This window comes from Bos indicus, chromosome 11 (genome assembly GCF_029378745.1).
Source record: "Bos indicus isolate NIAB-ARS_2022 breed Sahiwal x Tharparkar chromosome 11, NIAB-ARS_B.indTharparkar_mat_pri_1.0, whole genome shotgun sequence".
In the NCBI taxonomy this organism is placed as follows: Eukaryota; Metazoa; Chordata; class Mammalia; order Artiodactyla; family Bovidae; genus Bos; species Bos indicus.
The window spans coordinates 50559252-50703430 of NC_091770.1; positions in this window are offsets into that span (position 1 = coordinate 50559252).

A 144179-nucleotide genomic window follows, 5' to 3' on the forward strand; every position below is an offset into this window, starting at 1 on the left:
GTACCTGATGCACAGTGAGGCCAAACAAATTGAAACACCAGCCTTGGGAGCAGAGAAAGGTTTACTTCAGGGCCATGCAAGGTGATTGGTGGCTCATGCTCGAAAACTCTGAACTTCTCAAAGGGTTTCAGCAAAGCATTTTAAAAGGTAAAGTGTGGAAGGGGCATGGTTAGTTGTTACAAGCTTCTTGGTGTTGGAATTCTTTGTTCTTGCAGCTGTCCATGTAGGTCAGGTCACAATGTTTCTATAAACCTCCAAGACAAATGTTATTCTCTGTTCTGCAACTTTTCATCTCTAGATGAATGAACTTTTAAAGGTCAGAGCACTGAGAATAGGCAAGCCCCTATATTTCAGGCTATAGGCAAAATTCTTTTACAAAAGGTGCAGACTCAGCATGATTTAGCACCAGCAACAAAGCACAAGGATTAAATTAAAGGAACAGATTTAATATGGAGTCAGATTTGTTCGTCCCTGTTACAATTGCAAGCTTGCTTTAAATATCTTAAGTCTTCATTTCAGTACCTTTGTGAGAATTTCCTTCTGCTGAATTCTTCCCTTCCTTCATTCCCAACCATGCTCTTATCCTGGAGTTCCCTTGCTGCTCCCTAAATCCTGGAGTTCCACTGGTATGTACCACCGGGATCCACCTTTCCTTGCCTATAAAATAAATTTCAAATCCTTTTTACCACCATAACTCACCTACCCAGGTAGAGAACTAGCATGCCTAAATAATGGAAATAGGTAATTAAATTTCTTGGCATATGAGCACACAGCTGAAAATATATTAGGGCTAATGAGAGCTGAGTAAAATAGCCAGTTAAAAAATAAATACACAAAAGTCTGTATTTTTCTCTACATCAGTCATAGCCTGTTAGACACACATACACACACCCCCCTCTCATACAAAAGATCTTAAAAAGAAATTTACAGATCTACCTACATGAGGAAAACTGCAAACCTTTACTATAGTCATAAAAGAAGATGGGAATAAATGTCCATGCAGGAGAAACCATATTGTGGCAGATGTCCTCCAAGTTAATCTATAAATTCAGTGAATCCCTTCCAATTCAGTACATTTCACTTTCATGCATTGGAGAAGGAAATGGCAACCCACTCTAGTGTTCTTGTCTGGAGAATCCCAGGGATGGGGGAGCCTGGTGGGCTGCCGTCTATGGGGTCGCACAAAGTCAGACACGACTGAAGGACTTAGCAGCAGCAGTAGCAGTAGAATATCAATAAAATCTCAATCACATTTTGGATGCAGACTAAGAGTAGATATAAAATGATTCTCAGCTTCACTAGAGAAATTAAGTACTATCTTCCAAATGTATTCAGACTCCAGTCATGTTTCTTTCCATCTCTTTTGATCCAAGCCATCAACATTCCTCATGTTGATCACTGTCATAGCCTGTAACAAGCCTGTGCTCCAATCCCCTCCCCTTTGAGTCTGCTCTAAACACAACTTCCAGGAAAGTCCTGCTAAAATGTTACTTAGATCACACGACCCTCGTGATCAAAATCTTCTGATGGCTTTGAACATTTTTGAGAGTAAAAATAAAAACTTCCCAATAGCCTGTAGTGACCTATTTGATGACTCCTGTTACGGATTTTTTTCAAATTCTACTCCTCCCACTGCACACTCTGTTCAAGAATACTGGTCTTCTGGGCATTCTTCAAAGGCATTGTAAATTTAAAATTGTAAAATGGTGCAGATGCTTGGAAAAGAAGCTTGCTGTTCCTCAAAATGTCAAACATAGAGTTACCACAGGGTCCAGCCACTCCATTCCTAGGTATGCACTCAAGAGAAATGAAAACATAAGTCTATACCAAAACTGGTGACAGATTTTCATAGCAACATTATTCATAATAGCAAAAGTACAAGCAACCCAAATATTCATCAGCTCATGAGTGGTCAGACAATGTGGTATATCCCTGAAAGGAAGATTATTAGTTGATAAATCAGCTATGAATGAAGTAGTGATTCATGCTAAAATGTGACTGAACCTTGAAAATGATCCTGAGTGAAAGGATCCAGTCACAGAAGACCACTTATTGTATTAACTCATTTATATGAAATGTTCAGAAGAGGAAAATCTCTAGACAGAAAGTACAGTAGATTAGTGGTTGCCTAGGGCTTGGGGTGGTGGTGGTGGTGTGTGTGTCTGTATGTGTATATGAGATGGGAAGAATGAAATGGGAGAATGACTGCTAATAATTATAGGGTATCTTTTTCATCTTATTTATTTTAATTTTATTTTGATCTATTTATTTTTAATTGGAGTACAGTTGCTTTACAATGTTGTCAGTTTCTGCTGCATAACAACGTGAATAGCTATATGTATACATACAGCCCCTCCCTCTTGAGGCTCCCTCCCACCCCCAATCCCTCTCCTCTCGGTCATCATAGAGCATGGAGCTGAGCTTCCTGTGCTATACAGCAGTTTCCCACTAGCTAGCTATGTTACACAAGGGGGCTTCCCCAGAGGCTAAGTGGTAAAGAATCCACCTGCAATACAGAAGACCCCTGTTGGATTCCTGGGTCAGGAAGATCTGCTGGAGAAGGGATAGGCTACCCACTCCAGTATTCTTGGGCTTCCCTGGTGGCTCAGCTGATAAAGAATCTGACTGCAATGTGGGAGACCTGGGTTTGATCCCTGGGTTGGGAAGATCCCTTGGAGAAGAGAACAGCTACCCACTCCAGTATTCCGGCCTGGAGAATTCCATGGACTGTATAGTTCATGTGATTGCAAAGAATAAGATAAGACTGAGTGGCGTTCACTTTCAGTATATATATGACAATGCTATTCTCTCAATTTGTCCCATAGGGTATCTTTTTTAGACAATGAAAATTTTCTAAAATTGATCATAGTGATGGTCATATAACTCTGTGACTAGGCTAAAAACTATTAAACTGAATACTTTAAATGGATCAGTTGTATATGTCAATGGTATTTCAATAAAGCTGCTAAAAAAGGGTAAAATGATTGTTGTTATTGTTATTTAGTCATTAGCCATGTCTGACTCTTTGCATCCCCATGGATTACAGCCCACCAGACTCCTTTGTCCATGCAATCTCCCAGACAAGAATACTGTATGGGTTGCTGTTTCCTTCTCCAAGGGGTCTTACATGATCTTATCCTTTCCTCAAGTGACCAGGAGAGTGTGTGTTAGGGACATGCATGGGTCACTTCTGTTGTGCAGAGGAGAAGCCCAAATTTCAGATTTAGCCATGTAATCCAAGGCTACTCCACCAGTACAGTGAATCATCTAAACATGAGGCTTTCTGGCTTCGCATTTCACTTTAGCCCCTTCCCCACACTGCTTCTTACCTCTTTGTCCCTTAGATTTCTCCTTTTAGATCTGGCCTCTGAGCCACTTCCAATGAGCCTTTTATTCTCTGTTTTAATTTTCTACACCATGACCAGCATCCTATTCATCAATTCACTTATTCATCCATTGTAAAACATGAAGACAGTTTTTTTAAGCTGACTGCCAGAAATCTGAATTACTCCACATTCAAGGTTTTGAAAATTCTGAAAGTGATGGTCCTTCATAAGAAATACTTTCTGAGCTCCTATTCATTATGGAGTCAGGCTACGGTTCTGTCAGCTGATCCATCTGCCAGGAGAGTTAACCTCATGTGGCCTTGTCTGGATGTATTCGTTTCATTTCATGGCTTCTTTCCTAAAGTGTTACCTCAATGACACTGTCTAAGCTGGTTATTCTGATCGTCTGTCATCCATGTATCTCTAATACTATAAAACTATACTTTTTCTTTCTACTTTTCTGCATTTCGTTTAATTTTTCTAATAACTATTTGAGGAAGGAAAAAATAAACAAGAGCCTGGGACATAGGATTTTAAGATGTGGCAAATCCAACTTTTTCATTTAGGGGATTATCTCTAGAGGCTTGGGGGGTGGTGGGGGCAGGATATAATTGGTGGGGAAGTTTGTGGATCCTTATTATTTTTGCCAGTCAGTTGTGTTTATTTATTTCAATGATCAAAGGCCTTTCAAGATACCAAAGAGCCATTCAGAGCATCATAAATTGAATTAGGTTTTTTGTGGTTTAATTTCTAAGATCACTAACCTAGAAATTGGCATTGAGTCACCCAGTCCCAGATAATGCTAGAATCACTAATTTACTTATTTGTTCAGCAGATCCTTGCTTAGCATCTACTCTGTTCCTGGCATTATGAAACCATTGTGCAGTAGAGAACAAAACAGGCATAGTTCTGATATTAGTCCAGAGACAGATAACTTGTTACAGCAAGTGAATATGAAAGTGGCTACATGGCAGCATAAAGAAGTAAACTGAGCAGCTTGTGGTTATAGAATTTCTAAGTGGCAGAGGTGGTGAGAGAATCATCTCTTGTAATTCTCTAAACAAGTGTCATTGCAATATCATTTGTCAACACAAAATTTACCTGGAAATCCACCCTTCACCTTGATCTATATGTATATTCCCTTCTACTCTCTTCTGCTCCCCAGGGCATGACTGAGTAGCCAAGGAACACTTTGGAAATCCACGCTAAATGTCATTGCTCTCTGCTATGGAGACACTTCATTAGATATTGTGAAATGTGTTTGTCATGTAATTCTAATAAACACATTGAATACTCTGGCTTATGTTCAACCACATATTTTCCATCTAACTATTGCTAAAGAAATGTAACCTAATGAGTTGAACACTGTTTGACCCCTATTATATTGTCCTGTCAGGCCAGTCCCAAGGGAGAAGAAATCTGTGGAAACCTGTTAACACCTTTCTCTGAGCTTAATGAGATGTCTTTACTTGCTAGAGTGACATTGTCCTTGACCAGGCTCTGGCATGAGACAGCTTTCCCACTGTGTTTGGTGATACTTCTTTTCTCTGGTTGCAGCATCTTAGCCTAGAGTTCTACATTTCAAAGTAAAAGTATTTCTTCCTACGTCCAGGGACATTTACACTATGCAGCTTCTCTGAGAACTGGACTTCCCACTTCAGTCTCTGGCAGAGGGTCCCCCAGACTATTCCTCACTTCCCTACAAACAGATGGTGACTTTCTGATTAGACTTAGAAAAGCAGTTTTTCTACACCTCTTCAAATTTGTGTTGCCTCCTGACTCCCTTCTGTTTGACCTAGGAACACTGTCCCTTCCTATCTTTTATAAAAGTGATTTCACAACATCATTTCTCTTTAGACCATACTCAGACCAATTTAGATGAACTATCACAAAGATACCAAGCTTTTTCTACCTTTCTACATTTAAAAATTCCTACCAGCTCCACCCATTAACAGAAAATTGGATTAAAGATTACTGAGTATGGCCCTGCCCATCAGAACAAGACTCAGTTTCTCCCACAGTCAGTCTCTCCCATCAGGAAGCTTTCATAAGCCTCTTATCCTTATCTGTCAAAGAGCAGACAGAATGAAAACCACAATCACAGAAAACTAATCAAACTGATCACATGAACCACAGTCTTATCTAACTCAATGAAACTATGAGCCATGCTATGTAGGGCCACCCAAGATGGAAGGGTCATGGTGGAGAATTCTGCCAAAACATGGTCCACTGGAGAAGGGAATGGAAAACCACTTCAGTATTCTTGACTTGAGAACCCCATGAACAGTATGAAAAGGCAAAAAGATATGACACTGAAAGGTGAACTCCCCTGATCAGTAGGTGTCCAATATACTACTGGAGAAGAGTGGAGAAATAACTCCAGAAAGAATGAAGAGACGGAGCCAAAGTGAAAACAAAGCCCAGTTGTGGATGTGACTGATGATGGAAGTAAAGTTCAGTAAAGAGCAACATTGCACAGGAACCTGGAATGTTAGGTCCATGAATCAAGGTAAATTAGAAGTGGTTAAACGGGAGATGGCAAGAGTGAACATCAACATTTTAGGAATCAATATTAAAATGGACTAAAATGGGAGAATTTAATTCAGATGACCATTGTATCCATTATTATGGGCAAGAATCCCTTAGAAGAAATGGGGTAGATCTCATAGTCAACAAAATAGTCTGAAATGCAGTACTTGGGTGCAATCTCAAAAATGACAGAATGATCTCTGTTTCCAAGGCAAACCATTCAACATTACAGTAATCCAAGTCTATGCCCCAACCAGTGATGCTGAAGAAGCTGAAGTTGAATTGTTCTATGAAGACCTACAAGACCTTCTAGAACTAACAGCCAGTAAAGATGTCTTTTTCATCAAAGGGGACTGGAATGTAAAAGTAGGAAGTCAAGAAATACCTGGAATAACAGGCAAATTTGGCCTTGGCATACAAAATGAAGGGTAAAGGCTAATAGTTTTGCTAAGAGAATGCACTGATCATAGCAAACACCCTTTTGCAGGAACACAAGAGAAGACTCTACACATAGATATCACCAGATGGTCAATACCGAAATCAGATTGATTATATTCTTTGCAGCCAAAGATGGAGAAGCTCTATACAGTCAGCAAAAACAAAACTGGGAGCTGACTGTGGCTCAGATCATGAACTCCTTACTGCTAAATTCAGACTTAAATTGAAGAAAGTAGGGAAAACCACTAGACCATTCAGTATGACCTAAATCAAATCCCTTACGATGATACAGTGAAGGTGAGAAATAGATTCAAGGGATTCGATTTGATAGGCAGAGTGTCTGAAGAACTATGGACAGAGGTTTGTGACATTGTACAGGAGGCAGTGATAAGACCATTCCCAAGGAAAAAAAAATGCAAAAAGGCCAAATAGTTTTCGAGGAGGCCTTACAAATTGCTGAGAAAAGAAGAGAAGCTAAAGGGAAAGGAGAAAAGGAAAGATATACCCATTTGAATGCAGAGTTCCAAAGAATAGCAAGGAGAGATAAGAAAGCCTTCCTCAGTGATCAGTGCAAAGACATAGAAGAAAACAATAGAATGGGAAAGACTAGAGATCTCCTCAAGAAAATTAGAGATACCAAGGGCACATTTCATGCAAATATGGGCACAATAGAAGACAGAAATGGTATGGACCTAACAGAAGCAGAAGATATTAAGAAGAGGTGGAAAGAATAGACAAGAACTATACAAAAAAGATCTTTATGACTCAGATAACCATGGTGGTGTGATCACTCACCTAGAGCCAGACATCCTGGACTGCCAAGTCAAGTGGGCCTTAGGAAGCATCACTATGAACAAAGCTAGTGGAGGTAATGGAATTCCAGTTGAGCTATTTCAAATCCTGAAAGATGATGCTGTGAAAGTGCTGCACTCAATATGCCAGCAAATTTGGAAAACTCAGGATTGGAAAAGGTCAGTTTGATTCCAATCCCAAAGAAAGGCAATGCCAAAGAATGCTCAAACTACCGCACAATTGCACTCATCTCACATGCTAGCAAAGTAATGCTCAAAATTCTCCAAGCCAGGCTTCAAAAGTATCTGAACCATGAACTTCCAGATGTTCAAGCTGGATTTACAAAAGGCAGAGGAACCAAAGAGCAAACTGCCAACATCCGTTGGATCATCGAAAAAGCAAGAGTTCCAGAAAAACATATACTTCTGCTTTATTGACTATGCCAAAGCCTTTGACTGTGTGGATTACAACAAACTGTGGAGAATTCTTCAAGAAATGGGAATACCAGACCACCTTATCTGCCTCTTGAGAAATCTGTTATGCAGGTCAAGAAGCAACAGTTAGAACTGGACATGGAACAACAGACTGGTTCCAAATACGAAAAGGAGTACGTCAAGGATGTCTTATTTAACTTATATGCAGAGTACATCATGAGAAATGCTGGGCTGGAGGAAGAACAAGCTGAATTCAAGATTGCTGGGAGAAATATCAATAACCTTTGATGTGCAGATGACACCACCCTTATGGCAGAAAGCGAAGAAGAACTAAAGAGCCTCTTGATGAAAGTGAAAGAGGAGAGTGAAACAGTTGGCTTAAAGCTCAACATTCAGAAAACGAAGATCATGGCATCTGGTCCCATCACTTCATGGCAAATAGATCGGGAAATAATGGAAATAGTAAGACTTTATTATTTTTTTGGGGGGTCTCCAAAATCACTGCAGATGGTGACTGTAGCCATGAAATTAAAAGACACTTGCTCCTTGGAAGAAAAGCTATGACCAACCTAGACAGCATATTAAAAAGCAGAGACATTACTTTACCAGTGAAGGTCCATGTAGTCAAAGCTATCATTTTTCCAGTAGTCATGTATGGATGTGAGAGCTGTACTATAAAGAAAGCTGGAGAATTCCTTGGACAGAGGAGCCTGGTGGGCTACAGTCCATGGGGTCACAAAGAATCAGACAGGACTGAGGGACTAACACTTTCTTTCACTTTAGACACAGTTGGTCAGGTTAAGATGAAGTCATGCTGGATTAGGGTGGGAAGAGAGGCAAGAAAGGATTCTTCCCTAAGCGACTTGAGAGAAAGCATGGCTCTGCTGGCTTTTGACCTCCTGATCTGTGAGAGAAATAATTCTCTTGTTTTAAAGCCTGCAGTTGGTCATAATTTGTTACAGAAACCCCAGGAAACTAATACAGTCTCTTTTCCTCTGAGACCATTCCAAATGGAGGCAAGAATTTTCTTCTGGGAACTCTGTACTGATGATTTTACATCTGCCCTCATTGTTCTCTGCACTTCTATGCCCTGGTCCATTCCCTGAGATTATGAAATCTATGAATGGTATCACCCAATTCCCTTGCTCTTTGGCCACCACTTGTGTTGTTCGTTGGGAAACTCAGCAAGAGATCTGAGAGGAGAAGAGAAAGATGACGGGATATTTATTCCAGCTCCCTTCCTGCTATGGTGAACTTTTGGCTCCAGTTGCCACCTTTACAATGTAGCTTTCGTCAGTTGGCCCTTCATTTCTAGATCTAGCTCTCAACTGGGCTCCAGTAATATTGTTTCCTTCCTCTGACTCTCTAAACCTATGATGGTAAATGTTGCTTGTCCTGGGTCCTTCAACATCACTTGTAGATGCCCTTAACCATGCCTATAACTCTGTAGTAGTTCCATCATTAAAAGGTCTCTTCAAATAACATCCTGCAGGAGTGTGCTGACTCAGGACTCTCCTGTGCCCCTGCTCTAGTGGCTGGAGGACCTTAGAGCACTTACCTAGGCTTATGTCTTTTTTTGTCTCATAGACTGTGGACCTCTAATCACAGGCATCCTTTAACTTGATAGTCTCAGCATTCCTCACAATGACTGTCCCATAGTAGGTGCTTAGTAAATGAATCAATAAATGAATACATGAGGATGGAGGCCCTTTCACATTCTGCTGTTGTTGCTGCTGCTAAGTTGCTTCAGTCATGTCCGACTCTGTGTGATCCCTTAGATGGCAGCCCACCAGGCTCTCCCATCCCTGGGATTCTCCAGGCAAGAACACTGGAGTGGGTTGCCATTTCCTTCTCCAATGCATGAAAGTGAAAAGTGAAAGCAAAGTCTCTCAGTCGTGTCCGACTCTTCACAACCCCATGGACTGAAGCCTACCAGGCTCCTCCACCCATGGGATTTTCCAGGCAAGAGTACTGAAGTGGGGTGCCATTGCCTTCTCCATTCACATTCTAAAGGTGCTTGATTTGGAAGTTTCATCTCATGGGCTTCTAGGAATGGCAGGCTGAAATTTGGAGATACATGTTAGAGTATATTGTCTAGATAATTAAAAATAATTATTGCAGCTCATTGCACTTACAAAGTACTTACATGTACATCATGATGTTTGACCTTTCCCATAACCTTATGAAAGGTAGAAAAAAGCCAGATATTATTTAATTTCCCAAAACAGGACCAGAGAAATTAAATATCTTTTATTAGTTAATATACCTTAAACATTTTCAGGATAAAGGGAGATCCACAAACAAAAGCATTTTATCCTGAAATATATAAATATATATATAGCCCTGTGACTGATAAAAAAAGAGAACTGTCTTTAAACGTGGCTGCTAAGGCTCCATTATCCATTTACCTTTCAGTCACTGGGCACTCAGCCTTTGCTCCTGTGCTGAGCCCAAGGAAGCAGAGGTTAGGAAAGCAGATACAGTTTCTGCTCTGTGGAGCTCATGCTGTTAGGGGGGAAACAGCAATCACCTGTGTAACTGTATACAAGTAGAACTGCGCTTACAAAGTGGGAGAAGTGTGAGGAAGGAAAGGAATAAGCCATTCTGAGATGTAGAGCAGGAAGCTTGACTTAAGAACCCTCTTAGACAATGATGATGACTGAAGAAGTTATTGAGAGAGGAGATAGATAACTGGGATGAAGAGCATTCTAGATGGAAGAACTAATTCATTCCAAAACTGAAACAGAGATTAGCCTATTTAAGGAACTGTAACAAGCCTAGTGAGAAAAAATTAGATGAGGGAAGGTTAAGACATGATCTTGAGGTTCTTAAAGGTGCTATTTTACCTGAAGGCTTCTAGCCTCCCAGCATGAAGTGGAACAGAAATGATTATTCTCCTTTCTGCCTGGAGTCCATGCAATTTTCAGGTCTGTTTATTTCTCTTCCTCATTTCTTGTCTCGTTGCAACAAAAATTTGGAATGATGGACTAAAGAGTTTAAAACAACAGACAATGGAGGAGGAAATGGCAACCCACTCCAGTATTCTAAAAGCCCAAGGACAGAGTAGCCTGGTGGGCTGCAGTCCATGGGGTTATATGACTGAGCAAGCACACGTGCATGAGGATGGAGAGAGATGGGTTGGTAGCAATAAGCTGATAGAACTAAAAAAAAAAAAAACCAGACAAATTACAGCTCAGCTCACCTCAAGCAGACAGCTGTTTATTAGACAGAAACTGTCAAGACATGGGAGCAGGCTGTTACCAAAGTAATCATCCTAAGGATCCCTCTTGGCTTCCTTTTTTAATACTTTCCATCTCCTCCTTTTGGTTGTGCCCTGTGCAAAATAGGGCTTGTACCCACCACCAATCAATGAAAGGGAAGGCAAATGAGCATATGCTCAAGGCTGATTGACAATTGCAAGTTATATAACAGCAGGCTCTGTTGTATATGTCTTCTCATAATTCAGTCTGTTATAATCAGATGCGTATATGTGTAGAATATTTATGTACCCTTAATGGGCTCCTAGCTGCCTAAGGTTACTTGAGGAAGCCCCTGTGATTAGTTTGTATCCACTACGTGCCTAGGGCACATGTGCAAGAGTTGGAAAAGTCTCTGTTGTTATTTTGTACCATATCTCTGAACTTGCCTGGGATCAGCTTGCATCCTCTTCAGCTAGGCCACCCTGGTTGCTCATGGCTAACGTCCCTAATGTAATAAACTATAGAGAATGAACATGTGGACATGGTGGGTGGGGGCAGGGGTGACCTGGGAGACAGATTGATGTATGTGCACTGCCATGTGTAAAACAGCTAGTAGGAACCTGTTTTATAGCACAGGAAGCTCAGCTTGGTGCTTTGTGATGACATAGATACGTGGAATGGGAGGTCCTACATAGTGGGAGGGAAGTCCAAGAGGGAGAGGATATATTTATACATATAGCTGATTCACTTCGTTGTACAGCAGAAATGAAGACAACATTGTAAAGCAACTATACCCCAAATAAAAAAAAGAAATCAGACAGAATAAACAGTAGGGAAAAAGAAAGTCTTCAAACTCTCAATGAAAAAGCATTAGTTTTTATTACATTGTTGACTCTGGGTGCTCAGAAATAAGGTCACAAGAGGTAGGTGGGGAGATGGTGACATGCCTAAGGATTAGTGGGAAATTGGTGCCACATATAGACCTTAAGAGACATGGTATATTGACTATATTTTGTGTATTCTTTATGCTCTGGCATTCTGGGCCTTGATTCTGGAGACACTGTCCCTTCCAAGGGCTAGTTAATTTCTAGAGAAAGCAAACGACCCTACTGGAGCAGACCTTTGACATGCAAACCAGCCTATCTGGAGCCCACACCCAACCATATCCTTTATCAAACTCTCAGACAACAGGCAAATATTTCTCCCACCCTACATCATCCCCAATCCAGGTAATGAACAAATAGGAGCCACCCTTACAACCCAGAGCTTGCTGGATGAAATTATTTAAAATCTCCAGTCTTAACTCTGCTGCTGCTGCTGCTGTTGTTGTCGCTTCAGTCGTGTCTGACTCTGTGTGACTCCATAGACAGCAGCCCACCAGGCTCTGCTGTCCCTGGGATTCTCAAGGCAAGAACACTGGAGTGGGTTGCCATTTCCTTCTCCAATCTTAACTCTATTTTAACTTTATTATCCTTGTCTCACCCATACTTTTCCACGAAAACCCCAAAAATATTCTGGACCATGCTCTTTCCTTATCTTCCTCTGCCTGCTAATCAACCTTGTTCCTTTCCCCATGCAGCCCTGTGTGGTAGGCAGTGCTTTCTGTCTCTAGGAATATGAGCGTATAAACTGATACCTGATAAAGTTAAAGGCACATATAAAGGATACATCCATGCCTTTAACCTTATCATATACTGACACATTGTTTTCCAGTTATAACCATTTATGCTTTCTCTGTGAGTATATGATATAAAGAGGGATATGTCCAGTGGTGGAATTTTAGATAGTGGGGAAGTAAAGGAGGAAATCATTGATGGGCAGATGAATTTCTGTGACATGGGCATTCCTCTCATCAACTTTTCTCTTAGAATCAGCATCTTTTTTCATCAACTGTGGTGTGCTTACTGTCATTCTGCCAGGAGGTACCCAGCAAACTTCCCAAAGCCTGTTTCTCCTTCAACCTTTATCTCTTATATTCTCCCTCTCCCATAAATATGTATTTTAAATTTAATTAATTTATTAATTTTTTAGTTATGCTGGGTCCTCATTGCTGCAAGTTGGCTTTCTCTACATGTGATGAGTGGGGGCTATACTCTGGTTGCACTATGTGGGCTTCTCATTATGGAGGCTTCTCTTGTTTCATAGCATGGACTCTAGACTTTGGGCTCAGTAGTTGCACCACACGGGCCTAGTTGTCCATGGCATGTGGAATCTTCCAAGACCAGGGATCAAACCTGTACCTGCTGTATTTCATTGGCAGGTGGATTCTTGACCACTGAGCCAACAGGGAAATCCATGAAGTTTCTCTTTGCATTATTACAGGTATACTGAATTCCCCAACAGCAACTCTCCCTGATGATGACTTTTGGAATAAGGCGAATGGTTAAATTCCATAGTTGCATAACCACTCATGTATGCTGCCTTAGAAACCTGTTGGTTAACCTGATATCAACCTTTCTCTGTAAACACAGTGTCCATGTATCTTCTGCAGGTCTCTCCAGCCAAGGAAGCTACTGTAATAGGGAAGAACAAATCTGACACCATATTAGATCTGTTCCTTTTTCCATGCTTAGTCATGATGGCTTTACATCTTTTGTAAAATAATATTGCCTATAGCTTGAAATACACCGAATAGCCTATGACCTTTAAAGGTCCAATTCATTCAGAGATTAAAAAAAGTTGCAGAACAGAGAATAGCATTTGTTTTGTTGGAGGTTTATAGGAACATCAAGGCCTGACCTATGTAGACAGCTGCACAAACAAAGAATTTCACCACCAAGAAGTTTGCAACAGCTAATTATGCCCCTCCCTCATCTTGCCTTTAAAACTGTTTTGCTGAAAGCCTTTGGGGAGTGTGAGGTTTGGGGGGCACAAACCATCTGTCTCCTTGCATGGCCCTGGAATAAACATTTCTCTGCATTAGACTCTGACATCTGACATTATTTGGCCTCACTATGTGTCAGACATGAGAACTTGCACTTGGTCACACTACCTGTATTTATTGCTCTATACATGATTGTGTGCTAAGTCACTTCAGTGGCACCTCACTGTTTGCGACCCTTCTGGACTGTAGCCTACCAGGCATTTATGTCTGTGGGGTTCTCCATCAAGAATACTGGAGTGGGTTGCCATGCTCTCCTTCAGGGATTTTTTTGCTCTAATCAGATCAGATCAGATCAGTCACTCAGTCATGTCCGACTCTTTGCAACCCATGAATCGCAGTATGCCAGGCCTCCCTGTCCATCACCAACTCCCGGAGTTCACTGAGACTCATGTCCATCAAGTCAGTGATGACATCCAGCCATCTCATCCTCTGTCGTCCCCTTCTCCTCTTGCCCCCAATCTCTCCCAGCATCAGAGTCTTTTCCAATGAGTCAGCTCTTCGCATGAGGTGGCCAAAGTACTGGAGTTTCAGCTTTAGCATCATTCCTTCCAAAGAAATCCCAGGGCTGATCTCCTTCAGAATGGACTGGTTGGATAGGGAATAATTTTTCACTCTCAGAATTGCAGGTGGATTCTTTACTGTCTGATCCACCTGGGAAGCCCACTCTCAGAATAACAAAATGCATTTAGTACTCAGAATCAGACTTGTTCCCCACTCTCCTGTCCCTGCCCCCATCTCAATTTAATGGTCATATTCAAGATCTTCATGGAAACTTTGATCTTTGCTCCACATTAGTATTATTCAATCTTGGCTGCAAATTAGAATCACCTTGGGAAATTTAATCAGTATATACTTAAGGCCAAGACCCACTGCTGAAGATTCTGACTTAATTAGTTTCACATATGGCCTGGATAGTGGGGGTTTTAATGAGATTTCTGGGTGATTTAAGGGCTTCTCTGGTAGTTCAGTTGGTAAAGAATCCACCTGTAATGTAGGAGACCCTGTTTCAATTCCTGGATTGGGAAGATCCTCTGGAAAAGAGACAGGCTACCCACTCCAGTGTTTTGGGGCTTCCCTGGTGACTCCGCTGATAAAGAATCAGCCTGCAATGTGGGAGACCTAGGTTCAATGCATGGGTTGGGAAGATCCCCTGGAGAAGGGAAAGGCTACCCACTCCCGTATTCTGGCCTGGAGAATTCCACGGACTGTATAATCTGTGTGGTCACAAAGAGTCGGACATGACTAAGAGACTTTCACTTCACTGGGTGATTCAAATAGGAAGGCAGGGTTGAGAATCAATTTTTCTAAATTTTTATATTTCTCTTTCTCCTTCCGTTCACTTCTACATCCTTATCTCTCACAATATCTTCCAAAATGTTTTGATTTCTCTTTGTTTCTGATAATGAAGCTCTACATTTCATATGGGCTTCTCTACTTTTTCCAACAAAATGACAACATAACATCTGTAAATTTTCTTCAGTTCCTCTCCTGGCTCTGCACATATGGGTGCATGCATGCTCAGTTGCTCAGTCGTGTGCGACTTTTTGTGATCCTGTGAACTATAGCCTATCATGCCCTCTCTGTCCATGGGATTCTCTAGGCAAGAATACTGGAGTGGATTGCCATGCCCTCCTCCAGGGAATCTTCCCAACCTAGGGATCAAACCCGGGTCTCTTACATCTCCTGCACTGTAGGCAGATTCTTACTGCTAAGCCAACAGGAAGCCTCTCTGCACACATAGTAGGTACTTAATAAGTGTCCAGTGGCAATCTGGAGATCACAGAATGCCTTACGGTCCCTTTTGTCTCTTGGTTGGAGCCAGCCTCCCATTTCAGAGGAAGTGGCAGCCAGAAGGTCAAGAAGATAAATTGGTTTTGAGAATGTCAACATGAAAAATGAGAAAACTACTTTTAACAGTTGGAAACCTATTTAAACTCCTAATCCTTTTATTAAACCTGTTTAAAGACAGCCTGGAGAAACTGATGCTAGGAATGCTTACATTTACCATCCAGATGCACAAAATAAATAATGGAATTTGAGTCAGCTGGAGAAGCTGTTGAGTCCTAACACCTGATGAGAGCCCGTTATTCATTTTCTCCTGGGAAAACTAATTACAGCAAACTATTTCATCAAGCTGTCCCAGAGAGTGGTTTGTACTTGATAGTGCCACTCTTGGAGGGAAGCAGTTCACTTGATAAAAGGTTATCTCAATTTTACTACATTACGGTAACAGAAAACAATTGCGTGTGCGTGTGTGCGTGGCCGTATGGGCTGTTGTTATACATAAGCCCACAGGAGAAGGAAAATACAATTGAAGAACCACTGACCCAATCTTCAAAAGTATTGTGTTTATAATAATTAGTAACAAGCATCTTTATTTATTATCTTATTCATACTTGATACTAGGTTGGTAGGTTCAACATATATATATATTTTTTTCTTTAATTTTCACAGTAATGTTAAAATTGGGAAATAGCCTTTTACAAATAAAGAAACTAAAACTCATAAGTTTTTGCTCAAAATTGCACAGGTGTTCAGTGTCAGAATAGACATTTAAAATTCAGTGATTCAACTTCTATTTTCCAAGTTTCCTCTTATTATGGTGAAAAAGAAAGCCCACCACTTTCTTAGGAATATGGTACACACATATTTTATTCTTTTAAGACACATGGAGGTAGAGATTGGATTAAGACCTTGGAATAAAGACAATGAATCAAATGAGCATCACCCTTGGGTGTGAGTGAGGGGAACTCTTTTGTAACCAGTGCTTTCTTCTTCTCCTTCTTGGGACTAGGCTAAGATACCAATGGAAGCAGACCTTAACCCCTGGAGGTTGCCTTGGCAAACCCACTCTAGTATTCTTACCTGGAGAATCTCATGGACAGAGGAGCCTGGTAGGCTAGAGTCCATAGCTTGCAAAGAGTTGGACATGGCTGAAGCGACCTAGCGTGTGCACACAATGTTGATGCAAAGAATCAATAAGCAATCAATAATAAGAATAGAAAAGTTTCATTTGAGCCAAATTGAGGACTAGATCCCTAAAACTAGCTTCCTAGATTACTCTGGAAAACTCTGGAGAAGTGTGGCTTCTAGCATAGTTTTATATCTTGTCAGAATAAAGAACATTAAACAAGCCAGGGATACATTTCCTCAAGTTTTCAAAAAATAAAACAAGACAATAGACCAGCAGGTACACAGTGAGTCAGTAAGACTTTGGCACCAGGGAAGGGAGTCTTATCATCAAAGAAGGACCAGCATTGACATTCCAGGAAGGGAGGCACTTAATCTTCATTTTTAACATGGACATTCTTTACTTCTTCTGGTCAATATATCCTTTTCTTTAATAATTAAAGCATATGTGCAATGTATATTTGATAGGCTACAGTCTATTTTAGTTAGCATCAAATTCAAGTTAAAACTCATGTATAAGCCAGAATGACTTCCCTTTACCTCAATATGTGAAAATTTATTTTCTCAATACAAAACTGGGTACTGCACTTGATTCTACCCCTGTTATTTAAAATAACTGTAACATGACTCCAGTTTGTCCTGCTCATGACTGCTTCTAAGTGCCTGTGCATTTTGTCACCACCTTCAGGCTTGTGCTTTATTCTTGCCACTTTATGCCTAGAGTGCATAACTGGCCTTCATATAGGGACCCTTGATTTAATTTTCCCTTCTCCATCCTTATGCCAGGGTCTTACATTAATGCCGTTATTTCTCTCTGTCATTCACCTGCTTCCAAACCTGCATTGGCTTCTATTACATCTAACATGGACTCCCTTTCAGGTTTCTTTTAATTGCCTAGTACAGTATCTCATCTTCCTCTGTGCCTCCCCTAGGTGTGCCCTCCGTTTCAGTCTCGGATTCACAGGATTTCTCTGCCTTCATTCATTCTTCTCTCTTCCTCTTTCATTCTAAAGACTTCTCATCTCTTTCTCCCCTGCTCATAAAAGTCCTACACATTTCCAAAGTCCCATTTCACAAAGGTTTCTTTGCTGGTCCAAACCTCACTGAGTTAGGCTTTCTTTTAGAGTTTGTTCCTGATGACTCTGTCTTCTATTGTTCTTGTTTATGTTCTAGGCATGTTTCCCATGGTGCTGAACAGTGGGTAGATATTCATCAAACTTCCAGTACTCATCGGGAAAAGGGGAGAGATAGAGTAAAGTAAAATGTGCTGTTAAACCTTGAGATTTCCACATTTTTTCTCCTTCAACTCAGGAAGGAAGAAAAGACAAAAGGGATGATTAAATCTGGAATCATTTTATTCTGCCCATCAGTGTTTCAGAAAATGGTCCTCTTCAAGGATAGCTAATCAGCCCAAAGACAGATGACAGAAGATGCTGATTTATTTATTCACTTGGTCAGCCATCCATGCTCCTTTGTCTTCTGAAACATGAGGCCAATTGGCCCAACGTTCCTTAAATAATTCATCATTTCCACACTGACTTGAAATAACCCCTTATTTACACTAACATCTCGTTTGTCTAAGTATTATCTTCCTCAGTTCAATAGCTTTCTGACTTTGTTTAAAATCTGAGAGGGAAACATTCTTTTCATTTTTCTTATTTTTAAGAATATTCTTGGGTGTGCTGCTGCTATTGCTGCTAAGTTGCTTCAGTTGTGTCTGACTCTGTGCGACCCCATAAACGGAAGCCCACCAGGCTCCCCTGTCCCTGGGATTCTCCAGGCAAGAACACTGGAGTGGGTTGCCATTTCCTACTCCAAGGCATGAAAGTGAAAAGTGAAAGTGAAGCTGCTCAGTCGTGCCTGACTCTTAGTGACCCCATGGACTGCAGCCTACCAGGCTCCTCCATCCATGGGATTTTCCAGGCAAGAGTACTGGAGTGGGTTGCCATTGCCTTCTCTGAATTCTTGGGTGTATTCACCCATTAACTTTCCAGATAAAAATGTAAATTTACTCTGGCAAGCTAAAAGATTCCATTATGATTTTCATTGGAATTTTATTAGAACTATATTAATTTGAGGAAGAATTAATATTATCACTGTTTACCCCTTTCAAGAACTCAGTGTGTTTCAGTGTTTACTTGAGATTTCTTTTATATTTTCTGACACAAAAGGGTTTATTTCTTCTCTTGTAAATAAGATCTATTTCATAGGGTTATTAATATTAATTGAGATGACACTTATAGGGCCCTGGTATGCCTGCACAGAGTAAGTGTTCAAACAGTGTGAACTTTCATGATGATTATGGGAGTGGGGCAGAGTCTTAGTAAAGAACAGTCATTTGCATCTTGGGTACTTGTTTATTTTTTGTTTACATTAAATGTTTTATATTCTATTGTGAGAACACCATTCATTTTTCACATGATGATTTATATTGTTGGGTATTGCCAGTACAGGGGGAAACATTTTACTTTATCATAAATTTGTTTTAATCTGGATATCTTTTTAAACTCTTATTGGTTCCATAAGTTTTCCATGGATGCATCTGGATTTTCTAGACAAAGAACTGCCAACAGCAGGAAAAATAAAAGAAAATAAAAGTTATATTTTGGATAGTTATATATCTTATCCTATTCTTTACATTTCATTTAACTGACTAGAACTAACAAATCAATGTTAAATGATTGTAGTAACAAGGGTAGGGACTCTCCTGTCAAGAAAATGCTTTTTGTTCCACAAACTACTGCACACTGTGCAGTGTGTGGGTGGAATCTTAAGAACTTTGAATGAAGGAGGAGGAGAGTGTTACATGTTCAGATAAGTTTTTTGTGCTCAGTCACTCAGTCATGTCTGACTTTTTGCAACCCCATGAACTCTAGCCCGCCAAGCTCCTCTGTCCATGGAATTCTCCAGGCAAGAAAACTGGAGTTGGTTGCCATGACTTTTTCCAGGGAATCTTCTCAACCCAGGGGCAGAACAGTGTCTTTTATGCCTTACTTCATTGTCAGGTGGGTTCTTTACCCCTAGCACCTGGGAGATAGATAAGCTTTATAATTGTTATGAAGAGCCTTACTCTTAAGGTTTGAAAAAGGAATGAATGTGGAACTTTAATAAATGACTGATATCTGATGAGAGTTTCCATGATGAAATGGTTAACAATATTAATTCTGGTGTCACACAGCTTGGGCTAGAGTCCCAGGTCATCTGTTAGTAGTTGTATGACCCTGAGTAAATTACTTGACTTCTTCCATCTTCATTATCTGTAGAACAGGGACTTAATTGTACTTGCTTCATAGATTTGCAATGAGGATCAAATGAGCTAATGAGCAAAATATGAATATGCCAAGAACCATATAGTTATCTATTAAACATTATATAAAAATAAAATAATGTCTGGTTCCACTGGAGGATGTCTTTAGGTATTTTCCCATAATGATGAGTGTCTCAGAACTCCCGTGCTCTCTGTATTATCCCATCCTTCCACCGCCATCTTCATGTCAAGAGAGAAGGATTTGGAAAATGAATAATATGTTGGGTTCCTCCTAAACTCCTAGAATTGCTGTATATAATTGCTTCCTTGCCTGAAATCAATGCTAGACATTCCTAATGAGGAACTCTTGACAGAAATAAAACAGTTTTCTCTATGATCCAAGGGCATTCTTTATGAATGCTCTGTCTTCAGGCAACAGGTCCCACCAGAGGGAGAGACTTAGCATTTCTTAAAGTCATTCTTAGTCTTTGTCTTTTCCCTTCAATTTATTTGATTCAACATTCTAGAGCTTTACCTATTTGGTAGGGGGCTTGTTTTCAAGGAACTAGTCACTTCATTTATTTATTCTAGTAGCTTTCTGGGCTTTATATTTGTATTTCTGCTTGTATTCTTATTAAATTGCTTCTCTTGCTTTCTTTAGGATTTTGTCCTTTTTCTTTTACTAATTTGAATTCAAGGCACAGTTTAATTTCTTCTCCTTGTTTTCAGTTTGTTAACAAAGCGATGTAAGTTTATGATATTGCCTCTGAACATGACTTTTACTGTCTGTTCCATGAGAATTGAGATATAGAGTTCTTCATGTCTAATAATCTATAATTTAAGTGGTGATTTCTTAAACAGTTATTATTTAGGACAGTAAAGATTTTTGTTTGTTTTATTATTAGTTTGTCCTTTAATATTCATGTAGTCATTTATTTTTATTTAAACTTCTGTTTTTATTTTATTGAATTGCTCTCAGAGAAAATGTCTTGTGCGTGTTTGATTAGGAGAATTCACTGAGATTTCCTTAGTGACTGAATATATGATACAGTTTTATAAATGTTCCACCAATTCTTCAATAAAATATTTCTTTTCCCTGGAGGCATTTGTGATATATTGATTCCTAACACCATTAAAATCTAATTTGTTGGCCAGAGGATCCACAAAGTGTTGAACAGAGATAAAGCCCTGAGCCTTTGGAGTGGGAGCACTGACTCTAAGACCCTAGACTACCAGAGAACTAACCCAAGGGGGTATCAAATAGTGAGAACTCACACAAAGGAAACCACTGGAATACAAGACCTGGCCTCATCCTACCACCAGTAGCACCCTGTGCAGGACACCACATCTAAACAGCAAACAAAACAAAAATATGAACCAAATCATCAGCAAACAGGATTACCACCTCACTCAGCCTTGCCCATCAGAGGAAAAACAAACAAGCAAACAAAAACTCAGCACAAATCTCACCCTATAAGAAGCTTACACAAACCATTGGACCAACCTTAGGAGGGCAGGAACCAAAAGGAAGAAAGAATTCGACCTTGAAGCCTGGGAAAAGGAGACCTCAAACACAGTAATTAAAAAAAAAAAAAAATTAAAAGGCAGAGAAATACTACACAAATGAAGGAACAAACTAGAAACACAGAAGTCCAAATAAATGAAAAGGAAATAGGCAAATTACCTGAAAAATAATTCAGAATAATGATAGTAAAGATGATCAAAAACCTTGAAAGCAAAATGGAGAAAATACAAGAATCAATTAACAAAAGACTATTCTATACATCAGTGTCTCTTTTGTTGTCTCATATACAGGGTTATTGTTACCATCTTTCTAAATGACGACCCAGAGGGATGGTACGGGGAGGGAGGAGGGAGGAGGGTTCAGGATGGGGAACACGTGTATACCTGTGGTGGATTCATGTTGATATATGGCAAAACCAATACAATATTGTAAAGTTAAAAAATTAAATTAAAAAAAAAAAGAAAAAAAAGAATCAATTAACAAAGAGCTAGAAGAATTAAAGAATAAACATGCAGAGACAAACAACACAATTGCCGAAATTAAAAACACTCTAGAAGGAATGAATAGCAGAATATTTGAAGCAGAAGAACGAATCAGTGAGCTGGAAGATAAAATGGTGGCAATAACTTCTAACGGGAAGAATAAAGTAAAAAGAATGAAAAGAATTGAAGATAGTCTCAGAGACTTCTGGGACAATATCAAATGCACCAACATTCGAATTATAAGGGTCCCAGAAGAAGAAGAGAGAAAGAACGGATATGAGAAAATTTTTGAAGAGATTATAGTTGAAGATTTCCCCAACATGGAATAAGAAATAGTCAATCAAGTCCAAGAGGCACAAAGAGTCCTATACAGGATAAACCCAAGGAGAAATATGCCAAGACACATACTAATCAAACTAACAAAGACTAAACACAAAGAAAGAATATTAAAAGCAGCAAGGGAAAAGCAACAAGTAACATACAAGGGAAACCCCATACGATTAGCAGTTGATCTTTCAGCAGAAACTCTGCAGGCTAGACGGGAATGGAAGGATATGCTTACAGTATTGAAAGGGAAAGTATCTACAATGAAGATGAATATATCCCGCAAGGATCTCATTCAAAATTGATGGAGAAATAAGCTTTTCAGACAAGCAAAAGTTAAGAGAATTCAGTACCACGAAATCAGCTTTACAACAAATGTTAAACAGACTTATATAGTTAAGAAATACAAGAGACAAGATCTACAAAATCAACCCCAAACAGTTAAGGAAATGGAAATAGGAACACATATATCAATAATTACTTTAAATGTAAATGGATTAAATGCTCCAGCCAAAAGACACAGACTGGCTGAATGGACTCCAAAACAAGAACCACATATATGCTGTCTACAAGAAACCCACTTCAGACCTCAAGACACATACAGACTGAAAGTGGGAGGATGGAAAAATATATTCCATGCGAATGGGAAGCAAAAGAAAGCTGGAGTAGCAATCTCATATCAGACAAAGTAGACTTTAAAATAAAGAAGTTTACGAGAGATAGGGAAGGACACTACATAATTATCAAGGGATAAATCCAAGAGGAAGACATAACAGTTGTAAATATCTATGCACCCAACATAGGAGCACCTCAATACATAAGACAAACACTCAGTTCAGTTCAGTCACTCAGTCGTATCCGACTCTTTGAGACCCCATGAATCGCAGCATGCCAGGCCTCCTTGTCCATCACCAACTGCCGAAGTCTACACAAACCCATGCCCATTGAGTCGGTGATGCCATCCAACCATCTCATCCTCTGTCATCCCCTTCTCCTCCTGCCCTCAATTTTTCCCAGCATCAGGGTCTTTTCCAATGAGTCAGCTCTTCACATCAGGTGGCCAAAATATTGGAGTTTCAGCTTCAACATCAGTCCTTCCAATGAATGCTCAGGACTGATCTCCTTTAGGATGAACTGGTTGGATCTCCTTGCAGTCAAAGGGACTCTCAAGAGTTTTCTCCAACACCATAGTTCAAAGGCATCAATTTTTCGGTGCTCAGCTTTCTTTATGGTCCAACTCTCACATCCATACATACCCACAGGAAAAACCACAGCCTTGACTAGATGGACCTTTGTTGGCAAAGTAATGTTTCTGCTTTTGAATATGCTGTCTAGGTTGGTCATAACTTTCCTTCCAAGGAGTAAGCGTCTTTTAATTTCATGACTGCAATCACCATCTGCAGTGATTTTGGAGCCCCCCCCAAAAATAAAGTCTGATGCTGTTTCCACTGTTTCCCCATCTATTTGCCAAGAAGTGATGGACGAGATGTCATGATCTTAATTTTCTGAATATTGAGTTTTAAGCCAACTTTTTCACTCTCCTCTTTCACTTTCATCAAGAGGCTCTTTAGTTTTTCTTCACTTTCTGCCATAAGGGTGGTGTCATCTGCATATCTGAGGTTATTGATATTTCTCCCCGCAATCTTGATTCCAGCTTGTTCTTCTTCCAGCCCAACATTTCTCATGATGTACTCTGCATATAAGTTAAATAAGCAGGGTGACAATATACAGCCTTGATGTACTCCTTTCCTGATTTGGAACCAGTCAATTGTTCCATCTCCAGTTCTAACTGTTGCTTCCTGACCTGCATACAGATTTCTCAAGAGGCAGGTCAGGTGGTCTGGTATGCCCATCTCCTTCAGAATTTCCCACAGTTTATGGTGATTGACACAGTCAAAAGCTTTGGCAAAGACAAACACTAACAGACATAAAAGGAGAAATTGAAAGTAACACAATAATAGTAGGAGACTTTAACACCCCACTTACACCAATGGACAGATCATCAAAATAGAAAATTAGTAAAGACACAAGTCTTAAGTGATACATTAGATGAGATGGATCTCATTGATATCTTCAGAACATTCCACTCAAATGCGGAAGCATACAACTTCTTCTCAAGTGCACATGGAACATTCTCCAGGATAGACCACATCTTGCTTCACAGATCAAACCTCAGTAAATTTAAGAAAATTGAAACTGTATCAAGCATCTTCTCTGACCACAATGCTATGAGACTAGATATCAATTACAAGGGGGGGAAAAAAAAACTGTGAGAAACACAAACACATGGGAACTAAACAGCACGTTTCTAAATAACCAACAGGTTACTGAAGAAATCAAAAGGGAAATAAAAAAGTTTCTAGAAACAAATGACAATAAAAGCATGACAACCCAAAAACCTATGGGATGAGGCAAAAACTGTCCTAAGAGGGAAGTTTATAGCAATACAATCCTACCTCAAGAAATAAGAAAAACATAGAATAGACAACTTAACTTTACACTTAAAAAAAAACTGGAAAAAGAAGAAAAAAAACCTTTCAAAATTAGTAGAAGGAAAGAAATCATAAAGATCTGAGCAGAAATAAATGAAAAAGAAATGAAAGAAACAATAGTAAAGATTAATAAAACTAAAAGATGGTTCTTTGAGAAGATAAACAAAATTGACAAGCCTTTAGCAGAATCATCAAGAAAAAAGAGAAAGGATTCAAATCAAGAAAGTCATAAATGAAAAAGGAAAGGTTACAACAGACAATGCAGAAATACAAAGGATTATGAGACTATTATTAACAACTATATGGCAATAAAATCGATAACCTGGAAGAAATGGACAGGGTCTTAGAAAAGTTTAATTTTCCAAGACTTAACCAGGAAGAAATAGAGATTATGAACAACCCAATTACAAACACTGAAATTGAAGCTTTGATAAAAAATCTCCCAAAATACAAAAGCCCAGGACCAGATGGATTCACAGAATTCTATCAAACATTTAGAGAAGAGCTAATGCCTATCCTTCTAAAACTCTTTCAAAAATTGCAAAGGAACACTTCCAAACTCATTCTATAAGGCCACCATCATCCTGATATGAAAACCAGACAAAGACAACACAAACAAATAAAACTACAGGCCAATATCACTGATGAACATAGATGCAAAAATCCTCAACAAAATTTTAGCAAACAATTCAGCAACACATCACAAAGATCATACATCATGGTCACATTGGGTTTACTCCAGGGATGCAAGGATTCTTCAATACATGCAAATCAATCAATGTGATACACCATATTAACAAAATGAAAGATAAAAACCATATGATCATCTCAATAGATGCAGAGAAAGCCTTTGACAAAATTCAGCACCCATTTATGATTAACTCTTAAAAAAATAGGCATAGAAGGAAACTGCCTTGACATAGTAAAGGCCATATATGATAAACTTACAGCAAACATTATTCCCAATGGTGAAAAACTGAAAGCATTCCCCCTAAGGTCAGGAACAAGACAAGGGTATCCACTTTCACGACTATTATTCAACATAGTTCTGGAAGTCCTAGTTACAGTAATCAGAGAAGAAAAAGAAATAAAAGGAATGCGGATCAGAAAAGAAGTAAAGCTCTCACTATTTGAAGATGACATGATACTGTATGTAGAAAACCCTAAAGATAGTATCATAAAATTATTTTATCAAGGTTGCAGAATACAAAATCAATACACAGAAATCACTTGCACTTCTATATACTATCAATGAAAAATCAGAAAGAGAAAATAAGGAACCAATCCCATTCAGTATTGCAACAAAAAGAATTAAAAATCTAGGATTAAACTTATCTAACTCAACATTCAGAAAACTAGGATCATGGCATCTGGTCCCACCACTTCATGGGAGAGAGATGAGGAAACAGTGGAGACAGTGTCAGACTTTATTTTTTTGGGCTCCAAAATCACTGCAGATGGTGACTGCAGCCATGGAATTAAAAGACGCTTACTCCTTGGAAGGAAAGTTATGACCAACCTAGATAGCATATTGAAAAGCAGAGACATTACTTTGCCAACAAAGGTTCGTCTAGTCAAGGCTATGGTTTTTCCAGTGATCATGTATGGATGTGAGAGTTGGACTGTGAAGAAAGCTGAGCAACAAAGAATTGATGCTTTTGAAGTGTGGTGTTGGAGAAGACTCCTGAGAGTCCCTTGGACTGCAAGAAGATCCAACCAGTCCCTTCTGAAGGAGATCAGCCCTGAGTGTTCTTTGGAGGGAGTGATGCTTAAGCTGAAGCTCCAGTACTTTGGCCACCTCATGCAAAGAGTTGACTCGTTGGAAAAGACTCTGATGCTGGGAGGGATTGGGGGCAGTAGGAAAAGGGGACGACAGAGGATGAGATGGCTGGATGGCATCACTGACTCGATGGACGTGAGTGTGAGTGAACTCTGGGAGTTGGTGATGGACAGGGAGGCCTGGTGTGCTGTGATTCATAGGATTGCAAAGAGTCGGACATGACTGAGTGACTGAACTGAATTGAACTGATGAACAAAATCAAAGATGACATGAACAGATGGAGAGATATTCCATGTTCCTGGGTAGGAAGAATCAATATTGTGAAAATGACTATACTACCAAAAGCAATCTACAGATTCAGTGTGATCCTTATCAAATTACCAATGGCATTTTTCACAGAACAATATAAAAAAATTTCACAATTCATATGGAAACACAAAAGATCCCAAAATAGCCAAAGCAGTCTTGAGAAAGAAGAATGGAGCTGGAGGAATCAACCTTCCTGATTTCAGATTACACTACAAAGCTAAAGTCATCAAGACAGTATGGTATTGGCACAAAAACAGAAATATATACCAATGGAACAGGATATAAAGCCCAGAAATAAATCCATGCACCTGTGGGTGCCTTGTTTTTGACAAAGGAGGCAAGAATATATGATGGGGCAAAGACAGCCTTTTCAATAAATGGTGCTAGGAAAACTGGACAGCTACATGTAAAAGAATGAAATTAGAACACTTCCTAACATCATACATGAAGATAAACTCAAAATGGATTAAATACCTAAATGTAAGACCAGAAACTATAAAATTCTTAGAGGAAAACATAGGCAGAACACTCAGTGACATAAATCAAAGCAAGATTCTCTTTGACCCACCTCCTAGAGTAATAGAAATAAAAACAAAAGTAAACATGTGGGTCCTGATTAAACTTAAAAGCTTTTGCACATCAAAGGAAGCTATAAGCAAGGTGAAAAGACAACCCCCAGAATGGGAGAAAATAATGGCAAATGAAACAACTGACAAAGGACTAATCTCCAAAATATACAAACAGCTTATACAACTCAATGCCAGAAAAATAAACAACCCAATCAAAAAGTGGGAAAAACACCTAAATAGACATTTCTCCAAAGAAGACATGCTTCTGCTGCTGCGTCGCTTCAGTCATGTCTGACTCTGTTCGACCCCATAGACGGCAGCCCACTAGCCTCCACTGTCCCTTGGATTCTCCAAGCAAGAATACTGGAGTGGGTTGCCATTTCCTTTTCCAATGCATGAAAGTGAAAAGTGAAAGTGAAGTCGCTCAGTCGTGCCAGACTCTTAGTGACCCCATGGACTGCAGCTTACCAGGCTCCTCCTTCCATGGGATTTTCCAGGCAAGAGTACTGGAGTGGGGTGCCATTGCCTTCTCCGAAAGAAGACATACAGAGGGCTAAAAAACACATGAAAAGATGCTCAACATCACTCATTATTAGAGAAACACAAATAAACACCATAATATCATCTCACACCAGTCAGAATGGCCATCATGAAAAAGCCTACAAACAATAAATGCTGGAGAGCGTGTGGAGAAAAGGGAACGCTCTTGCACTGTTGGTGGGAATGTAAATTGATACAGTTGCTATGGAAGACAGTATGGAGATTCCTTGAAAAACTAGGAATAAAACCACCATATGACCAAGAAATCCCACTCCTAGGCATATACCCTGAGGAAAGTAGGGTTGAAAAAGACACATGTATCTCATTGTTCATTGCAGCATTATTTACAATAGCTAGAATATGGAGAAGGCAATGGCAACCCACTCCAGAACTCTTGCCTGGAAAATCCCATGGACGGAGGAGCCTGCTGGGCTGCAGTCCACGGGGTCGCTTAGAGTCGGGCACGACTGAGTGACTTCACTTTCACTTTTCACTTTCATGCATTGGAGAAGGAAATGGCAACCCACTCCAGTATTCTTGCCTGGAGAATCCCAGGGACAGGGGAGCTTAGTGGGCTGCCGTTTGTGGGGTCGCAAAGAGTCGGACATGACTGGAGCGATTTAGCAGCAGCAGCAGCAGAACATGGAAGCAACCTAGATGCCCATCAATAGATGAATCGATAAAGATGTTGTGGTACATATACACAATGGAATATTACTCAGCCATAAAAAGGAACGCATGTGAGTCAGTTCTGACGAGGTGGATGAACCTAGAACCTGTTATACAGAGTGAAGTGAGTCAGAAAGAGAAATATAAATATCGTATTCTAACGCACATTTACGGAATCTAGAAAAATGGTAGCAGCAGTGGAGAAACAGACATGGAGAATAGACTTATTGACATGGGGAGAGGGGAGGAGAGAGTGAGATGTATGGAAAGAGTAACATGGAAACTTACATTACCATATATAAAATAGATAGCATAGCCAATGGCAATTTGCTGTATGGCTCAGGAAACTCAAACAGTATCTCTGTGTCAACCTTGAGGGGTGGGGTGAGAGGGGAGATGGGAGGGAGGTTTGGAAGGGAGGGGATATGTGTATACCTATGGCTGATTTATGTTGAGATTTGACAGAAAACAACAAAATTCTGTAGAGCAGTTATCCTTCAATAAAAAATAAATTAAAAAAAATCCAATTTGTTACCAAACTCTGTCAAATCTACCAAAGACTTATTTTACATCAGCCTCTTTGTAACTCCACTGTCTCTACCACCCTCCAAGCAGTCAGCATCTCTCTGTCAGCCCACCAGACCTGCCCTTCACTCTTGATTTGATTCCTGTTCCTTTCAAATCCATTTTCCAGCTGTTGGTCAGGTGACTCAAATAAATTAGTCTGTTTGCACCCCTCCCCCTAGCACTGTGAAATGTTCTCCACTCACTGCTTCTGCTCTGGTGATAGAATCAAGAGCTGAACACATTGCAGTGTTGGCCTCCTCTCCTCTTGCTTCTGTGACCTAAACAGAGAAGCCCCTGTCTTTTTGTAATCCTTGAACACACCAAAGTCTTTCTCATTTCAGACCCATAGCGCATGGTGCCCTTCCACTGGAAATGGTCTCTATGTGCTTGCCTGGCTGACTCCATCTCCTGCCACAAGCCTTGTTCTTCTGAGAGGTCTTCCCAGGTCATCTGATATAAAGAAAATCTCTTTATATTCTTTCCTTGCACCCCCATACTTTTCCTTTATAGCATTCATTGCAATTTGCAGTTTGTCTGTAAAATGTAATTATAACAATTGTCTTTGCTTTATGTTCAAAGGCTGTATCTTCCACCAGACTAAAAACTCCGTAAATGCAAGATTTTTATTTATGATCCACAGAAAACCTATTGCTTAGCACAATTCCAAAGTATAATAGTCTCTCAAAAATATGCTGAATGGAAGACCGATTTGTATAAAGTATTGAGTGTGATATGTTTCCTGAAATTTAGCCTTATTATTTTTAGTCTTCAGAACATATATCCTTATTTATTTGTTCTTCTTCATCAGTTAACTGCAGAACAATAAGTACTGAAGTTCCACCACAATAGTCTTTCTGTCAATTTTTTCTCATATTTCTGGCATATTTCGCTTTATGCATGCCAAATAAATGTTGTTCAGAGGATAAGTGGTTTTTGACTGTTGTAATTTTGTATGATTTAGAACTCTACTGGTTGTAACCAGAGAAATCCAATGTGAGCTTTCAGGCTGACCAAAAAGAGGTTTATAAGGCTGCATGGGCAGGAATGTTGCAAGGCCTCTAGATGTCCAGTTTTGTGTGTGTGTGTGTATGTTGTGAATCTAATATTTCTTTTTTCTCACCTTTGATTGATTTTAAGTTTGTACAAGCCTAGGACTTCCTCAGAAACAATGTCTATAGATTTTCCTTTGTCTTTCTCTCTGGCTACCAAATGGCTTGGATTCTTCTAACACTGTACACAGGAACTGGTGACTATGACCATCCCAGTAGGGTGTTTGGTCTCCTCACTGTCTTTGGTGAAGCAGCCTCTCTGTGGTCTAATTCTTTATACCTAACCTCCTGTCTGGTTAGATTTCCAGACGTCACTGAGTCAAGGACCAGTTGAGCCTGGCATAGTGTCCTATCTGCTATTCCTGGCTGCCATGATTGGACAAACTCCTAGTTGGCTTTCTGCAAGATACTAGTATTCATGCCCAGTGTTGTTGAACTGCAGTAACAAATAGACACCAAAGAGCTTGACTCTCATCTGTTCCACAAGCCATTCCCACCTCTGCTCATCAACCCCAGTGTAACTCTGCAGTAATAGGAATGGATTTCTCTCCTTTACCCTAGTCATGCTCCATGTACCCTATTGACTTTCTGCCCAATTTCTCACCTTTTCAACCCAAGGCCCTCCCCTTAGGGTTGTGCCTCCATTAAAATGCTCCTTTAAAGAAAGGGTTTTGTGACAGTTATCTATAGAGTCTGTATTTTCTTGCCTTCAAATATGAATACAATACTGGATTTAGTAAAGAGAGACTATTCAGAAAGATGATCGCAACAGGAAGGCCCTGTTGTCATGGGATCTGTATGAGTCTCAAAGTTTAGGCAAAAAGGATTTTTTCTGTTATAGAGGAGTGAAAAAGACTAGAAAGAACTATATGTGGGAAATAGGATGAAGAAATAGCATGGCAGAATGTTTTACACAGAGGCCAGCTTATCTTCTTGGCAAGATCTTTAAAGAGGACCTGACTGCTGGCTTAGTCTGAAGGTAGATCAAACATGTGAGAACTAAGGAAAGGGAAGAATCTTGATCAAAGCGTAGTTAATAAGCATTTTGTTCTGATTAATCAGTGAGGACAAGCAGTTTAGTTAATCATTTGTAAGGCAAAGAGGGGCTTCCAAGGTGGCACAATGGCAAAGAATGCACCTGCTAATGCAGATGTGAGTGATGTGGGTGTGATCCCTGGGTTGGGAAGATCCCCCAGAGAAGGAAAAGGCAACCCACTCCAGTATTTTTGCCTGGAAAATTCCATGAGCAGAGGAACCTGGTGGACTACAGGCCATAGGGTCGCAAAGAGTTGGCCACAAGTGAACAACTGAGCACACACACACACTAGTTAAAGACTGGGAATTTGGAGGAGACACACCTGGCCTTATAGATAAGCAAGGGACATCTATGAGCCTTATATGGACAAGGGTGGTTCTTTGCAAGTAAGTGCTTTCTGGAGCACAGGGGTGGGAGGATTTCTTAGCCTATGCTATTTGCCAGGATTGCAATGCTCAGCAAAACTCATTTATGGTACCTTCCATTCATCTTCAACCCACTCCCATTTGGCTTCTGCACTGAAGCACCTCTCTTTCTATACCAGCAGTGACCTCCACATTGTTACATTCAATGGGCTTTTCCCAGTCTAATAGCCCCTTCTTCTCAGTAGCATTAGAGGCAGTTGGCCGCTTCCTCCTTTCTTCTTGGAATATTACAGCTCTTGGCCTTCATGAAACCACACTCGACTATGTTCCTTCTCCACTGGCAGTGACTTTTCTCTCTCCTTTGCTCTTTGTCCCAATGCCTAATGGTGAAATTTTGTAGTTTTGGGACCTCTTCTCATGCTTTGTACTTTCTTAAGGTAATATTCATTTCTACATCTTTAAATATTATATCTTTTTCTGTGACCCTCCAATTTTTATCAAAACTATACATGTCTTTCCCAAACCCCAGATCCATGTATCTGATACATGAAATCTGTCTAAAATGAATTTTGTTTTGTCTATATGAAATGAATTTTAAACTTTAAATATTTTGGAAATGAAATAATTTGTATTTACAATGTATGTCTTCAAATGTCTCCCTTTTACTTGCTCCATGTTGTGAAATCTGAAAATCTGCATGTCCTTCTTTCCTCGTCACTCTCTTCAAATCCATTGTCCAGACCTGCTTCACTTCAGGACATATCCTGAGTCTGTCTACTTTTCTCTGTCTCCGTTGTCACATTCTAGTTTGTGCATGTGTGCTAAATAGCCTCAGTTGTGTTTGACTCTTTGGAACCCTATGGACTGTAGCCCACCAGACTCCTTTGTTCATGGGGATTCTCCAGGCAAGATTACTAGAGTGGGTTGCAATTTCTTCCTACAGGGGATCTTCCTGACCCAAGGGTTGAACCCATGTCTCTTAAATCTCCTGCATTGGCATGCTGATTCTTTACCATCTGGGAAGCCCCACATCCTAGTTCAAACCACCGTTATTATCATGGAAACTACTGCTGTAGCCTCCAGTAGACTTTCCTGTTATGTTGCCTTCTGGTCAGTTTCTCACACAATGGCCAAAATAATTCTCACAATAGCCTGTTCAAAACATGAATGGTGCTCCTTACACTTGGGTTAGAAGCCATAATCTACAGTAGAATTTTTCAGTCACACTGTTGACATTTTTGTCTGGATAGTTCTTTGCTGTGGGGGGCTAGCCTAGGCATTGAGAGAAGTTTAACAGCATCCCTAGCATCTGCTTTCTAGATGCCAGGAGCATCCTTGCTCTCACTCCTCCCCTCCACCCATGTCTCTAGATATTGCCGAATGTTCCCCGGGGGCAAAATGATCCCTGACTGAAAAATCACTGAGCTACACTACCTGTAAGACTCTGAGTAATATAGCCCTATCTTCTCTGTAGTTTCTGATATCTTTTTCTTCATGGAATGACTTGTCATTGCCTTTCATACCTTTTCATCTGTCAAAATTCTGCTCAAAGTTTATCATATGTCACCTTCTTCATGGATCCTTTCTGAGATTTCCCAGCATCCAAAACTATCTCCCAGAAAAATAAATTATTCCCTCCTCTGTCCTCTAAGAACCTTGTGTTTATATCCCAACTGCATCATTTATCACTTTGTGTTTATCACAATTAATTAGATAGATACATATTTTTCTTCCTCCTTTGAAAGAAATACCCAACATACTATCTGAAACATTTGGAGCATAATAAATTTTAATGAATTGAGTCATTTTGTCACGATCTTACAAAAAAGTTGCATCCTTTGCATCAATCTTGTCATTGTCTCTTCCTGCATACAGAGAGGCACTTAATGCTATCTTTGCTTTTGAACCATCTCTTTTCCTGATAGGTCTTTCTCTTTTAACTTACTGCATCCCCTAGAGATGTTTGAATTACCAATGTTTCTCCTTTGAACTTCAGTCCTCATAGCCACTCATCTGGCTGTTTTGCAAAGAGGAAATGTCAACCAAGTGGTCCAGGGTCATTTGGCTTCTTTGAGGCAAATCCAGCACTTGAATACAGTCTGCAAAGCTAGGCTTTCTACACTGCATGCCTAACAGATGGTCTATTGGAAAGGGCCACTGAACCAAAAATAGGCTGTAATGGCTTATTAAGAGGTATTTATGGAGAGAGAGAGAGAGAACATACTTCACAATGTCCAGCAATGATATAAAAGCAGTAACTTGCAGTTATGTGAAACTTTTTAAAAAACATTTTATCTATATGGCTGTTGCACAAAATGTTCCTTATGGCCAAGGCTTTCCTTCTGATGGAGAAGAAATATGCTTACTGCTGTGATATCATTTCTGAGGTTTTAAGAGAGCCTCTGTGTTTTCAAAAATTTTCTCCTTCTTGATCTGCAGACTCTAGACAGTGCTTTTCTGTCAAGCACTTTCCTGTGGTCTGTAGCTACACAGGGTCACTGGCTATACTTCAAATGTAAAAGTCCATTCAGGAGGACTTGATGTACATTTGTGTAATTTCAAGGAATTAATATATTTGAAGGCCCTTTTAGATGAAGTTTATTATCTACTGATTTTATTAAAAAAGGTTTTTCAAGGAGGTTTAATGATAGAATAAGAGTAACTCAAGTCAGAATTTAGAGGAGAGGTGATAGCTAAAGAGGAGAGTGTGAGAACTGAAATGTTTCATTAGCATAGATGAGGGGCCCTGGGTCTGATTATATTCTTTGCAGCCAAAGATGGAGAAGCTCTATACAGTCAGCAAAAACAAGACCGGGAGCTGACTGTGGCTCAGACCATGAACTCCTTATTGCCAAATTCAGACTTAAATTGAAGAAAGTAGGGAAAACCACTAGACCATTCAGGTATGACCTAAATCAAATCCCTTCTGATTATATAGCGGAAGTGAGAAATAGATTTAAGGGCCTAGATCTGATAGATAGAGTGCCTGATGAGCTATGGAATGAGGTTCGTGTCATTGTACAGGAGACAGGGATCAAGAACATCCCCATGGAAAAGAAATGCAAAAAAGCAAAATGGCTGTCTGGGGAGGCCTTACAAATAGCTGTGAAAAGAAGAGAAGTGAAAAGCAAAGGAGAAAAGGAAAGATATAAACATTTCAATGCAGAGCTCCAAAGAATAGCAAGAAGAGATAAGAAAGCCTTCTTCAGTGATCAATGCAAAGAAATAGAGGAAAACAACATAATGGGAAAGACTAGAGATCTCTTCAAGAAAATTAGAGATACCAAGGGAACATTTCATGCAAAGTTGGGCTCGATAAAGGACAGAAATGGTATGGACCTAAAGAAGCAGAAGATATTTAGAAGAGATGGCAAGAATACACAGAAGAACTGTACAAAAAAGATCTTCATGACCAAGATAATCACGATGGTGTTACCACTGACCTAGAGCCAGACATCCTGGAATGTGAAGTCAAGAGGGCCTTAGAAAGCATCACTACGAACAAAGCTAGTGGAGGTGATGGAATTCCAGTTGAGCTTTTCCAAATCCTGAAAGATGATGCTGTGAAAGTGCTGCACTCAATATGCCAGCAAATCTGGAAAATTTAGCAGTGGCCACAGGACTGGAAAAGATCAGTTTTCATTCCAATCCCAAGGAAAGGCAATGCAAAGAATGCTCAAACTACTGCACAATTGCACTCATCTCACACGCTAGTAAAGTAATGCTCAAAATTCTCCAAGCCAGGCTTCAGCAATATGTGAACCGTAAACTTCCTGACATTCAAGCTGGTTTTAGAAAAGGCAGAGGAACCAGAGATCAAATTGCCAACATCTGCTGGATCATGGAAAAAGCAAGAGAGTTCCAGAAAAACATCTGTTTCTGCTTTATTGACTATGCCATAGCCTTTGACTGTATGGATCACAATAAACTGTGGAAAATTCTGAAAGAGATGGGAATACCAGACCACCTGACCTGCCTCTTGAGAAATCTGTATGCAGGTCATGAAGCAACAGTTAGAACTGGACATGGAACAACAGACTGGTTCCAAATAGGAAAAGGAGTACGTCAAGGCTGTATATTGTCACCCTGTTTATTTAACTTATATGAAGGGTACATCATGAGAAACGCTGGACTAGAAGAAACACAAGCTGGAATCAAGATTGCCGGAAGAAATATCAATAACCTCAGATATGCAGATGACTCCACCCTTATGGCAGAAAGTGAAGAGGAACTCAAAAGCCTCTTGATGAAAGTGAAAATGGAGAGTGAAAAAGTTGGCTTAAAGCTCAACATTCAGAAAACTAATATCATGGCATCCGGTCCCACCACTTCATGGGAAATAGATGGGGAAACAGTGGAAACAGTGTCAGACTTTATTTTTCTGGGCTCCAAAATGACTGTAGATGGTGACTGCAGCCATGAAATTAAAAGACGCTTACTCCCTGGAAGGAAAGTTATGACCAACCTAGATAGCATATTGAAAAGCAGAGACATTACTTTGCCAACAAAGGTTCGTCTAATCAAGGCTATGGTTTTTCCTGTGGTCATGTATGGATATGGGATTTGGACTGTGAAGTAGGCTGAGCACCGAAGAATTGATGCTTTTGAACTGTTGTGTTGGGGAAGACTCTTGAGAGTCCCTTGCACTGCAAGGAGATCCAACCAGTCCATTCTGAAGGAGATCAGCCCTGGGATTTCTTTGGAAGGAATGATGCTAAAGCTGAAACTCCAGTACTTTGGCCACCTCATGCGAAGAGTTGACTCATTGGAAAAGACTCTGATGCTGGGAGGGATTGGGGGCAGGAGGAGAAGGGGACGACAGAGGATGAGATGGCTGGATGGCATCACTGACTCAATGGACGTGAGTCTCAGTAAACTCTGGGAGTTGGGATGGACAGAGAGGCCTGGCGTGCTGCGATTCATGGGGTCGCAAAGAGTTGGACACAACTGAGCGACTGATCTGATCTGATCTGATCTGGTCTCCCCATGGATAGTGTAACCAAATGCAGGTTAGATCACTTATTGCTGTCAGTCAATAAAATGAGGGGCAAGAGTCAGTAGAGATAAAAGATGCTTTATTCAGAAAAGCTGGCTCTGGGGAGAAGGTGGACTTATGTTCAGAGAGCAACTCTGGAGATTCTGCTCAGCCATGGCAATTTTTAAAGGGAAAAAGGGGGGGAAATCTCAGTTAATCATTAAAGCAGGAGGTCAGATTCTTTGTTATTTTTCCATTGATTGCAGACCTGCTGACTTCTCCTAATGGTCCTTGGGATGTTGTCTTGCTCATATGGTCCATCTGAAATTAAATGTTCTGTCTTGTCTGTGTGGTCTACCTGCAAACTTACTAAGGGAAGCTAGAGGTTGGGGGCCAGTCATTTCTTAACTATTTATTTCTCCATTCTTACTCCTAATTCAGAAAATGAATCAACAAGTTAAGCAAGGCTTTGTGTATGTTTCATAAAGCAAAATCAAGAGCTAGGTTAAATTGTGCCTAGTGATCTCATGTTTATGATTAAGGTCTAAAGAAAACAATGATGAACAAATAGACAAGGGGAAAAGGAGCTGCTTATAATAGGATGTAAGTCCTTGGGACCCAGTGAAGGTGAGAAAGGAAATCAGAAACCACCATTCAGAGTCTGGCTCGAGCTTAAACTTAGATACATGCTATGCTAAGCTAATTCGCTTCAGTCGTGTCCGACTCTGTGTGATCCTATAGACGGAAGCCTACCAGGCTCCCCCGTCCCTGGGATTCTCCAGGCAAGAACACTGGAGTGGGTTGCCATTTCCTTCTCCAAGGCATGAAAGTGAAAAGTGAAAATGAAGTCGCTTAGTCGTGTCTGACTCTTAGCGACCCCATGGACTGCAGCCTACCAGGCTCCTCCATCTATGGGATTTTCCAGGCAAGAGTACTGGAGTTAGATACATGAGATCCTAAGAAATGTGGAAATGCAAGTTCAACCAGACATCTCTCCCAATCCCTTGATGAACTGTTATGGTTTCATCTATAAATAAATATCTTTTACAAATATCTTGGAGTCTGGAGCCAGAAATTTATATTTGTTAAATCACACACACAAAAGAAATGGGTATTAGAAAACACTTCATTATTTCGATACACTTACCCGTACATGTTTAGCTTCCTCTTTATTTATCATAATTTGAAAAGAAATATTGTTACTTGCCAGTGGATAGGGTTTACCATATATTTATCACCAGTGATATTACTCAACATCTGTACATGTAATTAAAGAGATGAAAAAAGTAGGTTGCAGTTCTTCATAGATGGAAAAGATGGAGCGAGGAATTATTTTTGGAATTGATGAGATGATGTCTGTTAATGGTTTGGAAAATAAAATAGGATTAGAAATGAAGATAACTACAAAGTTATTCTAGTCTTCACTTATTAAATTTCTGTCAGGAAATATATGCGAAGCCAGAAATTTTATGGCTTTCTGACCTCACAGAAACTACAAAGTTAACTCATTAGCAAGTAAAAAGTTTAATTACACACACACACACACACACACACACACACACATGTCTCTCAGATGGTAAAGAATCTGCCTGCAATGCAGGAGACCTGGGTTCAATCCCTGTGTTAAGAAGATCCTCTGGAGAAGGAAATAGCAACCTACTCCAGTAGTCTTACCTGAAGAATTCCATGGACAGAGGAGCCTGGTGGGCTACAGTCCGGGGGGTCACAAAGAGTCAGACATGACTGAGTGACTAACACTTTCACACACACACGTACACACACACTGTATCTCAATAAACATCTTAGACTACCAGAATCAGGGACTTAAAGATCATTGGAAATGGATATACTAAGAAATAAAAATACTTTTTTTTTCAAAGTCACACGGCACCCCCATTGATCTCTAACCTTTTCATTTCTCCCACCACTGGGGTTCTGCTCATCTCTTTAGGCTTGTGATGACTGAAGAAGGACTGAGTAATGGAAAGACAGGAAAAGATAACCTGAGAGGTCCTGGGGTAAGCAGGAAAGCCCCCACATCCTGCCATAGCCCCAAGTCAATTTCTCTGGGTTCTTCCAGTTAGATGACCTCTGATGCAGAATGATGCTCAACAGTCTCTGAGCAGATCTGGGACTCAGAGGAGATGAGGTTAACCCAGAACAAAGTATTGAAAACAGTGCTATATCTGGAAGTCATCTGGAGTTTCTGCCCTATCTAGGAAAGATACTAAGGACCAGTGAAGCGTCCTTTATGATAGCTACCTTCTGGGTGACAAGTCTTCTGTTATCCTGCTCAAAGGGCATAATATTATTGTGTTTCCACTTAGATCACCTCCTGTTACTGATTCCTCTCCTAAAGGATGATGCTATGAAAGTGATGCACTCAATATGCCAACAAATTTGGAAAACTCAGCAGTGGCCACTGGACTGGACTGGAAAATGTCAGTTTTCATTCCAATCCCAAAGAAAGACAATGCCAAAGAGTGTTCAAACTACCACACAATTGCACTTATTTCACACGCTAGCAAAATAATGCTCAAAATTCTCCAAGCCAGACTTCAGCAGTACGTGAACCATGAACTTCCAGATGTTCAATCTGGATTTAGAAAAGGCAGAGGAACCAGAGATCAAATTGCTAACATCCGCTGGATCATTGAAAAAGCGAGAGAGTCCCAGAAAAGCATCTCCTTCTGCTTTATTGACTATGCCAAAGCCTTTAACTGTGTGGATCAAAACAAACGGTAGAAAATTCTGGAAGAGATGGGAATAGCAGACCACCTGATCTGCCTCCTGAGAAATCTGTATGCAGGTCAAGAAGCAACAAGTTAGGACTGGACATGGAACAACAGACTTGTTCCAAATAGGGAAAGGAGTACATCAAGGCTGTATATTGTCACCCTGCTTATTTAACTTATATGCAGAGTACATCATGAGACATGCTAGGCTGGAGGAAGCACAAGCTGGAATCAATATTGCTGAGAGAAATATCAATAACCTCAGATATGCAGATGACACCATCGTTATGGCAGTAAGTGAAGAAGAACTAAAGAGCCTCTTGATGAAAGTGAAAGAGGAGAGTGAAAAAGTTGGCTTAAAACTCAACATTCAGAAAACTAAGATCATGGCATCTGATCCCATCACTTTGTGGCAAATAGACGGGGAAACAATGGAAACAGTGACAGACTTTATTTATTTATTTATTTTTGGAGGGGTGTCCAAAATCACTGCAGATAGTGATTGCAGCCATGAAATTAATAGACGCTTATTCCTTGGAAGAAAAACTATGACTAACCTAGACATCATATTAAAAAGCAGAGACATTACTTTGCCAACAAAGGTCCGTTTAGTCAAAGCTATGTTTTTTACAGTAGTATGTATGCATGTGAGAACTGGACTATAAAGAAAGCTGAGCACTGAAGAATTGATGCTTTTGAACTGTGGTATTGGAGAAGACTTCTTGAGAGTCCCTTGGACTGCAAGGAGATCCAACCAGTCCATCCTAAAGGAAATCAGTCTTGAATATTCATTGGAAGGACTGATGTTGAAGTCAAAACTCCAATACTCCACCTGATGCAAAGAGCTGACTCATTCGAAAAGATCACAGTGTTGGGAAAGATTTAAGGCAGGAGGAGAAGGCGATGACAGAGGATGAGATGGTTGCATGGCATCACCGACTTGATGGACATGAGTCTGAGCAAGCTCCGGGAGTTGGTGATGCTGTCACCAACGGGGAAGCCTGGTGTGCTGCAGTCCATAAGTTCTCAAAGAGTCAGACACTACCGAGCAACTAAACTGAACTGAACTGAATCCAGTCTTGGTACCTTTTTATGAGCCTCACTTTCATTTGAGAGTATCTAGATTTCTTGACCTCCTTTCATCATACGCAACACTGGGGAGCACAGAAAAAGTCCCAACAGATTCACTTCTTCTGTCACAGTATTTTTCTGTCTATCGCCTTTTCTATTTCTATTTCTCTTCATATTTACCTACCTTATATAATCCTCATGTTTCCACAGAACTTTCTTTTAAAGATATTGTTGTTAGTTGAATACTTTGGGCTAATATATTGGCAGGGATTTTAATTTTGTAAGATAATGTTCATTAAGGACTTCTTAAAGATGGGCAGTTCATTCATTTCTCTAAGATTGAGCCTCTTGGCCAGAAATATACCTCAGGCTTCTCAAGAGAGATTTTAAAAAACACATATTCCTTGTCCACCCCAATCTACTAAATTGGATTTTGAAAAATAGAAGCCCAGTGGTTTTTCAAACAACTGAAAATATATATACCACATCTTCATCCATTTCTCTGTTGGTGGAAATTTAGGTTATTTCCATGTCCTGGCTATCATACATACTGTTGCAATGAACACTGAGGTACATATATCTTTTTGAATTATGGTTTTCTCCAGATATATGCCCAGGAGTGGGATTGTTGGATCATATTGTAGTACTATTTTTTTTTTTCCTTAAGGAGCCTCCATACTGTTTTCCATAGTGGCTGTATTAATTTATATTCCTACAAACAGTGTAGAGAGATCTCCACACTGTGGAGATTTTTTCTTGATGGCTATTCTAACCTCATTGTAGTTTTGACTTAAATTTCTTTAATAATTAGTGATGTTGAGCATCTTTTCATGTGCTTTAGCCATCTATATGTCTATTTTTGAAAAAAAAAAAGTCTATTTAGATCTTCCACTGATTTATTTTTTGGTTCTTTGTTTGTTTTTTGATATTGAGCTTCATGAGCTGTTTGTATATTTTGGAGATTAATCCCTTGTTGTTTGCTCTATTTGCAAATATTTTCTTCCATTCTGAGGGTTGTATTTTCATTTTGGTATGGTTTTATTTGCTGCACAAAAGCTTTTAAGTTTAATTAGGTCTCATTTGTTTATTTTTGCTTTTATTTTCATTACTCTAGGTGGTGCATAGAAAAAGATCTTACTGCAATTTATGTCAAAGAGTGTTCTGCATATTTTCTTCTAAGAGTTTTATTGTATCAGACCTTATATTTAATCCAGATTTTTATTTTTGTGTATTGTGTTAGGGAGTGTTCTATCAATAATTTCATTGGTCTACATGTAGCTGTCCAGTTTTCCCAGGAACACTTATTGGAGACACTGTCTTTCTCCATTGTATATTTTTGCATCCTTTGTCATAGATGAGGTGACCATAGGTGCATAGGTTTATCTCTGGACTTTTTCCCCTTTTCCGTTGATCTATATTTCTGTTTTTGTGCCAGTACCAACCCAGTTTTAACATTTTTTGTGATATGTGTATTTTCGTATGTCCTTGGCTTCATTTTATTTATCAAACTGTATTTTCCTTGGGGCTTCATTTTTTATTCTGCTTCTACTATTTTTAATTTATCATTGGAAACTGCATAATTTTTTTTTACTGAATGACTAACAATAAAGCACATAAACACATAACAAAAGTTGCTTTTTTTTCCCTTTTATGAAGTTCATTATTGGACTGAGGAAAAATATTATAGACTCTAGAGTTTGAAAAACTATAATAAGTGACACATGAAGAAACTTGAAAATAGAAATTTTAAAAAAGTGAAAGTTTTAGTTGCTCAGTCGTGTCCAACTCTTTTTAATGGAATTCTCCAGGCAAGAGTACTGAAGTGGGTAGCCATCCCCTTCTCCATGTGACCTTCCTGACACAGGAATTGAACCAGGGTCTCCCGCATTGCAAGCAGATTTTTTTACAATCTGAGCCATCAGAAAACCTTTCATTAGTTGATATTGTCAATCATTAATATTATCTTTTAAATACAGTTACATTTATATACATTTATATAACATTGTGACTTTTTCCTGATCATTTTTACACTCATTATTTTCTTTCACTACTCTGTATTATAACTATTATTATAATTACTTTCCTCATCTTAAGTTTGAAAAAACAAAGGTACTTTATCAAAGATATTATAATGTCCACAAAAGTATCTATCTATCTATATATATATATACTTATCTTCCAGTATATTGGAGGCATCTAGAAAGTCCTGATTTGGTTTTACTGTTGATCATTTAAGATCAACTATGTCTACAAAATTTAATACTATTTATTAAATGCATGCAGTATGAATGGCATTGTTACAGAGACAATGGTAAATATGGAAAGAATATCATACCCTCTGATCTCAAGACTCATATCACTTTACTGGAGAGAAAACCATATTAATATGTAATTTTAAGGAACAAGTAAACAGAATAAGAAGCATAAAAAATATTGGTTCAAAATTAGCAATTATCAAGTGATGGTATTCTAGCTGAGCTATTTCAAATCTTAAAAGATGATGCTATTAAAGTGATGCAGCAGGGAGTGGTCCTAAGATGGTGGAGGACTAGGACAGGGAGACTACTTTCTCCCCCACAAATTCATCAAAAGAACATTTGAACGCTGAGTAAATTCCACAAAACAACTTCTGAATGCTGGCAGAGGACATCAGGCACCAAGAAAAGTAGCCCATTGACTTTGAAAGGAGGTAGGAAAAAATATAAAAGATAAAAAGAGAGACAAAAGAGGTAGGGACAGCTGCGTCCCAGGAAGGGAGTCTTAAAAAAGAGAGAAGTTTCCAAACACCAGGAAACACTCTCACTGCCGAGTTTGTGGTGAGCCTTGGAACCACAGAGGGTAACATAACCGGGAAGAAAAATAAATAAATAATTAAAACCCACAGATTATGTGCCTAACGGTAACTCCCACAGTGGAGAAGCAGCGCAGACGCCTGCATCCGCCACTAGCGAGCGGGGGCTGGACAGGGAGGCAGGGGCTGCATTGCTTAGAGTAAGGACCAGGCCTGAATGCCCCGAGGGCAATCTGAGGGAACTAACTTGGGATAGCAAACCAGACTGTGGGATAGCTGCCACATGAAAAGCCCTAACCTAAGACACAGCCAGGCTTGCTCACAGAACAAAGGACTGACTAGAGCTACCAAAAAGCCCTAACCTAAGACACTGCCAGGCCCGCTCACAGAACAAAGGGCTGAACAGGGCTAGCCAGATGCAGACCAGCCCTTCCTCCTCAAGGCAGGTGAGGGCAGCCAGAGCCGGAAGGGGGCAATCACAGCCCCAGAGAGGCATTATCTACCAAACTGCAAGCAGGCATCATTGCTAACCAAGACTTTCTGGGATTCTGGGCAGTCAACATCCGCCTGAGAAGGTGCGCTGGTTGTACACCCAGAAAACTGAGTGGCAGGGATGGGGGAGGTAAGTCACAGCGACCGCGCTCACCAAAGACCTGGTCACCTGAGCTGCTCAGAACTGGGAAGGGCACAAAACGCAGGCCCAACCAAGTCTGCACCTCTGATGACTACCTGAGTACCTGAACCTGAGTGGCCTAGACCTGGCACAACCCAGGGCCGGCCTCAGACAGTTCCCAGCAGAGCAACCTAGAGCCTAAGCAGTGTAGACAGGGAAAGCACACACGTCGTGAATGGGGGCAAACCCAGTGTGGCCGAGACACTGCGAGCACATGCCAGTGTTATTTGTTTGCAGCGTCCATCCCTCCCCACAGCACGACTGAACAAGTGAGCCTAAAAAAGTGTCCACCACCGCCCTTTTGTGTCAGGGCAGAAACTAGACACCGAAGAGACCAGCAAACAGAAGAAGCTAAAACAGAGGGAACTTCCTTGGAAGTGACAGGTGCAATAGATTAAAACCCTGTAGTTAGTACTGACTAAATAGGAAGGGGCCTATAGATCTTGAGAAATATAAGCCGGATCAAGGGACTATCTGAAAATGAACTGACCCCACACTGCTGACAACAACACCAGAGAAAGTCTTAGATATATTTTTACTATCATTCTTTAAATTATTAAATTTTTTTTTATATTTAAGTCCTCTATTACTCCTTTAATTTTCATATTTATAACCTACAATTACTTTGCAAAAAAAGAGAGACCCTATTATTTAAAGCAAACTTCTTATATACATATAGTATAATTTTTGTGACTTTTTTTCCCTTTAATATTGTATTTTTGAAAATCCAACCTCTACTCTAGATTTTTAATCTTTGCTTTTTGGTATTTGTTATCAATTTTGTACCTTTAAGAACCCAAACTTCAGTACCCATTTTTACTTGGAGCGAGATTACTGGCTTGACTGCTATCTCCCCCTTTGGACTCTCCTTTTTCTCCACCAGGTCTCCTCTATCTCCTCCCTCCCCCTCCTCTTCTCTACCCAACTCTGTGAATCTGTTTGTGTGTTCTGGAAGGTGGAGAACACTTAGGGAACTGATTGCTGGCTGGATATGTCTCTCTCCTTTTGATTCCCCCCTTTATCCTCCTGGCCACCTCTGTCTCCTTCCTCCCTCTTCTCTTCTCTGTATAACTCTGTGAACATCTCTGAGTGATCCAGACTGTGGACTGTGCATAAGGAAGTGATTACTGGCTAGCTTGCTCGCTCCTCTTTTGATTCTACCTCATCTCATCCTGGTCCCCTCTATCTGCCTCCTCCCTCTTCTTTTCTCCATGTAACTCTGTGAACCTCTCTGGGTGTCCCTCACTGTGGAGAAACTTTTCATCATTAACCTAGATGTTTTATCAATGGTGTTGTATAGATGGAGAAGTCTTGAGGCTACTGTAAAAATAAGACTGAAAACCAGAAGCAGGATTTCAGTTCAGTTCAGTTCAGTTCAGTCACTCAGTCATGTCCGACTCCTTGCGACCCTATGAATTGCAGCACGCCAGGCCTCCCTGTCCATCACCATCTCCCAGAGTTCACTCAAACTCACGTCCATCGAGTCGGTGATTCCATCCAGCCACCTCATCCTCTGTCATCCTCTTTTCCTACTGCTCCCAATCCCTCCCAGCATCAGAGTCTTTTCCAGTGAGTCAACTCTTCGCATGAGGTGGCCAAAGTACTGGAGTTTCAGGTTTAGCATCATTCCCTCCAAAGAACACCCAGGGCTGATCTCCTTCAGAATGGACTGGTTGGATCTTCTTGCAGTCCAAGGGACTCTCAAGAGTCTTCTCCACACCACAGTTCAAAAGCATCAATTCTTTGTCGCTCAGCTTTCTTCACAGTCCAACTCTCACATCCATACATGACCACTGGAAAAAACATAGCCTTGACTAGACAGACCTTTGTTGGCAAAGTAATGTCTCTGCTTTTGAATATGCTATCTAGATTGGTCATAACTTTCCTTCCAAGGAGTAAGCGTCTTTTAATTTCATGGCTGCAATCACCATCTGCAGTGATTTTGGAGCCCAAGAAAATAAAGTCTGAAACTGTTTCCACTGTTTCCCCATCTATTTCCCATGAAGTGATGGGACCAGATGCCACAATCTTCGTTTTCTGAACATTGGAGGCTTAAGTCCAAATTCTGAGAATACCAGAGAACTCCTGATGCCAGGGAACATTAATTGACAGGAGCTCATCAAACGCCTCCATACCTACACTGAAACCAAGCACCACCCAAGGGCCAACAAGTTCCAGAGAAAGACATACCATGCAAATTCTCCAGTAACACAGGAACATAGCCCTGAGCTTCAGTATACAGGCTGCCCAAAGTCACTCCAAACCCACTGACATCTCATAACTCATTACTGGACACTTCATTGCACTCCAGAGAGAAGAAATCCAGATCCACCCACCAGAACACCAACACTAGCTTCCCCAACCAGGAAACCTTGACAGGCCACCTGTACAACCCCACCCACAGTGAGGAAACTCCACAATAAAGAGAACTCCACAAATGGCCAGAATACAGAAAGGCCACCCCAAACACAGCAATATAAACAAGATGAAGAGACAGAGGAATACCCAGCAGGTAAAGGAACAGGATAAATGCCCACCAAACCAAACCAAAGAGGAAGAGATAGGGAATCTACCTGATAAAGAATTCCGAATAATGATAGTGAAAATGATCCAAAATCTTGAAAACAAAATGGAATCACAGATAAACAGCCTGGAGACAAGGATTGAGATGATGCAAGAAAGCTTTATCAAGGACCTAGAAGAAATAAAGAAGTCAATATATAATGAATAATGAAATCAGTTCAGTTCAGTTCAGTCGCTCAGTCATGTCCGACTCTTTGTGACCCCATGAATTACAGCATGTCAGGCCTCCCTGTTGCTGCTGCTGCTGTTAAGTTGCTTCAGTTGTGTCCAACTCTGTGTAACCCATAGATGGCAGCCCACCAGGCTCTCCTGTCCCTGGGATTCTCCAGGCAAGAAGAGTGGAGTGGGTTGCCATTTCCTTCTCCAATGCATGAAAGTGAAAAGTGAAAGTGAAGTCGCTCAGTCGTGTCCGACTCTTTGCGACCCCATGAATTGCAGCACACCAGGCCTCCCTGTCCATCACCAACTCCCGGAGTTCACTCAAACTCACATCTATCGAGTCAGTGATGCCATCCAGCCATCTCATCCTCTGTCGTCCCCTTCTCCTCCTGCCCCCAATCCCTCCCAGGGCTAGAGTCTTTTCCAATGAGTCAACTCTTCACATGAGGTGGCCAAAGTATCAGAATTTCAGCTTTAAACAGTCCTTCCAATGAACACCCAGGACTGATCTCCTTTAGAATGGACTGATTGGATCTCCTTGCAGTCTAAGGAACTCTCAAGAGTCTTCTCCAACACCACAGTTCAAAAGTATCAATTCTTTGGCACTCAGCTTTCTTCACAGTCCAATTCTCACAACCATACATGACCACTGGAAAAACCATAGCCTTGACTAGACAAACCTTTGTTGGCAAAGTAATGTCTCTGCTTTTGAATATGCTATAATAACGCAATAAATGAGATAAAAAACACTCTGGAGGGAACAAATAGTAGAATAACAGAGGCAGAAGATAGGATTAGTGAGGTAGAAGATAGAATGGTAGAAATAAATGAATCAGAGAGGAAAAAGAAAAACGAATTAAAAGAAATGAGGACAATTTCAGAGACCTCTGCGACAATGTTAAATGCCCCAACATTCGAATCATAGGAGTCCAAGAAGATGAAGACAAAAAGAAAGACCATGAAAAAATACTTGAGGAGATAATAGTTGATAACTTCCTTAAAATGGGGAAGGAAATAATCACCCAAGTCCAACAAACCCAGAGTCCCAAACAGGATAAACCCAAGGCAAAACACCTCAAGACGCATATTAATCAAATTAACAAAGATCAAACACAAAGAACAAATATTAAAAGCAGCAAGGGAAAAACAACAAATAACACACAAGGGGATTCCCTTAAGGATAACAGCTGATCTTTCAATAGAAACTCTTCAGGCCAGGAGGGAATGGCAGGACATACATAAAGTGATGAAGGAAAATAACCTATAGCCCAGATTACGGTACCCAGCAAGGATCTCATTCAAATATGAAGGAGAAATCAAAAGCTTTACAGACAAGCAAAAGCTGAGAGAATTCTGCACCACCAAACCAGCTCTCCAACAAATTCTAAAGGATCTTTTCTAGACAGGCAACACAGAAATGGTGTATAAACTTGAACCTAAAACAATCAAGTAAATGACAACAGGATCTTACTTATCAATAATTACCTTAAACATAAATGGGTTGAATGCCCCAACCAAAAGACAAAGACTGGCTGAATGGATACAAAAACATACGTTGTCTACAAGACAACATATATATGTTGTCTACAAGAGACGCACCTCAAAACAAGGGACACATACAGATTGAAAAGAACGGACTGGAAAAAGATATTCCATACAAATAGAGACCAAAAGAAAGCAGGAGTAGCAATACTCATATCAGATAAAATAGACTTTAAAACAAAGGCTATGAAGAGACAAAGAAGGACACTACATAATGATCAAAGGATGAATCTAAGAAGAAGATATAACAATTATAAATATATATGCACCCAACATAGGAGCACCACAATATGTAAGATAAATGCTAACAAGTATGACAGGGGAAACTAACAATAACACAATAATAGTGGGAGACTTTAATACCCCACTCACACCTATGGATAGATCAACTAAACAGAAAATTAACAAGGAAACACAAACTTTAAATGATACGATAGACCAGTTAGACTTAATTGATATCTATAGGACACCTCAAAACAATGAATTTCACCTTTTTCTCAAGTGCACACGAAACCTTGTCCAGGATAGATCACATCCTGGACCATAAATCTAGCCTTGGTAAATTCAAAAACATTGATATCATTCCAAGCATCTTTTCTGACCACAATGCAGTAAGATTAGATCTCAGTTACAGGAGAAAAACTATTAAAAATTCCAACACAGGGAGGCTGAATAACATGCTGCTGAATAACGAACAAATCACAGAAGAAATAAAAAAATGCATAGAAACGAGTGAAAATGAAAACACAACAAACCAAATCCTATGGGATTGAGTAAAAGCAGTGTTAAGGGGAAGGTTCATAGCAATACAGGCATACCTCAAGAAACAAGAAAAAGTCAAATAAATAACCTAACTCTACACCTAAAGCAACTAGAAAAGGAAGAAATGAAGAACACCAGGGTTAGTAGAAGGAAAGAAATCTTTAAAATTAGGGCAGAAATAAATGCAAAAGAAACAAAAGAGACCATAGCAAAAATCAACAAAGCCAAAAGCTGGTTCTTTGGAAGGATAAATAAAATTGACAAGCCATTAGCCAGACTCATCAAGAAACAAAGGGAGAAAAATCAAATCAGTAAAATTAGAAATGAAAATGGAGAGATCACAACAGACAACACAGAAATACAAAGGATCATAAGAGACTACTATCAGCAATTATATGCCAATAAAATGGACAACTTGGAAGATATGGACAAATTCTTAGAAAAGTATAACTTTCCAAAACTGAACGAGGAAGAAATAGAAAATCTTAACAGACCCATCACAAGCACAGAAATGGAAACTCTAAACAGGAATCTTCCAGCAAACAAAAGCCAAGGTCCAGACAGCTTCACAGCTGAATTCTACCAGAAATTCAGAGAAGAGCTAACACCTATCCTAAGCAAACTCTTCCAGAAAATTGCAGAGGAAGGTAAACTTCCGAACTCATTCTATGAGGCTACCATCACCCTAATACCAAAACCTGACAAAGATGCCACAAAAAAAGAAAACTACAGGACATTATCACTGATGAACATAGATACAAAAATCCTTAACAAAATTCTAGCAGTCAGAATCCAACAACACATTAAAAAGATCATACACTATGACCAAGTGGGCTTTATCCCAGGGATGCAAAATAGAAAGCCCAGAGATAAATCCATGCACTATGGACAACTTATCTTTGACAAAGGAGGCAAGAATATACAACGGAGAAAAGACAATCTCTTTAACAAATGGTGTTGGGAAAACTGGTCAACCACTTGTAAAAGAATGAAACTAGAACATTTTCTAACACCATACACAAAAATAAACTCAAAATGGATTAAAGATCTAAACATAAGACCAGAAACTATAGAACGCCTAGAGGAGAACATAGGCAAGACACTCTCCGACATAAATCACAGCAGGATCCGCTATGACCCACCTCCCAGAATATTGGAAATAAAAGCAAAAATAAACAAATGGGACCTAATTAAAATTAAAAGCCTCTGCACAACAAAGGAAACTCTAAGCAAGGTGAAAAGACAGCCTTCAGAATAGGAGAAAATAATAGCAAATGAAGCAACTGACAAAGAATTACTCTCAAAAATATACAAGCAACTCCTACAGCTCAATTCCAGAAAAATAAACGACCCAATCAAAAAATGGGCCAAAGAACTAAATAGACATTTCTCCAAAGAAGACATACAGATGGCTAACAAACATGAAAAGATTCTCAACATCACTCATTATCAGAGAAATGCAAATCAAAACCACAATGAGGTACCATTTCACACCCTTGAGAATGGCTGCTATCCAAAAGTCTACAAGCAATAAATGCTGGAGAGGGTGTGGAGAAAAGGGAACCCTCTTACACTGTTGGTGGGAGTGCAAACTAGTAGAGCCACTATGGAGAACAGTGTGGAGATTCCTTAAAAAACTGGAAATAGAACTTCCATACGACCCAGCAATCCACTGCTGGGCATACACACCGAGGAAACCAGAATTGAAAGAGACACGTGTACCCCAATGTTCATCGCAGAACTGTTTATAATAGCTAGGGCATGGAAGCAACCTAGATGTCCATCAGCAGACGAATGGACAAGAAAGCTGTGGTACATATACACAATGGAGTATTACTCAACCATTAAAAAGAATACATTTGAATCAGTTCTAATGAGATGGATAAAACTGGAGCCTATTATACAGAGTAAAGCAAGCCAGAAAGAAAAACATCAATACAGTATCAGTTCAGTTCAGTTCAGTTGCTCAGTCATGTCCGACTCTTTGAGACCCCATGAATTGCAACATGCCAGGCCTCCCTGTTCATCACCAACTCCCGGAATTCACTCAAACTCATGTCCATCGAGTTGGTGTTGCCATCCAGTCATCTCATCCTCTATTGTCCCTTCTCCTCCTGCTCCCAATCCTTCCCAGCATCAGAGTCTTTTCCAATGAGTCAACTCTTTTTGTGAGGTGGCCAAAGTATTGGAGTTTCAGCTTTAGCGTCAGTCCTTCCAATGAACACCCAGGACTGATCTCCTTTATAACGGACTGGTTGGATCTCCTTGCAGTCCTAGGGACTCTCAAGAGTCTAATCCAACACCACAGTTCAAAAGCATCAATTCTTTGGGACTCAGCTTTCTTCACAGTCCAACTCTCACATCCATACATGATCACTGGAAAAACCATAGCCTTGACTAGACGGACCTTTGTTGGCAAAGTAATGTCTCTGCTTTTGAATATGCTACCTAGGTTGGTCATAACTTTCCTTGCAATACAGTATACTAATGCATATATATGGAATTTAGAAATATGGTAACAATAACCCTGTATGTGAGAGAGCAAAAGAGACACAGATGTATAGAACAGTCTTTTGGACTCTGTGGGAGAGGGCAAGGGTGGGATAATTTGGGAGAATGGCATTGAAACGTGTATAATGCCATATGTGAAATGAATCTCCAGTCCAGGTTCAATGCATGATACAAGATCCTTGGGGCTGGTGCACTGGCATGACCAAGAGGGATGGTATAAGGAGGGAAGTGGGAGGGGGGTTCAGGATGGGGAAGACGTGTACACCCGTGGCAGATTCATGTTGATGTATGGCAAAACCAATACAGTATTGTAAAGTAATTAGCCTCCAATTAAAATAAATAAATTTATATTAAAAATAAAATTAAAAAGGAATATAAGCATTATAAAAGCAGACATTTATGTATTACTTATGATATGAAATAAGTGAAGTGAAGTCGCTCAGTCGTGTCCAACTCTTTGCAACCCCATGGACTGTAGACTACCAGGCTCCTCCGTCCATGGGATTTTCCAGGCAAAAGTGCTGGAGTGGATTGCCATTTCCTTCTCCAGGGGCTCTTCCCGACCCAGGAATCGAACCCAGATCTCCCGCATTGCAGGTAGATGCTTTACCATCTGAGCCACGAGGGAAGCCTAAAATAAAGATTTCTTTAAAAAAAAAAAAAAAAAAAGTGATGCAGCAATATGCCAGCAAATTTGGCAAACTCAGCAGTGTCCACAGGACTGGAAAAGGTCAGTTTTCATTCCAATCCCAAAGAAAGGCAATGCCAAAGAATGTTCAAACTACCAAATAATCACACTCATTTCATGTGTTAGTAAATTTAGTTCAGTTCAGTCGCTCAGTCGTGTCCAACTCTTTGCGACCCCATGAACTGCAGCACACCAGGCCTCCCTGTCCATCACCAATTCCTAGAGTCCACCCAAACCCATGTCCATTGAGTCGGTGATGCCATCCAACCATCTTACCCTTTGTCAGCCCCTTCTCCTCCTGCCTTCAATCTTTCCCAACATCAGGGTCTTTTCAAATGAGTTAGCTCTTCACATCAGGTGGCCAAAGTATTGGAGTTTCAGCTTCAACATCAGTCCTTCTAATGAACACCCAGGACTGATCTCCTTTAGGATGGACTGGTTGGATCTCCTTGCAGTCCAAGGGACTCTCAAGAGCCTTCTCCAACACCACAGTTCAAAAGCATCAATTCTTCTGTGCTCAGCTTTCTTTATAGTCCAACTCTCACATCCATGCATGACCACTGGAAAAACCATAGCCTTGACTAGATGGACCTTTGTTGGCAAAGTAATGTCTCTGCTTTTGAATATGCTATCTAGGTTGGACATAACTTTCCTTCCAAAGAGTGAGTGTCTTTTAATTTCATGGCTGCAATCATCATCTGCAGTGATTTTGGAACCCAGAAATACAAAATCAGCCACTGTTTCCACTGTTTCCCCATCTGTTTGCCATGAAGTGATGGGCCTGGATGCCATGATCTTAGTTTTCTGAATGTTGAGCTTTAAGCCAACTTTTTCACTCTCCTCTTTTACTTTCATCAAGAGGCTCCTTAGTTCTACTTCACTTTCTGCCATAAGGGTGGTGTTATCTGCATATCTGAGGTTATTGATATTTCTCCTGGAAGTCTTGATTCCAGCTTGTGCTTCCTTGAGCCTAACGTTTCTCATGATGTCCTCTGCATTTTAGTTAAATAAGCAGGGTGACAATATACAGCCTTGACGTACTCCTTTTCCTATTTGGAACCAGTCTGTTGTTCCATGTCCAATTCTTACTGTTGCTTCCAGTCATGCTCAAAATTATCCAAGCTAGGCTTCAGCAGTAAGTGAACTGAGAACTTCCATATGTTCAAGCTGGATTTAGAAAAGGCAGAGGAACCAGAGATCAAATTGCCAACATTCAGTGAATTGTAGAAAAAGTGAGAGAATTCCAGAAGAATATCTACTTCTGCTTTATTGATTATGGTAAAGCCTTTGACTGCATGAATCACAACAAACTGTGAAAAATTCTTAAAGAGATGGGAATACAAGACCATCTTACCTGCCTCTTGAAAAATATGTTTGCAGGTCAAGAAGCAACAGTTAAAACCAGACATGGAACAATGGACTGATTCTAAATTAGGAAGGGAGTATATCAAGGCTGTATATTGTCACCTTGCATATTTAACTTATATGCAGAGTACATCATGTGAAATGCTGGACTGGATTAAATATAAGATGGAATCAAGATTTGTGGGAGAAATAGCAATATCCTCAGATATTCAGATGACCCCCACCCTTATGGCAGAAAGCTAAGAAGAACCAAAGAAACTCTTGATGAGGGTGAAAGAGGAGAGTGAAAAAGTTGGCTTAAAACTCCACATTCAAAAAGCAAAGATCATGGCATCTGGTGCCATTACTTCATGGCAAATAGGTGAGGAAACAATGAGAGACTTTATTTTCTTCTGCTCCAAAATCACTGCAGATGGTTACTGCAGCCATGAAATTAAAAGACGCTTGCTTCCTTGAAAGAAAAGCTATGACAAATCTAGACAGCATATTAAAAAGCAGAGAAATTACTTTGCCAACAAAGGTCCATATAGTCAAAGCTACAGTTTTTCCAGTAGTCATGTAAGGATGTGAGATTTGGACCATAAAGAAAGCTGAGTACTGAAGAATTGATGCTTTTGAACTGTGGTGGGAAGACTCTTGAGAGTCCCTTAGACTGCAAGGAGTTTGAACCAGTCAATCATAAGGGAATCAGTCCTGAATATTCATTGGAAAGACTGATGTTGAAGCTGAAGCTCAAATACTTTGGCCACCTGATGTGAAGAGCTGACTTGTTTGAAAAGACCCTGATGCTGGGAAAGATTGAAGGCGGGAGGAAAAGAGGACAACAGAGGGACAGATGGTTGGATGGCATCACCAACTCAATGGACATGAGTTTGACCAAGATCTGAGAGTTGATGATGGACAGGGAAGCCTGATGTGCTCAGTCAATGCGATCAGAAAGAGTTGGTCACAAATGAGTGACTGAACTGAATAAATTAAAGTGATGTTATTTTATTCAATGCCTATCAAATACATCATATTCAAATCTGCTAAGGAGGCAGTGACCTTAATATGTCCTAATATACTTTTGGATTATCTTTTTTTGCAAATATGCTGGAAGACAATTTGTTAATATATATTACAAATCTATAAAAAAGGAAATGTCAAATATGTTCATATCTCTAGACCCAATAGTTTTGCTTTAACCTGAAGAAATAATAGAAGACATAATCAAGAATGTATTTATGAGACTGTTAAGGGCTGAAGTATTTTTAAGATTATGTACTTGAAATCATAGAAACAAAGGGAGAAATAAATTATTAGAGATGTTTATCTTTAAATTTAATTTTTTATGCTTATTGAAATATTCCAAATTTTCATAGGACAAAGTATTGCCTTTATGGGGCTTCCCTGGTGGCTCAGATGGCAAAGAATATGCGTGCAATGTGTGAGACCTGGATTCAATCTCTGGGCTGGGAAGATCCCCTGGAGAATAGCATGGCAGCCCACTCCAGTATTCTTGCCTGGAGAATCCCCATGGACAGAAGAGCCTGATGGGCTACAGTCCATGGAGTTGTGAGGAGTCAGACACGACTGAACCACTAAGCACAGCACATTACCTTTATAACATGAAAAGACTAAAAAACAAATGTAACTTAAAAATTCTAATCAGAAAAACCTGCTATTGAATCCTATTTAAAGTCAGGTCTCCAGATGTTCAGAAATACCTAATTAGGAGTATCCAATTTTAACTCTAGTTTATTGCAGAAGGAAGAGTGAGAAGTGAGGTTGGGGTTTGCATTCACAAACCCCCAGTGTTGCTAAAGCATTTAGGGAAATGAGCTGTTTCAAGGAGAAACCTATTAAAGGCAGGTAATGCAAACCACCTTCTATGACATGTAAGGACTTAGATCTGCTGCTTTGGCCACAGTCACCTGAGCTGACACAGCCGACATGGGAAAGAGGGACACTTTATTTTGAGTGTGGCTGCCATGCCACAGCTGCTCTTGCCATCTGTTCTGCCTTTGATTCATATTGTTTGTCATTTCCCTTGTGCCTTTTTTGTAGGCTGCTGTCCAGTGCTCATTTTTAAGTGACTTCTCTGAGACCATGGAATTGATGGTCATAACAGCATGATTTCAATTCTATTTTACCTGGAGGGCTTCAGTTTCAGAAAAAGAAACCCAAGTAATATATCAGCAATCCATGTGGGGCACTGAAAGTTCAATTCAAGAAGTTAATCAAGTTTTTGTGATCCCTTTGTTCTGATGACCTAGTTAAGTAACACAAAGATGCTAGAGGGGATATATTTGAATTGATTGTAGACTGAAATATAGAGACATGGTTTAGATGGTACATAAACCTCAAGTGACAGCTAAGAAGTAGATATTTTCTGTTAAATGTCAACCATATTTTTTTGTGTCTTAATTTCTCTGAATCTAATGGTTTATGTGATTGGTGATTTCTGTCTTTTTCAGAGCCTCGAAGAACAAAAACAAGTTTTAAATAAAGTAATCAACCACTTTCATTCGTTCAAACACCCGGGAACCTCCTTTGAACCTGGCTCAGCATAAGACTGGAGGTATAGAGGTGAGTAAGGGGCATTTTTTCCCTTGAAACAGTGAATAGAGACAACTATGAATTTGTTTCATCACCAGGCTAAACAAACATGATGAGGAGGTTCAGCCACTACCACATTGAGGCAATAGCAGTGTAGACTCAATGGAAGAAAAGCACTGAGAGATTTGTTGTAGAAGGAGGGAGCATAAATGAAAAGGGAAAGATGGAGAACTAAGAACCTTGGAATCCTAAAATAAAAACTATATGGAGTAGAGCAGTTTTGGCATCTGTAAGGGAAATCAAGTGACCAGTCCCTTCCTTTTAGGTCATACACAAGGTAGTTTGTTTTTCATGTCCTGGAGATCCCTGTGGGAGGTATTTTGAGACATTCCCATAACAGTCTATATCATCTTCTGACAAAGGGAAGGACATTCTTCTCCATGTCCAACTGCACTTCTGCTATGCAAGACCCACTTCTTTCTCTGCAAAAAGTTGATAATAGCAGTATCTGAAAACAATATCTGCAAACAGTGTGCTTTGTGGGAAGAGTGTTTCATTTTTCACCTTTTAAATTCTTACAATAAGCCTAAGAGGCTGGTGTTTTATTATCTTCATTTAATAGACAAGGCCCTCAGATCTATAGGATTAAGAATTGGGAAAAAATCACTAAGCGGTATGTGCATATTTGGTTCAGGCTAATCTGACTCGAGTCATGGTTTAATTATGGAGGATTCTCAAGGAACTTAAATAGAACTATCATATGATCCAACAATTCCACTCCTGGGTATATATTCAGAAAAAAGCCAAAAATATTAATTAGAAAATATACACACACATCAATGTTTATAGCAGCACTCACCTACAATAGCAAAGACTTGGAAACAACCGAAGTGTCCATCAACAGATGAATGCCAGGTATTTCTGACTTTCTCCCTTTTCAAGAAACTAAAAAGATTACATTTCCTGGCTCCCTTGTGGTGCAATAGGGACCAACAACTAGTTCAGCCCTTTAATTGAGTGTGTTTGTGTGTGTGTGTGTGTGTGTGTGTGTGTGTGTGTGTGTGTGCGTGCGCATGCACGCACGAGTGCATGCGCTCAGTTGCATCCAACTCTTTGTAACCTCATGAATGTAGCCTGCCAGTTTCCTCCATCCATGAAAATTTCCAGGCAAGAATATTGGAGTGGGTTGAGAGTGCAAAGTAATTGTTGCTATGAGATTTTCTAGAATTTCTCCCTCTCAGATAAAAGCTGGCAATGTTCAGTTGACAGCTACTCTCTTAGCCTGGGTTTCTGAGTTCAGTTCAGTTCAGTCGCTCAGTCGTGTCTGACTCTTTGCGAACCCATGAACCACAGCATGCCTGGCTTCCCTGTCCATTATCAACTCCCAGAGTTTACCCAAACTCGTGTCCATTGAGTTGGTGATGCCATCTAACCATCTGATCCTCTGTCGTCCCCTTCTCCTCCTGCCTTCAATCTTTCCCAACATTAGGGTCTTTTCAAATGAGTTAGCTCTTCACATCAGGTGGCCAAAGTACTGGAGTTTCAGCTTCAACATCAGTCCTTCTAATGAACACCCAGGACTGATCTCCTTTAGGATGGACTGGTTGGATCTCCTTGCAGTCCAAGGTTCTCTCAAGAGTCTTCTCCAACACCACAGTTCAAAAGCATCAATTCTTCTGTGCTCAGTTTTCTTTATAGAACAACTCTCACAGCCATACATCACTACTGGAAAAACCATAACCTTGACTAGACAGACCTTTGTTGGCAAAGTAATGTCTCTGCTTTTGAATATGCTATCTAGGTTGGTCATAACTTTCCTTCCAAAGAGTAAGTGTCTTTTAATTTCATGGCTGCAATCATCATCTGCAGTGATTTTGGAACCCAGAAATACAAAATCAGCCACTGTTTCCCCATCTATTTCCCATGAAGTGATGGGACTGGATGCCATGATCTTAGTTTTTCGAATGTTGAGCTTTAAGCCAACTTTTTCACTCTCCTCTTTCACTTTCATCAAGAGGCTCTTTAGTTCTTCTTCACTTTCTGCCATAAGGGTGGTATCGTCTGCATATCTGAGGTTATTAATATTTCTCTCAGCAATCTTGATTCCAGCTTGTTCTTCTTCCAGCCCAGGGTTTCTCATGATGTATTCTGGGGTGACAATATACAACCTTGACGTACTCCTTTTCCTATTTGGAACCAGTCTGTTGTAACTCTGAAAAACAGAGTCTTCACTGCCTCATGATGGTCAAAAGCAAGAAACAAACTCTTTCAATTTTAATTAATTTCATTTTAAGAATTGTCACTGTGGCATATATTGACATATCCTGACTAGCACAAACTCTAATCTCTTGCACTTTCATACACGTGATTGTATTTCTTTCCCTTCTGTTCTCTCTGAGCCCAGGAGTCATGATTGAATGAGTAACTCAAGCTTTGCTCTCCTGAGCTTTTATTAAGACCATAAATGTGTTAGTGTCTCAGTTGTGTCTGACTCTTTGTGACCCCATGGACTGTAGCCTGCCAGGCTCCTCTGTCCATGGAATTCTCCACACAAGAATACTGGAGTGAGTAACCATTCCCTTCTCCAGGGGATCTTTCTGACCCTGGGATCAAACCCGGTTCTCCTGAATGGCAGGCAGATTCTTTACCATCTGAGCCACCAGGGAAGACCAAGACTATAAATAGATCATTTGAAAATGACTATATCCACATTATGAAATTAGCTATGTATATTTATTGAACAGTTAACTTGTATACTTATTATCAGTTCCCACTGGGAAGTCCCATGGTTATTATGGAAATGTCTCTTTGATTGGATCAAGGCATAGTTGAGATAACTCTCCTTCTATATGAGCCTTGAAATTATGAAATCACTGTGGAGACTTGGGTTATTTCCTTGGACTCTTTCCTAGGCAGACTGTTGTTAAATGTCAATGGCTAAGAATGTTTTAAGATATATTTCCTAAATCTGGATATATTCAGAATCATACAGGGAGTTTTTATAGATCTAGACACCTGGACTCCACCCCTACATTCTAAGTCAGAGTGTTTGGTAGGAGACTGGGGAAACTATACTTTAAAGGAATCAAGAAACCTCAACTCCAGAAGTCATCCTCGGATAGTGCTGACCACAGTCAAGTTTGACTGTTTTAAAATACTCTTCTCTTCATGAACCCTCACTGAAAACACACACTTTGAGGCATTTGGGTGTGTTCTGATGAGTTGAGACAGAGTTATACCTCAAAGTTATCAAAATAGGAATTTCTTAGAATCCCAGGGAAACAAGCATGAGCAAACTGGGCAGGAAATAAGAGCAGGAAGTAGTGTCAGCTCCACTCATCTCCTGCATACTAGAGGAACCCCCCAAGTAAAAACAGCTTTCCTTACACAGCCTCTTATCTTTACACTGTCAGAAGCATACAATCAAAGCCTATGTGTACCAAACAGAAATTTGAATCAAGCAATCAGTTTTATTTTTTGGAGGAAGGAGGAGTCTATTTCATTAATTCACATTTTTAAACACGAAGAAAGACTAGATCTAGAGTTAGGAGGACAATCTGGAAGGTACTTTTTCTGGCAGGACTCATGCATATGTTTGAGTAACACATACTATATCCTTGTCATGCTCCTTGGAGACACGAGGTAGCCCCAAGGCAGATCTCAAGTTCCATTTCTGGGTCATATTATACACAGACACAGTCTCCTTCCCTCTCCTCTTTTTACTTCCAAACATCTTTGCCATCACCTGATTTTTTGATTCTCATGAAGGTCCATGGAACATCCTTGGTGGCCCTGGGTTTGGAAGATTCTCCTAGAGAAAGGAATGACAACCCACTTCAGTGTTCTTGCCTAGAGAATTTCATGGGCAGAGGAGCCTGGCAGGTTACAGTCCATAGGGTTGCAAAGAGTCGGACATTACTGAACCTCTCACTGGAAAAGCCCCTGATCCTGAGAAAGATTGAAGGCAAAAGGAGAAGAGGGTGACAGTAGATGAAATGGTTGGATGGCATCACCGGTTCAATGGACACAAACTTGGGCAGATTCTGGGAGATAGTGAGGGATAAGGAGGCCTGGTGTGCTGCAGTCCATGGGGTCAAAAAGAGCTGAACATGACTTAGCAACTGAAAAGTGATGAAAGGTCCATAGTGTCAGAATTCCACATCCTGTTTTAGCTGAGCCTTTAATTATGGCACTTCTTCACTATTATCCGTGAAAATACTCTCTTTTCTCTCTTAAATATTGTGGCAGTATGAACACAGGTTGGAAAAAAAAAATTCCAGACACAGAGTCTTGCAGAAATGACTGAGTTTATTAAGAACAAAGAGCAGGGATAATGTGGGCACTGTGAGCGCAGCGGGCCAACACCTCCTGACAGGCCAGGGAGAGCCGACCAGACACTGTTAGAAGAGTGAGTCAGCTCAAGGGAGAGCTGACACTTTTCCTTGGGTTCAATTCAATTCAGTTCAGTTGCTCAGTCGTGTCCAACTCTTTGTGACCCCATGGACCTCAGCATGCCAGGCCTCCCTGTCCATCACCAACTCCCGGAGTTTATTTAAACTCAGATGGCATCACCGACTCAATGGACATGGGTTTGGGTGGGCTCCGGGAGTTGGTGATGGACAGGGAGGCCTGGCATGCTGCGGTTCATGGGGTCACAAAGAGTCAGACATGACTGAGTGACTGAACTGAACTGAACTGAACATGTCCACTGAGTTGATGATGCCATCCAACCATCTCATCCTCTGTCGTCCCCTTCTCCTCCCGCCTTCAATCTTTCCCTGCATCAGGGTCTTTTCTAATGAATCAGTTCTTTGCATCAGGTGGCCAAAGTATTGGAGTTTCAGCTTCAGCATCAGTCCTTCCAATGAATATTCAGGACTGACTTCCTTTAGGATGGACTGGTTGGATCATCTTGCAGTCCAAGGGACTCTCAAGAGTATTCTCCAACACCACAGTTCAAGAGCATCAATTCTCCTGCACTCAGCTTTCCATGGGTTAGTAACCAATTTTTATAATCTCAAGACAAAGAAAATTCCCCCTTAAGGTTGGCATTAGGGAATTGGTTAGGGTGCTAAAGGGTGAGCATTGAGATGGGCATTGTTGCCTAATATGGGGTCAGGAAGCCTGCTGGTGATGATAAAGGGGTTTTTGGCAAAGTTTACAAAGGGGCTCAGTCAGTTTGGAAGGTGACCTTGGTTCTGGGCTCTGCTTCTGTGGCCTTGGGGCAGGACTCTCCATTAAAAATTCTAAGTCTTAGTTATTCATAATTTTATATACAGAATTAAATGATGATCAATGACAAATATCTTTTGAATTTATATATCCTCATATTTTTCCTTTTCTTTAGGAATTCTAAGCCTAGTGAAAAGTAGTCTTTTTAAAGCTTAGTATATTTGAAAGTTTATAAGAGTTTAGAGGTAGAAAATGGAGGGTAGAGGGGATCATCTCTAGTTGGTGAACCAAATTAGCTCAGTGTAGATAATACAATAACAACAACAACAAAATGTGAGATAATACTCTCACATTTTTTTTTTGTTGTTGTTGTTCTGTTTCACATCATTCTTGGTATAGAATTTGTTTTTTTCCCCTTCATTTTCATAAAACTGAACAAAAAAGCAACAGTCATAAAAACAGGAGTCATGGAACACATTGGTGTGTGTGGAAAACTTTATTAAAGGTTTGGAGGAATTGGAAAGACAAACCTGGTGGCTCTGATGGTAAAGAATCTACCTGTAGGGGGATGGTCCTAAGATGACAGAGAAACAGAATGGGGAGACAACTTTCTCCCTCACAAATTCATCGAAAGATCATTTGAACACTGAGTAAATTCCACAAAAACAACTTCTGAATGCTGGCAGAGGACACCAGGAACCCAGAAATGCAGCCCATTTTCTTAGAAAGGAGGTAGGACAAAATATAAAAGTTAAAAAGAGAGACAAAAGGATTAGGGGCAGAGACCTGTCCCGGGGAGGGAGTCGTGAAGGAGGAGAGGTTTCCAAACACCAGGAAACCCTCTCACCGCTGGGTCTGTGGGGAAGTTTTGGAATCTCAGAAGGCAACATAACCAGGAGGAAAAAATAAATAAATAAAACCCACAGATTATGCGTTTAACTACAACTCTCAGTGGAGAAGTAGCCCAGATGCTCGCGTCTGCCTCCAGCAAGTGGGGGCTGAACAGGCAAGCGCGGCCTGCATTGCTTAGGGTAAGGACTGGGCCTGAATGCCCTGAGGACAATCTGAGGGAGCTAATGTGAGATAGCAACTCAAACTGTGGGATAGCCAGAGAGAAAAAAAAAAAAAAAGAAAGAGAGAGATAGAGAAAACTTTCCCATGAAAAGCTCTAACCTAAGGCACTGCCAGCCCACTCACAGAACAAAGGACTGAGGGAATACCAGAGGAGAGCTAGCTGGCTATGGACTGGCCCATCCCCTACTGGAGGCAGAGAGGCAGGCGGGCGACAGCCAGAGCCAGCAAGGGGCATTCTCAGCCCCAGAGACAGCATCCTCTACCAAACTGAGAGCAGGCTGTCAGTTGCTAACCAAGTTTTCCTGGGATGGTTGACATCTGCCAGGAGGGTCACAGCCAGAGATCAGCTCCCCAGAGGAGACACACAGCACACCTGAGATGGTGCTCCTGCTGTGCGCCCAGGAAACAGCACCTGGGAAGGGAGAGGGGGTGATAAGATGCACTGCCCCACCTGGGGAGAGTGTGCTCGCCAAGCACCTAGTTGCCTGAGCTGTGAGGGCCTGGGAAGGGCACAAAACACAGGCTGAACCGAGTCTGTGCCTTTGTGGAATATCCAGGAACCTGAACCTGAGTGGCTTAGACCTGGGAAGTGCATACAAGCCGGGGCCGGCTTTAGACAGTTCCCCTGTAGAGCAACCTGGAGCGTGAGCAGTGTAGACTGGGAAAGCACACATGCCGTGACTGGGGGAAATCCCAGTGTGGCAAGACATGTGAGGACTCTGGCCTCATGCCATACATGCCAGTGATATTTGTTTGCAGTGTTCTTTCTTCCCCACAGCACAACTGAACAAATGAGCCTAAATAAGTGACCACCTCTGTACCCTTGTGTCAGGGTGGAAATTAGACACTGAAGAGACTCGCAAACAGAAGAAACCAAAATAAACAGAGGGAACCGCTTTGGAAGTGACAGGTGCAACAGATTAAAACCCTGTAGTTAGCACCGACTACATTGGAAAGGGCCTAAAGACCTTGAGAAGAAGTATAAGCCAGAACAAGGGACTATTTGAAACACAACTGACCCCACATTGCCCTCAACAGTGCCAGAGAAATTTCTAGATGTATTTTACTATTATCATTAAATTTTTTTAAAGTCCTTTATTACTCCTTTAGTTTTCATGTTTATAACCTACTATTACCTTGCCAAAAAAGACCCTATTTTAAAAGCAAATTTCATATATATATATATATATTTATAATTTTTGTGATTTTGTTTTGTTTTTTAATATTGTAGTTTTGAGTGTCTAACCTCTACTCTAGATTTTTAATCTTTGCTTTTTGATATTTGTTGGTTCAAAATAGGAAAAGGAGTACGTCAAGGCTGTATATTGTCACCCTGCTTATTTAACTTATATGCAGAGTATATCATGAGAAACGCTGGGCTGGAAGAAACACAAGCTGGAACCAAGATTGCCGGGAGAAACATCAATAACCTCAGATATGCAGATGACACCACCCTTATGGCAGAAAGTGAAGAGGAACTCAAAAGCCTCTTGATGAAGGTGAAAGTGGAGAGTGAAAAAGTTGGCTTAAAGCTCAACATTCAGAAAATGAAGATCATGGCATCCGGTCCCATCACTTCATGGGAAATAGATGGGGAAACAGTGGAAACAGTGTCAGACTTTATTTTTCTGGGCTCCAAAGTCACTGCAGATGGTGACTGCAGCCATGAAATTAAAAGACACTTACTCCTTGGAAGGAAAGTTACGACCAACCTAGATAGCATATTCAAAAACAGAGACATTACTTTGCCAACAAAGGTTCGTCTAGTCAAGGCTATGGTTTTTCCTGTGGTCATGTATGGATGTGAGAGTTGGACTGTGAAGAAGGCTGAGCACCGAAGAATTGATGCTTTTGAACTGTGGTGTTGGAGAAGACTCTTGAGAGTCCCTTGGACTGCAAGGAGATCCAACCAGTCCATTCTGAAGGAGATCAGCCCTGGGATTTCTTTGGAAGGAATGATGCTAAAGCTGAAACTCCAGTACTTTGGCCACCTCATGCAAAGAGTTGACTCATTGGAAAAGACTCTGATGCTGGGAGGGATTGGGGGCAGGAGGAGAAGGGGACGAGAGAGGATGAGATGGCTGGATAGCATCACTGACTCGATGGACGTGAGTCTGATTGAACTCCGGGAGTTGGTGATGGACAGGGAGGCCTGGCGTGCTGCGATTCATGGGATTGCAAAGAGTCGGACATGACTGAGCGACTGAACTGACTGACTGACTGACCAGTTTTGTAACTTTAAGAATCCAATCTTCAGTACTCATTTACTTAGGAGTGTGATTATTGGCTTGATTGCCCTCTCCCCCTTTTGACTTTCATTTTTCTCCCCCAGGTCACCTCTATCTCCTCCCTCCCCCTCTCTTCTCTACCCAATGCTGTGAATCTCTTTGGGTATTCCAGGCTACGGAGAACACTTAGGGAACTGATTACTGGCTAGATGTGTCTCTCTTCTTTTGACTCCCCCTCTTCTCCTCTGGTCACCTTTATTTCCTTCCTCCCTCTTCTCTTCTCCATGTAACTCTGCGAACCTCTCTGGGTGTCCCACACTGTGGAGAGCACATAGGGAAATGATTCCTGGCTATATTGCTCTCTCCCTTTTTGATTCCCTCTCTTCTCCTCCTGGTCACCTCTATCTCCCTCCTCCCTCTTCTCTTCTCCATGTAACTCTGTGAACCTCTCTGAATGTCCCTCACTGAGGAGAATCTTTTCACCATTAACCTAGATGTTTTAACATCAGTGTGGCATGGATGGAGAAGTCTTGAGGCTACTGTAAGAATAAGACTGAAAACCAGAGGCAGGAGGCTTAGATCCAAAACTGAGAACACCAGAAAACTCCTGACTCCAGGGAACATTAATCAATAAGAGCTCATCCAAAAGCCTCCATACCTACACTGAAACCAAGCTCTACCCAAGAGCCAAGTTTCAGAGCAAGGCATACCATGCGAATTCTCCAGCAATGCAGGAACATAGCCCTTAGCATTAATATACAGGCTGCTCAAAGTCACACCAAACCCACGGACACCTCAAAATTCACTACTGGACACTTCATTGCACTCCAGAGAGAAGAGATCCAGCTCCATCCACCAGAACACTGACACAAGCTTCCCTAACCAGGAAACCTTGACAAGCCACTCATCCAACCCCACCCACAGGGAGGAACCTCCACAATAAAAAGGAACCACAAACTTCCAGCATACAGAAGGGCCACCCCAAACATGGCAATTTAAACAAGATGAAAAGGCAGAGCAGTATTCAGCAAGTAAAGGAACATGATAAATGCCCACCAAACCAAACCAAAGAGGAGGAGATAGGGAGTCTACCCGAAAAAGAATTCAGAATAATGATAGTAAAGATTATTGAAAATCTTGAAAACAAAATGGAGTTACATATAAATAGTCTGGAGACAAGGATTGAGAAGATGCAAGCAATGTCTAACAAGGACCTAGAAGAAATAAAAAAGAATCAATAATGAATAATGCAATAACTGAGATCAAAAACACTCTGGAGGGAACCAGCAGTAGAATACAACTGAGACAGAAGATAGGATAAGTGAGGTAGAAGATAGAATGGTGGAAATAAATGAAGCAGAGAGGAAAAAAGAAAAAAAAAATTAAACAAAATGAGGACAACCTCAGAGACCTCTGTGACAATGTCAAATGCCCCAACATTTGAATCATAGGAGTCCCAGAAGAAGACAAAAAGAAAGGCCATGAGAAAATACTTGAGGAGATAATAGATGAAAACTTCCCTAAAATGGGGAAGGAAATAGCCACCCAAGTCCAAAAACCCAGAGAGTCCCAAACAGGATAAACCTAAGGCAAAACACCCCAAGACACATATTAATCAAATTAAGGAAGATCAAACAGAAAGAACAAATATTAAAAGCAGCAAGGGAAAAACAACAAATAACACACAAGGGGATTCCCATAAGGATAACAACTGATCTTTCAATAGAAACACTTCAGGCCAGAAGGGAATGGCAGGACATACTTAAAGAGATGAAAGATAAAAACCTACAACCCAGATTACTGTACCCAGCAAGGATCTCATTCAAATATGAAGGAGAAATCAAAAGATTTACAGACAAACAAAAGCTGAGAGAATTCAGCACCACCAAACCAGCTCTTCAACAAATGCTAAAGAATCTTCTCTAGACAAGAAACACAGAAAAGGTTTTTAAACCTGAACCCAAAACAACAAGGTAAACGGCAACAGGATCATACTTATCAATAATTACCTTAAATGTAAGTGGGTTGAATGCCCCAACCAAAAGACAAAGCCTGGCTTAATGGATACAAAAACAAGACCCCTGCTGCCTCAAAACAAGGGACACGTACAGACTGAAAGTGAAGGGCTGGGAAAAGATATTTCATGCAAATGGAGACCAAAAGAAAGCAGGAATAGCAATACTCATATCAGATAAAATAGACTTTGAAATAAAGGCCATTAAAAGAGACAAAGAAGGACACTACATAATGATCAAAGGGTCAATCCAAGAAGAAGGTATAACAACTATAAATATATATGCACCCAACATAGGAGCACCGCAATAGATAAGGAAAATGCTGAGTATGAAAGGGGAAATTAACAGTAACACAATAACAGTGGGAGGCTTTAATACCCCACTCACCCCTATGGATAGATCAACTAAACAGAAAATTAGCAAGGAAACACAAACTTTAAATGATACAATGCACCAGTTGGACCTAATTGATGTTTATAGGACTTTTCACCCCAACACAATGAATTTCACATTTTTCTCAAGTGAACACGGAACCTTTTCTAAAACAGAGCACATCCTGGACCATAAATCTAGCCTTGATAAATTCAAAAAAATTGAAATAATTCCAAGCATCTTTTCTGATCACAATGTGTAAGATTAGAGGTCAACTACAGGAAAAAAAAAAAAAAAACTATTAAAAATACAAACATATACAAACATATGGAAGCTAAACAATATGCTTCTGAATAACCAGCAAATCACAGAAGAAATCAAAAAAAGAAATCAAAATATGCATAGAAACAAATGAAAATGAAAACACAACAACCCAAATCCTATGGGATTCAGTAAAAGCAGTGCTAAGGGGAAGGTTCATAGCAATACAAGCTTACCTCAAGAAACAAGAGAAAATTCAAATAAATAACCTAACTCTACACCTCAAACAACTAGGAAAGGAAAAAATGAAGAACCCCAAGGTTAGTAGAAGGAAAGAAATCATAGGGCAGAAATAAACATGTATATTATCATATGTGAAGTGGATCGCTGGTCCAGATTCAATGCATGAGACAAGGTGCTCAGGGATGGTGCACTGGGATGACCCTGGGGGATGGGATGGGGAAGGAGGTGGGAGGGGGGTTCTGGATAGGGAACATATGTTCACCCGTGGCTGATTCATGTTGATGTATGGCAAAACCCACTACAATATTGTAAAACAATTAGTCTTCAATTAAAATAAAGAAATAAATTTTTAAAAAGAGAAAAGGATCTGTGTAATGCAGGAGACCTGGGTTCAATCCCTGGGTTGGAGAGTTCTCCTGAAGAAGGGAATGGAAACCCACTCCAGCATTCTTGCCTCGAGAATTCCACAGACAGAGGAGTCTGGAGGGCTACAGTCCATGGGGTTGCAAAGAATCAGTGACTCTCTGTGATGACTGAGTGACTAACACAACAACAATGAACATTACAGAAAGACAAACAGCTAAAAGTTTAATGCCAGTTCTCATATTCTTAACACTACACTTCTGTTCCATAGCTCAAGGTTCAGCTTTCTGCATATTATTCCCTCCTCACCTTTCTGTTCCTCATCTTTTTTTTTTTCCTAGCATCCCCCCAGTTCATGTTCTTTTCCATATAGAGCAGTTTTACCTGTTACATTTGTGCTTTAGATCCTAAGGATCATATCCTCAGCTTCTCATTTTCTGTTCTTAAGAAGGTGATCAAAGTATATTTCTTAAAAGATAAAATTTCTTCCTTAACAACTGAAACCAGCTGTTAGGAATGTGTGAAGATATATGGCCTTCAACAGAACAATGAAACATAAAATTATGAAGAAAGCCAGATGCCAAGCTTTGTCAACATGAATCTCAGAAAGAGGAACTGGTTACTGTCCAGACTGGATGGTGACATGTACTCAAAGACAGAAATAAGAACTACATGATTAAAAAAGAAATGTATCAAAGCATGACATCACAAAGGTATTAACTTCAAGTTCTTAATAAATGATATTATGTGAGCAATTTTGGGCTTCCCTGGTGGCTCAGGGGTAAAGAAACTGCCTGCAATGCAGGAGATGCGGGTTCGATTCCTGGGTTGGAAAGATTCCCCGGAGGAGGGCATGGCAACACACTCCAGTATTCTTGCCTGGAGAATCCCATGGACATAGGAGCCTGGTGAGCTACAGTCCATAGGGTCTCAAAGAGTTGGACATGGCTAAAGCAACTGAACACTCATGCACAAGCAATTTTAAGAAACTGATAGAAGCCCTTAAGATACATATAATCTCCCATCTAACACCTGACTATTATATAGAAGATTTTTCTCACCCTGGTCTTATACACAAACTGAGATTTGAAATCTGAATTTAATCACTTTCTTTAAAACAGTGCTGTTTTTCAGTTAGAGGTCTCCCTTTCTTAAGCTTATGTCATAAGTTTCTGGTCTTGTCTGCAAAGTGAACCTGCAATGAGAAGGGGGAAGAGGCTTGGACCTCAAAGGATCTGACCCTGATGTAGAATTAATTGGAAAGCATCATAGCCTCCTTGATCTTGGAAGGTGTGAATATCCAGGGAGCTCTGATATGGTGACTGCGGCTCAGCCACAGTGGAAGTAGATGAATGTCAGTACTCAGTTTCAGGCAGATGGCAGTGTAGATCTATTTAGAGAAAGGACAAAACTAATAAATTGAAATGGAAAGGAGGTCCTGCTTTCCCCTGTCCCTCTGAGAGAGGAGCCTGGAAAGAGTTAAATTGTGAGCACTTCAGTTTTGTGTACTAGGCTTAGGGGAAGATTTTTGTACTGTAAGTTGAAGAATCAAAAGCAGAGGAAGGGAGAAGCAGCCCAGCAGAGAGGATGCTAGGTGAAGGCTGTGATTCAAGAGCAGCAAATGCATTGAGCCTAGTCCCTGTACTCATTGCACATGGCTCACCCCCTACCAAGTCTACAGTGTTGGGACTGATGGGCTTACAAGTGGAGTGCTCAGGGATCCCATGAAGGGAGAGCTGGGGAAGGGAAGAGGTGACAGTGTCCTCAACTTATTTAAGAAATAGTCTTGTTTGCTTGGTTGTTGTTGCTTTTTCCATTAACCTTCCCCCCACCCCCATTTACCTAAAGTTCAGCTTTCTTTATGGTCCAATTCTCCAATCCATACATGACTACTGGAAAAACCATAGCTTTGACTATATGGATGTGAGAGATGGACCATAAGGAAAGCTGAGTGCTGAAGAATTGATGCTTTCAAACAGTGGTGTTGGAGAAGACTCTTGAGAGTCCCTTGGACAGCAAAGAGATCCAAGCAGTCCATCCTAAAGGAAATCAGTCCTGAATATTCATTGGAAGGACTGATCTGAAGTTGAAGCTCCAATATTTTGGCCAACTGTTGCAAAGAACTGACTCATTTGAAAAGACCCTGATGCTGGGAAAGATTGAAGGTGGGAGGAGAAGGGGACGCCAGAGGATGAGATGGTTGGATGGCATCACCAACTCAATGGACATGAGTTTGAGCAAACTCTGGAAGTTGATGATGGACAGAGAAGCCTGGTGTGCTGCAGTCCACGGGGTCACAAAGAGTTGGACACAATTGAGAGACTGAACTGAACTGAGCTGAGCCTAGAGTCTGTTGCCCAGCTTCCTCACAGTAAGATGATTGTATTAATCACACACCCTTGTATCTTTCCTCTAGAAGCTCAGTCCTCCATTATTTATGTTTTAATAACCCATTCTGTAGTTTCTGAATTTGCAGACTTTTTTCCTCAAGTCAGTTCAGTTTCTAAGAAATAGTCATCTCTAAAATTTCTCTCTAAGTTGAAGACAAAACAATTAAGAGAAATATTAAAAGTTTAGAATCATTGTGATTTTTCTTATCATGAATTTCAATTTTACATAGTACAAACTCCCTGCTATGACAGAAAAGGAACACGACACCCTCATATGTCTCCCTACTTTTTCTCCCACCATATCTGTGTTAATGTTAGTCACATTTAAATTGTTATTTAAATTTGCACTGTTTTACTTAAAATGCACTATTTCTTTTTTTTTTTTTTTTAATTTATTTATTTTAGTTGGAGGCTAATTACTGCACAATATTGTAGTGGTTTTTGCCATACATTGACATGAATCAGTCATGGGTTTGCATGTGTTTACCCATCCTGAACCCTCCATCCACCTCCCTCCCCATCTCATCCCTCTGGGTCATCCCAGTGCACCAGCCCTGAGCACCCTGTCTCATGCATCGAACCTGGACTGGAGATCTGTTTCATATATGATAATATACATGTTTCAATGATATTCTCTCAGTTCATCCCACCCTTGCCTTCTCCCACAGAGTCCAAAAGACTTCTATACATCTGTATCTCTTTTGCTATCTTGCATATAGGGTTATCGTTACCATCTTTCTAAATTCCATATATATGCGTTAGTATACTGTATTACTGTTTTTCTTTCTGGCTTACTTCACTCTGTATAATAGGCTGCAGTTTCATCCACCTCATTAGAACTAATTCAAATGTATTCTTTTTAATGGTGGAGTAATATTCCATTGTGTATATGTACCACAACTTTCTCATCCATTCCTCTGCTGATGGACATCTAGGTTGCTTCCATGTCCTGGTTATTATAAATAGAAAATGCACTATTTCTGTACATTTGAAATTAAACAGTGTAACCAAGAAGTGTCCTGGTGCCAGTTACTCCACAAAAGTTATTTTTTTCTTTCAATATGGAAGTTCAGTTTTTTTTTCCCCCAAGAAAAATATTTTCCAGCATATTTATGAATACTTCTTATTCTTTTTTGATTGCTTTACAATCCTAAGACCCCAGTTATTCTTATTTGAATAATTTTTGTTGTCCCTATTATCATCTCTTAAATCAATTTAATCTCTATTCTTTTCTCTCCACATTTACTGTGTGACAATACATCTACTTAGGAAATGTCTTTCTGGAAGAACACATCTGTGTCTTTAGGTAGCCGGTGGTAGCACTTGAGCATGATAGAGTCTGTGGCTGGAGTAAAGGAATGTATGAGACTTTCAAGAATAGGGCTTTGTGGCTCAGATGATAAAAAATCTGCATGCAATGCAGGAGACCAGGGTTTAATTCCTTGTTTAGGAAGACCCCTGGAGAAGGGAATGGCTACCCACTCCAGTATTCTTGCCTGGAGAATCCCATGGACAGAGGAGTCTGGGGAGCTACAGTCCACGGGGTTGCAAAGAGTTGGACACGACTGAGTGACTAAGTATGTGTGTGCGCACACACACACACACACACACACACACACATACATAAAGGGGATATAGATTCAATTCTGGAGAAGGAAATGGCAGCCCACTCCAGTGTTCTTGCCTGGAGAATCCCATGGACGGAGAAGCCTGGTAGGCTGCACTCCATGGGGTTGCACAGAGTCGGACACGACTGAAGCGACTTGACAGCAGATTCAGTTCAGTTCAGTTCAGTCTCTCAGTCGTGTCCGACTCTTTGCGACCTCATGAATTGCAGCACGCCGGGCCTCCCTGTCCATCACCAACTCCCTGAGTTCACTCAAACTCATGTCCATGGATTCGGTGTTGCTATCCAGTCATCTTATCCTCTGTCGTCCCCTTCTCCTTCTGCTTCCAGTCCCTCCCAGCATCAGAGTCTTTTCCAATGAGTCAACTCTTCGCATGAGGTGGCCAAAGTATTGGAGTTTCAGCTTTAGCATCATTCCTTCCAAAGAAATCCCAGGGCTGATTTCCTTCAGAATGGACTGGTTGGATCTCCTTGCAGTCCAAGGGACTCTCAAGAGTCTTCTCCAACACCACAGTTCAAAAGCATCAATTCTTCAGATATAGATTACTGGTTGGTTGATCACCCCAGCTGGTTATCAGACAGAGGAACCATGTGAGCATCCCAATGTGATCTTGATTACAATGTTTCTTTAGTTTTGTGAAGATTCCATTTGCTTATTTGTAAATTGGAGTTCATAACACATGCTTTATTGTGCTATTATCAGCCAAATTAAGATAGTATGATTGACTGATATATAGTAGGTCTTCAATATATATTAAAATGAAACCCCAAAACTATATTTGTAAATTTGAATAGTTAAATAGTATGGTTTACATTTATACCAGACAGTAACCTGATTTTTCTAAAAGCAAATTTTTGTGTTACATTTAAGGATCAGTTCAGTGAAAAGCAGTAAAAACTGGGTGGTATGTATGGTTACTTTTGAAGTGAGCTAAGTGACCTACCTAAGGTAATCAGCAGGAGCTGGATAATGAAAGGGGGGTGAACAAGAGACCCTGAAAATGTCTAAATTTGTCCCAGACAGTAACATCAATAAGACAGTAAATGTGGAAGTGTTCTGTAAAGTGAGAAATTCAATAGAAATAGTTGTATTCAGTCTCTCTTGTTTTGAAAAATGTCATGATTTAAAAAGAACATAGGGCTTTGGAATTAGGCAGAGTGAAGTTTGTATGTCACACTTGCCATTTAGTAACTGTTAGGCTGAATATGTTGGATTTTTTAGCTTTATCTCTATCTCATTTCCTTTTAGGGTGCATTGGAAAATTAATTCCATCTTTGCAAAACTGTAAATGTAGAATTAGCATGTAAAATAACTTCACTAGATGCTTTCTAGTAGATGGAGTTAGTTTTCTCAATTCTTTCTCTGTCTTTCTCTTCTGTTTGCTGCATGAATTAGCAGTTTATCCTTCTAGAAGTGGGTCTCCTCCCTTTGACTTGACTATGGACTTCTACCCTGATTTGGCAGAAGATACAAAATAAGTGGGGGCTTCCTAGGTGGTGCTAGTGATAAAGAACCCACCTGCCAACACAGGAGATATAAGAGTTGCGGGTTCATTCCCTGGGTTGGGAAGATCCCCTGGAGGAGGGCATGGCAACCCACTCCTGTATTCTTGCCTGGAGAGACCCATGGACAGAGGAGCCCAGCAGGCTATAGTCCATAGGGTCGCACAGAGTCCGACACGACTGAAGCGACTTGGCATGCATGCACAAAACAAGTACAGGCTGGAAATGTGGTTGCATGATCCTACTTGCCCTCTTATGCTTCTGCCATCAGCATCAGAAGAGCTTCCTGTGAGTAGCTGGTGACCCTTTGAGCTGGGACAGAATGAAGACACATGTACAGACCAGAGCTTAACCCATAGTGAGGAGTCAAAGTTGGACCCATGGTTTAAAGCAGAGATGCCCACTTAAATTGGCTGATCCACTCGTAAGAGAAAATTCAGTTCCAGGAAGGTTGTTCCACAGTGCTATTTTGACGACAGGTGCCTGATTCTTGACCCCTACCATGTGTTCTAAAGAAGTGTTTATGATAATTTATAAGATTATTAATGGCACTGCTATGACCATCTTTGAAGAATAAATTGAGCAAAGCAAGAGCATAAATACCAATAGTTAAATGCAGAAAGTGTAGTCAGATTTTTTTCAAGCAGATTACCTCCGTGACATTTTCAAAGATTAGAAAGGATGAGAGACTTAGATCTTCATGTTTCTCCAGTTCTCAGAAATAACTTTATAAGTTATCTAACCTGAATCACATAAGCATGGATTATAATTGATCAAATGGATAACAAAATACAAATCAACAAGTATGATTGTCATGTATAGCCAATTGGAAGTGCAGAGGAAGTGCTATTAGAGAATTTTGTAAATAATACAGACTTTGCTATGACTTGACTCTGGATGAATAGGAGTAGCCCATGCTAGGAAGTTACACATTGTAGAGATCCCATCCCCATTATCAATCAGACCTGAGTTCAAATCTGATTTAGCCCCTTTCCCAGCTGGGCGGCTTGGTCTAAAGATATTGATACTCTGTGTCTTAGCTCGGCTGTAGCACTTTAAGTGAATTAGACAGGGTTACAACGATGCTTGACACAGTACCTAGCTTTTTCTAATGAATAGAAGATGATCTAAGGGTGGGCAGTAAAGCATGGTCATCTACATAGTTCAGAGGAGTCTAGTTTAACACCCCTCAGCAAGGGATGAAGATATAATATCTTCCTCAACCATGAGGGTCTGAAGTCACATCCGTGATCTCCTGTGGCCAACTCTTGTTTTCTTAACTGGTGTCTCCAGTGTATTTCTCACATCAAATCTATTCTCTTTCTGTTTGAAGCCACCCCCTTTCACAATTTAAACTCAGCAGCTGCTCAGAGTATGCACAGTTTGGTGCCCCATTGCCTTCTGCCTTGAAAATCCAGAATGCATGTGGACGCCACAGGTGGCTGTCTTTGGAGTCCGTCTTTCATTTTTACAGCTTTCTGCCCTCAGGCGTTTCTTTGTTTCAGAGAAACTAGATTTTAAAAATGGATCTATGCCCAGAGAATTTACACATCTTCATAACAAGTATCATGTACTAAATAATGAAATGAATGTGTGAATGCCAAAAACACTGTAAGCAAATTGCATAGCAACGTGCTCCCTAATGAATCAGAGTATTTTTCTTCCATTTAAATGCATTAAGAGAGCAATTTCCTGATCCTTCAAGGATAGGTGAAAATGCCAATCATTTATTTTTTTTTTTATAATTGCTTAAGTCTGTCATTTGATATGCACTTAAAAAATAATTTACATGTTCTTTTGGCCACTTCTAAAAGTGGCCTGTGTATTATGGGGGAGAACAAGTGAACTATGTAGCTTTGAAAATGGAATTTGGGCAGGAGCATAGATTACACATGGACAGAATGATGCATCAACGTGCTGGTGAGCCTGAATACGCTAAATGTTTTTTCCATTGGATACCATTCAATCCTATCATTTTGGCTTTAGAATTCAATAAAAGTAGGGTATGTTAATGAAGACACTACCAAAAGCAATGGGATTGTATTGAGTCATTAAAAGAGAAATTGGTAAGAAATTACTGAGTATGAAGACATTATAGATATATTCTTTGAATTTTATTCCAAATTTATTCTCCTTGGTGGGTATAATAGTACCTCATAATTTGTTCAGTCATTTCTCAGAAAAATTCCCCCCAAAAGAGGCAGAGTACATTTCTAGCACTCCCTTAAATTGAGAATATTACCAAAGTCATACTTAACTGGAAATTAAAGAGTGCTTTGCACCCATAAGGATATTCAAAAATGATATTTTATGGTTTTGTTAAGGATATCATCTTCAAATGTTGAAAGGCTAAACCTTTATCCCCCAGAACTCTTAAAACCAATGATAATGCCATGAACAATATGGCTCCTTCTTTTGCTATGACTGATTTCCACTGGAGGGACTCTCTCCTGTCCTAGGTTCTAATTTAATTTGAACTCAGTTCTGTTCTCATTCTGCAAGTTCCAGATCAGACTTCTTTTACATTGCCTATCTTATTTGCTAGGCAATCTTTGTAGGGCTATTTTCCACCCTATATTTTCATTTTTATGTGTCCTCTCCTTCTCTGCCCGCTGTGATACTGTTCATCATTCTTTGCAAACATCAAATCATGCTAGGAGTTTAATCAACAGAGAACACTAGAAAGCACACAAGGCAGATATTACAGCGTCTGGATTGCGAGATGGATATCAACAGTGCAAACACAACCTTAGGCCATTTGTCTTATTTTCTTATGTTTAATTCATCTATTTTCACCTCATTTGCAAGATGTGGGAATACCTTTGGGGGTAAACTTCTTTGTCTAAGCCCACATATTTCCTGGATTCCTAGAGCTGTTCCTACTGTAATGGTTTGGGAATCCTTCTATATCTTAGTTGTATATTTCTCAGAGTTCAATTCTTCTCCAGTGTTAGATTTGAGCCCAGATGGGAACCAACTTATTCAGATTCACATCAGAACATTCTTCTCTACATCTAAAACTTAGGAGCTTCTTTCCAAGTATATTTCTCCTTCAGGGTGCTTCCTATTTGTAAATATTCTCCAATTTAGCCTTCTACCCACCAGCACTGGCATCATCCAGGGATACTTTTTAGAAAATTCTAAGTCTTGGGCTTCTCTCTATAAATCTACAGAGTCGGGATTTTAGGAAGTGAGCCAGGGAATTGAAATAGTTAAAAACTCTCCAGGTGATTCCTGTACACATTAGAATGCGTGGACTGCCACAATAAATGGCACCATTAACCATCCAATTGTTCATGCCAAACTCTGACAGTCAATCCCGACGACTTTATGTCTTTCATCCTCCCCACATTTAATCAATAACCTAATCTACAAATTTAGTGCTTAAGGATGTCATGATTATAAAAGATACCATCTGAGACAGTGATTTATAATCTGATTAGGTAAGACATTGAAGCATTAAATTAATTAATTTCTATGTACAATTTATACTCTTTTCACAAAACTTTAAGATAAATACTCTTTAGGGAATAAGATGCTGAGCTGTTGAACAAGATGCTAAATCAAAGCTGGAGTGAGATCTAATCTACCAGATCCCCTCATCCCTGTGGGTTCCTAGCTCCTCTTGCTTATCGTTTCCCAACTACCTCTCCAAATCTCAAAATAGACACTGTAACTGTTGTTAGTTCCTGTTTTCAGTCAAAAGGTACGGCGTATTTTACTTTAGTACATTAAGGATCATAGTGTTAAATTATGTGTTCTGCTTTCAGGTGATAGAAACTAATTTTCCAGAAACCCAAATAACCCAGGCTATTTTTACTACAAAGTAAAACAGAATAGAAACTTGAGCCTGATTTTTCTTGTAACTGTGTCTTAGGTTGTCATTTCCTTGAATTACTTCCTGACAGAATCCTTTTGTAATGGCCATAGTTATAACTGATGCTTCTGAACATATCTCTTGGTTTCTTTTGTATTTATTTTTTTCCCTTAAAATCTTACTTTAATACCATGTTTTTGCTTTCTGTATAAATGTTCAACATTTATAATTTCTTAAAATGAACACTTACCTTTTCCTGGTTATAATGTAATGATGACTAATGAATATAATGAGAAACAAAGGAAAGTATAAAAACAAAAAAAAATCAACCATAATTCTATGAAGTATGTATCTCTACATAAAATCAGGCTTGAAGAGGAGTCTATAAACCTCTAAGTATTTACGAAGCTCTTATCATTCTTTTTAGGAAAAGTGGCAATAAATGTTTATTAAACGCAAACTTTGTGCCAGGCAAGTGCTGAGAGCTGAGCACTTAGCAGTGAATGACTCAGATACGGATGCTAAAATGCTCTCAAGGAGTATGCAGTTTTGAATTTTATTTTATACTTTATATTTTGGCTGAAGTTACTGTCGACATTCCATTAAGTAAATGACATCCTATTCCTAACCCAGTTCACTCACTTAACAAGCACTTACTGAGTAGTATATTAGTCAGTGTAATTAATGCTAGCTGCTTTAAGGAAACACCTTTAAAAAAAGATCTCAGTGGCTTAAAATAAGACAACGTTCTTTCTGGTTCATGTTTCAATCTGATGGAGGTTAGGCATCTTTCCCAACTGAGGATTCTTACACCTTCTATACAATGCCACCATTTTTTGCCCAGACCTACATGTAAGGTTTTCCTTTCATGGGCTTCCCTGGTGGCTCAGATGGTAAATAATCTGCCTGCAATGCAGGAGACCCAGGTTTGATCCCTGGGTCAGGAAGATTCCCTGGAGAAAGGATTGAGTATCCACACCAGTATTCTTGCCTGGAGGATTTCATGGAGAAAGGAGTCTGGCAGGCTACAGTCCATGGGGTCACAAAGAGTTGGACACAACTGAGTGACTACCATTTTCACGGAAGGAGGTGAATTGTTACTGGCTTATGTTACAATATATACAGTCACATTCCTTTGGTCAGATTTAAGTCACATGGCCCCCAACCTAACTGCACATGAAGGAGAAGAGAGTGAAAAGGATTCTGTGAATACTTTGTCTCTGCCACAGCTCACCAAATATTCCTCTCAAGTAGTTTCCTACATGTAGAGCACTCATTTCTCCCGTTTCCCCTCCTCAGGGATACAACCCCACATCCCGTCTAGTTAAGGTCTAGTGTAACTGGGTAATGAACAGTCCGTTCTGTCACTTTTTTTTGCCCCTCCTTTTGGCTTGATAATGCAGAGTATTAAAAAATAAATGCTCCACTACCCCATATTTATATATAATTGTGGAACAGGGACTGTCTAACAGTAGTACACAGGTAGAAGATAAGGATGGGGATACCCCACAGTCCCAGCACTGCAGCTATGTACAATCCCAGTGAATAGTTACTGAGGAGGCTTCCCACCTTGAGAATGGTAGAAGGAAAAAAATGCACCAATTAGAGGAAGAACTTATCTCTGAAAATGGTTTTCAGCAGGACATAGAAGCAAAATTGAAAAGACATAAAAAATATCAGGCTTATGTGGGTTGTTGGAAAGGGGATATTATCTATAAAATGTCTAGAACAATGTCTGTCATATAATAAGCATTTATTTAACATAAGTTAACAGAGTCATTCACATACTTTTGGCTACAGGTCATAAAAGACTAATTCAAACTGGTTTTAAAAATCAGGAAATTTATTATCTCATAAATGCTGAAATCCAGACACACTGCAGACTTCCAAGCTGGGTTATTTAATGGCCCTGTGGTCTTTTCTTCTTTTGCTCTATTGCAGGGCTCCTCATAAGGAGACTGCCAGCTCCAAAAGGGTCAGCACACTTTCTTTATCACATACTGTGGAAAAATGCAAAAGAGTTTGCCTTAACTATAGGTTGAATTCCTTCCCCTAAGTGTGATTCAACCAACTTAGATCACAGTCTCCCACTGGACCAGTAACAATCCCCAGCATAATATCACATGCTGTGGGTTATGCACCCTTGGAGTCTCATGGGTCGTATGAGTTTGGGTGGATACCTGGGTAAGGCAGGAGTTGTGACTGGCCCAGCAACCATGAGTGTTCATGTCACTCATTGTGTTAAGTGTTATGCTAATTGCTCCACATTTTAAGATATGTGTGCCACAAGTTAAAAAAAAAATCTTGTTTACTCCTGGCTGAAGAAAGCTCAGGGTGTTTTGGGAATGCATGAAAAGTACACAATTTGAAGGAAGTGATTCAGGAAGGACTATAGAAAAAGAATGGTGACCATAGTGGGTTAGTCTGTGAAGAGGGTGAAGGGAATTTCAGAAGCAGCAGCTTATAGAAAATTCCAGAAATGGGTAACCATGGGGAAGACTCGGGAAAATGCAAGGGTCTTAGACCTACACTGTCTCATATGGTAGCTACTACCCACATGTAGCTATTGAACACTTGAAATATGGATAATGCTTCATGTTTAAATGATAATTTTTTATTGAGACATAATTGACATACAACATTGTTAAAGTTTAAGGTGTACAATGTGTTCAGCTGATATATTAATATATTGCAATATTATAACTGTGCTGTGCTTTGCTTAGTTTCTCAGTCGTGTCCAACTCTTTGCGACCCCATGGACTGTAGCCCCCCAGCCTCCTCTGTCCATGGGATTCTCCAGGCAAGAATACTGGGGTGGGTTGCCATGCTGTCCTCCAGGGAATCTTGCCAACTCAGGGACTGAGTCCAAGTCTCCTGTATTGCAGGCAGATTCTTTACTGTCTGAGCCACAAGGGAAGCCCAAGAATACTGGAGTGGGTAGCCTATCCCTTCACTACTGCAGTGTTATGTAACACTTATATTATGTCACATAATTATCATTTTTTTTGTAGTGTGAGCAATTAATATATATATTTATTGGAAACTTTGAAGTCTATAATACAGTATTGTTGTCTATAATCATATGCTGTACATTATATCTCCAGGACTTATTTATCTATGAACCGCAAATGTCTACCTTTAAACATCTCCCCAATTTCCCCACCTCCAGCCCCTGGTAAACACCATTCTACTTTGTTTTTAAGTGTTTGGTTTTTTTAGATTCCACATACCAGTGAAATCAGTATTTGTCTTTCAAATACTAAACAGTATTTGTCTTTTTCTGTGATATCTCACTTAGCATAAAATCCTCAAGCTCCAAACATATTGTCACAAATGGCAGGATTTTCTTTTTCTCAGGGTTGAATAATATTTCATTGTGCATATATACACCACATCTTCTTTATGTGGAATTAGAATGTTTTGGATATATTGGGTTAAATGCAATATTTTATTAAAATTCACTTTACATGTCTCTCTTTTATTTTTTACTTTTCTTTAAAGGGTGGCTTACATTATATTTCTCTTGGGCAATGCTAGCTTAGACAGTATTGACTGAAAAAACAACTGTACACATGAGAGTTTCCAGTTAAGTTTTATTTGGGGAAAAATGATGACTATAGCCTAGAAACAGAATTTCAGCATCTCTGAGAAACTGCTCCGAAGAGATAAGAGTACATGAGTAGTACATGCAATCAACACATTATTCCCCCCTACAGATTTCTGTTAGTCATGAAGACCAGTCATCACCATGAAGCATTTTAGTGCTTTTCGAGACATGAGGAGATACAAGAATTGGGCTCATAGAACTGACTTCTGATAATGTCTATCTGAAGACCTGTTCTGCCAGATTTTCCCAGAGCACAGGGTGCCTCATTTTTTCTCTCCACTGTGAACTCCTTTCAGGGGTTGTCAGCACTGCAGCAGCACATGACTTAATCCTTACAGAGGTAGATGGAAAGTGCCAATGGCAAGTGCCAATTTGTAGTTGACCACAGACTGAGATGAGAAATACAAGGAGGAAGGTGGAGAGGGGTGAGACTGGGTCATTCAGCAGAGGTTGGCTCAAGCCAGGTCTTGAATGGTATGCATGGCATTTAAATGTTATCACTGTATTGTGGAGTCACTGAAGTGGCGATGTGCATTTCAGCAAGTTCACTGTCTGCTTTTGGAGAAAGGACTGAAGGGGGTAAAGCAACTAGCAGGGAGCCCAGGAGATAGTTACAGTAATTCAGACAAGTAGTGACGATGCCTGAGAAAGCAGTATGGATGATGAATGAACAGTATGTAAGGTGATAGAATCAGCAGAATTTCATGACTGGTGAGATGCTTGGGCAGAGCAGGAGAATGTAGTGGGACTCATGGTTTTCTGGCTTAGGTACCTGTGCTCTTGTTTTCATTGATATAGGAAACACATAAGACAGAGAAGGTTTAGAGTAAAAGTTGACAAAAATGCCATGTGGTGAAAGAGGGAGAAAACAAAAAAAGAAACCAACCAACCAACAGAAACATGACAAGGAGTAGGGATTGGAGAGAATTGTTTCTGTCACACCCTTACCAGTATAGCCTCTTTGAAGTATAGGATCCATGAGGCTATTTTTGATGATTATTTTAAAAATCATTTTGTTTTAGCGTATTATTCCGCTGAGTTATTATCTTTCCTGGTGTTAGCCACGGAGCATATTTTTATTCCCCCAGTTTCTCTTTTTTTCACTTATGCTCTTTTATTAATGAATAAGGAATCCAAGTGTCTAAGAGTAGCTCAGTGTATCTCATTAGTATTAATGGGCAGATAATTTGAGTTTTGCTCATGTGCCTGCATGCAATCGTGTCTGACTCTTTGTGACCCTATGGACTGTAACCCTCTAGGTTCCTCTGTCCAAGGGATTCTCTAGGCAGGAATACTGGGGTGGGTTGCCATGCCCTCCTCCAAGGGGTCTTCCCAACCTAGGGATTGAACCCAAGTCTCTGCCTAGTGTCACTGGGGAAGCCTGAGTTTTTGCTCACATAAGAAACTAAATAATCTCTGTGCCTTCCAGCATTGTCAATGTGGTTTTGGCTTGTCAGAGCAGAATATTCAGCCTGTTTCAATTTTCTTTCTAGTTGCTAGGCTCAAAATGGAAAAGGGTTAGAATATAAATTGTTTACTAGGTTTTTCGTGCCATATATCCTACACTGTATTATACTCCACTATAGTTACCTGTGTTTGGATATATAAATATGATTTTATTTTCCTGGAGAGATGTTGAAAGATGGAAACTTTTTTATGCCCCTCGTGGTGTTTGAATTCATGGGTGAAACTGATGTGACTGAAACTTCAGGAGACAGAATGCCTATGCCAGACAGGGACTGCTTTTGTTCAGACTCTTTGGAAAAACATTTGGCAGCTACTTTCGAAGTTAAAAATAAACTGATCATATAGTCAATAATTTTAATAGGAATCTTCTGAAGAAAAATGAAAATATTGGTTTATACAGATGTGTTACCAAATGTTCACAGCAGCATTATTCATACTGGCCCAAGCAACCTAAACATTCATTAAATGGTAAATAGATAAAGAAAAAGCAATATATCAATGTAATGGAATATTGCTCAGCAATGAAAAATACTAAGACATGTTACAACATGGATAAACTTCAAAAGAATTATGATAAATTAAAGAAGCCTGTCATGAAATACTACATTTTATGTGATTATATGTATATATGAAATATCCAGAAAATGCAAATTTATAGAGGTAGAAAGCACAACAGTGGCCACTGGGCCTGGGGGCATGAGCGAGTGGGCCCTGATTAAAAATAGATTCAAGGGAATTTTGGGGGGAGGCGATGTATGTAAATGTTCAAAACTGTATTCTGGTGACAGTGGTATGACTCTTTCCTGGTGGCTCAGATGAGAATCTGTCTACAATGCAGGGGACCCGGGTTCAATCCCTGGGTCTGGAAGATCCCCTGGAAAAGTAAATGGCAACCCACTCCAGTATTCTTGCCTGGAGAATTCCATGGACAGGGGAGCCTGGCAGGCTACAGTCCATGGGGTCACAAAGAATCAGACACAACTGCATGACTAACATACAGTTAATAAAAATTACTGAATTGTTAAAAGTGATGAATAAATATTTTAAATGTTTATTTTCATCTATCAATATGTAATATATATCTATCATAAGTATACACATGCATACTTATGTATGATACTTTTTTATAGCTTTGTTATAGATGTATGCACCTCTAACAAAATTTAATTTCAACTTTATAAAAAGATGATCATGCTGAGTGTATTCTTTTGGCATTTACTTTTGTTTTCTCAGTATCATTAAGATTATTTCTTTTGTTTGTGCAGCTTTGTATCTGTAATGCATAGAATTTTACATTTGTGTAATAATCTATTTAAAAAGTACTTAGTTATACTTCTATTAGTGAGTTTTACAATTATGAAAAATAATTTCATGTACAGTTTTGCTGCTGCTACTGCTGCTAAGTTGCTTCAGTTGTGTCCGACTCTGTGCGACTCCATAGACAGCAGCCCACCAGGCTCCCCCGTTCCTGGGATTCTCCAGGCAAGAACATTGGAGTGGGTTGCCATTTCCTTCTCCAATGCATGAAAGTGAAAAGTGAAAAGTGAAAGTGAAGTCGCTCAGTCGTGTCTGACTCTTAGCAACCCCATGGACTGCAGCCCGCTAGGCTCCTCCGTCCATGGGATTTTCCAGGCAAGAGTACTGGAGTGGGGTGCCATTGCCTTCTCTGGCATGTACAGTTTTACATATATCCTAATATACATGTGTGATTTTTCTTTTGCTTATATAAGAATTTCAGAACATTTTGATATTTATTACCAGATACTGCCCTTTCAAATTACCCCAAGGGCTTCTGACGGAACCACATGGAAAGCCCATTACTATTCTGATATAGTGTTTCATTATTAAGAAGTTCTAGATAATTATATCTTCTCTGAGTTAATCAGATACATTTTTAAAATGTGTGGAAAATTTTTACCTTTGGAATTTTTAGCTAATTAGTTTTATGATCAGAAATAGTCTAGTTTACACCTATTCTTTGAAATTTGTGGAGGCTTGCCCTATATTCTTTTTTAAATTTTATAAAATTTTAATTTATTATTTAAAAATTTTATTGAAGCATATTTGATTTACAGTGTTCTGTTAGTTTCAGGTGAATACAGCAAAGTGAATCAGCTATACGTATATATATATACTGTTGATAAACAGGTTTTTTTATGTTGAGTATTTAAGTTCAGTATTCTACATATATCCATGTAGAGGTCAAGCTTCATAATTCTGTTTAGATGACATATATGCTTCAGTTCAGTTCAGTCGCTTAGTTGTGTCCGACTCTTTGCGACCCCATGAATCGCAGCACACCAGGCCTCCCTGTCTATCACCAACTCCCGGAGTTCACCCAGACTCACGTCCATTGAGTCAGTGATACCATCCAGCCATCTCATCCTCTGTCGTCCCCTTCTCCTCCTGCCCCCAATCCCTTCCAGCATCAGAGTCTTTTCCAATGAGTCAACTCTTCGCATGAGGTGGCCAAAGTACTGGAGTTTCAGCTTTAGCATCATTCCTTCCAAAGAAATCCCAGGGCTGATCTCCTTCAGAATGGACTGGTTGGATCTCCTTGCAGTCCAAGGGACTCTCGAGAGTCTTCTCCAACACCACAGTTCAAAAGCATCAATTCTTCGGCGCTCAGCCTTCTTCACAGTCCAACTCTCACATCCATACATGACCACAGGAAAAACCATAGCCTTGACTAGACGGACCTTTGTTGGCAAAGTAATGTCTGCTTTTCAATATGCTATCTAGGTTGGTCACATCAGGTGGCCAAAATATTGGAGTTTCACCATCAGCATCAGTCCTTCCAATGAATATTCAGGGTTTATTTCCTTTAGGATTGACTGATTGATCTCCTTGCAGTCCAAGGGACTCTCAAGTGTCTTCTCCAGCACCACAATTCGAAAGTATCAGTTCTTCGGTGCTCAGCGTTTTTTATGGTCCAACTCTCACATCCCTACATGACTACTGGAAAAACCAAAGACTATATGGACCTGTGTCAGCAAAGTGATGTCTCTGCTTTTTAATATGCTGTCTAGGTTTGTCACAGCTTTTCTTTCAAGGAGCAAGAGTCTTTTAATTTCATGGTAATTTTGGAGCCCAAGAAAATAAAATATTTGGAGCCCAAGAAAATAAAAAGTGAAAGCTCACTGCTTCCATTTTTTCCTCATCTATTTGCCACAAAGTGATGGGACCAGATGCCATGATCTTAGTTTTATGAATGTTGAGTTTTAAGCCAGCTTTTTCACTCTCCCCTTTCACCCTCATCAAGAGGCTATTTAGTTCCTCTTTATGTCATTAGGGTGGTATCATCTGCATATCTGAGGCTGTTAATATTTCTCCCAGAAACCTTGATTCCAGGTTGTGATTCATCCAGCCTGGCATTTTGCATGATGTACTCTTCATGCAAGTTAAATAAGTGGGGTGACAATATACAGCCTTGACATATTCCTTTCCTGATTTTGCACCCGTCAGTTCTATGTCTGGTTCTAACTGTTGCTTCTTGACCTGCATATAAGTTTCTTAGGAGGCAGATAAGGTGGTCTAGTATTCCCATCTCTTTAAGGATTTTCCACAGTTTGTTGTGATCCACGCAGTCAGAGACTTTAGTGTAGTCAATGAAACAGATAGTTGTTGTTTTTTTAAAATTCCCTTGATTTTCCTATGATACAGTGAATGTCGGAAATTTGATCTTTGGTTCTTCTGTCTTTCCTAAATCTAACTTGTACATCTGGAAATTCTCAGTTCACATACTGTTGAAGCCTAGCTTGAAGGATTTTGTGGGTTCCCTTGCTAGCATGTGAGATTAGGGCAATTGTCCTATAGTTAGAACATTCTTTGGCATTACCCTTCTTTGGGATTGGAATGAAAGCTGACCTTTTCCAGTCTTATGGTCACTGCTGAGTTTTCCAAATTTGCTGGCATATTGCTGGCAGCACTTTAACAGCACCGTCTTTTAGGATTTAAAATAGCTCAGCTGGAATTCCACCACCTCCACTAGCTTTGTTTGTAGTGATGTTTCCTAAGGCCCACTTGACGTCACACTCCAGGATGTCTTGGTCTAAGTGAGTGAACATACCATCGTGGTTATATGGTCATTAAATTTCTAATAGTTCCCTCACCTACCATTTCTCTTATGAGAAGGAGCCAGAAATCTGTGCTAATTCTGCTTCTTAATGGGAATCAGAATCAAATGCTAGTTTTTGGTCTATATCACAAAGAGGAGATCTAATAGGCTAAGTTAAATAAAGTGCTCAAGAATCTACCCTAATGAGAAATTAAAACAGATTTCAAACTTCACTGGAATTCAAAGTCTGTGCTCATTTTCCTATTTCTCTGTCTCTAGGAGGGTTTAGAATAGACTGAAATTATCATTTAGTGGTTTTTACTTTAAAAAAATATGTATTTATTTTTTGCTGCCTTGGGTCTTAGTTGCAGCAAGCAGGATCTTTTATTGTTGCATGCAGGCTCCATAGCGTAAGGACTCTGCAGTTGTGGCACATGGACTTAGCTGCCCTGTGGCAGGTAGGATCTTAATTTTCTGACCAGGGATTGAATCCATGTCCCCTTCATTGGAAGGCAGATTCTTAACCAATGTACCATTATGGAAATACCTTTTTTATGGTTTTGTAGAAATCAAGCCATGAAGTCTTTCTTTTTTTTTTTTTAAACTTAGTTCCATTGCTACCTGAGGAAAAAACTGTTGGTATGGGTTATGAAATGTCTGCATAATGGAAAACTCATTACAACTTTGCAAATGAGCAATTTTAATAATAGACAGCAGCATTGCTGCCTCTGTGTTTTTCCACAGAGCAACTTCATTGCTGGTTTGTTTGACCTTGAAGCCTTGTGCCACCACTTTGCACAATTAGCAGACTCTAAATGTATATTCAGGTCACATCTGTGCTGAATTGTTTTATTTATGTTGATTGATTGTGGATTATGACACAGCATCCCTACTTATTCAGGATAAGTGGAGTGAGGAGTTTTAAGGACAAACAGTGAACCAGCTGCAGAAAAGTCGAGAAGATAGAAGAGTATAATATCACAACTTGATAATGTAAACTTCAAGAAGGGTTTTTTTTTTTAAACCATAAAAAACATCTGTGCCATCTTAAGATGGAAAGTTCAGGCTTATTAGGTGCTGACTGCATAATGTATTTTGCATACAGTTATCATAATGCTCTCCTCCACCTGCCATGTTTCCTGAGGAGGAGCGTTTAGTTTATTCCTTGCCTGGAGGCTATATGGGGAAATCTCTGTATTTTTTGCCCAACTTTTCTGTGAACCTAAAAGTCTCTGAAAGATATATATATATATTGTGTTGGCCAAAAAATTCATTCAGGTTTTCCATAAGATGTTAAAAGCTCAAGCAAGCTTTTTGGCCAACCGCGTGCACGTGTGTGTGTGTGTGTGTGTGTATGTTTATGTGAAGAAAAAGTTCTAGATTCTGTTGATTTAGAGACTCAGCAGCAGAATCAAGGACTTCAAGAGACAAAGTATGTTTCTTGCTATCTCTTCATTCTACCATCTTTAAATGCTCAGTTTCGCCTCTGGGCTGATTCTGCACAGGGCAAGGTGGCTGGTGGAATTCACACCATTACATCCACAAAGACAATAACCAAAGGAGAAAAGGCACAATATTCTCTGGAATCTCCTACTGAAGAGCAGAAACATTTAAGAAAACTCATCCTTTTGGTGACTGGCCAGAACTGGGTTGGTTACAAGCCCATCTTACCCCAACTGCTTTCTCCCCATCAACACTCCACTCTAGAGTGGTACATTTGTTACAGTCTATGACTCTAATTGACAAATTATTATGACCTAAAGTCTAAAGCTTACATTAGGGTTTATTCTTGGTGTTGTACATGCTATGGGTTTTAACAAATGTTTTATGATCTATACCTACCATTACAGTGTCATACAAAGTATTTTTACTACCATAAAAATCCTCTGTGTTCCAACTGCTCTCCTCCCTAAACCCTGGCAACACTGACCTTTTTACTGTCCATAATTTTGCTTTCCTCAGAAAGTCATATAGTTGAAATCATATAGGGTGTAGCCTTTTTAGATTGGCTTCTTTCATTTGGTAATATGCATTCAAGATTCTTCCATATATTTTAATGACTTAATAGCTTATTTGTTTCTGCACTCCTTTATATGTGATATACTAAACATTTTTCTTTTAATGACGTTTTGAGTTGAATCTGTCTAACTTGGAAGCCCAATACAAAATAACCCACATTGTATCTGAGTCTCTATGTGATAAGAATAGAAGTCAGGGATCTGAGCTTCAGTTCTAGGTTGGGCACTAAGTATGTGTGATTTAGGGCAAGTCATTTTATTTCTGGAACAGAAATTGCAAACTTGCAATGGTGGACACCGAGACTAGTTTCCCCCAATCTATTCTGCTTTCAGATGATTGGTGTAGCCTATCAGTGTGTGGCATCCTTCTGGCAGGTGTTGGAAACATATCTTAATCTGACCTGGTCAGATGGAAGAGAAGTTATTACATTTAATAAAGGAAATCTTCCTGGTTGGATATGGGCAAAGCAGTTGTATTTCTACTTGTCTCCTGTAGTTATATTGTGACTGTGCGGAGCGTCAACCACATGATGAAGTCAACAGGAAGAAGAGAAGATGAGAGTTATGGCAAGAACCCAGATTATTGGGTCACTGATCAGGTCCTGTGTGGAGTTTACTTCATATCTGGAACTTCAAGTAAACACATATGTTAAAGTCCTTTGGAGTCTAATTTTTGTTCTTTCCAACTCATATTTTCCTGAAGGATATCAACAATCTTTCTATAGACCAAGTGAAAGATTATAAGGGATAGGTTTTAAAATATTAAGACACCATACACAGTCAGGGGAGTATTATTTGTCCATTACAATAAGCAGGTACTTCTCCATTGGGAGGTAACATTGAGAAAATGAGAAGAAAAGTATGTATTGATATCTGCCAGGTGAAGAGAACTCTGTCTAAATTTTTAATTTTATTCTCACAAAAATCCAATAAGATACTACTAATCTCATTTTATAGCTGAGGAAGCTTAGTGTTACAAACTGAATATTTATGCTCCCTCAAAAATTCATATGCTGAAATTCTAAGCTCCAGTGTGATGGTATTTGGAGATGGAGACATTTCAGATCGATTAGGTGATGATAGTGAAGCTCTCTTAATGGGATTAATGATCTTATCAAAGAGACTCCAGAAAACTCTCTCGCCCCTTCCAATATGTGAGGACAAAACAAGAAGACAGTCTTCTGGGAACCAGGAAGTGTGTCTTCCCTAGACACCAAATCTGGCAGCCCCTTGATCTTAGACTTTCCAAACTTCAGAGTTCTGAGAAATAAATGTTTGTTGTTGAGGTCACCCATTCGGTGGTATTTTTGTTATAATGGACTGAATGGACTAAGGTATTGAAGCTCACAAAAATTAAGTCAAATAAAGGGCCCAAAGGTACTGTGGGATTTACCTGGTTGCCCAGCGGTAAAGAATCTGCCTGCCAAGCAGGATACCCGAGTTCGATCGCTGGGTCAGAAAGATCCCTCTTCTGGCAGCCCACTCGAGTATTCTTGCCTTGGAAATCCTGTGGACAGAAGAACCTGGAGGGATACAGTCCATGAGGTCACAAAAGAGTAGGACACAATTTACCATTAAACAACACCAAAAAGGTACATGATTCAGTTTAGTTCAGTTCAGTCGCTCAGTCGTGTCTGACTCTGCGACCCCATGAACCACAGCCCGCCAGACCTCCCTGTCCATCAACAACTCCCGGAGTCCACCCAAACCCATGACCACAGAGTCGGTGATGCCATCCAACCATCTCATCCTCTGTCATCCCCTTCTCCTCCTGCCCTCAATCTTTTCCAGCATCAGGGTCTTTTCAAACGAGTCAGCTCTTTGCATGAGGTGGCCAAAGTATTGGAGTTTCAGCTTCAACATCAGTCCAGCAATGAACACTCAGGACGGATCTTTAGGATGGACTGGTTGGATCTCCTTGCAGTCCAAGGGACTCTCAAGAGTCTTCTCCACCATCACAGTTCAAAAGCATCAATTCTTCAGTGCTCAGTTTTCTTTACAGTCCAACTCTCACATCCATACATGACCACTGGAAAAACCATAGCCTTTACTAGACAGACCTTTGTTGACAGGTTAATGTCATTGCTTTTCAATATGTTTGACATATACTAAATTTTGACTTGCCTAGATTTGGCTGTTTTCAAAGTCTGTGTTCTCCCTGCTACCATAAGCTGCTTTCAGCTGAATTATCTTGGGAACAATGTCATAAAAATGGCATTTGAGCTAAGTCTTGAGGGAGGTAAGAGCTATTCAGAAGGGTTAATAGCTTGTGTAATGGCACAGAGTTGTCGGAAATCCAGTGGTGTTGAGGAAGTGGACTGAATATTTGCATTCTCTCACAGATTCATATGCTAAAATTCTAGCCCCAGTGGGATGGCATTTGGAGGGAGAGATTTTTCAGATTCTGGCAGCTTTTGCTCAATTTTTAAATATTTCTATGAAAGGTTGTATCCTTGGAGCTGACTACCCCATCAATTTTGGCTCACTTCATTCTTTCCTCTACTTATTTTTGTGAACTCTATTTGATCATGGTTCTCACTTCCCCTTCTATCCCAGCCTTCAAAACAGGAGCTTTTTGTTTTGTTTTGTTTTTTTACTGATTTTAGTGTTTTTGTTGCTTTGTGTTATGATTGAGTGTGTTGTATGTGAATGTTGAGGAAATCTGAGTGATAGCAAATTTGAAGATCCAGTTAAATTATCCATAAATATGGATAATTCCTTCTACATTGGGAGCCATTTGATGAAAGGGACACAGTTCTCTTCTCATGAAGTATTTTAAAACTGGTAATCAGGAACTGATCTAATAAAAGGGACAACTAAATGTTTATTGAAGCTTATCACTGTCGAGCTCATTGTGTTTTGGTTTATAGGGAGTAAAAAAAGAACCATTATGAGGGAATTAACACCACAAAATATAAATCTTGAGAGTAATTAGGCCATGGTGTATTTATCACTACCGAGTGTATTTTAATTTTTAATCTGGGCTTTTGTTCCAACTGACAAAATAATGGCTTGTTTGCAGGCTTCCACTGAAACATTTCCCAGAGTGGGATTTGGTGCCTCAGTGAATCCCTCTGTGCTTCATTTGCCATCAAGTCGGATGCACTGTGTAATCCCTCAGTGAGAGGTCCCAAGGAAATACTGTGCAGCTTTCAAATTGTCTATGTTTTCCCCACATACGAATCACAAGGTAAATGAAAATGGTCTGTTTGAGCAATGCATCCCCATTTGCAGGGAAATGAAAGAGAAATATTATTGCAAAAGTATTGAAATTATTATGTGAGCAGCCAGAATGCTTTTTATGATCCCAGAGTGAAGATTAAATCTCCCAAGAAACCTCAAAATTGAAAACTCCAGTTGGGGTACTTGGACATGTCGCCCATGGCAGAAATTTTTCCTGCTTTATCCTCACCCCAGTCATAAACAATATGTACATAATTCAGATGCAAAAGGTGACGGGATTTCAGAAACATATCTCTGTACCTATAGCAATCATTTCCTAAAGAAATACTATTTGTTAAAATTAGTAGATATGGAGATGTCTTTGGGGCATTTAATAAAACAACAGAAGGAATGCTAGAATTTGTTCAGAAAACCCAAACATGAATCCTGACTCATAAGTTTATGATGTGGTTGGAGTAAGAGGTTTTGGTTCTCTTGTTTCCTCACTGGTAAAATGGGATTCATTCTTCTTGACCAATAATTTCATTGGATTGACATGAAGATTTGATGATATATCAGAAGAGAAAGAAGCAGCAAAATGTTGAGCAAACTATTTAAATTCTGACTTTGCCACTTAACTTAATATGACCTTTGATAAGTTATCTCATCATTTAAGAGCCTCAGTTTGCTTATGTGCATCCTGGAGAGAGCAATGCTCATCTTACAGGGTTCTTGTGGAGATTTCTCAAAATTCAGGTGATGGATTTTGGACATTTTAGGAGTGCAGTCATTTGTTGAATGGGTAAATATAGTAAGAATTTTCTGTTTTTAAGAACTTTGCTAGGGGAAAGTACAATACCATCCATTTCAAGTTGGTTTGGAAAATTGGGAGAAGTTTTGCCATAAAAAATTGGAAATAATATTTGACCCATTGTGCTGTGCTTAATTGCTCAGTTGTGTCTGATTCTTTGGACCCATGGATTCTTTGGACCTATGGGCCCACCAGGTTCCTCTGTCCATGGGATTCTGCAGACAAGAACACTGGAGTGGGTAGCTTATCCCTTCTCCAGGCGGATCTTCCCTACCCAGGAACTGAACCAGAGTCTCCTGTATTACAGGTGGATTCTTCACCAGCTGAGCTACCAGGGAAGCTCATTTGACCCATTAATAGGTTTTAAACTCATGAAAAGTGTAATGGTCTGGATAATAAAAAGTTTATGTTGTTAGATATTACACATTGCCATCACATTTACTCAACTCTGCCAAAATGGCACAAAAACTTTATTTATGGTTAAAGCCCTGAGGAAGAAAGGAGCATGCTTCTTTGGAGGAGTCAGAGAACCCATGATAAGGTTCCTTTACTTCACTGGGAGTTATTTCCAGGTAGAGGAAAGGGCATTGTCATGACCTAGATCCAGGTCATCCATTTCTCTCCTCCTTTGTTAGGTATAAATAAGGACCATTGTAGTGAAGATGCTTTGTAGAGTATAAAGGCCCCTGTTTTTATTTAGTGGCTAAGCCTGTCCAACTCTTTGCGACCCCGTGGACTGTAGCCTGCCAGGCTCCTCTGTTTATGGGATTTCCCAGGCAAGAATACTGGAGTGGGTTGCTGTTTCCTTTTTCAATAAAGCCCTGTGCCAGTGGCAATTGTCTTTTAGTGGAAGGTAATGAACAGACGAGTTAAGGAGTCAGTTAGAAGGGACTAGGTCTCTGCACTCAGGAATGTGTGGAGGATTTCAGTAGGAGTTCTACTAACCATCAGCTGTTAGACCAGCTCCTTGGGGCTTGTTCATTCTTTTCAGTCTGCACCCCAAGTCTACACCCCTGCCCCTTTGTCATGGTTCACAGTGTAATGGAGACTGCCTTTCAATCTAGCACTTGCCACTAACAGTTGTATAACACCAGGGCCATCACCTTCCCATTTTGGGCCTCAATCTCCAACACTGTGAAAGGAATGGGCTGGACAAGATGATTGCTAGGTTCCTGCCATGGCTTCCTGTTGTATCTATCCCATGGGTTGTGATGGAATGCCCTGGAACCCTTACTGTTTTTGCAGAGCAGCTGATAGGCTTAAGTTCTTTCAGACATTGAAGGGTAATCTTCCTTTGAATGAGGCCCTGTGCACGCAGCCCTCTGCGGGGAGCCACTCTCAGCAGAGTGCTTCCCTGATGGCTCAGAGGTTAAGCATCCACCTGCAGTGCAGAGAAGGGTTCAATCCCTGGGTTGGGAAGATCCCGTGGAGAAGGACATGGCAACCCACTCCAGTATTCTTGCCTAAAATGTACCATGGACAGAGGAGCCTGGTGGGCTACAGTCCATGGGGTCGAAAGAATCAGACACGACTGAGTGATTAAACCACCACCACCCTCAGCAGAAAGCCCCTTACAGGTGGCCAGGTCTCTTCCTTAGTTTCCCCTTCAATAATGTTGAGAGCAAGCTGTGAACAAGATAACATCTAGAGGGAGATCACAAGATGAGCCTGCATGCTGTGGAGGATGACGATGATTCTCTATCTCAATGATTAACTGAGATTTTACTTCCAGTTTTTCTTTTAAAATTTCCACGGCCAGGTCAAATCTGCAGAGTTGATTTTTGCAGACGCTGAGTTCACCACCTCCCCAGATGGCTGCCATGCTGATTAAAAGTGACATTTCTTTCCACCAACGTTTGTCTCTCTTGAGTATTGATTTTTGAGTTGTGAGCAGCTGGATCTGAGTTCAGGAACATTTGAACAGGCTAATTTTGTACTGAATTTCACCATGTAATGGATAATATCCGTAAAATATTTCTTTTACAGAACCTAGAAGACAAATTCCCACTCTTACCCATTATTCCTTTTTTCCTTTGTTGTTGTTCAGTTGCTCAGTGATATCCAACTCTTTGCAACCTCATGGGCTGCAGCATATCAGGTTTTCCTGTCCTTCACTATCTCCTGGAGTTTGCTCAAACTCATTTCCATTGAGTAGGTGATAGATACCATCCAACCATGTCATCCTCAGTCATCCCCTTTTCCTCCTGCCTTCCATCTTTCCCAGCTTCAGGGCCTTTTCCAAGGAGTCGGCTCTTTGCATTAGGTGTCCAAAATATTGGAGCTTCAGCTTCAGCATCAGTCCATCCAACGAATATTCAGGGTTGATTTCCTTTAAGATTGACTGGTTTGATCTCCTTCCTGTCCAAGGGACTCTCGAGAGTTTTCTTTTTCCTTGTGTGTGTATGTGTGTGTGTGTATGTGTGTTATTAGCTCAGTTCAGTTCAGTTCAGTTGCTCAGTCATGTCCGACTCTTTGCGACCCCATGAATCGCAGCACGCCAAGCCTCCCTGTCCATCACCAGCTCCTGGAGTTCACTCAGACTCACATCCATTGAGTCGGTGATGCCATCCAGCCATCTCATCCTCTGTCATCCCCTTCTCCTCCTGCCCCCAATCCCTCCCAGCATCAGAGTCTTTTCCAGTGAGTCAACTCTTCGCATGAGGTGGCCAAAGTACTGGAGTTTGAGCTTTAGCATCATTCCTTCCAAAGAACACCCAGGGCTGATCTCCTTTAGAATGGACTGGGTGGATCTCCTTGCAGTTATCTCCAACTCTTTGCTACCCCATGAACTGTAGTTCATCAGACTCCTCTGTCTATGGACTTCTCCAGGCAAGAATACTGGAGTGGGTTGCCATTACTGACACCATAATTCATATATATTTAACCCTGTTTTATTAGGATTTGCAGAACACATTTCTACTTGTCTTAACCAGATCTTTAAATGGAGTTGGGGAGGCAATGCAGTGTAGGGGTTACTGCCACAGTTCTGATATCTGGGACACATGAGTTCTAGTCCTAGCTTTGCCATTTACTGTCTCTGTGGCCCTCCTTTGCCTTGTGTTTTGTAACATAACCATGATGCCAGGTTGTGCTAGTGGTAAAGAACCTGCCCGCCAATGCAGGAGACATAAGAGATGTGGGTTTGATTTCATTGGTAGGGAAGCTCTCCTAGAGGAGGGCACGGCAACTCACTCCAGTATTCTTGCCTGGAGAATCCCTATGGACAGAGGAATCTGGTGGGCTACAGTCCATAGGGTTGTAAAAAGCAGGACATGACTGAAGCAACTTAGCACACACACATATTACTTCATGGAGAAATTTCAATGATTAAGTGTGACAACGGCAATTGAATTCTAAACTACTAGGTGCAACACAATAAGTCTCCCAAAATAATTTTCATCATTATTATTATTTTTTACCCTTTGGCTTTCCATAGAAAATTGTCTTTTCATAACATTAAGAAAACAGATTTGGAAGGCGTTTCTCTTTTCCTTCTATTTCAGCTCTCATAATTGGCTGCTCTGCTGCTGTACTACCCTCCAAAGGAATGCTCCATCTCCCTCATCCTGATGGAAAACAATTGTGACAAACGTGTAAATACAAACCCTGTATCATGTGATATTACCTTGCGTATCTTCATTAGTTACTAATGTGTTGGTTAAGCCAAGAAGAGCCATGAAGCAGAAAGCGGTATCTTTTTTTCTTTCGTTTAGCAAATCAAATGCTAATCGAATGGGATTTACAGGTCCGTTCGTAATAGTATTGAGCTGTGATGCAGGGTGTCATTGGTTGTGGATACAAGTTGAAGTGCCAAGACCAAGGCATTTCAAAAATTAGCCTAGGAAATGAGGCAAGAGGCTCCAACAAGGTCAAAGCAGGGAGGCCAGGTGGGGGACTTTCAAAGTAAGAGATTCATAGAAAACAGTAAGTCTAGAGCAGAAGCTGGCAGAATTCGTAACAGGTGGGATGGTACATATCTTAGGTTGTAGGGCTTTTAAAAGTCTCTCAGCCCAACTCAGTTCTGTCATTGTGGAAAAAAGGAGGTGTAGACAACTGTAAATGAATGGTCAAGGCTGTGTTTTGATAAAATTTTGCATGCACTGAAATGTGAAATTTTCCTTCTTTTGTTGATGTTTTGTTTTGGACATTTAAAAAAGTCAAAATCACTTGTAACTTCTTGTAGTATAAAAAACAGGTGGTGGCTGGTGGAAATTCACTGACCCTTAGTCTAGAGTGGAATTGCAAAGTGCAGAGGATTGAACAAGCTAGGATCAAAAGTACAAAAATACAGCTATTAGACAGGCCCAGGTTCCTTGGGGAGCAGCTTAGCAGGCTCTTGTGTCAGCCGGGAAATGTGGCTACAGTTGACTTCTGGGCTCTGGCTAATCCTGAGGTGTGGCCTGAGGCCATTATGATTCCTAGAGGGACACACAGGAAAATGAAGAAGGCTGACAGATAGGCTCTGGCTCTGGCAGGTCCTGACCTACTTTATCCTATTATTTCTAAAATGTTTTCTTTCAAAGTTACCATGTCTCCTTCTGCTGGTTTTTACTCCTCTCTTTTTAAAAGACTTTCCACTGTCTTCCTGATATCCATCTGAATAAATCCCCTGAGTATTTGCTAAAGCCCATTTTGCTCTAAGGGAGATTTTGTGTAAGGTGGGTGGATCCTTGGATTTCAGACAAGGTTTACTTACCCAAGAGCTAAAAGGAGTTTCTGACAAGCCAGTCATCCAGAGCGACTTACAGACCAGACTCTGGTACACACACATACTATCTATTCTTAAATATCCTCTGTTAATTAATCCCGCTCTGAAAAAAATTTGTTCTTCTTTCTCTTTAGTTGCATAAAACAGCTGAAAATGTTTATCCCTGAAGACAGTGTCAAGCTTGGATAAATTCAAGCTCCACCACATGCTGACCAAGTAACCTTGGATACATTATTTGAATTTTGCCTTGTATGAGTATTTGGAATGCATGTGATTCCAGGTCCAATGATGCAAGCATTTTCCAGTTTGTAGAATGTTTGGAAATAAAAGTATTAGGTAGGCTTAATAATGTATATCATCCAGTGTATTTGTATTTTCAATCATTTGGAAGCACATTTTAAATATTTCATGAGAGTCTTAAATACATTCTGGACACACACATATAAACCCTGCAGTAGATTGCATGGGGTATATATGTGGTTTTTGATCTCAAGAGTTTATCTTTAAGTGGGTATCTTGTGTAGCAAAAGAAGCACTGGCTTTAAGAAAATAGGACTTGCCTTAAAGGCCTGGCTCCACCCTTAACTGGGCTTCCCTGGTTGCTCAGATGGTAAAGAACCTGTTTGCAATGTGGGAGACCTGGGTTCCATCTCTGGGTTGGGAAGATCCCCTGGAGGAGAGCATGGCAACCCACTCCAGTATTTGTGCCTGGAGAATCTCTGTGGACAGAGGAGACTGGCAGGCTACAGTCAATGGGGTCGCAAAGAGTAGGACATGATGGAGCTACTAAGCACAGCACAGCCACCCTTAATTAGCTATAGTGGTGGGAAAGTTGCTTAGCATTTCTAAATCCTTATTTCTTCATTAAAAAACTGGAGATATTAACCCTTGTCCTCATCACAGTATTATTTTAAAAATCAACAGAAATCAAATTAAAAAAAAAAAAAAAGTAAAGTGCTATGCAAATCTAAATCTTGCTTCATTAACATAATTTTCTCCCCTGTGGCACCTTGAAAGTCTGCTTAAAAATTCTAGGGTCCAGTTTGGAAAGCACCAGCAGAAAACAGTAGCTTATAGAAAAGTAGACTTTTACAAAAAGGTAATGATTCATCAATAGGTGAAACTTATCTATTGAATTTTATATAAGGCCAGAGGACCAAGTTTCATATGGTTTATGAAAATTCAAAAGGTACTCTCAAGGTTCAACAATTGAATTTTCTTTTTTTTTATATTTTATTTTTTAACTTTACAATATTGTATTGGTTTTGCCACATATCAACATGAATTTTCAATTTATCTTGAAGCAAGATTCTTCCCACACTATCTGGGAATGGATGATTTTCCTTCCTCTGTTTAATGAAACAAAATGTGGAGTCACTTAAGCACTAGGAGTTTGACGATCCCCTTTGATCCAGAGAATTCAAAAACAGCATCTCTGCCAGAGTCTTGGGGGGAAGAAAATTCCTTCCCAGTATCTAAAGAAGGTCAGACAACTTGCCAGTTTTGTGAGAGCAGTCAAGCGGTTAGCTAAACTAATTGCTTCCCTGAAATGGCCCTCGAGATTCAAATGCCTGGTATATCGGGTGTTTGGGTCCCGAGAGCTGATCTCATATCATATTACTTGCTTACCCATTTAGTGCCCAAAGCCAAAAGCAATATAGTTTAAAACAAAAGAAAAATAATTAGAAAATTGGTCATTCAGTGTGTACACAGTGACTTAAGTTAAGGAGGCTGATTCCTTATGTGTGGACTTCCTCTCTTGTTCTTCTGTCATGGGTTTCTCAAAGAAGCAAAAGACTCTGATTTTGAATATAAAGTCTCCAAAGACTGTTTCAAGCTGTTAATGAAAGAAGAAAGATTTCTTTCTATACCATGTATAAGGCTTCTCATTTTAACCTCTGCTTATTCATCATAAGAAATAAGAGTGAGATAAAGGAAATAAAAATACCAAAAGATTAGGGGAAAAGAAGGACTTTTTTTAAAAAATTGTTTTTTAGTTTTTACAATTTTGTGTTGGTTTCTGCTGTACAACAATGCGAATCAGCCATAATTATACATATATCCTCTCCTTCTTGAGCCTCCTTCTCCTCCCCCCATCCCATCTCTCTAATATATATCCACTATCATGTGTAAAATGGATAGCTGGTAAAGTTGCTGTATAACACAGGGAACCCAGTCTGGATCTCTGTGATGACCTCAGTTCAGTTCAGTCACTCAGTCGTGTCCGACTATTTGCGACCCCATGAATTGCAGCAGGCCAGGCCTCCCTGTCCCTCACCAACTCCCGGAGTTCACTCAAACTCATGTCCATCGAGTCAGTGATGCCATCCAGCCATCTCATCCTCTGTCGTCCCCTTCTCCTCCTGCCCCCAATCCCTCCCAGCATCAGAGTCTTTTCCAATGAGTCAATTCTTCGCATGAGGTGGCCAAAGTACTGGAGTTTCAGCTTTAGCATCATTCCTTCCAAAGAACACCCAGGACCGATCTCCTTTAGAATGGACTGGTTGGATCTCCTTGCAGTCCAAGGGACTCTCAAGAGTCTTCTCTAACACCACAGATCAAAAGCATCAATTCTTTGGCACTCAGCTTTATTCACAGTCCAATTCTCACATCCATACATGACCACAGGAAAGATCATAGCCTTGACTAGACGGACCTTTGTTGGCAAAGTAATGTCTCTGCTTTTGAATATGCTGTCTAGGTTGGTCATAACTTTCCTTCCAAGGAGTAAGCGTCTTTTAATTCCATGGCTGCAATCACTATCTGCAGTGATATTGGAGCCCAGAAAAATAAAGTCTGACGCTGTTTCCACTGTTTGCCCATCTATTTCCCAGAGGACTGTTTTTCTATTGGTGCAGCTTGGTGAATAAAGTTGTATAAAAACAGTGTTGTTTCAGAGATACCTATCTGGCCAGATTTCATTGACACTGACAGTAGGCATAAGCCAATGCATGGTGCCAGATACTTTGGGAAAATAGAAGTTGTACAGACAATGATGTTTAAAGAGAAGTTGTACAGGTGAAATAGCTTGAAAGTCACAGGAAAGCCTTGTCAGAACATGTGCAAGCTTCTCTTTGGGGCTGCAATCCCTGTCTTCAATTTCTGTTTGCTGCTAGCTGGTGACTCCTACGTTCCTAACTCCAGTTCAGTTCTGTTCGCTGCATTCCAGATCAATAAATCCAATTACCCATTTTATATCTCCATGAAAGTCTCCAAGGCATATTTGAGTCAATGTATCCAAAACTCATAATCTTCCACCTAAAACTGGATTTATTTTAGCGTTCCCTCTCCTAGTAATTGACCAACCATCATCAGTCAAGGAACAAACCAGAAACTAAGGAATGGTTTTTGAAGCTTCATTACCCTTCACACATCACAGCTATTTCATCACTTTATTTTTTTAAAGACTATTTTTCAGAGCAATTTTAGATTAACAGCTAAATTAAGAGGAAGGTAGAGATATTTTCTTGTTCCCACATATGCATAGCCTCTCCCATTATCAATATCCACCACCAGAGCAGTACATCTGTTACAAATGATGAACATATATTGATATATCATTGTCACCCAAAGTCCATAGTTTACATTACAATTCATGCTTGGTGTTATACATTCTATTATTTTACTACCCTAAAATTTCTCTGTACTTCATCTATTCAACTCTATTGATTTCCACCAAACAAGAGCAATCACTTATCTTTTTATTGTCTCTATAGTTTTGCCTTTTTCAGAATATTATATTGTTGAAATTATGTAGTAATGTAGCCTTCTCAGATTTTCTTCTTTAACATGGCAATAGGCGTTCAAATCTAGGCATCCTCCATGTCTTTTCATGGCTTTATAGCTCATTTCTTTCTAACATTGAATAATATTCCGTTGCCTGGATGTACTACAGTCTATTTATCCGTTCACTTACTGAAAAACATTTTGGTTGCATCCAAGTGCTGGTAATTACAAATAAAGCTGGTATAAACATCCTAGTGCAGGCTTCTGCTGGACTTATTTTCAGTTCCTTTGCATAAATACCAAGGAGTGGGATTGCTAAATCTTAAAGTGAGAGTATGTTAGGTTTTATAAGAAACCACACAAACTGTCTTCCAAAGAGACTATACCATTTAACATTTGCACTGGCAATTAATGAGAGATCACTTTGCTCCACGTCACCATAAGTTGGTGCTGTCAGTTTTCTAGATTTTGATAATTCTAATCGGTATATCAGTTCAGTTCAGTGGCTCAGTCGTTTCCAACTCTTTGCAACCCCATGAGTCGCAGTACACCAGGCCTCCCTGTGCATCACCAACTCCTGGAGTTCACTCAAACTCATGTCCATCGAGTCGGTGATGCCATCCAGTCATCTCATCCTCTGTCATCCCCTTCTCCTCCTGCCCCCAATCTCTCCCAACATCAGGGTCTTTTCCAATGAGTCAACTCTTCGAATGAGGTGGCCAAAGTATTGGAGTTTCAGCTTCAGCATCAGTCCTTCCAATGAACACCCAGGACTGATCTCCTTTAGGATGGACTGGTTGGATCTCCTTTTAGTCCAAGGGACTCTCAAGAGTCTTCTCCAGCACCACAGTTCAAAAGCATCAATTCTTTGGTGCTCAGCTTTCTTCACAGTCCAACTCTCACATCCATACATACCCACAGGAAAAACCATAGCCTTGACTAGACGGACCTTTGTTGGCAAAGTAATATCTCTGCTTTTCAATATGCTATCTAGGTTGGTCATAACTTTCCTTCCAAGGAGTAATCGTCTTTTAATTTCATGGCTGCAATCACCATCTGCAGTGATTTTGGAGTCCAGAAAAATAAAGTCAGCCACCGTTTCCACTGTTTCCCCATCTATTTCCCATGAAGTGATGGGACCAGATGCCATGATCTTAGTTTTATGAATGTTGGGCTTTAAGCCAATGTTTTCACCCTCCTCTTTCACTTTCATCAAGAGATTTTTAGTTCCTCTTCACTTTCTGCCATAAAAGTGGTGTCATCTGCATATCTGAGGTTATTGATATTTCTCCTGGCAATCTTGATTCCAGCTTGTGCTTCTTCCAACCCAGCGTTTCTCATGATGTACTCTGCATATAAGTTAAATAAGCAGGGTGACAATACACAGCCTTGAAGTACTCCTTTTCCTATTTGGAACCAGTCTGTTGTTCCATGTCTAGTTCTAGCTGTTGCTTCCTGACCTGCATATAGATTTCTCGTTTATAGTAGTATCTTATTGTTGCTTTAAGTTGAATTTCCCTGGTGACATATGTTGTGGAACACCTTTTCATATGTTTATTTACCATCTGTATATTCGATGTAGGGACCTAACAGAAGCAGAAGATATAATGAAGAGGTATAAAGAATACACAGAAGAACTATACAAAAAAATCTTCATGACCCAGATAACCACAGTAGTGTGATCACTCATCTAGAGCCAGAGATCCTGGAGTGTGAAGTCAAGGGGGGCCTTAGGAAGCATCACTACAAACAAAGCTAGTGGAGGTGATGGAATTCCAGCTAACCTATTTCAAATCCTAAAAGATGATGCTGTGAAAGTGCTACACTCAATATGCAGCAAATTTGGAAAATTCAGCAGTAGCCACAGGACTGGAAAAGGTCAGTTTTCATTCATATCCCAAAGAAAAGCAATGCCCAAGATTGTTCAAACTACTGCATAATGGCACTCATTTCACACGCTAGCAAAGTAATGCTGAAAATCCTCCAAGATAGGCATCAACAATACCTGAACCAGGAACTTCCAGATGTTCAAGCTGGATTTAGAAAAGGCAGAGCAGCCAGAGATCAAATTATCAACATCTGTTTGATCATCAAAAAAGCAAGAGAGTTCCAGAAAACCATATACTTCTGCTTTATTGACTACGTCAAAGCCCTTGACTGTGTGGATCACAATAAACTGTGGAAAATTCTTCAAGAGATGGGAATACCAGATGACATTATCTGCCTCCTGAGCATCCTATATACAGGATAAGGAGCAACAGTTAGCATAGATATGCAACAATGGCTGGTTCCAAATTGGAAAGAGTAGATCAAGGCTGTATATTGTCACCCTGCTTATTTAGCTTCTATGCAGAGTACATCCTGTGAATGACGGGCTGGATGAAGCACAAGCTGGAATTAAGATTGCTAGGAGAAATATCAATAACCTCAGATATGCAGATGATACCACCCTTATGACAGAAAGCACAGTGGAACTAAAGAGCCTCTTGATGAAAGTGAAAGAGGAGAGTGAAAAAGTTGGCTTAAAACTCAACTTTCAAAAAACCAAGATCATGGCACCAGTCTCATCACTTCATGGCAAATAGACAGGGAAACAATGCAAACGGTGACAGACTTTATTTTCTTGGGCTCCAAAATCACTGCAGATGGTGATTGCAGCCATGAAATTAAAAGACGCTTGCTTCTTGGAAGAAAAGCTATGACAAACCTAGACAGCATATTAAAAAGCAGACACAGTACTTTGCCAACAAATGTTTGTATAGTCAAAGATATGGTCTTTCCAGTAGTCATGAATGAATGTGAGTGTTAGACCATAAAGAAGACTGAGTACCAAAGAACTGATGCCTTTGAGCTGTGGTGTTGGAGAAGACTCATGAGAGTCCCTTGGACAGCAAGGTGATCACCAATTAATCCTAAAGGAAATCAGCCCTGAATATTCATTAGAAGGACTGATGATGCAGCTGAAGCTCCAGTAGTTTGGTCATCTGATGCGATGAGCTGACTCATTAAAAGAAACCTGATGCTGGGAAATACTGAAGGCAGGAGGAGAAGGGGACAACAGAGGATGAGATGGTTGGATGGTATCATTGGCTTGATGGACATGAGTTTGAGCAAGCTCTGGGAGATGGTGAAGGACAGGGAGGCCTGGCGTGCTGTAGTCCATGGGATCACAGAGTCAGACATGACTGAGCGACTGAACAACAAGAAAAACATATCCTCTTTGGTGAGGTATCTGTTTAGGTCTTTGGCCTATTTTTTAATCAGGTTGTTTCCTTATCATCAAATGTTAAGAATTATTTTATATTTTGGATAACAGTTCTTTATCAGATATGTCTTTTGCAAATATTTTCGCCCAGCCTATGGCTTATTGTCTCATTCTCCTGACATTGAATCTTGCAAAGCAGGGATTTTAAATTTTATTTAAGTCCATCTTTTCAATTATTTCTTCCATGGATCATGCTTTGGTGTTCAGTCTGAAAAGTCATTGACATACCCAAGGTCATCTAGGTTTTCTCCTATATTATATTCTAGGAATTTTATAGTTTTGCATTTTACTTTAAGGTCTGTCATTTATTTTGATTTAATGATTAGAAATGATGTAAAGTCTGTTTCTAGACTTTATTTTTTCTAGCATCATTTGTTGAAAAGACATTATTTGCTCCATTTTATTGTCTTTGTTCCTTTGTCAAAGATTAGTTGGCTGAATTTATGTAAGTCTATGTCTTTTCTCTCTATTCTCTTCCATTGACTTGTCTATACCATCATTGTCTATACCATCAATACCACATCGTGTTGATTGTTAAAGCTTTATTATAAGTTTTGAAGCTGAGTTGCATTAGTCCTCCAACTTTACTTTTCTCCTACAACATTGTGTTGGTTATTCTAGGTCTTTGACTTACTATGTAAACTTCAGAGTCAGTTTATTGCTACCTGTGACATAATTAACTGTAATTTTGCTTAAGATTGCATTGAATTTTAGATCAAGCTGAGAAGAACTGACATCTTGAAAATATTGTTTCCTACTTGTGACATGGAATATCTTTCCAGTTATTTAGTTCATTTTTGATTTTAGGTATCAGTGGTTTTTAGCTTTCTTCACATAGGTCTTGTATATGTCTTGTTATATTTTTACCTAAGTATTTCACTTTTTGGATGAATGATATATTTAAAAAAATTTAAATCCCACTTGTTTATTGCTGGTAATAGTAAAGTGATTGACTTGTAGATTAACCCTATATCCTGGGAAATTGCTATTATTGCTGTTCAACTGCTAATTCATGTCTGACTTTTTACTCCAGCATGCCAGGCTTCCCTGTTTTTCACTATCTCTGGAAGTTTGCTCAAATTTATGTCCATTGAATTTGAGCTGTAACTGCTTATTAATTTCAGAAACTTTTGTCAATCCTTATGGATTTTTATATAGATGTCTGTGTCATCTTTGAATAAATACAGTTTTATTTCTTTTTTAAATCTATACCCTCTATTTCCTTTTCTTATATTACATTGGCTAGAGCTTTCAGTATGATGTTGAAAAAGATTGATGAGAAAGAATATCCAATTTCTGAATTATTTAGTTTCTCTCTAAAGAACTCCTTTTAACATTTGCTGTAAGGTAGGTGTAGATGGAACAACAGACTGGTTCCAAATAGGAAAAGGAGTATATCAAGGCTGTATATTGTCACCCTGCTTATTTAACCTATATGTAGAGTACATCATGAGAAACGCTGGGCTGGAAGAAGCACAAACTGGAATCAAGATTGCCAGGAGAAATATCAATAACCTCAGATATGCAGATGACACCACCCTTATGGCAGAAAGTGAAGAAGAGCTAAAGAGTTTTTTGACGAAAGTGAAAGAGGAGCGTGAAAAAGTTGGCTTAAAGCTCAACATTCAGAAAACGAAGATCATGGCATCCAGTCCCATCACTTCATGGGAAATAGATGGGGAAAGAGTGGAAACAGTGGCTGACTTTATTTTTCTGGGCTCCAAAATCACTGAAGATGGTGACTGCAGCCATGAAATTAAGACATTTGCTCCTTGGAAGGAAAGTTATGACCAACCTAGACAGCATATTAAAAAGCAGAGACATTACTTTCCCAACAAAGGTCTGTCTAGACAAGGCTATGGTTTTTCCAGTAGTCATGTATGGATGTGAGAGTTGGACTATAAAGAAAGCTGAGCACTGAAGAATTGATGCTTTTGAATTGTGGTGTTGGAGAAGACTCTTGAGAGTCCCTTGGACTGCAAGGAGATCCAACCAGTCCATCCTAAAGGAGATCAGTCCTGGGTGTTCATTGCTGGACTGATGCTGAAGCTGAAACTCCAATACTTTGGCCACCTCATGAGAAGAGCTGACTCATTTGAAAAGATACTGATGCTGGGAAAGATTGAGGGCAGGAGGAGAAGGGGATGACAGAGGATGAGATGGTTGGATGGCATCACTGTCTCGATGGATATGAGTTTGGGTAAACTCTGGGAGTTGGTGATGCACAGGGAGGCCTGGTGTGCTGCAGTTCATGGCATCACAGAGTTGGACACGACTGAGTGACCGAACTGAACTGAACTGAACTGAGGTGTACTGGAAACCTATTTTATTAATTTTTGTTTGTCTGATAAAGTCTTTATTTCTTCTTCGTTTTTGAAAAATAATTTCACAGAGTAAAGCATTCTAGGTTGGTGATTTTTTTCCTCAATATTTAAATGTTTCACTCCACTTTCTAGTTGTTTGCATGATTTCTGATGATAAGTCGGAAGTAATTCTTATCTTTTACCTCCTATAGGTAATTATTTCCCCCTCTCTGGCTTCTTTCAGAACTTTTTCTTTAACTTTGTTTTCTGGAATTTGAAAATTATATGTCTAGGTGTAGTTTTTTACATCTATTCTGTTTGGAGTTCTCTAAGCTTCCTGGTTTTTTGTTTTCTGTCTTCCATTAATTTAGTAATTTTGTGAGACTCCCCCAGTGACTAATTCTCAGTCATTATTGTTTCATATATTTTTTCTCTTCCTTTTTCTCCTGTCTTATTCTTCTAGTATTCTATTACACATGTGTTACACCTCTTGTAGTTGTCCTGCAGTCCTTAGATACTCTGTTCTGTTTTTTTTCAGCCTTTGTTTTCTTGGCCTTTCTGGTTTTGAAATTTTCATTTACATATCCTCAAGCTCAGAGATTCTTTCCTCTCCCTGTCCAGCCTGCTATTAAGCCCACCAAGGCATTCTTCATTTCTGTTACAGTGATTTTTTTGGCTTCTAGCATTTTTTTTCTCACTTTCTTGGGATTTTCATCTGTCCATTTACATTGACTATCTGTCTTTACATGCTGCCTACTTTATCCATTAGGCCGTTAGCTCATTAGGGTATGGAGGATGAATAGATTGGAGTTTGGAATGAGATGTATCCACTGCTATGTTTAAAGTAGTTTACCAACAAGAACTTACTGTAAAACACAGAGAACTCTGCTCAATATTCTGTAATAACCTAAATGGGAAAATAATTTGAAAAAGAATAGATACAGGATATGTATAACTGAATCACTTTGCTGTACAACTGAAACTATAACACTGTTAACCAACTATATGTACTCCAATATAAACTAAAATGTAAAAAAAGTGCTTTAACCATAATTGTTTTAAATTCCTGCCTGATGCTTGCTCTGTCTCTTCAAATTGTGTTTTTTACCTTTTAATATGTCTTGTAATTTTTTCTTTATGGCTGGACAATATACTAGAGAAAAAGACAACTATAAATAGGCTTTTGGCAATGTGGTAGGGAGGTATGGGAGGAGGAAAAGCATTCTACTGTCCCGTGACTAGGTCTCAGGTTTTTATTTAGCCCATGCCTCTGGATTGTAAACCTCACAAATGTCTCCTAGTTTTTTCTTCTCCTTTAGGTGAGGCAGAATGGCTAACATGGGCTGGACTTGCATATTTTATTTATCCTACATAGAAGGCTAGAGTGGGCTGGAGTTGTGTGTTTTCCTTCTGCCGTGTGGAAGGCTAGAGCTAACTAGTAGGTCAGGCTCTCATTAACTAGTGTATCTCGAGGACAGGTCTTATTAAAAAGAATGGAGTCTTTTGTGGTATTTCAAGATGTTTCCTTTTCCCCTCTCTACCAGAATCATGGGTTTGTTACTTTCTCTGATAGTTATTGTGGGATCCCGGTCAAGCTTCTGGAAATAAATCTCACAATATTGTGGAGGCCCCTTGGTGCCTGGGTCTCCCTGGCATTTAAAACTTTCAGCCTTGTCCATAATGAGCCTCCAGCAATTTGTCAATTGTAGTTCAGGTTTTCCTACCCTAACACCAGAATTCCCAGCAATATCTGCTCTTAAGTCTCTATAAGTCATGACTCCCTGTATTCACTTGTCTGTCTCTCCAATCTTGGGGACAGTAACTTGCTCTGTGTCATTCACAGAGCCTGGAATCCTTGTGGATTTGTTTATCTTTCAGTCTGTTCAGCTTTTTGTTTGTTATGATAGTGCAGAAATCTCCATTCCATTATTTTTCATTTTTCAAATATTTTTGAGTATTTCTATGTGCCACTATTTTGTGTCAGGGACATGATGGTGTAAAAAACAATTTCTCTGCCATCACAGAGCATTTTTAGTGGAGGGGAGAAGACAGTAAACAAGTTGAGTAGACTCATATTTTGAAAAATGTTAAAAAAGAAACCAATTGCACCATAGGTAGTAACTGGATGGGAATAGAGCAAGATTAATTTACATAAAGTGGTTAGGTAAGAACTCAGTGGGAGATGACTTGTGAGCAGAGAAGATACCACTAAACAGTGAGGAACCTTCCCAGCAGAGGAAACAGTGAAATGGTCTAAAGGCAAGAAAAGACTTATTGTCTTCAAGAAATAAAAAGGAAATCGAAGTGTCTGGAATACAGTGAACAAGCAGAAAAGAGAAAATAATGAAGAAGCAAGATTTAGATTATGCAGCATATCATAGTCCACTGAAGGAGTTTGGTTATGTTCCAAATGTAAAGAGAAGTTAAAGAAGGGGATTAACATGGGGAGAAACATCGTGTGTGTGTGTTTAAATCCACCCTAGCTCTAAACTGACAAGGGACTGGAAATTGCAGAAGCACTGATCACATTTATTAAGTATTCTTTACTAACACCACACCACTTCCTTTTTGGTGATAATATTTACTATCTACTCTCTTAGCAACTTTCACGCATATAACACAGCATTGTTAACTAGAGTCATCACTTGCAGATTAGATCTCAAGAATTTATCCTTCTTATAATTGGGAGTTTGTTCCCTCTGGCCAACATTTCCCATTTCTCCCAGCTCCTGGCCCATGGTAACCAACGTTCTACTCCCTATTTCTTATAAGCTAGGGTCTTTTAAATTTCACATATCTGTGAAATCATGCAATACTTGTCTTTTTTGTCTGACTTAATTCATTTAGCATGATGCCTTCAAAGTCCATTCATATTGCTGCAAATGGTAGGATTGTCTTCTATTTTTGGCTACATAATATTTTATTGTATATATATCACATTTTCTTGTTCCCATTCATTCATCAGTTGACACTTAGATTGTTTCCATGTCTTGGCCTTGGTGAATAATGCTGCTATGAACATGAAAGTGAAGTTATCTTTTGGAGATTCTGGTTTTATCTCCTTTGGTTATATGCCTAAATATTGCTAGATCATATAGTAGTTCAATTTTTAATTTTTTGAGGAACTTCCATACTCTTTTTCTAGAGACTGTGCCAATTTACATCCTCACCAATAATGGACAAAGGTTACCTTTTCTCAAAATCCTTTCCAACACTTGTAATCTGTTCTTGTTATTTTAATAATAGCCATTCTACCTTTTGTGAGATGACATCTTGTTTCAGCTTTTACTTGAATTTCCCTGATAATGTGTAAGTAATGTTGAGCACCCTTTCTGTATCTGTTGGCCATCCCTATGTCTTCTTTGGATAAAGGTTTATCCAGGCCCTCTTAACATTTTTTAATCAGGTTATTAGTTTTTTTAAAAATTGAGTTGTATGAGTTTTTAAATATTTGGATATTAAGCCCTTATCTGACAGATAGTTTGCAAATATTTTTGCCCATTCTATCTGTGTTCACTTATTGATGTTTGTATCCAACTCTTATTTGATGTTCACTTTATAGTTTGTGGGATGTAAAGATATAAAAATATTTTAGAAGATTATGGTGAAGACAGATGATACATTAGTACTATGATGCAAGGCAACATTTGATAACAATATGAGTGGCTTATTAATATTGTATTTAGATTTTTATCTATAAAAACAATAAATTATATTTTGCTTGATTAAAGAAGATCTCAAGGTTCTCAAGACTGAAGGAACTGAGAGGACTCATAAACTGAACCTCGATTAATGGGTTGATTTTCCATCCTCTTACCACTTATACAAATACCACCACAACCACTTACAAACCAAGGACAAAACCCATGCAACAATCTTGACTCCTCTCTTTATTTATTATTCACAGAAGAAATTTTGCTATGATTGGTACTAAGTGAGTAAGATTTGAATGACTGCTTCAGACCTCAAGGAATCTAGCTAATCTGTCCTTTTTTCCTTTGTCTTTGCAGTATCTTCTGTTTCTAACTATTCCTAGTTCTAACTGGGAGATTTCATGTTCTAGAGAAATAATATAGATTTTGCAGTTATAAATTGTTTATGATAAATAAACTCTACCACTGATTTTGCAATTCAATGGGTGTCTTCCTTTCTTGTTTCAAGTTTTGCTCTTTTAAATTGAAGTAATATCAGGAATAAGTTTAGTTTCAGATAATGGAAACCTAAATTATGTAGCTTAGATAAGATCAAAGTTATTTTTATCACATGGAAAAATGTTTTGAAATGTAAGATCCAGAGACAGTATATAGCTTCACAAATATGTCAGATTTATGTCAGTTTCAATTCATTGCCCTGGCATAGTTACCATGTGATACACATTGTCAGGCTCTAGCTAACACATCTGCATTCCAACCAGCAAATGGAAGAAAGAATAATGAAAAAAAGATTCAAAGAACAGACTTGTTATGTACTGAGGGCACTTTAAGAAGTTGTAACACAATACTTCCATTTACGTTTCATTGGCAGAATTTAGTCACATGAAAATGTCTAGTTGCAAAAGAAGCTGGGAAATGTGTTTATTTTCATACAATGTGCATAGCTAAAAGCTGGGGAGTTTTGTCATTAAGAACAACAACCAGAGAAAAAAAACCTTGTAAACGATAGTGTCTAGTTCATAATATCTATTAATTTTTGTCTTTGTGATCTAGTCCTATTTTCCCTAACTCATATCTTACAGTCTTATTTTGGATTAAATTTGTTGTGATTCTGGATATCCACATTCTTTGTTAAATTGGTGCTACACTATTTCATGTCTGTATAATACTACTAAACAGCTAAGTAATCATTAGAACAGACAAATTTGGCTCAGAACAGGTATTTCAGATTTTATAAACCATGAGAAGAAACAAAATAGTTAAGTTACAGAAATAGGTATAAAAATTCCAGTGAGAAGTATAAGACATGAGATTAGGAGTAACCCTGACTTTAGCTTATATTGCAGGCATTTATTTGTTTTTGGCATTATCAAATTGCTGTTCAAACTCCTCCAACTGCCTCTTTCCATGTTTTCACACATTACCATCTACCAAACTTGGAAGTCTACTGTCTACACTCTACCAAAACTTGGGAGAACCTACTTCTTGCCCTATGGCAAACTGCTCTCTTATTTATTTTGAGAACACTGCATAAATAAATGATAAGGGAAGCTTAAAGCAACTAGATTCTAGGTGGTTCAAAATTTCAATATAAGTGTAAAACAACATGTAAAATTCCAGGAGCAACGGCATGAAGGACTTGTCAATACCAGTTACTCCTGCGACTTATTCTTTTTGTGTCAAAGCCAGGCTTAAGAATTTGTCAAGGTAGAGAAACTTCCTCTTCCGGGGCCTGAGTTTCCACATTTACTAAATGAGAGAGTAGAACTCAATACAGTGGTCCCCCCTTATCTGCAGAGAATGCTTACCATGACCTGCAGTGGATGCCTGAAACTGCTGATAGTCCCAAACCCTACATGTACTATGTCTTTCTTATACATATACATCTATGATAAAGTTTAATTTATGAGGTAGGCACAGTAAGAGATTAATAATAACTAATAATAGAATGATTATGACAATATACCTTCATAAAATTATGTGAATGTGGTTTTTCTCTCTGTCTCTCTCTCTAAAAATATCTTATTGTATAAATTTAATGCCTTTCTCATCTTAACTAGGCACTTACAAAGCCTAGTTTGAAGTGTAACAGCAAAACTAGCAAGGATTTATTTTCCTTCTTCACAATTTCATGGTTAAAAAAATTCCTTTTTATTGTAGATTTTGGCCACCTCAGTATATGATTTTTTCTTTCCTTATTGAGAACTTAAACATTTCCACAAAAAGGCACCACTTTATGGATTCTCTTCATTAGTATCACAACTCTTAAGCTTCGGGGTCATTATTTAGTAAAATAAGGGTTGCTTAGAAATAAGCACTGTGGTACTGGAAAGTTGATCTCATACATGAGATGGTTATAAAGTGACTAAGTGGAGTGATGTACTAGACAAAGGGTTGACTTATGTCCTGGGCAGGACAGACTGAAATGGCTCAACATTTCATTATGCCACTTAGAAAGGTGAGTATAAAACTTAGGAATTGTTTATTTCTGAAGGCAAAACGAAATTCAAACTTAAATTGAAGAAAGTAGGGAAAACCACTACACCATTCAGGTATGGCCTAAATCAAATCCCTTACAATGATACAGTGCACGTGACAAATAGATTCAAATGAATAGATCTGATAGACAATGCCTGAAGAACTATGGACATAGAGGTTCCTGACATTGTACAGAAGACAGGGATCAAGACCATCCCCATGAAAAAGAAATGCAAAAAAGCAAAATGCTGTCTGAGGAGGCCTTACAAATAACTGAGAAAAGAAGAGAAGTGAAAGGCAAAGGAGAAACAGAAAGATACATCCATTTGAAAGCAGAGTTCAAAAAAATGGCAGGAGAGATAAGAAAGCCTTCCTCAGGGATCAGTGCAAAGAAATAGAGGGAAACAATAGAATGGGAAAGACTAGAGATCTATTCAAGATAATTAGAGATACCAAGGGAACATTTCATGCAAAGATGGGTACAATAAAGAACAGAAATGGTATGGATCTAACAGAAGTAGAAGATATTAAGAAGAGGTGGCAAGAATACACAGAAGAATTGTACAAAAAAAGATCTTCAAGACCCAGATAATCATGATGATGTGGTCACTCACCTAGAGCCAGACGTCCTGGAATGCATAATCAAGTGGGTCTTAGGAAGCATCACTATGAACAAAGCTAGTGGAGGTGATGAAATTCCAGTTGAGCTATGTCAAATCCTAAAAGATGATGCCGTGAAAGTGTTGCACTCAATATGTCAGCAAATTTGAAAAACTCAGCAGTGCCCACAGCACTGGAAAAGGTCAGTTTTCATTCCAATCCCAAAGAAAGGCAATGCCAAAGAATGCTCAGAGTACTGCACAATTCACTTATCTCACATACTAGTAAATCAATGCTCAAAATTCTCCAAACCAGGATTCAACAGTATATGAACCATGAACTTCCAGATGTTTAAGCTGGTTTTAGAAAAGGCAGAGGAACCAGAAATCAAATTGCCAACATCAGCTGGACCATTGAAAAAAGCAAGAGAGTTCCAGAAGAACATCTATTTCTACTTTATTGACTATGCCAAAGCCTTTGATTGTGTGGATCACGACAAACTGTGGAAAATTCTGAAAGAGATGGGAATACTAGACCACCCAACCTGCCTCCTGAGAAACCTGTATGCAGGCCAGGAAGTAGTTAGAACTGTACTTGGAACAACAGACTGGTTCCAAATTGGGAAAGGAGTATGTCAAGGCTGTATATTGTCACCCTGTTTATTTAACTTATATGCAGAGTACATCATGACAAACGCTGGGCAGGATGAAGCACAAGCTGGACTCAAGATTGCTGAGAGAAATATCAATAACCTCAAATATGCAGATGACACCACCCTTATGTCAGAAAGTGAAGAAGAACTAAAGGGCCTCCTGATGAAATTGAAAGAGGAGAGTGAAAAAGTTGGCTTAAAGCTCAACATTCAGAAAACTAAGATCATGGCATCCGGTCCCATCACTTCATGGCAAATAGGTGGGAAAACAGTGACAGACTTTATTTTGAGGGGCTCCAAAATGACTGCAGATTGTGACTGCAGCCATGAAATTAAAAGATACTTATTCCTTGGAAAGAAAGTTATGACCATCCTAGACAGCATATTAAAAAGGAAAGACATTACTTTGTCAACAAAGGTCCATCTAGTCAAAGCTATGGTTTCAGTAGCCATGTATGGATGTGAGAATTGGACTATAAAGAAAGCTGAGCACCGAAGAACTGATGCTTTTGAACTGTGGTGTTGGAGAAGACTCTTGAGAGTCCCTTGGACAGCAAAGAGATTTAATCAGTCCATCCTAAAGGAAATCAGTCCTGAATATTCATTGGAAGGACTGATGCTGAAGCTGAAACTCCAACACTTTGGCCACCTGATGCAAAGAACTGACTTATTGGAAAAGACCTTGATGCTGGGAAAGATTCAAGGTGGGAGGAGAAGGGGATGACAGAGGATGAGGTGGTTGGATGGCATCACAGACTCAATGGACATGAGTTTGAGTAAACTTTGGGAGTTGTTGATGAATGAGGAGGCCTGCTGTGCTGCAGTCCATGGGGTTGCAAAGAGTTGGACAGGACTGAGAGACTGAACTGACTGACTGGAGACAAATCATGGATCAGACTATATTATTGCAGCAAAAATTTCATACTCTGGGGGCATCATTTCCATTATATTCTATGTGCCACCCAGATGTGGTAGTCATTAAAAAAAGAAAATGATAATTTCTGGAATTGGGCAACAGAGTGGCTCGAAAAAATACCTAATATTTAACAGATGAATGTCCTACTTTGATCAAATTATGTAAGGATCTGAATGAAAGTCACTAATTTGAGTTTTGAGTATATTTATTTTGCTTCTAAATATTTTCCTATTGACTTTATAATTAAGCCATTTATTGTGCAAGATACAGTGTGTGTCTGCAGAAAAATGCTGTAACTTTAATTGAACAAAATAGTGAAGGTTTATGTTTGTCAGTGGGGTTGTAGTTTGTTCAAGGCAAAACTGAATAACTTTATTAACCATGTGCCATGTATCAACATCATCATTATTATTCTAGGTTGTGAGCAGATGATTCATGATTCCTGAGCAGTAAGTAAATATATGAACAGAGTTTACTGTTGTGATAAAATAAAACTTACAACACAGTTTATCTGACTTTTTATGGAACACATAATCTTATTGTGTTGCACAGTAAACAGGCATAAATTGTAAACTATTCACTTTAAAGCTCATGGTTAAAATTACTTTCACAGAGACAATGTTTTTAGTTTTCTTATTTAATTGTTTTGTATCTTGAATCAACTCAATGGAGTTTGGCAGTCGGAGAATGGATTCAGAATGTGGTAGCTACCACTACTTAATAGCAATATGTATGAATCTCTGAATTCACTTTATCCTTAGCTAGAGAAATAAATGATGGTCTATTCACATCCCAGAAGCAGAAGCAGGTTGTCCAGAATTTTAGTTAATATTAAATTCATAGAGGAGTGGATCTGAAGAAGATTAAATTGTCTACTAGAACATGACATGAGAAAGATAAAATTGTAAGAATTTCATTTTTTACATATTTAAAAGCCAGGATGCTTTGAGAGATTAATTTGTACCTGTTCATAAGATCTGGACCAAACTGGAAAGGAGAAACCCAGTGTAGCGGGTGGACCTTATTATGTTAAAAATGTTTGCTGCTCCCATCCTGTGAAAGGAGTATAAGACTCTTTCCCACTGACATGGGGTTTAGTCATTGACTTGCTTTGTCCAAAGAAGAGTGAGGGAAATGCTGTCTGCCACATCAAGGCATAAGTTTTAAGGCTGCCGTGGAATTTCACCACATTCTCTCTCTCTTTTTGTCCAAAGTCTGGCATAGTACATATGTGCTTCTTAGCCTGGATCCCAGAATGAAGATAACATGGAGTAAGTCATAGACAATCTGCTCTGGACAGAGTGCAGGTAACACAAGCAAGGAATGTGCCTTAGTTGGGATTTGTGTGTCAGAACTCAGAGTCATATCAGCTGCTATGAGGAAATGTCTTCTGTCTTTCATTTTCATAGCGATAAACAAATGTAGAGGCAATTAAACTGTTAAACAAGGAGGATTTATGATGCATGATATTAAAGCTAAGAGTCCAAAATCAAGCACTGTAAATACAAGTGGGTAAACAGAGGAAAATATCACAACCTAAGTAGCAGTACTAAAATGCCAGCAAAATTGTAAAACAAGATAATTAAAATGTAAAGTGTGATTGACTTTTACAGAGGCATTCTTTGATTTAATGAACATTTAGGGGGCAACTTCTTCAATTGTGATGCTATGCTAAATCTTTGAACAATGTTATCACAGCTGTACTCAGAGAAATTGATCCCTATAAATACATATTCCTTGGAGGCGGTAGGAAGGAGAAAGATCTGTGGTTCTAAAAGTTTGAGATCATTTCCCTGGTAGTCCAGTGGTTAAGACTCTGTACATCCGATGCAGAGGGCATGGGTCCCATCCCTGGCTGGAAGCGAAGATCCCATATGTCATACAGTGTGGCCAAAAAATAAAATGTTGAGAAGCTATAAACTGAACCCCTTCCTTAGGAATTCATAAGACATATCAGGAAAGTAAAACTTGGAGAATTTCTACACAGGACACTTGTTTTATTTGGTTCATTTCAGTAAGTCTGAACCTTATTGGAGAATAGTGTGGGAATCATGGTCTTAAGTTTTCAAAGATGAATAAGGCATAGTCTATTTCAACTCCCTCTCCCACTCATCCCACAATATCTAATGGGTAATAGAAAAAATGTGCACTGATTCCACAAGGAAATTCATGAGTAAGGGTAGGAGGAAATGAGGATGAGGGGCTGAGTGCACAAATAGCTAGTCATGCAATTCCAATTTAGAGTGTTAGTACTACGTGGAAAGGAGCAGACACTTTTAAATTTTGACCCAGTAGTGAGGGATTCTTCAACCCATTATCTGAGTTACAACTGTCTCTTAACTGTCTATTTTGTCCCTAATCTATTCTCATATTATGCTGCCCTGCACATCTCCACTATTTAGTCTTTCAAAGGTCATCACTTAATTCCCTCCTTAAAATTTTCTGTGGTTTTTACATTCTCTTCAGGATGATATCCATGTAACTGATTGATTTGTAAAAAGTTGATATTATCATAATGCATAGCTCTACTTGAGTGACTTTCATGACATTATCATTGAATTCTTTTAACTATTCATTTAACAAATGTCTTCTCTGTATTGAGTATGATGTTAAGTGGTGAATTTTGTACAGGAAAGAGCTTGGAGCTTGATCTCAAGTCCCCTGCTTTCAAACTCAGTCTTCTACTCTTGAGCAATTTTGATGTTGGTGACAAAAATCTGTAAAGTAAATATAATAATACATGTTATCTCAGTGTCTTACATATTTGATATGGTCAGTGTACATAACAAAAATTTGACTGGATATTTAGATCCAAGTAGATGCCCAAACATTATTGTTTAAATCTGAGTCTAAGTAATATAATGTATACAAAGTAGTGAATTCAGTCTTTCAAATTCAAGAAATTTAAAGACAATTTAAGAAGAAATATATAAATAGAAATATATATATGAATATATATTTGAATGCAAAAGCAAATAAGGAAAACAAACAAAAACAGAGAAGATAATTCAGACTGTTTAAAAATATAGAGTGCCAGGAGGAAGGGATTGGGAGTTTGGGATTAGCAAGCTATTATATATAGGAATGATAAACAAGGTCCTTCTGTATATCACAGGGAACTAGATTCACGATCCTGTGATAAACCATATGGATAAGAATATAAAAAAGAATGTATGTATATATATAACTGAATCACTTCGCTGTACAACAGAAGTAAAACATTTCCAATGTACTAGAAATCAATTATACTTCAATAACATACATTTTAAAAAGTATGGATGTGACCATTTGCATGTTCTAGTTTGTCACAGAAGTGACAGAATTTGTTTTTTTTGTAATCAGACATCATGGTTTCTTTTTTTTTTTCCAGACATCATGGTTTCAAATCTTGGCTTCATTTCTCACTAACTCTGTGACTTTGGTAAAACTTCATAAGGTCCCTCAGCCTCTTATTCTTTTGTAAAGTAATTCAGATAAAGTCTCATAGAATCAACATAAAGATTAATTTGAGTGTCTTCATGGAAGAATTAAATCTTTGATGTGAATCTTTTAAAAAGTGTAGATATGAGATATTGGAGAAGAGCAGGCAGCATTCCCAATGGATGAAGAGATAGTAAAGGGAAAGAAATGTGTCAGTGACTGTAGGGGGGATGCACTCAGAGAAGGATGGTTGCCACTCTGTTGGGAAGTGGTGAGACCTGGGGGGGCCAAGCCTAGTACAAGAAAGCATGGTAAAAGAGGGAAAAGGGCAAGAATCCCATACTGAAGAGTTTAGACTCACCGTGTTAAGCCAGGATTGAGAAAGTCAAATGACTATCAACTACCTGGTATAATAAATGAGAGAATTGTCCTAGGAAAGGCAAGCAAAGTGGGTAGTGTGGGCTATTCCAGCAAACTGAAGACTATTTTGTATTAAAGTATAATCACTACTCATCTCTAGATATTTATTCAATACATCCTGCCTGAGTGATCCCAATCTTCTAAATTTTTGAAGCAGTCAGCAATGTGGACTTTTATGTGCACGTCTAGAACTTTGTATGCTCTTTTACGCCTTCATATCTTTAGGCTTGTCTTTTCCTCTGCGACAGTAACCTGACCCTCCTTTGGCTCCTCACAAATGTTTTCTTCTTTGTGGAACCATTTCCACATATTGGCGGTGGTGTTTATTCCAGGATTTACCATGTCGGATTACAATCTGGAGCTGCCTTATCTTTGTTACAATGCTCACCACAGCATTTGACACAAAAGGTATTCAATGAGCATGTTCTGATGTTTGCACTGGGTTTGATTCCTGAGCAGTGGAGGATGGTTACTTCACTGTCCATCTCAGCAGCAGAGAGAAGATTGGGAGGGATTGAGTATCTTTTCAGATTACTAAATTGAGCTCAGTTTAGCATAAAAATCATATTTTTAAAAGTTTCTGGAAAATTATTTTTAAAAGTTCCCAATTCTCTAGACTCAGATATGTCTATATTTTATTCCAAGTAAATGCTACCAATACAGTTGTGAACAAAAACAAAAACAGAACAAATCTCACACACATATACACACAGAAGGAGACATGTAGCCTCCTCATGTGTTAGGCAGCCATGTCTGTTAGCCAGAGGCATATTAAAGCTTTGTTCTAGTAGACATAAACCTGGAGAGAACAGTGGACTGAGGCAGAGCTGGCACATGGTTGTAGAGAGACATGGTTTCTGTGCTAAGAAAGAAGGTTTTAAATGACCAGGGACTTCGGAAGAGGATTTCCTGTGAAGGGAAAGGAGTGATATTCAGAAACTGCTCTAAATTAATAGACGAAACTTGAGACACCAAATTCAGTGTCTGATAACACCATCCCCTTGCAGTGGAGTTCTCTGGTCTCTGCATCATCACACCTCCTCTTTGATTCCTTCCTCATCTGTCCCTCCCTCCTTCCCCATTCTCTCCTCCAGTTTCCCTTCTCCTGTCCTTTCCATCATTTCTTCTCCTCCTGTTACTTCTTTTTCCTTTACTCATCTCTTTCTTTTCTTCCTCTTCATTTCCTTATTTCTCTTTCTTATCCTCCTCTTCTTCCTTCTTTGTCTTATTCTTTTTCTTCTCTTTTTATTCCTCTTCTCACCATTTTTCCCCTTGTCTTCCTTCTTCTAAAAGAATATAGTTCTGATTTTGGAAGGAAATGGGGCAGTAGAATGCACTTGAAAGCCAATTTTGATTGCTGCATTTACTCTAGAAGAGGGATAATGATAAATGAAAATGCTACGAGATAAACTTAGGCAGAGTAGTCACATTTTTATTAATCCCAGTAACTTTTGTGGTGATAACAGAGTTTCTGTATGTCCTATGTCACATTTCCTTTGGGCATCTCATATGATTTAGATTAAGTGAGTTTACTTTCTAATTAACTTTGAGAAGCCAATGAGACAGAATTGCCATTGTCTTCTCATCTGCCTTATTTTGTCATTTGAAATAGATTTGAACAGCAGAAAATCCATCTTGTTTGGTTTAATTTTATTAATCAATGTTAATTTTTAGAAGGTTTCCTTATTCCATGTATCTAGGACAAGGTTTAAAATATTTTCTAATGTCAATGATTAATACAACCATTTTGCTGAAATTCAATTATTTCCTAATTAAATCAATTCTCTCTAATCTTAGAATACTAGCATTTCTATAGTATTTAATACTTTGTAGCTGTCATTTCATAACAAATCTGGTTAAAATCCGTGTGAGTTGTCAAAGCTGCCTGTCAGGCTTAAAACTTGACAGTACACATTTCTGTAAAGTGAAGTTGAAAGACATGTAAATAACTAGTTACCATTTCATCTATGATAAAGGGTTTAACAGTTGTTCACACTGTAATTGTAAAACTGCTACTTAAAAAAAAAGTAGTTAATAATAAAACAAAATTACTATGTATATGAAGATTTCAGGTTATTAAACTTGCTTTATTCTGGTGCAAACAAGGTAAAGCCACTTTTTGAGACTCTAGATACTGTTCGTATCCCTAGGTATCCATAGTCTATTTGTTTTCCAACTGTAAGTTTTATAAATCATTTTAATGAATATAAAGTGATTTACGTATATACATAATATGTTTAAATAGTGCTTGAATTGTTATTCCTTCCTTGATGAATTATAAAAATCCTCTGTGTTCCTTCTCCCATTCTTTCTTTTTTATTGCTGACATTCCTTAACACTAGATTAAACTTGAACTTGCTCCTCTACCATTAAGTGGCACTCCTACCCACCCAGGGTCTTTCATGCTCCATTGGTCCTGATTCACTCCCACATCACATCAGTCACAGGGTTAGATATTTTGATATCTTCACCACAGTTCCATCCACCATCATGCCTTGTCCTGAGTAAATGTCCTCACTTCTGTGACACATTTCATCCAACCTACTGAAGAGCTGCAGTGACTTTGCTACAATGCAGATCAACTTCCCATCTTCCAACTTGGCAGTGATTGCTTACTGACCTTCATGTGGTTTTTCACAAGGCAAGGCCCTATTTCTGTTATCAGCTCCCCCTCTTAATTCCACCTCCCCAGAAACTCAATCCTCTCACCTGTTGGGCTCCTTTAGATTTCCCAGCAAGCCAAGTTCACCTTTAACCTCCGGTCTTGACACATTCTATTGCATGTGCCTTAAATGTTTCCACTTTCTCTAGTCTCACATGTTATAAATAAAACAAATATACACCAAGTTCATGAAAATAATTTCTTTACCTAAAGTGTATTTTTTTTTAGCTTTTTATTTTTATTTTTTTTAATTTTATTTTTAAACTTTACATAATTGTATTAGTTTTGCCAAATATCAAAATGAATCCGCCACAGCTATACATGTGTTCCCCATCCTGAACCCTCCTCCCTCCTCCCTCCCCATACCATCCCTCTGGGTCGTCGCAGTGCTCTAGCCCCAAGCATCCAGTATCGTGCTTCGAACCTGGACTGGCATTTCGTTTCATACATGATATTTTACATGTTTCAATGCCATTCTCCCAAATCTTACCACCCTCTCCCTCTCGCACAGAGTCCATAAGACTGTTCTATATATCAGTGTCTCTTTTGCTGTCTCGTACACAGGGTTATTGTTACCATCTTTCTAAATTCCATATATATGCGTTAGTATACTGTATTGGTGTTTTTCCTTCTGGTGTATTTTTAAAATGAGAATCCAACCCATTAAAATTGATCTTCCGTTTCAATGCACTCATTTGGCAGAAGAAGGTTGTGTCTACCTGAGATGACTGAATCATGTTTATTTACTCTGACAATCTGTCTTTTAATTGGTGCACTTGGATCATCCATATTTAAAATAATTATTGATGTGGTTACACTGACATTTAGCATGTTTTTAACTGTTTCTTAAATGTTGAATTTGTTCTTTGTTTATCCCCAGTGCTTTTCCTCTTTTTCTAGTTTTAGTTGAGGATTTTGTGATTCTGTCTCCTCTCTTAGCATGTCATTTACAGTTCTTTCAAAAAAAAAAAAAAGACTATTTTAGTAGTTGCCTTGGTGTTTGAAATACACATTTACAGCTAATTTAAATCTACTTTCAAAGTACTGCTTCACCAGTACTGCACCTGCCTCAGGGAATTCTCAATTCCTCCCTCCAGTTCCTTATTACATTGTTGTCATTTATTTCACATTGTTGTTTAGTTGCTAAGTCCTGTCTGATTCTTTTGCTACCCCATGGATTGTAGCCTGCCAGGCTCCTCTATACATAGGATTTCCAAGGAAAGAATGCTGGAGTTGCCATTTCCTTCTCCAGGGGATCTTCCCGCTCCAGGTATAGAACCCATGTCTTCTGCATTGGCAGGTGAATTCTTTATCACTGAGCCACCAGGTAGACCCTTATTTCACATATACATATGCTAGATCACCTAACACATTGTTACTATTATTACTTTAAATAGTTATCTTTAGGTCACTTAAGAAAAAGAGACCTTTTAAAAATTGCTTTATTCTCATTTATTTCTTTTCTGACCTTCTTTTTTTTGGGGGAGGGGGGGGTCTAGGTCTGTGTTTCAACCTATATAAGTTTCCTTCTCCCAGAGGAACTTCTTTTAACACCACTTGCAGGGACCATTTGCTGGTGGTGAATTCTTTTAGCTTTTGTTTTTTTTGACAAATTAATTATTTATCCTTCATTTTTGAAAGACAATTTCACTGAATATAAAATTATAGAATGATGATTTTATTCTTTTAACACTTTAAATATTTTTACTCTATTCTCTTCTGGCTTTCATAAGCCCACTGAAATTCTGGTCCTCATTCCTCTGCTATAATGATATTGCACCCATCTCTGGGTCTTTTCAAGATATTTTTGTCTTTGATTTTTTCTGTGTGTGTGAAGTTTGAATATGCTGTGCATAGGTATAGATTTTTTGGTACTTATTCTGTCTGATGTTCTCAGAGTCTTCTGGACCTCTGCTTTGGTGTCTGCATTAATTTTGGAATATTCTTGGTGATTATTAATTCAAATATTTCTTCTGGTTTTTCAAAGTGCCTTTTAAAAATTGTCTTGCATTTCTAATTAAAACCACTATGAGGTACCATTTCACGCCAGTCAGAATGGCTGCAATCCAAAAGTCTACAAGCAATAAATGCTGGAGAGGGTGTGGAGAAAAGGGAACCCTCTTAACACTGTTGGTGGGAATGCAAACTAGTACAGCCACTATGGAGAAAAGTGTGGAGATTCCTTAAAAAACTGGAAATAGAACTGCCTTATGATCCAGCAATCCCACTGCTGGGCATACACACTGAGGAAACCAGAAGGGAAAGAGACACGTGTACCCCAATGTTCATTGCAGCACTGTTTATAATAGCCAGGACATGGAAGCAACCTAGATGGCCATCAGCAGATGAATGGATAAGAAAGCAGTGGTACATATACACAATGGAGTATTACTCAGCCATTAAAAAGAATACATTTGAATACATTGAATACAAAAGAATACATTTGAATCAGTTCTAATGAGATGGATGAAACTGGAACCTATTATACAGAGTGAAGTAAGCCAGAAAGAAAAACACCAATACAGTATACTAACGCATATATATGGAATTTAGAAAGATGGCAACAATAACCCTGTGTACGAGACTGCAAAAGAGACACCGATGTATAAATCAGTCTTATGGACTCTGTGGGAGAGGGAGAGGGTGGGGAGATTTGGGAGAATAGCATTGAAACATGTATAATATCATGTATGAAACGAGTCGTCAGTCCAGGTTCGATGCAAGGTACTGGATGCTTGGGGCTGGTGCACTGGGACGACCCAGAGGGAGGGTAGGGGAGGGAGGAGGGAGGAGGGTTCAGGATGGGGAACGCGGGCATACCTGTGGCGGATTCATTTCAATATTTGGCAAAACTAATACAATATTGTAAAGTTTAAAAATAAAATAAAATTAAAAAAAAAAGAAAACATACACAAAAAAATAAAAATTGTCTTGCATTTCTGTAAAAAATATATATTTCATTCTTTTTTCTTTTCATATTTCAGTTTGGGAAGTTTTCTTTAACCTATGTTAATTAAGTTCACTGATTCTTTTCTTGGTCATATCCAGTGTATTGAAGTACCCATCAAAGACATTCTTTGTTTCTGTTACAATGTATTTTATCTCTACCAGTTTCTTTTGATTCTTTTCTAGGGTCTTTATCTCTCTGTAGTCATTACACAGCAGTTCTTTCAGGTTGTTTACTTTTTCCCATTAGAATGCTTATTTTATTAATTTTAGTTATTTAAAATTTTCTGCCTCATGATTTAAAAATCTGTGTCATCTTAGTCTGGTATTTATGCTTGTTTTGTTGCTTCAGGCTGTAATTTCTCTTGTCTTTTAGTATGTCTTATAATTTTTGTTGAAAGCCAGACATAGTTCATTGAGCAATAGAAAGTGAGGTAAATACACCTTTCATGTGAGGGTTCATTAATCTGTCTAACAGTTGGGTCATATTTAATGTTTGGTGTGGCTCTAGATGGTAGGGGCTTTGTTGTTGTTGTTCAGTCATGTCTGACTCTTTGTGACCCCCATGGAGTGTAGACCCTCCAGGCTCCTTGTCATTGGGATTTCCCAGCAAGAATATTGGAATGGGTAGTCATTTTCTACTATAGAGGATCTTCCCAACCCAGGGATTGAACCAGTGTCTCTTTAGTCTCCTGCATTAGCGGGCAGATTCTTTACCATTGAGCCATCTGGAAATCTATTATACTGACACCATTCTTCAGTAAGATGTGGAATAGGAGAAGCAGTCTATGATCTTATGATTATATCTCAATGTTTTATTGAGACGTGAGCTGAGACGTTCACAAGTGTTTCTTGGCATCCCTTCCCCACTTAGCTGAGACAGGAAGCTAAAGGGGATTGGTCATGAGTAAACATCCTTCCTTCTAGTGAGATAAGGTTGGTAAAGTCTTTTTCTCTGGAGAGTAGACCTTTATTATGAAGAATTCTCTGAATATAGTATTATTTCTCAATGTGTACTATTTCCCTGTCTCTGCAAGAGCCTTAAGCGGGTATTTCTTAGCTTGTAAGAGTGACAACCTGGTAGGGTCCTTGGTGATAAAATCCGTGAAAGTGCACGGGGTAGGGTGGGGGTACTGCTAAGACTGTGGTCCTCACAAGTTTCTTCTCTTCAAGTTAGTTCATCCTTAGACTCCAGCAAGTCATTAAACTGGTCATTGAAGTGTCCCTGCCAAGTTATGGTTCCAGGGACTTCTGCTCCAAGTGTGTATTTCCTCTGTGATTCTCTGTGATGTTTGCCTGCTTCAAGATTCAGGGATGGAGATTTGCCCTTTGACATCAGTTTTTCTAATGGTTCCAAGAAAGTTCATTAAATTCAACTTGTTCAGTGTTTCCTTGTTTGTAAGGAGGGGAATAGTAGATATCAAGTAGTTTTCATATTGTAGCTGAAGCTGGATATCCAGCCACATAATTTTTAAAAGAGCAAGACCATTTACTAGCCTTCATCTCTTTCTCTAATTTGAGAATGTGAGAATTATGAGATCTTTCAATTTTTAATAAGGTGTCTGCTCACAGTAGGTGCTCAGAAATCATGCCCATTTTAAATTTTGTTACTATTAATTAAACTTCTCTTTGGTCAGTTAATTCCTATTATTTTGGTTACTGGTGTGATTCAATCACTTATCAACTGGTAAACAGAAAATTACATAGCAGCTTAGCTGGAAATTTCTTCTAAGAAGAAAAGACTTCTTTTCTTTTGGAAACCCTTTATTCTTTGAATAAGTTTTACTTATTATTGGGCCTGGTGAAAATAAAACAGTAAGAGGAAGCAATAAGAATGACATCTATTTGTATTCTGTGTTTACTATGAGTCAATAATTGTATATAGGATGTATTTTATTTTCCACAGAAGTCTTTGGAAGTATTATTATTATCATTCATGTTTTATTGATGAGGAAACTTATAACTCAGAAGTTTATAACTTATAACTCAGAAACTTATAACTTAATTGATCTAAGATCATTGAGTAAATATTAAAGCTAAGGTTTGAACCCATGTCTCTGCAACACAGCTTTGGTGTCCTGTACAGCTCGAATGTCTCTAGCTTTAGTAATGTATGAACCTGTATTAAAGGAAAACATCTGCTAGATTCTTTCACTCAGATTTATGCTATTTTTGTTATGATGTTCTTTAAGCATATATGCACAGTGAGCCAGGTACAAATTCCTTTTGCAATATAGCTCTTATCCAAACACAGAATGAAATGAGAGCATAATTTAAATGGAAACAAAATTAAAAAGTCAATCAACTTTAATAATTTTGACTACAGAAGTGAGAGAAAGATACTATAAGGCAAATGAATGCTGAGAATAAGATTTAGGCACTTTTGTGGTATGTTTTTATTTTTAAGATACTGATAGGCATGTCAGCTTTCCCAGAACATCACTATCTGTAAAGCATACTACGTCTCACCCAGGAAATTGCATTTGTTTAGTTAATGGATGACTGAAAGTAAAAAGCTTGCCTTTGGAACTTTGTTGGAAGGGGAAGTTCAGAAATAGAAAGTGGCCTGAGTAGTGTCTGCTGAAATGTTGATGCTGTTGTTCCAGTGTTAATGATGTTGATCATATTGTCAATCTAGTTCATTTACAATTATCCAGAACCATCTTTCAGTTCTTTGACAAAGTATCTTCCATCATTTGGAGATGAATTTTTTATCTCGGAATTCAAATGTTATTTCAACAAGGATCTCTATATAGGTTTTCTTGTAGTAACATTTTGAGAGTATTTTGTTTTGAATCTGTTTATCAAAACATAGGTAAAAATCACTGTAATATAACTGCATTTAAGTCCAAGGTTTTTTTTTTTTTGCCAAGTGAGAAGAGTGAAGCAAGGAATTTTTTTTTGTTTTGTCTTGTGATTACCCTTCAGTACTATTTCACTTGTATGTGTTCACATTTATATAAAGAGACTAGTAATCCAGGAATCCTTGACCTTCCAAGACATGACTTTTTCCAACAATCTCGGCTCCAGTTCCTAATCTAATTTTGGTTAGAGGAGGCAATGCATCTGGTGTTTCCAACCTCTCTATTTAGATCAGGTATAAAATTAGTCCTGCTGTTAAAGGTTAGAGCCCTATTATAGTTTGCTCTTAAGGCAAACTTCAGATAGCCATAGGTTACAAAATTCACCTTTTTTTTTTTTTTTTGGCCACATCAAATTATTTTTCATCTCTCTCAGTTTTCTGGAATTTAGAGAAGCAGAAAGAGAAAATATTATTGGGCACTTAGAATTTTCCAGACACTGTACTAAAGGATTTTCATAAAGGGATTGGTTTACTACTCAACTAATCCTCTAAGATATTATAATCAAGGGCTTCCCTGATGGCTCAGTGGTAAAGAATTCACCTGCAATGCAGGAGAGGATATCTTGCAGGAGATGTGGGTTCAAACACTAGGTTTGGGAAGATGCCCTGGAGAAGGAAATGGCAATACGATCCTCTGTTCTTGCCTGGAAATCGCTATGGACAGAGGAGCCTGGAGGACTACAGTCTATAAAGTCACAAAGAGTTGGACATAACTGAGCAACTAAACAACACTATAATCTATTGAAATTTCCATTTTATAGATAAGCAAATTGAAGTTCACAGAGAATAACAAGGGGAAAAAATAGATGGAATATTCTAGTCAAACTTGACTCCAACAAAAAGATCTTGCCAAAACCCTAAAACACTCCTACCATGAACACTGGTAATTCCCATCTCTTAGACTTGTGGGCTAGACAATGTTAACTGGTAGGACACCAGTTGCAAACAAATGAATACGTGAAATTCACAATGTGTTTCCTCATTAGAACTTGACCACAACCAGCAAACACATGAATGCTCATATATAAACACACAATCCTCCATTAGACATGAATGCTGTCCCCAGTCAAGACTGGGTTTGCCACATTCCTATATTATTAAATTAATAATGAAACCATCAAAGACCATTTGTTGATTGTGTTTTTGTTCCTAAGCTTCAGTCACACAGAGTTTTGGCTTCCTGAATTCTCCCAGTAGTCAAGTCTGATTAACAAAGGACCTTGTAGGCTTCCTGGTAAAGCCCCAAATGCCTCCCCCATTCCCATCACTTCATAGCACAGGCACTGGCTTCCCTTTAAGCTATGTAATTAGAGATATTTCATAAATCTTAAATTCCCCAATTAACATTTCTTGATTGATGCCAAAGTGTTTGTTTTCAGTAGTCTTAATCACCTCATTAGTCACTGTAGTCACGCTTATTCAGATTGCTCACAGATTCCTGTATTTTTTAGTTGGCCAGCCTACACAGCCCTTTTTATTTTTCATCTCTCAGCTTTTAAAGTATGAAATTGATGAGCCCCAGGAATGAGTTGCAGAGGTATTCATGCTTTCAATATTAGGTTGACAAAATCAACCATTTTATATGTTGGGAACTATAATGTTATATCAGAATAAAAGGGAGGAATTTTTGAAGTTTTCCTAGTGGAAAAGGAATTCAAAAGAAAATGACTTTAATTATTTAGTTTGTATATACACCAATCTTGAGGGTGGTGTGAAACTTTTAACTGCACAGAAGAAACAAAGCAATGATAACCTCTTTGGAGGGAAATGATAGCAGTATTAATGCCTTTCAACACTAAATTGCTTCAGATGAAACATTTACTGGTTCTTTAGGGTTTTATTTACTCTGGTAGATGCTGTGGTAAAGATTTTCACAGCATAGGTCTGTCATTCTTTTTAGAGACCTTAGGAACAAGAACAGAAAAACACCTAACCTATATAGGAAAAGATAAACAGTTGTTACTGACAAGAGCAAGCATCTTCCTGGATACAAATCCTCTCTCTTCATTTATTTGCTTATAATGATTTCCTTGATTGAAGTGACTTCTCTACTCAGTAGACTCTTTATTATCCTTCAAGACCCTGCTTAGACATAACTCTATCCTGAAGCCTTCTCCAATCTCCTCTTACCCAAACTGCTATAAATTCATTCACTCGCTTAATCATGTATTCAATAAAACTTTCTAATTATCTACCAGGAATTGGGGGTTATAAATACCAATAAGACTTAATCTTGATCTTCCAGAAGTTTATAATCTATTTGGATGAGATACACATATTGAGGAAAGTAAGTGTGACATTTGTTAAAGCTTCCGTTAGAGAAGTCTTTATAAAGCACAAGGAAGTCACTAAGGCAAAGGGAACCAACAAAGATGTCACAGAGAAAGTGGCATTTGTGATTATCTTAAAGAACGTGGCCAGTATAGCTGAAGTTGCTGATAGCTGCTGATATATATCTATTTTTGTTTTTACAACATCAACGCCTACTGGCTCAGATGTCATTAGAGCTGCCCCTTTGACCATACTCATGGCAGGCTGGACCTGCTGGCAGTTAACCACTCCCTCCCAAGCAGCCTTCAATCATAGATAAGGGGTCTGGGATGGTGTGTTAAATACAGAAGTTGGTGGATAAATACCATACCTCTTATACTTATGTGTGAGATAATTCTGGGGAATGTGTACTGGCCTGATTGGGGGTTCCTCAGGCATGGTAGTAAGTGGCTTTATAATGTACATTTATTGGCTGATTTTTCCTTCCTGTCTTATTTCTCTATTTCCCTTCTTTCCAAATAAACCACTGGCATGCTGTTGAGGGATGATTTTTTTAAAGGAAAACTAAGACTCTCATGGCTTCACCCAGTGACTCAGCGGTAAAGAATCTGTTTGTAATGCAGGAGACATGGGTTTGATCCCTGGGTGGGGAAGATCTCCTGGAGGAGGACATGGCAACCCATGCCAGTATTCTTGCCTGGAGAATCTCAGGGACAGAGGAGCCTGGTGGGCTACAGTCCATAGGGTAGTGCAGAGTCAGACATGACTGAAGCGACTGAGCACAGCACAAGACTGTCATACACTGTAAAATGAATACATAACAAAGAAACTATTTAATTTATTAATTAATGAGGGAAATGGAGGAACTGGTAAGAAGTCACAACTGGAGGAATTCCTTGGTGGTCGAGTGGTTAGGACTCAGGGCTTTCACTGCAGGGGGTACGGGTTTGATCCCTGGTCAGAGAACTGAAATTCTGCAAGCCACACAACAGGGCCAAAAAAGAAATCACAACCAAATCAAAGGTAGAATTTCCAGATAAAATACAGAATGTTCAGGTAAAGTTGAATTTCAGATAAACAATTTATAACTTTTTTTAGTATAGACACATTGCAGATACTGCATGGGACTCTGCTTATACTAAAAAATAGTCATTATTTGAAATTTAAATATAACTGGGCATCTTGTTATTTTGATTTGCTAAATATGACAACCTACTTCAAAACAGAATTTAACTACTTAATATGTAGATGCAGATAAAGATGCTGTGATATAAATTTATGCATCTATGCAAAGTTGGCAGTGTCGATCAATATCTACAAGACAATAATCAATTGCAAACCACTGAACACAATCTACATGCCGTAAGTGGGCACAAAAAACATTTGCATGACTAATAGTTTTCTACAAATTAAATCTCAAAGACAGTGAAAGTTGGAGATAACCTGGGAGGGTATACTAGACAGGGTACTCACTGTTTTTTTTTTTTTTTTTTTTTCACTTCAAAAGCTTTTATAATATTTTCTTACAATAAGAATTATTTTCTGAGAGAACACAAACTGAGAACCATTTTGGGGATAGCTTAGATGGTCATTCTAGAAAATGGGATGGAGCAATGGTGTGTTATAGAAACCATACAGGCTATGTGGAGGACTGTGTTGAATGATTAGCACATAGTGATAGGTTGGGAGTGAAATAATTAAGGACTTTGTGTACCATGTTGAGTGCATGAAAATAGCCAATCTAGAGCTACTGAAGAGGTAACAAGATCAGATTGCATTTATAAAGATCAACTGATGCATAGAATAAGAGAGAGATACCAAGGCTATGAAACTGGAGGTAAGAAACAGGTGAAAAGTGGGTATAATGATAAAGAAGAGGGAAGCACAAAGAAAGCAATTAAAATGACAGAATGAGAATCTAGAAAAATAGTACTGATGAACCTATTTGCAGGGAAGGAATAGAGACTCAGATATAGCAAAAAGATTTATGGACACAGTATGGGGAAGGAGAGGGTGGGACGAATTGAGAGAATACTATTGAAATATATACATTACCATGCATATAATAGATAGCTAATGAGAAGCTGCTGTATAGTGGAGGGAACTCAGCCTGGTGCTCTGTGACAGCCTAGAGGGATGGGAAGGAAGTTCAAGAGAGAGGGGACATGTGTATACCTATGGCAGATTCATGTTGATGTGTGGCAGAAATCAATACAATATTGCAAAGCAATTACCCTTCAATTAAAAATAAATAAATTTAGAAAAGAAAGAATGAGCAGAAATGATATTTGATGAAATGTGGGGGTTGAATTAAAAGGGAAAGTCTAGGGATTTCTATTGGAGTTCTGCTTCATGGATAAGTAACATTATTAATAAAGATAGACTGTCAGGCCCTTCATCAAAGATAGTGAGTTCAGGTCTTTCCTGGCAGTCCAGTGCTTAAGACTTCACCTTCCAATGCAGGGGATGCCAGTTCAATCCCTGGTCAAGGAGCTAAGATCTCACATGCCTCGTGGTCAAAAAAACAGAAAACAGAAACAATATAGTAACAAATTTAATAAAGACTTTAAAAATGGTCCATATAAAAAAATCTTTAAAAGAAGAGATAATGAGTTCAGCTTTGAATGCATGCTTATCTTTTAGCAGGCATCTAGATATGTGGTTTAAGACCAGGAGAAAGGTCTGTACCAGAGATAGAGATGTGCGAATCTTTAGTACAGGTTAAAATTCTGAGACCAAATGAAAGTATTGAAGAAAAGATGGACAAGATCTTCAAGTGTGGGCAGAAGCAGAAAACTCAGTAAATGGAGTTGAAGAGCAATGCTGAACATGAGAAAATGAGAAGGGTATGCTCCAATAGAGCCCAGGGGAAAGAGATATGAACTTCAGGAAATGGGGAACAGGAAACTATGTCAAATGCCAAGGAGAGGCATGCCAGTGGAATAATACTCCACTACTGAAGTGATGAGAATTGGCCATAAACCACTGGGGTAGCAGTTCCCAAACAAGGGGTATCTTATGAGATATTCTTGTTGAATTAAAATAAACATCATTTTGGTAACTGAGAAATTCTTACGTGTTTCCCCCTACCAAACCCAAAGCACAGAGTAGGGTATGATTCAACATTATTTAGTCTAGAAGTTCCCGATCTTGACTGGGAGGCACTTTCTGTGACACGCTACCTATTCATATACTATGAAAGAGGTGTTTCTGGAATGGAGGCTCTAGAATTAGTGAAGAAATAAGAATGTTAGAGAAGAGGCTTCCCTGGTGATCCAGTGGGTTAAGAGTTTGCCTTGCAATGCAGGGGACACTGGTTCTATCCCTGGTCTGGGAAGATTCTCACATGCCATGCAGCAGCTAAGCCTGGTACCACAAATACTGAGCCTGCATTCTGAAGCCTGTGAGCCAAAAATAAATAGATATTTTAAAAATGTTTTAAAAAAAGAATATTGGGGAAAAAAGTTGGTAGGTAGAGAAATGTAAACCTCTTAATATCAGTACTATGCTCTTCTTAGTCCCTCAGTTGTGTCTGACTCTTTGTGACCACATGGATTGTAGCCCACCAGACTCTTCTGTCCATAGGGATTCTCCAGGCAAGAATACTGGAGTGGGTCACCATGCTCTCCTCCAGGGGATCTTCCCAACCCAGGGATCAAACACAGGTCTCCCACATTGCAGGTGGATTCATTACTGTCTGAGCCACCAGGGAAGCCTAATACCAGTACTAGCAACTTATGACTTTTGGTGCTTGGTCAATATTCCAATAGACATTATTATATTTAAACCTCACAATTATCCTATAAGATGGGTGCTGTTATTATCCACATTTTACTGATGAAAAAAAAAATTGAAGATATATAGAGAACTTTATGTCTTGCCCTAGATGACAGAGCTAATTAATGGCAGAGTCAACCTCTGAACTTAGCCTGTTTCTGAGCACATAGTCTTATCTACAATGCTTGGTTACCACCCAAATATTTCTGAAAGTTATTCCACAAAATGTTTTGAAGGATATAAAGGGAAAACTTATGAGGTTGAAATTTGGACTATATCCCAGGCTCCTCTGTCCATGGGGATTCTTCAGGCAAGAGTACTGGAGTGGGTTGCCATACTCTCCTCCAGGGGATCTTTCCAAACCAGGGATTGAACCCAGGTTTCCCTCATTGCAGGAAGACTCTTTACTGTCTGAGCCACCAGGGAAGCCTGAGGGTTTAAATTACAAGCAGGTAAAGCACAATCACAAAATCAGGTAAGGCACACTCTATTACAAAAGTTGGCAGACTAAGGTCCATGATGAAAGTCCAACTTTTCACTTATTTTTGTAAGTCTTTTGAGCTAAAATGCTTTTCCCCCCTCTTTTTATATACTTTAAGTGGTTGAAAATAAAGAATAATGTTTTATGATGCATGAAAATGATATGAAATTAAATTTCAATGTTTATAAATAAGGTTTAATTGGAACACAGTCAATCCCATTTGTTTACCCATTATCTATGGATGCTTTCATGCTACAATTGCAGAACTGAGTTGGAACAGGCAGAAGGGCCTGAAAAGCCTTAATTTAAAAATTTACTCTTTGGTTCTTCAGAGACAAAGTTTGCTGAAAGAGCAGGTTCTCTAGAGAAAAAATAATTGGGTAGAAGCTTAGGTGCCATAGATGACATTATTATTACAAGACGATGAAAGGCTTGAGAAAATAGAAGCATTCAGTTGAGTCAGTAGAAGCCTGCTATATATGCTGGTGTGAAGAGCCAACACACAAGCAGGCACAGTTCAGTTACCCAGAACAAAATCATCTGACATGGTGAAAATGAATGAGTTGGACAGCATCTGTGTATTTTCAGGATATGAGAATAGGAACTCAAGGAACTAAGTTGCAGGAATCAGCTAGTCCTGCAAAATGGAGAGTAGTCAAGCCTTCACATTTTCCCTCTTTCTTACCACATGGTCTGTTGTCGCTAATTTCCTTCTGTCTCTTTTTTCTCCACTCATCTGCTTTCTCACTCAGCTGCCTCAAAATGTTAATCTACAAGGGTTTACAAGATCTTCCATGTTGGCTCCACATTGCAAATGTGTGCTTCTCCTAAATTGCCAGAGAGAAATCTCCTTGCCACAGCTCAGGGGAGCTGTATCACTCAGTCCCATCAATTGTAAACAAGGGGCTGGTTTATATGCACCAAATCTCTTCAGATCTAAAGGGAAGGAAGGTAAGGCATTCATTCCAAATCAGTTTTTACAGAATTTGTACTGTGTGCCAGGCAAAGAACTTGAACAACTTAACTTCCTCTGGCTCTGTGCTAGGAAACTATGAGAAGGAAACAGTCACTATCTAGGGGTTGTTGGGTAAGGAGGTCCTTGAGGCAAGGTGGGTTTCAGTTAGAACAAGAGGTGAAGAAAACATTTAGAGATAAAGTAGATCTTTTTGGATAATGGGCAGTATATTTGAGAGGGCACATTGGAAGGGTTTGGGGTAGTAGAAGGGGAGATGAGGGTCAGAGCAGGAGAGGGCTTTTTAAAAAATTGAAACACAGTTGATATACAATGTTGTATTAACTTCAGGTGAACGACAAAGAATCTGGAAAAGATTTTATATATATATATCTTTTTCATATTCTTCTATACTATAGGTTATTATAAGATTTTGAATATAGTTCCCTATATTTCTCTTTCCTGGAGGAGGGCATGGCAACCCACTCCAGTATTCTTGCTTGAAGAATCCCAGGAACAGAAGCCTGGCAGGTTACAGCCCATGGTGTTGCAGATAGTCAGACACAATTGAAGCAACTGAGCATGCATGCATAGTGGGTCTTTGTTGGTTAACTATTATGTTGCTACAAAAGAAATTGTGGAAATGTTATGATCAACACATTTTTGCCAATGAGAAATAAGCTTTTTTTTATTTCTGTAATGTAAAAATCTGTGCTTAGGGAGTCAATGACCTCTTGGAAAGCATTTTCCATGTCCTGTTGGTTGTGGAAGCATTTTCACTGCAAAAAGTTGTTGAGATGCTTGGCGCATTGGTAGTTGGCTGGCTAGAGGTCAGGTGAATATGGCAGATGACGCAAAACTTCATATAAGGCAAAAATTCATTAAATTTTTGATTGTATGATGTGCAGTCGGGTGTTGTAAAGAAAAATTGGGCACAGTCTGTTGACCAGTGCCTACTGCAGGCCTTACAGTTTTTGGTGCATCTCATTGCTGAGCATACTACTCAGAAGTAATGGTTTATCCAAGATTCAGAAAGCTGCAGTGAATCAGACAGGCAGTACACCACCAAGCAATTACCCTGACCTTTTTTGGTGCAAGTTTGGCTTTGGGAAGTGTTTTGGAGCACTTCTTCTCAGTCCAACCACTGAACTGATCATTGCTGGTTATCGTGAAATCCACTATTCATTGCATGCCACAATCCCGTCAAGAAATGGTTTGTTTTTGTTGCGTAAAATAAGAGAAGATGATACTTCAAAATGATGGGGTTTTTTTGACTTGTGGTCAGTTCATGAGGCACCCACTTATCGAGATTTTTTACTTTTCCAATTTGCTTCAAATGCTGAATGACCACAGAATGGTCACCCACTTATCGAGCTTTTCCAGTTTTACAATTTGCTTCAAATGCTGAATGACCACAGAATGGTCAACACTGGGGTCTTTGGCAACCTCTTGTGTAGTTGTAAGAGCATCAGCTTTGATGACTGCTTTCAATTGGTCGTTGTCACCTTCCATTGGCCAGTCACTATGCTCCTCATTTTGAAGGCTCTCACCTCCTTTGCAAAGCTTCTTGAACCACTAGTACACTGTAGGTTCATTAGCAGTTCCTGGGCCAAATGCATTGTTAATGTTGCAAGTTGTCTTCACTGCTTTAAAATCTATTTTGAATTTGAATTTAAAAAATCACTCAGATTTGATAAAATGATGTATAACATAACTGCATTTATTTAAGAATGTATTCTAATATCAAACAGCAAAGTTAACAATGTAAAACCACAATTACTTTTGCACCAACATATTTTTATATAATATATAGTAGTGTGTATATGTTTATCCCAAACTCCTAATTTATCCTTACTCCCCTTTCTCCTTTGGTAGTCATAAGTTTTTTTTTTTTTCTATGTCTGTGAGCCTATAACTATTTATATTTCCCTAGACTCACAACAATAGGAAATGGCATTTGTACACATATGTTCTAATAGAGATGCCTGCTATTTTCTTACAATGATGTAAGAGACAAAGAAACAAAGCTGTATTATAGAAACAAAGTTCCCAGTTACTTTTCATGAGTCCATACATATGTAATTCCTTTATTGTGTGTATCCTGAAGCCCTCCTGGAACCTCTCTAGGACTCCCTTTCCGCATCTCCTTTATATTTCTTCATAGCATTTAACACTTCCAGATATATTGTTTATTTATTTGTTTTGTTCCAGATGTATCCCCTACTACTATACAATCTTCATGAGAACAAAGATTTTTCTTTATTCCACTGATGCATTTACATTACCCACAACAGTGCCTGGTACATAGTTTATGATCGATAAATGTTTGTGAAATTAAGGGATTAATGAATGGATTAATAAATGTGCAATTCATACTTCATGGTGTTATGCTGTTAAGGCTTGACAGGCACGATGGCCTTTATGGAATCACTAGAATGTTTTGACCAACTAGATTCAGAAACAAGGGTAAGTGAACAACAGAAGGATTATCAGGAGAGAAGGGAAACTATCTTGTTAATTTTAGAAGGAAAATGGTGGGCCCAAGATGAAGAGAGAGCTTGGAAGTCAGACAGAACACAGCATCATGACAAATGGTGGTTGGGATCCAGCTGATTGGACATAATTCCCTACGAACTCAAGTGTCTCAACTTAATGGGAGAGCCAAGTGAGACTTCATCCGAGAACACCTGGGCTTATTGAAAGAACACTTAGTAAAGGGAAGAACTCAGGCTTGTAGGGCAAAACCACATTTCTTGAACTGGGGGAAACTGAAGATTTAGAGCACAGGGAACAAACTAGTTACTATAACTGGGCTTTCTAGGGAAGTGCTGTTTGCTCCATCTTTGGCTTTTTAACCTCAGACATGCTAAAGTAGGCAAAGACATGAGGGCTTGCTCAGGGATGACTCTCTTCTCAAATTTCTTCTTACATTCCTACTGTTGGTTTTTCTCTTCCTTGGCACCACGTACTGTAATTCTTTATCTGCTTCTGCAAATCTTCACTGCTTCTCTGTGTTGTGAGACATTAGGACTCCTCAGTAACCTGTCTAGTCTTCCTTTTTGATTGGTGATTCTCCACATCTAATTGATTTCTGTGTCCTTTGTAGATCCAGGCAAAAGACACTCCTTTCTTCCTGAATGATCCTCACCCGCTGGGCAGGGACTATGGACCCTAGAAATTAGAGCTTGGAGTCTTAAGACTTTTTAAAAATTTCCAATGGATATGGAAGAAGTCAAATTAGAATTTAAACTTTTTAATTTGGTGAAAGACCTTTTAGGTTGCTTGTATAGCAAGATATTCAAATGAATATCATTGAAATTGGAATTTCAGTAGAGACCTTAATGTTTATAAATGATAGAGTGGGTGCCAGATATCTGCATATATTAAAATAAGGAGCTAGAATACATATGAGGGGGCATGCCAACAGATGTAAAACCAGTTTTGCCTGTGTAAGCCAAACACTCACAGTTTATGTGAGAGACTTCTATTCTATTTGGAAGAGACTTTTCATGGAAAGAGCTGTTAGGATACTGAGGCTGTTTTCCTCTTCTCTCAGTGGGGCAAGAGAGAGTGATGGACTCTTATATTAAGCCAAGTAAAAGAAGCACCAACAAAATAGTTCAGGGAACTTGATATGCATTTTTCAAATTTGGAGCACACTGGAGTGCTGTTCAACTCCACTTTGAGAGCTCTCAGAGCAGGAGGTTTTGAGGTGGGCCTGAAGCAGCAGAGAAAAGGAATATAACTGCCTTTCGAATAGGTGGCTGCATTCTCTTCAAAAGCAAAGCCAAGGTGTTTTGGAGGCTGGATCCACAGCTTACTCGAAGTCCTCTTAAAAAGGATCTTGCCAAGTGGCTACCCAGAGAGGCAAAGAGATGCTCACAGAAGTAGCTTTAGTAGGAAGTCTGCGGGATAAGAAAGGGGTCATAAAAGAACCGTCAGTATTAAGGGATTTTCAGGAGGTGTTTTCCAGCAGAAGAATCTCTGAGAAAACCATGGGAGCTCCCTATGGGATTATTTTTAAAAGATCAATAAAAGGGAGTCATATTGATTACAGTTGTATCAACATCATAAGATTATGCCCATCCTCCTTTGTTGCCCTCTGCCTTTTGGGTCCTGAAATAGCCTCCTGCTGTTGGGGAAGGAGGTAGAGTGAGACATATGGACAAAGTTAACCCAGTGCCTTCCTTCAGTGCAGGCTTTCAGGCCTCCAAATGGCTTTAGCTGAAGGATAGGATGCTTCTAAAATCAGATCATATTTCAGAATTTTATCATTTTTACTATATTAGATTCTTTAATGCTTGAGAGTGACAAAACATTTTATTTATATATATATATGAATAAAATACACACACAGACACACACAACATGGGGCTTCCCAGGTGGTGCTAGTGGTAAAGAACCAACCTGCCAATACAGGAGACGTAAGAAACAAAGGTTCCATCTCTGGGTTGAGAACATCCCCTAGAGGAGGAAATGGCAACCTGCTCCAGTATTCTTGCCTGGAGAATCCTGACGGACAGAGGAGCATGGCGGGCTACAGTCCATGAGACATGAGGTCACAAAGAGTTGGACATGATTGAAGTGACTGAGCACACACACACACACACATAACATAGCACATGTGAACCAGGAGATGCATGTAATATTCATAGCAGCACTATTCATAACAGCAAAATTATAAATAACACAAATACTCATTGATAGAAGAGTCTTAATATATTGTGGTAGGTCTTATGGAATGAAATCTTATAGAGCAGTGAAAATGAATAAAATACAAGAATATTTAATAATAAAGTTGAACTGTAGTTATAGATCAAAGGGGAAAAAAGTCCCAGAGAACTACATATAGTATAATGTCTTTTCTTATAAGGCTAAAGAAAGTAAAACTAAACAATATATTCCAGCATTTATGAATATATTGGGTGATTTAAAGCAGAGGAATAAGAGGCAGAGCATTTAGGGTTGTGCTAAGCTCTGTGGTCAAGAAGTAAGGCAGAGGGACGTGATAGATAGAAATGTTACTGGCAACATTCTCCTCCTGGGGTTGGCTGGATTGTGGAGGTTTATTGTCATATTAATACAAATGACAACATGTAAATAGTATGTAATATAACACAATAAAAAGGCACACACATGAAGCAAAAAGGGCTTCCCAGGTGGTGCTAGTGGTGAAGAATCCACCTGCCAATGCAAGAAATGTAAAAGACATGGGTTTGACCCTTGGGTCAGGAAGATCTCTCGTAGTAGGAAATGGCAACCTGCTCTAGTATTCTTGCCTGGGAAATCCCATGGACAGAGCAGCCTGCTGGGTTACAGTCCACGAGGTTGCAAAAAATTGGACACAACTGAAGAGTTGACTCATTGGAAAAGACTCTAATGCTGGGAGGGATTGGGGGCAGAAGGAGAAGGGGACGACAGAGGATGAGATGGACGGATGGCATCCCCAACTCGATGGACATGAGTTTGAGTGAGCTCCAGGAGTTGGTGACGGACAGGGAGGCCTGCTGCTGCTGCTGCTGCTAAGAGTCGTGTCCGACTCTGTGCGACCCCATAGACGGCAGCCCACCAGGCTCCCCCATCCCTGGGATTCTCCGGGCAAGAACACTGGAGTGGGTTGCCATTTCCTTCTCCTGGTGTGCTGCAATTCATGGGGTTGCAAAGAGTCGGACACGACTGAGCGACTGAACTGAACTGACCGTCTGAGCACACACACATGAAAAATAATGTGTTACTAACCCAAAATTGTAAATGAACTGGTTCTGACATATGTGCTTTACTCAAAAAAAAAAAAAAAAAAAAGAAAGAAAGAAAGAAAGAAAGAAAGAAATACTCTGAGTCCTAGCTGATATTCCCAGCTATGGCTAGGGAAGAAGTTTACAAAACACGTTTAATGAATGGGAAGAAGAACAGATGTTACCTTTTGCTTTTACCTAAAACATACCATTTATACAAAGAGTTGCCTTTACCCTAGCTCACACATATAATGAGATGTGGTGGCCTAGCACTGGCCAGCTGTTTTAAACATGGTAACATCTTATCATATTCGAAGAGCAAGGTGAAGATGAAAACTGAAATGTCATGGCTGTATTTGTACAAACTAAATGGACGTGATCTGAAGGTCTAAAGAGAAGGTTTTTATCATCAACTTAATTATGAATCTTGATGTTAATGCTAATGTTCGTAGCTTCCTCTTTCTCAAGTAAAGGTTAATCTGTCAATGAATAAAGAATAGAGGGTGACCTGTCAACGATAAGGCTCCGTGGTGGTTCCAAATGATCTAATTAGAACCAGAGGCTCCAAAACATAGAACAAAGGAAAAATTGAGAGCTCCTCAAAGAAGACACTCTCTCAATTTTACAAAGTGGTTTTGCATATAAAAAGGATTCTCTAATACAATGGGGCTGGAAACATTAGAATTTATTATTAAACAGCATAGATTCCCCCCCCCCCTTTTTTTTTTTTTTTAGTGCCTCAGAGGAAGGAGAAAGGGTCACACATGCCTGAAATTGGTGGGACATCATAAAGGGCATTGATCATATTTAAAGACACAAAGCCAAGAGAGATTTCAACATCAACAGGAATCCTCATGGCCAAGAAGCCTGGGTCTTCTCTCACGCACCAGCACCCTGAACACAACATGTCTTGATATTTGTACCTTAGCCAAACTGGAAAATGGTGTGTGAATATAATAATAATAATGGTTGAGTGAAGAGGAACAGAGCTCACAGGGACTGAATAAGGCAGCTGTGACTTCTCAAATCCACTCCATAAAACTGGGCAGCTTATGAGGGGTCTTTCTTTTTGGACCTTTTCCTTCTGTTTATAGTGTTTGTCTTTCCTTGAACTGTGAAGCTTGAGGAAGGGTTTTACTTGGCTGGCATCAAATGTACAGATGTCTACATATTTCCTTCCCCCATTTAGCTCTGGCTTCAGGATGATGACCACATTCTAATGATATTTGAAACTGAATAGGTAGGTCTTGGATTTCCCTGTTGGCTCAGATGATAAAGCAAGAGATGCTCAGACCCCTGCAATGTAGGAGACCAGGGTTCAATCCCTGGGTCAGGAAGATCCCCTGGAGAAGGAAGTGGCAACCCACTCTAGTATTCTTGCTTGGGAAATTCCACAGAGGAGCCTGGCAGGCTGCAGTCCATGGGATGACAAAGAGTCAGACACGACTGAGTGACTCTCACACTTTTAGGTAGTTCTTAGTCTAATGACAATGGACTGAAAGTACACAAGTCCTGGGAGGTGTGGGAAATGGCTACGACATATCAATTACTGATACATTCAGAAGGGTGACTGCTTGGGAAAACTGCCTTAACAAAGTGGAGATAACTCAGATCAATTTAAAAGCTATTTTTGGATAAGAATTTGTATGTAGTGGCTGATCAGAGTAGTTAGTGGAGCAGATGGGCTCTTGGAAAGTGGCAAGTGGCATCTGGTGACAAGTGTCTGCATTCTCTGACTTCTAGTCATTTAAATTTTAAATTGGGGTAGAGGAAAAGTAAAATGATGCAAAAGACTGTCTAATTTCAGAGAACATTGTTGATTTTCCCTTCCATGCAACAGATGTTTGCTTTGGTGAATCCACGAAGGGTCAACAATCCTGTGAGATTAGCAATACTGATTTCTACAACAGCCTTTATGGGCACTGAAGTGGTTTTAAAATGGGTAATATAGCATTTAGTCACTGTGTAAAGAAACGCTTAAATAGCTCAACAAATCCATCACATTGCCTTGTTGAGATAGCTAGGAAAGAAAAGCATATTAATCATTTACAGCCATTGCTAAAGCCAGATTTTATATATGTCAAGGCTGGTGTTAGTGAAAAAGTCTGAGTGGGGAAACCAATCTCATTCACATACATGTTGGAGTAAAACAATAAAATCAACTGTCAAAGAAAATACCCTGTGGGCCATGTGCAGTGATTGTAGCAGTTTTTCCTTTGGCAAATATATGTGTGAGGTGGACTTACTCCTGAGAAAGGGAAGACAGCTTGTAGAAGTCATGGTCTATGAGAGCAGACTCAGACGACTGTCTCCACTGACAACCCAGGCATTCATCTTTTCAGCAAACCATTGTATTTATAAGCAAGAGCAGCCATCATGTAGTTTGGACATTCAAATTTCTTCATAAGGGTTGCTCAGGCAAGCAGAGGCATTTGACATGTATCAGCTATCAAGCCTGGCAAGGAACTGCTTTCATGGAAGTTAGAAAGGATGGCAGGCTACAGAGTTCCAAACAGACAGACATGGTCAGTGTCTGGAAGGTGGATCATTCAGAAACAGAAATATTTCTTGAGTCAATTTATCCTTTACACACATGCATATATGTCTAGCCTTATTCAGTGAACAAGGAAAGGAACTCAGTGTATGTTTCTACAATGACAGCATTTTCTTCAGCACGGTGATGGTTTACAGTATCATTAATAGTGATTTATTCAATGTTGAATGGCTGGCCATGGTTGAACCTTGGTTTACTTGGAGATTATGGCCAGAGGGAGATGTGAGACTCCCAGGTAAATCTTGCCTCTGACTGGGGCTGGGCAGAAACATCAGGATTACCTCCCAGGCTATTTTTTGTGTTCTAGATATGAATAACTTCTACAGGAGAAACAGAAAGGTTACAAGCTAACAGGTTTATGTGTGTTTTCCCCTAGGGAATGGTGTTGAAGAATATTGTATACTTTTGTCTTGTTTGATATTTTTGCCAAGAGCATGCATTAAAAAGTGAACCTATATCCAAAAATCATGAAAGATCTCTGTGTTCTGGCTGAGATGTTCTTGCAGGATCAGAAACTAGCTTTTGTTGTTTTTGCTTGTTTTTTTGTTTCTTTTTCCTACTGGCTTTGAGAAATACATATGCCATTAAATGTTCTTATACAAAAATTTTGTCTAAAATCTGGATGTCGATTGTTTGATATTTGAGCAATGTATAATCTGTAAGTGTAACTGCCTTGGAAAGCAGTTTTTCAATCTGTATGTGGCATAAGATACACTGATACATTGATATATCACTCCTTTGGAAGTGAATAGTTAAACCAATAAAGTGGGCTTGTGAAATACTGAGGAAAATATTTTGTTTTGTTGAAGTTTCTTACTCCTGTGTGTTCATTCTAATTTAACACTCTTTTGCTCAGTTCCTAGTATGTGCAAAACTGTTCTAGATATTCTAAGATTGAAACTGAGCAGGACCCTATGGGATTCCTGGGCAGGTAAGCGTTCTGTGTCCCTTGTTTCTTGTTAATAGAAAATAGGGTTCAGCCTCTATGACCTTCCCTGAGTTCCAAAGAACATATTCAAAATAGTTGCTAATCAGGGAGGGAATGCAGAGACAAGGGAGAAGCAGTCAAGAAATAATAGTGCAGCCTTAGGGTAGGGTCCTATTTCTGCTTCAAAGGATTTTTGAGCTCTTTACAGAACTAGAAGCCCCAACAAATGAAGATGTTGGCATTCTTCATTTCAGAGAAGCTCCTCAAGAGACCATCTTAGGCCAGATTAAAGGAGTGCAGGCCCTGCACACACTCGGTTCCTTTTCAGTAACCCCATCCTTGAACCATTGCTATAAAATTCCTTACCAAATCCCTCCAGGTTGGGACACACCATTTTGAGGGCCATAAGCACACTCTGTCCCTTTTAGCCTGGCAAATCAATCAAGTCATTATTTTATACTTCACCCAAAACTCTGTCTTCAAGATTCAATTCAGCAACAGTATAAAGAGGCCAAGTTTTCAGCATCAAGATGAAGCAGATATAAATGCTGTCCTATAGAAATTTACTTCTAACAGTGGAAAAATACAATGCTAAATAAGTGCAACTTCAAGGTGAAAGACAAATATTTGTGAATTACAAAGGAATGAATTATAATATTAAGGAATATACGACTAAAGATAAAGTTCCCCCAACCCTGGAATGATTATTATACCCACAATGAAAATGTATTTCATCTCTTGTAGTAATAGATGAAGCCTAAAGTTTATAATGGGATAAAAATAACACTGGGTGGTTATCCAAATATCTGGATTTCTGTTTCA